Genomic DNA, 144179 nt, shown 5'->3' with positions numbered 1-144179 from the left:
CTTGGCGGTGCTCAGCAATTTCCTGCACTGCTTCCAACAGGAACATCTTGTAATCTAAACATGAATTTTCATTTTTTTTATGAATGAAGATATTTTTTGAAGATGTCTTTTCACTGGGAAAAATAACAACCAAAACTTCACATTATAGCTCTCTTGTACTTGACGTTGTTAAACTCTCGCCTCCGTGAGGTTTGGAAATAGAGATTTCTTCACAGCAGCAGCCACATTATGAGCGGGGCTTGTTGCGTTCGGGGTCAGCATTAGAGTGTGACCCTGCGGCCTAAAGGCGTCACTGGAGAGATGAAGAAGCCGTGACACCAGAATCGTGACGTAGACGCTCCAGAAGCTAATCCCTGCGTATGTGGTCAGAGATTATTTTGTGTTGGGATTAGATTTTGTTGGAGATTTAATCATTAGAAAAGCAGATCTCCAGTGAAATATCAAGTCGGTGCGGTGGCAGAGATGCATGCTGGGTAGAAGTTAATCTAGGTGTTATATACTGATTCTTCTTAGAGGTCGTCTTTTGTTCTTTCTATTCCTCTGATTGTTTTGATTATTGTTTACAAGATTACAAACCAGAGATCAGCCTTATGGTGAGAAGTAAAGAAGTATCTTGATTTTTTTTTTTTTTTTTACAACATGTATGTTTTTTTTTAACTTTTCATTTAGAATATAAGTGGGAGAACACGCCTCATGCATATCTGCAATCTCATACTGTTATGCCTTAAGCTCCCCACATGGTGGCGCCAGAGGATCTGTTGCATCAAACTGATCAGCCAATTCGGTTCCAGCGATGTTCCCACCATCATGCTTTGAGGTTGAACGCAGGTTATTGGGCGGTGGTGACCTTGACGTGACCTTCCGCAGGGCTTCGGAAACGTGGGTCTTCACTCCATGAGGTACCTGCACCGATTCGGGGCCAAGTGTGTGGGCATCGCCGAGATTGACGGAGCCATTTACAACCCGGAGGGAATCGACCCCAAACAGCTGGAGGACTACAAACTGGTATGATGGATGGGCGTGTGAGCGACGGCGTGAAAGCACACCGAGAAATGAGTAAAAGCTCGTTTTCTTTCATCCCTGCAGCAACACGGCACCATTGTGGGCTTCCCCGGAGCCAAGCCCTATGAGGGGAACATCCTGGAGGCAGACTGCCACATCCTGATCCCTGCTGCCGGAGAGAAGCAGCTCACGCGTCACAATGCCCCCAGAATCAAGGCCAAGGTGAACACTGCTCCACGAATGTTGCTTTAATTTGCTCTGCTCTGGAATTCAGGTAAAGACTTGGCTGTACTGATTAAGAGTTGCTGTTGTTTTCCTGTCAGATCATTGCTGAAGGCGCCAACGGTCCCACCACACCCGACGCTGACAAGATCTTCCTGGAAAACAACGTCATGGTCATTCCTGTAAGTATGAGTCGAGAATGGAGCGACAGAATTTAAACTTTGGAACTGCTGCTTTTTAAATTCACATAAAACAATGTTTTCACTGTGTTTTGTTGGTGAAACGCTCGCCTTTGAGTAAGAAATGTTTAACTAACTCTGTGTGAAATTTTAGTCCTGATAATGTTACCAAGAGTGAAGTGTGAATAAAAATTACCAGACATCCCAACCATGAATGCTAAACATAATGTAAAATAATAAATTGTCCCAAAAAAAAGAAGAAAAAAAAAAATCACAAAACTTGTTTCTAGAAGCTTTATTCCCACATTCAGGCTTGTCAAACAAATCATTTTGCAATCATTTCACACACTTCTTTACAAAATAAAACCTTAACAACAAATCAGAAATATTCCCCAACAGTATTTTCCACCCTGAGAGATGTCTGGACAGGCAGTCTGACTCTGTCTTCTCGTCCTGCAGGACATGTACCTGAATGCCGGCGGTGTGACTGTGTCTTATTTCGAGTGGCTGAAGAATCTCAACCATGTCAGCTACGGAAGACTGACCTTCAAATACGAGAGGGACTCAAACTACCACCTGCTCAGTGAGTAGCAGACCGCTCTGCAGTTTCTCTGTAACCCCGCAGACAGACAAACGTATATTATGGGAATAAGCATGATGCATCCTTACAATTGTTTTATATTTTATATCGTAGTTAAATCGCTGATACCCCAGTTTAAAATACCGCTGCAGACAATTAAAAGAAAGGAAAAAAAAAATAATAGGAAATGCTAATGATAAACGATACACAGCCAGAAAATTGTACGTGAAAGTAAATTTGCAGCAACTTGGAAAAATGTTTCATCCTTAGCTGTAAAAAAAACTTTTACAAAAACCAGAAAAACCCCAAACAAAATATCACACTACTTTTTTCCTACTTTTGTACTTCGTTTCATTCTTCGTCATCTTTGGGCTCGTCTTTGTCCAGTCCCAGATTTTGTAGACGTCTGTTGATGACTCTGTTGTCCCATGCCTCTTTGAGCTTTTCAAACCTTCCAGCAAACGCTGTGAGATTCTCAATATTACCTTGAATCACAAACTTCCCGCTTGGATACATGGACACAGTGCCGCTCATTTCAGACAGGTTGATATTTTCTTTGTCCTCCAGTATCACTATCTCACTGTTCGGGAAGGCCTCAAGTATTGTCTGCCTCCAGTCCTCTTTGAAGGATGTAAAGAAGATGAGGTTACACTCTGAACCATCTCTTCTGGTGTCCTGAAAGAGAACGTCTGGATTTCTGACCAACGTTCTTTCTTTGAGGTCTTTTTTTCTCTTTTTTGTCGCGTTCGGAGGGTAGTCGAAAGTACGAGCAATTGCCTGAAATGAAACAAACCATTTTTTTTTTTTTGTAAATCATCCTGCTGATATTAAACTATTTGCAGATATATTCAAATACTAAAATATTTCACCTCTTTCAATAACAGTGGTGCTAAAGCACTTTTTAAAATTCTTCCTTCATGTGCATGTGGGTGCGAGTCGAAAGTATCGTCAACATATACAGTATTTGTGGGGAAAAAAAATAGTGACAGAAAAATCCAATTAAAAAAAAAATTCAAAGAGTTTTGAGAGAATTATCCTACTCTCCTAACAAGCGTGTCTATCACAGCTTCTTTTTCAAAACCTAATTTTCTTTGATTAATTGCAGACATTTAACTACACATACAATTAAACTGCAGTCAACATGCTGAAGTAAGATAAAAAACAAGTTCTCACGTTTGCTCCAGCTTTAGCTTCAGCCATCGTGGTTTAAGGCAGAGTCCCAGTCCGTTCTGATCTGTAGCTGATTTGAATTCTCCGTCTTCATGGATCTCCTGTTTCTTCATCCTGGGTACATATTTCTTAATCACGAGCAGCCAATCGCCGGGCGCGCTGGTCATGACTCAGCAGGGATTTTCCATGAGACTCATCAAAATGCCACGTTGAAGTTTTTGTGTCTTTGAGTAAGAAACCCGAAGTTTAGACTGTTTCTCAAGCTTTTGGCCCCTCATGAGTGTCGATGCAAGGGAAACATTTCCGTTTCCTCCTCAAGCTCAAAATAAATACAGAACCCAGCATCAACGTGTCGGACAGTTCTAATAATTTTTCCTGTTTCGTTTGTCCTTTCTAGTGTCTGTACAGGAGAGCTTAGAGAGGAAGTTTGGAAAGCAGGGGGGACCCATCCCTGTCGTTCCCACCGCTGACTTCCAGGCCAGAGTTGCTGTGAGTGAAATCTCTTATTTTCTGAATATCTCAAGTCCACAAACTCCTCTTAATCCTGAAATAACAGCTACCAGGATACAGTAATACATTCAGGTTGTTGTTGAAGCATCACCTAATCCTCTTTACGTTGCAGGATTATTATTATTTTTTTTTTATTGAAGTAAACTGTTGTATTTTATTTTGTGATTAGTCATTCTGAAGCTGTAAAGCAGGTTTTGCACGTCGGCCACAAAGAACCACTTCAGCACTGATCACCTTGCTTTACAGGGCGCCTCTGAAAAGGACATTGTTCACTCCGGGCTGGCCTACACCATGGAGAGATCTGCCCGGGTAAGTTTGTTCTGGAGCTACAGCTGTCCGACCTGTTTGAGTGAGCAGGTCGTTTATTCCACAGGTGATGAACTCCTGTATATTCATTTATAATAATTTTTTTGTCGTCTTTGCAGCAAATCATGCGCACAGCGAGCAAGTACAACCTGGGTCTGGACCTGCGGACGGCCGCCTACGTCAACGCCATCGAGAAGGTCTTCAAAGTCTACAACGAGGCCGGGCTCACCTTCACATAAACGGGCCGGCCGCCTCCGCCCCGCTCCCGCCGCGCCCCTCTGTCCTCCGCCTCCTCAGACAGCCTCCAGAACATATCGCCGTTTACCGCAGCTCGCCGCCTCTCCTCCGCTCACGCAACGCGACGGCTCGCCTGGTGTCTATCCTGTGATCTCTGTGCCGCCGTTCCCCGTCCGCTCCGCTCCAGCCGTCCCGCCGTTCCCGTTTTCTCCCGAGACGAAACCAGATCCAGCCGCGGAGGCCATGAAAAAAAACCCGCCGTCATCTCGGTGTTTAATGTATGGCAGCCGTGTTCTCACACATGCGTGACCCTCCCGCTGTCAACGCCACTACCGATGCCTTATTTTTAAGGAGGTAAACCCTTAAAGAAAGATTCAGGCCTTTACTGAAGGAGATTTAGATTAAACTTCATGTGAATAAAAGAGAATAGTAGTTTTCTTACTCAGATGTCTGTTAGTGGTGAAGTTGCCAAGGTTGATTCCCAACATGGACCCCCCCCCATTCTCGAATGTTTGTTTTTACTCAGGATTCAGATGATGGTCCCCCTCCTCTTTATTTTCTTTCTTCACCTTGAATGCAGCTTCACGACTCCTCCGCTGGCCAAATACAAAGAGCAAGGTGCCACTGTGATCGCCCGTTCCCTGGCTGAATTCCCCTCAGATTTCTCCGTCCAGTTCCACAGCATCCATGTTGTTTTTGGAGCGAATAACTTTTTATTTTTATTCAGTTTCTTTCATGTTTTTTTGGAACCAATAAAACATTAAGAAAAAAATACACACAGTACTAAAGTGCTGCTTGTCTCTTTGTTCTAATGGAAAGACAGAAACTGAAACACTTTATAATATATTAATAAGTTAGTCTGGATTAAAAAAACAATAGAAAATTTCTTCACTCAACTAATTTTCCTCAAATAAAACTCTCGACTCAAATCTTTGGATTTCAACAAAACTTTTTAATTTCACTGGTACTGTTTATAAAATCAGCGAGTCTGCTTTGATGCCAACTTAAATCATGGTGCGTGACGTGTGTGTGTGTGTGTGTGTGTGTGTGTGTGTGTGTGTGTGTATTTGTGGGACTTGTGTTGCTTAGTGTGTGTGGATGTGTACGTACAATTGCAAGTGTAGTGTGTATCGTTTGCGTGTGTGTGTGTGTGTGGATGTGAGATTGCTTAATAAGGCAACATGCAGTCATCGGTTTCCATTGGCTTCAAAGTAAAAACACACAAACCTGCTCACGACACAAACGCACACACACACGCTTTGCTGGCTCGACCTGTTCTGCGTTAACACACGCAATAGACTGTGTATGTAAACACCCACATAAAGTGCACACAGACACACACTCCGACGGGCTCGGGAAGCAGCGACGACGAGGGGATCGCGGGCGAGAGCTTCAGAACAGCCAGGATCAGACGAGTTGGGGTGAAATAAATGTTCTGGGAAAAACGACCACAAACCCCGGATTTCAAGCCACACAGAAAGCAAATCTACAAAAACATCCAAACCTCCCTCTGCTCCTTTGGTCAACCGATCCCAGAAACGAATATAAATACTTCTTTCATGCCTCCATTTGTCTGATTCATGTCATCTAAGAAGGGAGTTTGATAAAATTTGGCACACGCTGCGCTCACTCTCGTTCCAAGATGAACTGGTCAGATTTTGGTGGAGTTCCGCGTCTCTGTGACCTTTTTGATCGCAGTGTCTGATCTGGGCCTTGAGAGAGCGTCTTTCAAGTTTGGCACAGATGTTCCGGATGGTTCGTCTTCCCAAGTTTTCGGTTTCGATCCGTTGAAACGTCAACTGAAACGACGCTGGTGTGTGGAGGCGAACAGTGGCGAGGTGGCGTTTGGCCTTTCGGTATTTTTTTTTTTTATTGCTGAAACTGCGAGCTGACTACTGTGTTTCCCTCAATGGCATGATAAGATAAGAAGCTACACGAACACAAGAGGACATTGCATTTCTGCCCAAACATGATTTGATTCACGTGTTTCTGATGAAAGGGTCTCAACAAGGTAGCAATTTCATTTTGATGAATTAGTTTTGTTTTGCATTGAACTGTTGAAGCAGTAATGCTTTTTTAACACAACAGGCTTCGTTTGATGAACGTTCAAATAAGGTCCAATTAAATTTTGTGGAATTTTGTTGAGGTCAGCGATCAGAGGAAGACTCCAAGGTCACACATTTTGGCCAACAGCCTCTAAATCTTATTTTTTCCGACTCTTCTCCTTCTTTCTCATGCATCACACGAACACGCTGGGGGTCGAGCTCAATGAGCATCGTCTACTGCTCCTGCTGGTCGAACCCTGTTTCTAATCGCTGGGGCGACACACACACACACACACACACAAAGCTACACGGCACAGCTGCTACTCTACGCTTCACGACACGTGACGAGTCATTCCACACATCTGTTCATGCAGTCTACTGTCACTAACTGGTTGCACACGCGGCCGAACGCTGTCTGTCCCCAACGCACAACTCCCCGCTCAACATCTACTTTATACACCGGCGGCTACACATGCACACGTATATACAAGCGAACAAGGACACACGGGCCCGCTGACTGCAGCTCACACACCCTCTCGTGCGGAGGGGGGGGGGGGGGGGGGTTATTGTACGGCACGCTGAATTCGAGTTTCCTCGTTTTCCTCACGTTCGCCCAGCGTGTGCGTCTGGCAGGCGTCTGTATGCGAGTGTTTCATGCACGTGCCAAATGAAGGTGTGTCTTTTATTTGTTGTTTGCGTGAGCGTGTGTGTTTGTGTGTGAGATTTTCCCTACGGGGTCGGGGTGGGGGGGGTAACAACACCGGGGTTCATATCAGGACAACACTGACACACAGATGCAGCGGGGGAGAGAGGGGGGGGGCTACGACGGGCGGTGGAGGAGAGAAGCTACAGGCTGCAGGGGTGGGGGGGGGGGGGGGGCAGCAGGTGGCAAGGAAGGGGTGCAACTGGGGGTGGGAGGCAGAGGACGGGGTCGGTGTGGGGGGGCTGAGGTGCGGCATCCGGAAGAGTCTGTTGTTGTTGATTTTGGTTCTGTAAAGTCACAAAATATATGTTGAACATCTGGAGTCTGGTACAGCGAGGCGGGGGCGGGGGCAGGGGCGGGGCCGGGGGCCGCTGGAGAGGACGGAAGGATCCTGAAGATGACTAATACCCCTGAAAGACAGGAAAAGATTCACATCAGGTTCACTGGAAGATCCTTCGCTCTGTACACCACTGGAAATCTACATACGGCAGCAAAATGTTCATTGTGAGAATTAACATGGAAACTCAGACATCCTGCTGTTCCACTGTATCTCCACCACTGTTTTAGGCACTACCTCTTCAGATCAGTATTTTAAATTTATTTTAAAAGTGATTAAAATAGAGCCCAGCAGTTTTAGGTCTGTCAGTTTTCCAGTAAATGAAAGTTCTGCCGCTTATTTCCTCCTTGTTTCGTTTATCTGTTTGAGAAGACCTGAGCTTTGTGTCATTAGGGGTTGTTTACTGTAATTATATCATTTAGCAGAAGAGCAGATTGAAGACTGAATCCTGAGTGATTGTGATTGTGTTTTTAAAGAAATCACGAACAGAAAACAAGCCACGTGTGATTTTCCAATAAAAAAAAAGTAAAAAGCCGTACAACATTTAAATACAACTCTCGACACTTCAGTAAATGTACAAACTCCAGTCAGTGATTTATTCATTACTTTCCATCTCTGAGAATCATCAATATTCATGTTGTGGCTCCGCCTGAAGCATCATTCATAATCTGAACTGACTGAGCTGCCGCTCATGAATTATCAACCGGTCTTTAACGAAAGCTGCGCGGCGGCTGGCTTCCTCACCTCTCCTCCCTCCCCGCCCTGCTCCATCCCTCCATACTCTCCCTGCAAGAAGGAGGAAAAAAACAGAATGAGGGAAAGCGTCACAGATGCAGAAGTGTGGTTTCGTTTCTGATGAAAGCATGAGGTGATAGTAGGGTGGAGGGCCTCAAGCACCAATGACCGCTTTTCTTTCGTTTTGAGTCAGCTGAGGGTAAAGAGGGAGGATAGATCAACAATCCATCAAAACATGCACGGCAGTGATTATCATGCTTGACATATTCCAGGGTGGGGTTTTATTAGTAGATTATTACAGGGCGTAATGGTGAAACCCTGACCTGCTGCACGTACACACACACACACACACACACACACACACACACACACACACACAGCTGCACAGTGCAAGAAGCTGCTCCGGTGCATGCCTTGAATACTTTCACAGCCTTTTTTTCTCATATGCAGGACATGGCTGAGGAGGCTTCATGTTACACAATCCAGGTTTAAAGTTAGAAATGGAGGATTTTACCACCAGTGTGGTCTAAATCGCACACCAAGTGGCTGTCAGAGAGGAAAATGTTTGCAACATCAATACAGGACAGTCCTGGGAAATGTGGTCATGTGTTTTCACGAATTGGGTTATTTCTATTTTGTGATCCAAGCTTTGATCCAAAGCCCAAAACAGAGCAGGACCATGACAACTTAAATACACACTTCCCAAACTGACGCTCACTTGGTTTTATCTATTGTTCACCCACACAGTCCAAAACAACACATCTGTGATAACCACAGGTTTGCTGGATTGGACTGTGCATGGAAACCTGACAAATTAGTTTTCATCGTGCAGACTTCATCCGCTTTCTGGCTTGTCTTTCGCCCCAGCCCACCCAGGGTGACCTATGACCCCAACACTGCTCTGCCCCCCCCCCAACAGGCACCTCGTATACAGGCTCCTCCTATCGGGGAAACACAAACAAGACGAGACAACAAGTGAGAGGAGCGACACAACACAGTGACAATGCACGGCGCGGCACACGAGACACAAACACCGTGACACACAAAGACACACACGCTAGATGAAAAACATCTAACATCAGTTCGACACACGAGAGCCGGACGACCGAGGGCCGACTGGCTGGATAAAATCTGTATTCACTTTTTCATGCTTTCATAATCATGATCTCGAGTCCTCAGAGGAATATTTTAAATTCACTGAATTTAGTCCAGGTCCACAAAGTCACCCTTTGTAATCACTGGTTGATGAGGAGTCCCACTTATTTTGGAGCTCTGTGGAAAAATGGCTCCATCTATTGGTCGATCTCTCATCATCAGGTTGAGTTAACGTCTCAGAGCTGCAGCCGGTGGTGACCCACCTGGTTGATGAGGCCGGTGGACGCGGCGACGTTCTCCACTCCCTCCACGGTTGCCTGTGACACCTCGTTGGCGCCTGCGACCGCCGTGTCGCCAACGATGTTGGCCTGATCCACAGTCCTGTTGGCCACTGAGACCAGAGGACGGGTCATGGTTAAAACACACAGAAACACACACATGCAGATCAAGATGTGGAAATCATTAGTGTTGCATTCATGAAAATAACCAAAGTTCTTTAAATTCAGATTTATTTACTGATTAGTAAATTAGATTTAGGGGTATTAGACAGTTTGAATGCGTCGAGGCTTCTGAGACTGCTGGAAGAAATTGTGATGAAAGATGCTGAACTGACTCCAACAGACAATCTGAAAAAAGAAAAAAAAAAAATCCATTCCAGAGGAGCATCAGCTCTGGAGACTGGCCAAACAGCACGTGGCTGGGATTCCTCCAGAGACCCACTGCAAGCTGGAGAAAAACAGCTGCAGGCTGTAATCCAGCAGAGAGGACACAGTTTTATCAAGTTCTTTACCGCCAGTGTGAAATATAAAGGACTGGAAAAGATCATCATCCAGAATAGACCTTCAACATTTGGAACTGACTCCACGCTGGTGTAATGCAGCTATATGAGTCTGCTTTTTTTTTTTTTTGTTTTTGTTTCTGAATTCAGACGTTGGTTTTGCAGACGATCTTACCTGTGTTTACTGAAGACACAACTCCCTCCTTTGTCTTGCTGCCTGCAGAAGAAAGACATTTCAGAGATTCAGTAATTGCTTCACCAAACAACTGAGAATGGTTCCTCCGACAGCGAAGTAACGTTTCATTTGTTTTCATTCATCACTGAATAAAATGGTGGCCTCTGCCTTCATAATGGTTGTAAGTTGGATTTAATTATTCATGCTGTAATAGAAAGTGAAAACACTTTCTGTATTATTGCTGCATACCACTGTCAATGAAAGTGTTTCACCACATAGGATCAGAAATGATGACATCAGGTAACAGTATGATATTTCATGCGAGCAAGTCAGTAATTGTATATATTATATTTATTTGCTTATGTTTCAGAGTGTAACACCAGCAGTTTCCTTCTTGTGAAGTTTCTAAAATTACATTTCAAGACCTAGTTTTTCTCTGAGCCCTTTCACTGTGGCAGATGTGTGCTTGGTATTTTTTTTTAAAACCCACTAGGATTGTTAAATTTAGCGCCATCTTTCCCTTTCAAGCTTGGAAACTCAGTGTTTGATGTTTAAGCGCTTTGAAAAGCTCTGCTGACTTCAAGCATTTTTGCTGTGGAAAACATCCCGTGAGCAGCGGCAGCACCTCGCTGCGTGTCCCTTCCTGCTCCCTGCACTCATTACAGTATGATCCCAAGCAGATTAAATGGTGGTTATATAATCCGCCAGAGTGAGGAATAGAAGGGGGGGAATATCAGCTCGAACAGATATAAAAGAAAGAAAGAAAGAAAAAAAAAACAGCAGTCAGAAAATGAGGAGAAAATGTTCAAATGCTTGCAGAAAAATGTGGGTCTGTGCCGGACGGGACGGCGCTCGGTGCGCTCTGTCACACCGATGCAGCTGCTGCCATTTACAGCAGGCTGCATCCACCCGTCCGCTCGCAGCCTCCTGCTTCCCCTCATCCCTCCGCACGCTCCCCGTGGCACACGAGCCACGTGCCTGAGAACCCAGCAGCGCTGCAGCACGGCCCAACACACACACACACACATTCGGATTACTCCAAACTGAAGAGTAAATATGAAATACTGTAGAGCTTCGCCTAAACATTTTTTTGATGATTCCCTCGTTGCTGTCGCTGAATATTTGCATTTGCACCTGGAAATAATCTGCCTCCTGCAGCCAGACCAGTCTCTGAGAGATTATTAAACTTGAAAATCATTTACGAAAGCTGAACAGAAGCGAATGAAGCTGAAGCAATAGGTGACACAGGTCAAAGGGTCACGAATGAGAAAAAGCAAATGCTCAAAAAAAAAAAAAAAATCCTGATAATAAATGAAAATCCTGATCAAAAGCTTACCTGAATTAATGAAGATTGCATGGATTAGGGTGTTTGAATGCTTTTCCTATTATGACATTGTGTATTAAAAGTGCAGAAATATGGCTTTAGCCATTTCTGTCCAGAGTGGGATTTGTGCTCTTGCACTCCTGCTGAGATGAAAGCTTTTATATGTCCCATGTTTAGAGAGGGAGGGGGGAAATGGCTATTTTTTTCAACTGCTGCATGAAACATTTACGATATGTATGCAAAGTATATGCCGAGACACACCTGCTGCATTTGCATTCCCTCGTAGAGGATATCGACCGGCTGAGAGAATGAAAAATGAGCTCTCGGTAATGAGAAATTATTCTATTTTATTACACGCAATAAAATACAGGTCAAATAACTCAGCGGTGACGGATCTTCTCTTTAAAAATCAGCACTATTACAATACAGCTATAATTAGTGAAAACCAACACTTATTATAATATTTTTTTTTAGATTAGAGTGAAAAATTTGAGCATGTTTTTGACCTGTGTTCCAATTATTCATCCATATTTGCAGGCCTGATAAATTATGACTACATTACTATTTAGTGAAGGCACTAAAAGAGCAGTCTGGATGTGATTCTTGGCGGCTTGTGTCGAGTGGACCGTGGGGTTCCTGCCCTCGTCACTGTGTATCCACCCCGACATGCTGACGTCTGCGGCCTGCTGCGGGCCGCCACAGCGCTTCATGAGCGGGATCGACCCTCCCCGCTCCGCCGATCACGTCCCCCGCGCCGTCTTCTCGCTCCGCCGCCGTGATCTACGCTCCCCGCTCCCCTCTTCCTCCTCTCGCTTGGCTTGTGACTCACGCAGCGAGCTTGTCATCCGTTTTCTGCTCCCCTCAGCATCCGGCTCTCATTTTCCCGGCGACTCTCATCCCTCCATGACGACATGTCACCTGTCTGCCCCCCCCCCACCCAACCCCCTTCCTCTCCCTCCGCTCATCCCTCCACACGGAAGCCACGAGACTCAAAGCCTTTTCATGACATAACTCCTCTCCCTTCGCTCTGCTAAACCTCTTTTTTTTCCCCCTCTCTGTATTTTTCCTCTGCATCCCTCCGTTCTTCCATCTTTTTCATGCGTTGGGCGGGGGGTGGGATGGGGGGGGGGTTGAGGGCGGGGGTTAGTCATCAAAGCAGCTCTCACTGGCAGGCAAATCCTGCTGCTGCAACGCCACACACACACACACACACACACACACACACATGCGTGTTCCCTCACACACGCATGCACGGTGTACGTGCACCATCATGAGAACGAGGTTACAGGCTGGTGGGGGGGGTCGAGGGCTGGTGGGTGTGGGTGAGTGGGGGTGACGGGAGAGAGCAGATTACTGCAGTGCTCAAGTAATCTTTGCCCTGTCCACCCCGTCCCCCATCCTCCACCCTCCTGGACCGCGTCATTTTCATATCTTTTTATAACTTTTATGTCTTTTTTTTTTTAAATAATTAACCTGGTTAAGATGGAGAAGCTCGCAGGGACGGACTGCAGACGATTCCTCCAGTCCACTGACTCCTCACCCACCCTCCTGCATTGGCACCCCACCCCCATCTCCCCTCCTTCTCAGGTGGCTGAGCAGCCTGGCATTCGGGGTAACCTTGAAATGTGACGCAGTTCCTGTTGGAGCTGAAATAAACGCACGGCATTGCCGTGCACCTGAAGAACAAGTTATTTGGAATTGTCATATATGTATATATTTACACTGTGACTGTATTGGGATGTAAATGAGCTCAGTTCTAGAAGTTAAAGAAACACAGTGACAGACTGCTTGACTAAACGCTGTGCGTGACACGAGGACGACAGCAAAAACCTGAGCCAAAATCCTGCAGTGTCTCCTTTCCCTCCTCTCCTTCACTCTCTCCTCTTCCTCCATTTTTTCCCTCTATTTTCTGCTCCAGTTGCTGCACCGCTTCCCAGTGCGAGCTTCTTCCATCTCCCCCTCTACCGGGGGGGATTCTCTCTATCCCACCCTCAGTCCTGCACCAGTCCTGCAGTGGTAATTCTGCCACCGCTCACTCCATCTCCCCCTACCATCCCATCGTCTTGCCCCCTCCTCTTCCTCTTCCTCCTCCTCCTCCTCCTGCTTCCCTCACTTCTCACAAGACCACAGACACCCGTGGGATGTCACTTTAAACAGTGCAACAAAAAAGAAGAAAACACTTTGGAAAATGAAACACACAGGTCTGGAGAATGAGAGCCCGACCCCCTCCCTCCAAAACTTCACTGTCATATCTTCAGGTGGTGGTCACATACCTACATACATCACCCCTTCCTTGGTCTTGGCGGCCGCCTCCTCCATGCCGGCTTTGGTCTTCTCTGCAGCGGCCACCACTCCCTCCTTGGCCATGGAGAACCCCTTCATCAGTACATCCATCTTGGGCGACGAGACGGCTGGGCTCCCCTGCTCCAAACGGGCCTTGCTGGTGCTTGCAGAGAGTGTGCAGAAGAGACGATGTGGGACGTCAGGATGTGTGTGTGCGTGTGTGCGTGTGTGTGTGTGCGTGAGTATCCTGGCCAGTGGCTCCTCCTCCGTTCGGCGCTACAACGGCGGGCTGAGAGGAACGCACAGCAGGGCTACAGCACGCAGACTGAGAGAGCGAGAGGGGGGGAGGAACAGCCGGTTCGCACGAGATGGAGAGGAGGAGGAGGAGGAGGAGAGACGGCTGGATGCTGCAGCATTTTCAAGTCATGCAGCAGCCCCGCCCCTCCAGCATCCCTCCAGTCTCATCCATCTTCTCTCTGATGGCGCTCACCGATTCCCAGGCTTTCCGTTTGCATATTTTGATTGGCGTGTTACTGTGGACACACCTTTTCAGCTGCTGAGCCGGTGAGATTGGTTACATAATCGACAGCGCTTCAGCGCTGGAGGCAAAGAGGATTTCTTATCACATCATATGCCTTATATGATTTTGTCGGTTAATCTGTGATCTCATCTGATGGCTTGTCCCAAAGACGTCCCTCCCTCCGTCATTTTCTCCTTCAGAGCCATTCTCTCTTGAAGTGCCATTCCTGGATATTTGTTTGATAAGAGTGTATTAATATACTTTATTCATATATAGACAGAGTTTACACCACTGATGTGAAGAAACACCTTCGTTTTCATTTATGCAGCGCCTGTGTGGGGAGACTTTAATTAAATGGAGGGACATAAAGGGAGCACCTGCAGCCATTTTAATTGTTGAGCGAGGAGAGAAAATGCTTTATCATCTCCACCTGGATGAGTCACAACCATTCCCCTCCCCCTCTTCATCCTCACGCTCCCCTCTTCCTCCCCTCTGCAGATATGCCAACTCAGCAGCACAGACTTTATTTACTGACACAGATATAGCAGATATAACTCATCCCTTTTTCCTTTTAGTTTTTTGCACCGTTACTCTTTTTTCTTCAAATAAAACGTTGCAAAGAGAAGGAAATCAGAATCACAAAAACTTTTGCTGAGTCTAACCAAACACATGCAACAAGAGGAAACCACATTTAATGCATAAATTAATCACTGATGTTCCAATAAATGTCTCCATCTTTCTTTCTGTTGCTTTGCAGAGATGCAGACAGCTCATTTTCTCTGAATTTGACCACACTGCCCTCTGGTGTCCACAGCAGAAATTACATCATGACACAGCACTAAAACTTTTCCCAACAGTGGATGTTACTCAGGTTTCATCCATCTGTTCATTTCCTATGCCTACATTATCTGACCTGAGGTCAGTGGGAGCTGGAATCCTCTGACACTGACAGCACAGATCACCACAGCGTCCACAGGGAGACGGACTACAGTCCAGACTCGCCCACACTGCAGTGTCACCACTGACCTGTGTGTTTGCTTTTCTTGGAATAAATCCAGGCATGAGGAGGAAACTTAAGCATGCAAAATAAGAACATGCAAACTCTGCATGGAGAACTCGGGAGCCCAGAGTGGGGGGTCTCCTCTGAGAAAATGCTTTCCGCTACATCACTGCAGCATGTGGAAGCAGTCCACATCTCAAATCTCTTTCTAAAGCAATTCAACACACTGTGCTATGCACACTAAGTACACACTGACTGGAGAAAACCAGATTCTCAAAATATTTGCAATGTAGATTATTTGTAGTTTGTATTAGTTGCTGGTATCTTAGTTTTTGTTGGGGAGGGGGTCACTTTTTCTACAAAACACATTTAAAAGCAAAGTGTTGAAGGTGTAATTTATGAAAGAATCCCACTTCACATACTCACATACATATATATGCACATGTGGACAAAATTGTTGGTACCCTTTGTTTAATGAAAGAAAAATTCACAGTGGTAAGAGAAATAATTTGAATCTCATGAAAGTAATAAAAAAAAATTCTGTGAAATTTAACTAATGAAAGTCAGACATTGTTTTTCAACCAGGCTTCAACAGAACTATTTATAAAAATAAACTCGAGAAACAGGCCTGATCAAAAATGATTGTACCCCTAGAAAAGACTGAAAATGCTGTGACCAAAGGGACATGTCAGTCCAAGGTGTGTCCACTAATTAGCATCACAGGTGTCTGCAATCTTGTAATCAGTCAGTGGTTCATACAGAGGGCGACAGGTCGTCCCATGAAGTGTACCACACTCAACATGGACCAGAGGAAACAAAGGAGAGTTGTTTCGGGAGATTAGAAAGAAAATTCTAGACAAGCATGTTAAAGGTAAAGGTTATAAGATCATCTCCAAGCAGTTTGATGCTCCTGTGACTACAGCTGCACATATTATTCAGAAATTCATGATTCATGGGACTGCAGCCAACCTTCTTGGACATGGCCTCAGGAGGAAAATTGCTTGGTCTCAGTCGCAGGTGATGGGTCTTGCAACAGGACAATGACCCAAAACACACAGCTAAAAACACCCAAGAATGGCTAAGAGGAAAACACTGGACTGACTATTCTCAAGGGGCCTTCTATGAGCCCTGACCTAAATCCTATCCAACATCTTCAGAAGGAGCTGAAACATGCCGTCTGGAAAAGGCACTCTTCCAACCTGAGGCAACTGGAGCAGTTTGCTCATGAGGAGTGGAACAAAATACCAGCTGAAAGGTGCAGAAGTCTCATTGACAGTTACAGGAATCGTTTGATTGCACTGATTGCCTCAAAAGGTTGTGCAACTAAGTATCAAGTGAAAGGTGCCATCATTTTAAGTCCAGGCCTGTTTCATGAGATAATTTGTTTTTAATAATTCAGTCGAAGCATGGTTGAAAAGCAATGCCTGACTTTCATTGGTTAAATTTCATAGAATTTTTATTTATTACTACTTTTGTCAGATTCAAGTTCTTTCTCTGACCACTGTGAATTTTATTTCATTAAACCAAGGGTACCAACAATTTTGTAGACGTGTGTAAATCCATTGAAACAGTTCTTTACTTTTAGTTTTCCTTTAATTTGTCTGAATGCTGCTAAGTGTATATTTTAAAATGGTAATAAATAGGATGACCACTCTCAACCTAAAGTACAAATAATGGCCAAGAACCGGAAGAAAATTAAATTAATCATCTAAAAAATATATTTCATATTTCAATTTTATTCAAAGTGAAATCCTGAAATACATATCCATACAAAATCCAAACAAATGACTAAAAAAAGAAATGGCAAAGTTTTTCTTAATGTCCTAATAGATTGATCTCGGCCTTGTAATTAGAAGATGAGTCCTTCTACCGACTAAACCACAGCGACTCATTTACTACCTAAATGAATAAAACTCTTAAATAACATATGAAATGAATGTTGTAAACTCAGAGCAAAGTCACTTTTTTAAATTCCATTGAATTTTTTCACCATCTTTCCAGTGTGTGGAACACTAAACAAGATTTTTTTTTTTTTTTTTTTTTTTTAGGGGGGGGGGTACAATAACATCTTCTAAGAAACAAATCAAAATCTTACAAGCAAACATGAAACTTACCAGATTTATCATCGGAACCAAATCCAGTGAAGAGCAGCTAAAGAGTAGTTGAGGTGCAAAACATCAAAGATGAGTATTTCTCAAGAGAGCACCTGACTGCAGACAAGATGGCGGACAAAGGTCCTGCCTCTATTTTTGGAATTTGTGTCCGCCTCCTCTCTTCTGAGAAAACTATTTCAGTGAGTTTGTGTTCATTCATTCAGTGAAGCTTATGTGATGGGGTCAACCTTTTTTTGAAAACAAACTGTAAGCTGTAAACTGTAAGCTATTGACGTTACTTGCTGCAAACTCAAATCATGTTGTTGGTCTTTGTCGCTGTATTCACAACATGTCGACTAATTTTGGCAAAGTAATTCTGTCTAATGTATTTTACTTCTGCACAGCTTCTTGTTGGCAAAGTCAAAAATCTACGTTGCCAACATTAGTATAAATAACTGAAAATGTGGGCGTCTCTCATGTTGTTCGACAGCAGTTCACTCAGCCATTTGGTTTTAGGAAAACATTTATTCACATTGATATCAGTACAATTTTTGAGTGCATTTTTTTTTACATACTGTATTTGTGCATGTAGATAAATCTCTATGTGTGTATTTCTCCTTGCGTCACAAACATGCTCATATCGTTAAAATCCATACATTTGTGTGAGCGGTTTATGTACTGGGGCATAAAACAAACATCATCATTGTTGCATTTTCGCTTGAATGCTTATTTTGTGTACAATTTCCCTTTTGCTCAAGAGAGACAGAATGCAAACAAACAGGAAAGAAAGAAAGAAAGAAAAACCCAAATGCGAGATCAGGTCTCAGCAGCAGACAGATAATATTGACATTAGAGCTTACATAGCATTCTCACACTAATCATTTAATATCTTACATTCTACTAATCTACACTACAACACTATCTCACATTCCTGAGGAGTTTCTTCCTCCCCCTGTTCCTTTTTTTCTCTTCATAATTTATCCCCTTTCCCTGTTAACTCCTGGGCTTTTGTCCATGTCATCCTTTTCATGTCCTCCTTCTGCAACTGTTTTTTTTTTTTTTTTTGTCATTATTTTTTTTTCTCCTCTTTATTCCTGAACGTTGAGGATCTGTGCAGACAGTCCGTGGTGCCAGTTCTTCAGCTTGGCGAAGCGCGGCCCTTTGACCTCTGACTCAAACTTCTCTCTGGTGGTGGCGGAAACAAGAAGAACGTTACGTTACGAGGCCATTCTATATTTCCTTTTAGTGAAATAAAAACTTGTTCTAAACCACTCTTACCTCGACCTCTGCAGTGCTTCCTCATCTGGGTCTTGCACTGTGTGGATGAAAAACGTACATGAAGTGAGGAATATCTGAGAGGAATGTCGAGCAGAATAAGAAAGGACAAAGAGAAAAAGGGGTGAGCGAAGAGGCAGAGTACTGACGGTATTCGGTTCCAGTGATGTGGGCTAACATCCTGAAGCTCTTGGACTGCAGGTTTGCAGCGCGGCGAGCCCATTCAGACATGTCCTGTGGTGTCTCTCCTGGCCTGATCACTGCCTGGTACACCGGGGACGCACAGTCGATCACCGGGTCCTTGACAGGTAGAACGCTTCTGCGTGGAGAGCACAGCCAAATCTCAGAGCGTGTGGTATTTATTTTACATAAAGGCTCACATTGTAAAAAAAAAAGAAAAAAAAAGAATCTTGTATGATGTATTAAATGTCCATGATGGAACAAAACCCACAATGAGGAAAATTCACTGGCAGACAATTTTGGGATAAAATGACAGCAGTGTCAAATTGTATTATCGTCTGTTTGGTTGCAGATTTAAAGGGCAACTTGCTCCATTAACCACATATCAGACGAAAGGAAAACTATCGTTTAATCTTAATGAAAAGAAGAAACACTGAATGCCATAAAGTCAAAGGTTTTCAGTAAAGGTTAAATTAAATGAGTTGAGACAGACGGTACTGCTCTGTACTCATCATGGACAGCTGTTGCATCATGGTCATTTATTACATTCATAGTACAGTTTGCATTGTGTTCCTCGCAGTCCGTGTGTCTGTGGCTTCATGGCGTCTCTCTGTTGGGAGTGTAGAGTACACCAAACACTGGAGTGAGTTTGCACGGCAACATGACTGGACGGTGCTCTTCCAGCAGTCCTTAATACATGTTAGAGAGTGAGTCAATACCAATCGAGCAGCAATTTAAAAACCTGCCACTGGATACTCAGAACATTCCCATGCCTCGAAATCCCATCAGTGGAAATCCCATCAGGCTCCCAGAGTAGCAATGCTTCTTGTTCATCGATGAAAAGAGGATTCTCAACAGAATAAATGATGAGAATAAACACAGCATTTGCAATCTTACACACGGACAAAGAGACCTTGTAAGTATTTCAACACAATTATCCGAGACCGTGACGGCACGGCGCCATTAGTGAGTTTGTTCATCAAACACGTTGATTTGATACGTAACAACTCAGAAACACAGAAAAAAAACCATGAGAAGGTAAACCAGCGGATGCTGTTGAACAGTTTGGACCACTTTGAATGAGACGTTAGTTGGAGAGACGTGTGGAGCGATGCACAAGCTGTTATGAAGTCTTGAGACAACGGAGACTGAGGAGAGGCGGGATGGAAAGGAGCGCTCTGCTGTACTTACGCCAGGGGAGAGCCCGCCTCCTCACTGAGGCCAGGACCAGGAGGGGAGGATGGGGAGGGATGGGTGGAGGACAGCACGGGTGTGGTTGATTGGATTGGTTGGTTGGATGGAATGGGCAGAGGAAAGTGGGTGAAAAGCACAGAGGAGAACGTCACACCGACACGGACGACAAGGAAAAGCCGGGGCGTCCCGTACTACTGGCATCCTGCATTCAGCAGCGCCGGAGGGAATCGCATTCACTGTGAAGCGCCACATCGTTTGGGGCCTTTTAAAGTCAGAGTACCTGCAGAGGCCAGTTTCCTGTCTGTAAAGGCAGCTGGATAGTTGAGCTTCCTTTAAGGACAAGAACTCTGAGATACCAAGACCTGGATGACCGAGCGTCTCCACAGAGGCCAAAACCTACAAATTCATCTAAACATGCATATTGTCTCACTTACTGAAAACAAAATCCAATACATCAGGTTAGTGTCTCTTCAGATGTCTACTTTTAATATTTTCTGTCATCACTAAAATCACTATGGCGGCTGAAATCAATCTAAAACACAAATAAATTAGATCCTGACAGTAAGTGAGACAATAGTTTTTCTTTTTGCCCCAGCTGAATCAGGTAAATGTAATTTGGAGTGTGTTAGAGGAAAGGGGTCATAAAGGACTACAAGGAGGGGATTAGCGTGGGTGTGTGATCTCACCCTTCGTGTCCTTTGGCCTGTGACTGGCCTGCGATGGCGTCCATGATGGCGTCCTGTGAGTACATGCTGATCGGCGTGTTGTACTGAGCGTGAACGATGGTGGCCTTCCCTCCTGGACCCCTCACCTCGATGGGCTTGTGGGTGGAGAGGGCCGAGTCTTTCAGAGCAATGGGGTTGAAGCTGGGGGTGTACTCCACGCTGTCGGGGAGGGGTTAAAGGTGAGTCGTGCCGAGGAGGGAGTTTTGGACGGTGCAGAGGTGAAGGGTTCAAACACAGTAGGCGGGGCGGGGGAGAGGAATTGGAAAAGAAACGGAGATAGCGCCAAAAGTATGGGAAAGAACCAAGGTCATTGGTTAGTAAAACATCTGAGAGGAGCTGTTTTACGGCAGCGTCAGAGTTATAGAGGGTCCTCTTTCTAAAACTGCATTTAAAGGGCCTTTAAACATCCTTTAAATAAAGCAATAACTCTCTGCTGGAACGTCCAACAAAAGGTTATCTAAACTTAGGGAACAAAAAAAGGCTTGTTCAACATTACAGTTTATGATAAAATAGAGATTGAATAGAGACTGAAATCTGATGATTTTGAAAGGCCAAAAAAAAAAACAGAGTGAATCTCTGAAGATGATGCATATTTACAGTAACTTTTAAGACTGAGAAGAATCTCATCATATCAGACATATTACAGGCTCACACATCAGTCCAACGAAACACTGATACGCTCATGTTTCAAACAACCATCAAGCCAAGCTAGAATATAATAGCCAGCATGTATACAATGGCACTCTGACACTCACACACACGTGCACATACACACACACACACACACACACACACACACACACACACATACACACCCATCGTCACATTTAACTGGTATGCACATTTGCGCGCACTTTAGGTACACACAGTTCATGCATTTACAGTATACACAGTACCATATACTGTAAAATGTCCAGAGGACCTGCAGAGGTGGAAAAGAGGCGGAGTGATGGAAATCTTTAAACACTATGAGTAAAAAAAGAAAAATAAAAAAAGCTAACTCCAGTAAAAGTATAATAAAAAAAAATTATAATGTCATATATAGTGTGTTTACTGTGTGAATAGTTAGCTGTCAGATAGATGCACTGAAAGAGAAAGGTGAAGTAAACGAATGCAGCACAACGCTGAGCCTTTTCTTTTTTACCTTCAGTTTCCACTTCTGAGGCCTGAATGCTGTTAATGGCACAACTTGACTCTCAGCCTGTGAGTGACTTTTACTTATACAGCTCCAAGGATAGAGAATGCTTCAGCTGAACCACTCACACACACACACAAACACACACACAAAACCCATAACTTCACTACACACCACAACTACATCTAACACCAACGCTCTCTGCACTGAGCTTTGCTTCATGCACATGGGATGCCGGGAAATGCAGCAGTACTGACTTTGCAGCTGTGTTTGCGATAACCTGAAACACACCAGAGGCACACACACACACACACACACACACACACACAGAAGAGAGAGACAGAGATGAATCAGTGGTCACAATGGCTGCGTGCGCGCTGTACGAGAGCACACAGGTCGGAATGGCAGAGCAGGTCATCGGCGGGATATTTCCCAGATGCTCGGGAGTGACTGACAAGAACAGAGGCATCCCCGTCACATGACAGGAGACGAGGGGGTCGCAAGGACACATTTAGCACAGGACATACCGGAATGCACACAACTACACAAACACAACACAAACCACCTGATCCAAACACGTAACGGCCATAACACACTGCATGACTGCAGCGGCTTCTTACTTTTTACATGTGCAATGTAAATGTGACATATATTTAAAGAGAACTCATAGGGAACGCAGCTTTAGAGACATTTTAAAGTGTTTTTCAAGTTTTCTAGTTAGGGTTGAAATGAACATTTCAATGTGGAGAGTGTAAAGCTGACAAAAAAAAAAAAACTCACCCATGTTTAATGATGTATAGATTCAACGTGTAACTCAATTAATGTGATGCTAGATTTCTGCAAGGTTACATACTTCAAATTCGATACAATACTGTCCTTCAAGAAACATTGCAACCAATTTGACAGGTGTCAAAATCTTTTCCCCATTTTATCATAAATTTATCATTTATTCAAAAATCTGATAAAAAGTGTCAGTCATGTGACCCTGCACAATAAGTATGGGAGAATAAACGGGAAAAAATATCCACTTATGAGGATATAAGGAATATATTTTAGAAATAAATGAAAGTTTTCAGTAAAACATCATCGACAATGATGCTTTTCTGGGCTCTGCTATAGCAAAATGAGAAAATCTTTTTAATTTCAACTAAAGAAGAAAGAAACTTCCGATTGGAAACTAGTTCTAATGAACCATTCGGCGCCCTGCTAACAGAATGAATAACTACCATTTTTACGCAGACTATCTTCAGCTCATGGACAGGACATGTGTCTCTGTAAATACACAGATATGTGAGCAGATGGGACGGGGTGCTCTCCGTCGTGAGTCCAGGACTCGGGGAAAGCGGAACGTGCCTTAAGCAGCATCTCATGCTTGGGACGTCTCCCTGTGGACCACAGGGTCTGATCTCAGGTTCGGCATTCAGGGGATTCGGGATGAGGGTGCGTAAGCAGAGCAGAACTTTCCATAACTGTGTGCAGCAGCTGCTGTGTGCACGTGAACGTCTGAATGTATGTGTGTGTGCGCACTCTGTGCCATCATCGCGCCGCTCTCTGTCCGCAACACGTTTCCCGACACCTGACTCAATGCTGGCTGTTACTGTACGGCAGCTCGGCTCCAGAGGGGAAACGCATTAGGCGAGGCTGATATGTGGAATCGATATGGCGGAGGCCGGGCCGGTTACACCCTTAATTAACCTCAACAAGTATTCCAGCGCCGGGACTTCGCCCAAGTCCATGCCATCCCTCTGAGGAGAGTCCTCCTGAGTGGAGGCCACCACCTAACTCCCCATAATCCCCAGGGAGAAACACGGTGAAGGCAGCAGGGAGGTGATGCTGGCTTTGTGAGGGGAATTCTGCACACATCACCACACAGATACCGGGATCGCATTGGAAAGTTCTGAGTTCCCTTCTTTCTCGTGGGCCTGTTAGCGTGCAGTTTAATTAGGGTGACGTGACTTCACTCTTCACAGGTGACTTCAGTGACGTTTGCTGGATTAGATTCTGCTGCAGGCCGCTCTTCGCAGGTAGGCGTGCTCTAACCTACCCGAATGACGGAAATCTCCCGGAAGAATCTCCTAACTTGCCCTGCATGTGCATCATTTCCCCGAGAGTTTCAGGAGAGTAAAGGCCAATGGGGGAATTGTACTGCCCCCGCTGGCCTGCAGGGAAGAGGTTTCTCTTGCAGGGCCTTTTATCCTGGAGGGCGTCAGGAAGCCCTGGCTCCTCCGTCTGACCTTCTCCTGCAAAATGTTTCTCTTGGAACTCCTTGAAAATAGGACAGTGTCATGATAGGCAGACATGTAGATAAGTTTGACCTCTGACCTCCTGGCAGGTGCACCGTGAATTTTTAACACTAGAGGGCAGCAGCACACTGCATCACAAACTACTCTTTTCAGGCTGTACAGGATTACAGACACACAACACAGATACAACAGATAATTCAGCAGACATAAAACTACGTTGATGCCTCTTTTAGTTTACTTGGCGGCAGCAGGTGTGATTCTACCTTCTGGTGGGGGATGACTGGCATGGGTGAATCCATTCTGGGGGTCGCTGTGGGGACTGGAGCAGGGCGTCTTGATCTGTAGATGATCAAAGTTTAATATTTAATATTCATGCAGGTGAAGTCTTTTCTTTTTAGGATCAACATGTCTGAACTGAACATGTGTTCATAAAAGTGCAGCTAAAACAAAATTAAATGTGATATGGTTTTATTCTACACTATTTGATGTCATAACAAGTCACAGAAATCAAAATACAGTATCTTCAAAGGTGAAAATGTGGAAAATTCTTGAGAATCTTTTTGAATTATTTCCAATGGAGGCCATCGCTTGATAATCTCAACTATGTAGAAACTTAATTTCACAACAACTGAACAATTTGGAGACAATAAAACAGGTTTTTCCACAATATTTTCTACTTTGACCTTAAACATCCACTTTGAATTAAACTGATGCGATTATGAAGGAGATATTATCAAACTCCATGCTTAAAGTCGGTAAGCAGTGGGTGATCAGGCATGTGTGTGTGTGTGTTGGTTTACTTCAGCATTGAGAGCGACAGTCTGGTGGTGGCAGACTTGATCTTGTTCTGGGCCTCCAGGTGTGTCATCCCGTCGGTGCTGACCCCGTCGATGGCTGAGATGATGTCTCCCTGGGCCAGGCTGCCGCCCGCTGCCTTGCTGCCCGGGGTTATCTGTGGAGGGGTTCAAGAGTGCACGTCACACTCGGGCCACAGGCACATATTTCTTTAGGAAAGTGAAAAACGTGTAGATGTACATTTGTACGGGCTGAGTTATTATTACATGCTGGAAAACAGTGCCTCGTTTTCTATGATTGGCATCGTCTTAAAGTGCAGATCAGGACCCCTGTACAATTTACCTCTGTAGGCGTTAAATGAAGGGAAAGCTGATGAAGAAAAAAAAAGTAATCTGTCATGTGAAATGACGTCGTACGACTAAATTTTATCGATGAAGATAATTTGTCTCCGCAGAAGCAGCAGCTGCTAAAATGGTCTGATGATAAAACAGTAGAAAATGTTCGGAGTGCGTTGAAGAGACAAGACCTATTCCCGTCTTTAAAAAAATCTTTCGTAACATAATTACTGCTGCTGGATCAATAACTCAGAGCACCAGAGTGCAGGGATGCAGTGTTAGAGACTGAATGGAATCCCATAATGGTCAAAATTGCTTTGTTTTAGACTTGATGTTTGCCTTAAATTTTTACTTTTTTCCATTTTCAGTAACTCTGCAGGTATTGTTAACATTATGTCAGTGCTTCAAACGTTCAAACTGCGCAGAGAGAAAGGCTGAGCTGAGTGTGGATTCCCGGGGCATACAGTAGAAGGTCTAGGCTTACAGTCAACTCGTTAAAAGAGTTAAAAATAAGTATTCGCTGTTGATGCCCGCCGGCTTCACTGCGATTGACCCTGCCGAGGCCCCTTCCAGGCTCCAGCCGTACACACACACAGAAATACACCTGCTACTGACATTCATGTGTCACTTCCTTCTTTTTTCCTCCATTTACATAATAATCTTACACTTCTTCCCCTCTTCCTAGATAATCTCATGCTCCCGATGTCAACCTTCTACATTTTTTTGTCTGTTTATTGCTCATTTCTCTCTCTGGGTTTTGTGTTTCACTCATTATTCTTGTGTGAGCAAAGCAAAGCGACAGTAAGCTGGTAAACAAAGTGACAGTGGGCAAAGAGAAATTATTTCCGCACGGATGCCTCAATGTAATGAACCACACACACGAATAACACTGTCACGCCTGTTTTCTTACACACCACACACTGCTGATGCTACAAATTACAAGCAGAAGAAAATTGGATCTAAATGTCGATGGTGACTGATGGTTTCTCGGTCAGGTGTGTTTTCTTTAAACATCATGCGAAAGTTAAGGGATAAACAGAGTCCGTGGATCCGCTTTTATTCATTCTGATCTCAGCTTCAAGCATTTGGAAAGGCTGAGGATGAAACATAGCGAGAAGGTCAGGACCTGGTCTCCCACTTTAGTCCAACAGTTTGTTTGAAAATCCAACCAATGAAAAACACTTAATAACTTTCAAAGGTCAAATACTGCAATAATCTGTCACAGCTTTGCTCAGCTAACAAGATGTGGGGAATTTCGCTGCCTCCATCCCTCTTTCCTTTCTTAGTTCTTGGCAAAAGTAGGCCGAAACCCAAACCGTGGCGGTGTTACGTCAAACTGTAATGTCACCCCGCGCCGTCATGTCAAGCCGCGGTGGTTTATGTTAACCTGTCAGGATCCACAAGATGAACACAAATCCAATGACACAGTGTTCAACCAGAGCTCCCCCCCCCCCCGGGGCCCTAAGACCAGGATCAGAAGACAATAAACCAGCACATGTCTCGGGTTGTGAATCGATATAATGCAGCCCGATCACCAGCTGAGCATCAATCAGGGCGGAGGAATGAGAAGCCGGAGGGGGGGGGGGCAGAGATTACAGCCACGCCGCCTCTCTCTCAGGTGAGAGTCGTATCCTCCGCCTCGTCCTTCCCTCATCTCTGATCTCCTCAATCAACCCTCACTTCATCCCTTCCCCTCGCAGGAACGTTTCCAAATGTGGAAACTGAAGCAGTATGTGAGGCCCGAGGCTTACGACAGGAAACACAAGCTGCCATCTTTCTCTGTCCCTTCTCGAACCCGGCCTACCTACCCAGGTCTCCTCCAGCGCTATTTAAAGGAAACGCTGTAAATACATCAGCCCGAGACGGAAAGAGCGACACCATCCCTCCCTGCTGAACACCAGACTGTCTCAATATTTAGAACAGAGCTTTGTTTTACTTCAAATACTTTGTGCATGTAAACCTACCAGATTCTTTGAAGAGATATTTCTAGAAAATTCAAAATTAGATTTTTTTTTGGAGTTTTGACTTTTAAAAACTCAATATTAGTCAACATTGTATATTCACTCTTATTGAGTTGATAATTTGATTATAATACAATAAAGTGTATTCAGGCAATGTCAAGACTTTAATTCCAATTTGATCATGAGAATGGATCCAGGAAAAGAAACTTTTCTCAGTAAATTAGAAAAAAGAAAGAGAGATTTGAAAGTTGGCTGATGAGACTGTAGCTCAATCCAATCAAACTATTCCTGTCTTTCCACTGCAGCGCTATTCTAGAAACCTCTCTGGAGATTACACTGGAGCCTCCCTGTCATCATCATGTACAGCAACATTACATAACCACTGCCAATGCTCACACACACGCACGCACGCACGCACACACACATTACATGCATATACGGTATTAGCATGCTTGGGCATGAGCTTAAGGTCTAATAATGTCATATCGAGGTAGAAGATGCTTCCCAGGTGAGAAAGGTTAAAATTCTGCCTAAATCTGGGTTTGTGGAATGATTTCCCCTCCGTCGAAAAGCCAATAACTGCTAAAAAAAAAAAAAAGACAAATTCATTGCACCGACAGCAGGGTAATGGACTGGTGACCTGTATCATATAAAAAAATGATCATCTTTTGGAGATGTTTTTTTACTCTCTGAAGTACATGGAGATGTTTTCAACAAGACAGTCATGAAAAAACGTGGTAACTGATCGACACAGAGAGAAGAAGGGAGGTAAAGTGAAGCTTTGTGGCGTAAAGAGGGTTCAGTGTTTACCCTGAACCGTACGTCCCGATGTGTTTTCACACTTAACCTTTATCTGAGCCTGGATGTCACAGCAGAGGTGAATGTTTGACTCATTTCTGGGAGTTTGTCTCTGTTGCAGCATCTCCTGTGAGGTTTTCTCTGTCCTTACCCTGGAGATGGTGAGGGGCATGTTGAAGTCCTTCCCCCCCTGTAGTCTGAAGCCCCACGGAGCCGGGCCATTCAGAGTCACCGTGTAGGAACTCATCTTCGGTCGAAGCTCAAGACTCCTCCTGTGAACAACTCCTGCTTGGATGTGTGGTTCCTCCTCCCGTCCGGCGTGCCCCTGCTCTCTGTTCGCCCTGCTATCCTTTTGTCCCGGTCGGTGTCCTCCTCCGGCAGCCCTGGCTTCACAACAGTCTCTCCTCGCCCGCTCCCAGCTCTCAGGACAAACACCCTGGGGTGGTGGTGCTGCTGGTGGGTGGGTCAGGTGCTGTGGAACCTCTGAGACACACACACACATGGACACACACACACACACACACACACACACCTGCATTTATTAGTGCACACAGACACACAGAGAGCGAGATATTCCAGAGAAAAGCTGACCCGCTGCAGCTGCCTTACACAGAACTCCCCCCTAACTTTCTTCAAAACTCTGTGAAAAGTGCAAAAGCTTCAAAAGTCGAGCCTAAAGGTAATATTAAAGTGGAGAAGAGTTTCTTGCCTGCAGGGTTGCCGAGGGTGAGGGACAGACAGCCTAAGAATAGCAGAGACGGGCAGAGACACACAGGTCCTGGCCCGTATAAGGCCTGTAACACGAAGCCCCAGAATGCTTCACTGCCGATTCATATCGCCAATATAGACCCCTCTTACTGCAACACATTCTCCCACTCTCCCTCTCTCTCGGCGCTATCACCGCACGCCGCCAACACTCTGTTATCTCTAATCACTCTCTGTGCTCTGGTGTCATTTGCTTTTCGGTCTCTGAGCCTTTCAATCTCCTCGAGGAAGGAAACAACAAATTACCCCGAGCCAACTCTCCAGTAACACACACACACACCCTCTGGTCGAGTGTGTGTGTTTGTCTCATGGACCAAATTAATGAGCCAACCACAGCTGGTAGAAGAAGACAGGGAGCAGCTCAGATTTGTGACAGACAGTGCAGGTAGAATCACACTGCGACGGTTATTGAACGATAGAAAGGTGGAAATCAGTGTCTTTTTCAAATCAATCCTTATGACGATCAGAGAACTCCACCTGTGTTTCACAATTCAAAAACGTGCATCGTGTCCTATACTTCCTCATTGAATTTTGGAACAAGTTCTGTTTTCCATTAGATTCTGACTGAACAACTCAAGAGTCCTTCTGCATTTGTTCTCCTCAGAGAATAAAGAATGAGCAGCTCGACAGCAAAGCTGCCAACGTCTTTATTACAAACACATCAAGAGTGGAAACCTCCATACAATCCGAACATTTCACACACCTCACAGCTGTTTAATTACAAACTGCCAGTTAATGTGATTTCTATGAATGATAATAAAATAATATAACACACCTTTCTTCTTTTTTCTTGTTCTCCTCTTTCCACAGTTGAACCCTGCTTCATTTTTCCACCAGTTTTGTCAACACGGGAGTCCAAACATCAGTTGAAATGTCAGGAAGACTGGATGCTGAGTGGACACTGAAGTTGGTCTGTACTCTGCCTTCACTAACCGGGATGACCTCCACTGTCCTGCTGTCCTGAACCTCCTGAAGCAGGTGATTCTCAGTATCCCCCCTCTCGAGGGGATTCTGACTCTTGCAGTGTTAGTACCGACTCTCACCTCTGCAGGGAGCCAGAGTTCTGAAGGAAGGCCTCGGGTCACAGAGCCAGCAGGACCGACCACCACAACAAATCCCCCCACATGCGGAATAAGTACTAAAATCAATCCTGTGATAGGAGAGGCCTCCAGCTGTGAGCTGCTGCGCTGCACAGATCGCTTCCAGTCATAAAGCCGATCCAATGACTGATAAAAGTATCAGGAAGCGGCGCAGAGATAATATATGAATGACAAGGCGCGGGAACAACTGTCACTGAAAAATGCACCGGTGTGTGAACTGAGATTAGATGCAGACATTCTGTCTCATTTTCTCTAGAAGATCAAACACCTGCTGGCTTTTTGAGGATTTCTTTGAATGAATTCGAATGATTTCAAAATGCAATAGAGCATCTTTGTGTATTATTTCAATAGAGAAAACTAAAATGATAATAATAGTATTGTTATTATTATAGAAATATATCATTTCTGAGTCTTCCTGGGTTCAGCACTTCTTGAGGAGAGGCTCCAGCAGGTTTTACTTGTGACGGAGGGGCTTTGTGTGCCATGTCGGACCTCCTCATCCGCTGGCTTTTGACAGGAGACACACAGCAGTGCTGACTCGTGTCTTGAATATTTCATCTTGCAGCTGGCAGTGAATTCAGATCTGCAGCTGGGATTCAGGCAGCAGCAGACTCGGGGAACGCCTCCCTGCTGAGGGGGATACACCGGAAACAAAGGCCTGTTTACATGAAACACTGACATTGCAAATTTTTGCATATGACTCCCAAGGTAGAACTTTTCGAAAAGGAATCAACTCCATCTCCGTGAGGATGACCAGAGTTCCTATTTTAGCCGATTCTACAGATTTCAACTTGTTTGTTGCCCCTGCGAATACCACCTCAGCTCAGAGATCCAAGGGATATTGGCAGCAATTAACATTTCATTATTTTAGGAATGATCCCAACATTTTTTCATTAATCCTGCAAAGTTAACAAAAGCAAACCGAGAAAAAAGCATTTATAAATGAGAGACCCTGCAGTGTCTTTTTTTTGCACAGATAGAGCCTTTTCACTTTTCTCCATATCTCCTTAAATTTGTTCTTTTGAAGCCATAATGAGAAAGTGATTTGCCGCATTACATAAATGTCTCAGATTAGATCAGTCTTCAGGAGAGGCTGCTGCTGGATTCAGACTTTTTTTTTTTTTTTTTTTTTTTTTTTGGTACTGCATTTCCTGGCACCAAAGTTATTTTTATTATCGGTCACTGAAGGTGAGGTTCCCACAAAGAATCGGTCCTAACTAACGGTAAAAGATGTGTTCTAAGCTGTTTTCCAGTTAGACACAAACATAAACAGCACAAGAATTTTCAGCATGAGTGCGAACCGTCAGTAGGATTGATGAATTTGGCTGAAGGATTTAGCCCCCGAACTTCCAAAAAATAAGGACGCATGTTCATATGCAAGATTTTGCAGCATTTTATTTAGAAAAATAAATAAAAACAACACAAAACATTTTATACAAAGAAAACAAAATCAACAGGAAACCATTACTTCATAAAACCATCACTCAATTAAAGGAAAAAAAAACTATAATTTTGATATTTATATTAATTTATATCTGTTTTGCAATGATGCCAAAAATCTAGAGATAACATTCTTATACATAATATCTTTTACATTCATTAATACTGCAAAAACAAATGAGCAACAATGAAAACATATCAACCTTTGTTGCCTCAACGACTAAGATGTATAATTTAGATATTTATATAAAGATTTTTTTATATATAAAGAGTTTATTATTTCACAAAACTGACAGCATGTGCCAGATTTTATTTTTGGGGAGAGAAAGAAACAGTTTTTACAATCATAGTCAAAGATGCAGCAACGTGGGGAGTTTGAAAATGGTCTGTAATGTACAGATGTGCAGAAGTATGATCACATACCAGTAAACCAACAAGTCATCAGCAAATTGTCCCTCCTACATCTAGACACAACAAAACGGTGCAGCTTTTTTTTTTTTTTTTTATATGTGAGTTACTGCTTTGTCGTGTCACATTTGCTATATCAATAAAAGTAGAAAAGAGAAGATGATGTTTCTCTGTGAACAAACACCACATTCGGAGAGCGAGTTCTTGAAAAAAAAAAAGTGTGAAAAGATTAAATGATTGATTGAACTCTTGCGGGAGTAAAAAGTTCAAACTGATCCTTTATGGAAAATTGGTGTCGCAGTTGCAATTATTCCATTTTCCATGAGTTCAGAAAAAGCTACAGAGCTGCTGTTGTTCTTCACCCTGATCACTGACCCCACATCTAAATTTCACTGAACCCGTCAGACGCTCAGCGACAAAAATTAATTACTTTTCATTAATTACTTTTTTTTAGATTTATTTTCTGTAACTATCATAAAAAAAATCTCAACTACTTTTTTTTTTTTTTTTTTTTTTTTTTTGCATCAGCACTAGTATCGTGGCGACTAGCTATCACTTCTCGGCACGGTGATGTTTCTGAGGGGAATTTGGAGTTTTATCAGGTGTCACTCAAAATACAAACAATACCCGATCTGCGTTTCTCTGATTCACGAGTAAAGTGACAGGGAAGTCAAATCTTTCATTTAGAAGTTTTCATCTGATGTTTGGTCAGCTATGCGTATTTACAGACGGTAGTAAAAATATGGCTCATAGACACTGTGCAAAAATAATCTAAACATTTTTTAATATCTCCAGCTGTATTCACTGTACTGAAGAAACAACTGATGGTATTGCACCACACCATGAAAAACATAACAAAAAAACTCCACCTTTTTAAACAGCTACTATTCACAACACACACACAACAACGTTTACTCTCAAAACAAGAACAATCAGAACATTTTTTTTCCTCTTTTGTTTTTTGGCTTAACACAAATTCAATGACAAGAACTAATTAAAAAACAAAACAGCAAAAACAAAACCTGACAACACAACCTTTGATTTTTGTATATTAAGGCTACTTTGTTGCTTTCAGCGTTGAGGTAAGTAAACCAGTTCCAGCCGTCGTGATATGTTAGAAAAGGCGCGCACACACACACACACCCACACACACACGTGGATTCACGCTCACAGACTCACACACACTGCATGCAAACCAGAAAAGAAAGAAAGAAAGAAAAACGAGTCATTGTCACAAGTAAAAGCTCCCAGGAGGAGCACACACACTGAAGTTCCACACATCCGGCGGTTCATGGTAAAGCTGTTGTCTCCAGCCGGGCGACGTCGAGGGGCTCCTTGGTAACCGGGCTGTGCGCTTTGGCCGTTTTCAGGTTGCCATGCGAACCTGGGGGGCTGTGGAGGACGGACGGGCTGGATATGGAGGTGACGATGACGGATGCTGTGGTGGTGCTGCTGCACGCAGTCCTTGGCCCCGACTCCATCGTCATGCTATCCAGCTGTGTGGGCAGAGAGACAGAGGATGAGCGAGAGAGAGAGAGAGAGAGAGAGAGAGAGAGAGAGAGAGAGAGAGAGAGAGAGAGAGAGAGAGGGACAAAGAGGAGGGAGGAAATGGTCTGATGGATTTCTGACAAAGACTCATCATTTCTGCGGTGAGTAGGTGGCTGTAATGTGGAGAAGAAACGCGCGGAGAGGGATTTTAAAGAGGAAGCGAGTCAAGTTTTTATCAGCTGTCGCTCCGATCTGGATCGATGCGGCTCTCCCTCACTTAACCTGCTGGAGCAGGATGGGAAACAGTCACAGCTGATCAGGCGCATCGATCTGTCACCCTGATGAATGGCTTCCTCACACAGCCCTGATGGAGTCCAAACCTTTTCACCTGAGAGGAAAAGCACTGTGGCGGACGCTGCATTCCTGCACTTAATGGTCACTTAGATTCATTCTACTTTTTTTTCCTTTTTCCTATTGTGACTCATCAAAACATCTGGTACTGTCTGTGCAGTCCGGCGAGGGGTAACTTCCACTCTGTGTCTGTAAAACTCCATGTCAGTTTCTTTTATTCTGTACTCCTGATTCATCTGGAGTAGAGTCACGGAGGCCGGGCCTGATCCCAGCTGACACCGGGTGAAAAGCGGAGCGCACACTGAACAGGGGGCAGTTTCACACACAGTCAAACTCACAGCAACAGCCAATCTGGAGAAACTAATTCACCTCGCCGAGGGTGCATGGGATTCACCCATATGACTGTGTTTGTACGACTTCAGCAGTCCCTGAAGCACTTCACAAAGTTTCACACACACACACACACACACACACGCGTTAACAGTTTCCGTGCATAGTGCTCGACCTCCATTCTGAGCAATTTGAAGTTCAGAAGTCTTGGACAAAGACACTTGGAAAAGGTGAGACGGGTCAGTTCGACCGGCTCCACCGGCTGCCGGTTTGGGATTCGACTGGATCACGTTCCTTTGACCCGGATCAAGTGTTTGAATTTTTAGAACTAATTGTCTGCTCCTCCACAGTAAAGCAGGCTTCCCTGCAGGGCTTCTCCATGTTTCTGATTGTCCAGATGCTACAGACACCTTCCGTTTGCTCACTGATCAAGACCGGAAAGCCTGAGTTGAATTACCGAGTGGATAACAAGCTTTCGCAGTACCGCTTATCAATCCAGACAGCGGAGATAAAGGCGTACGTTAATCCCGCTTCCTACTTCAGGACTCTGGTCACTCACAGGAACTGCTTTCGCGTCAAATTAAGATTGATTCCGTCGTTCTCTTTCATGTGAAACTTCAGCCATTAAATGAAAAACTGGCGACCGTTAGAGCAACACGCAGGCTTATCTCTCCAGACCACATGTTCACGAGATCTTCCATTTGTTGACAGTCCCTGATCCAATCTGACGTTAAACACACAAACAAAAACTGTGCAAAAGAGTATGAAAACAGCCCGGAGCCATAATACATCTTATTCTGTTACACAATAACATACCAGCTAATCACAGGAGAAACTGTTTTAAAGCACAAACTTCCTGAAATAACATGTTTTCATGGTGCCTCAAGATAGAAATGACTTCTGGACTCGTTTGATGGTATAATGTCACCGTATTTAAAAAGATCATCCTGATATTACAAGAAAACAAGTCGAGCTGACAGCTGGAAGGTAAATGGCGTCGACTATCAGCAGTGATTATTTTCAAAATCCTGATCTGCTATTCTGCAGCACAGAAATAGTAAATGATGGATCCAAAAATGGCATTGTGTGAAATATGCAGAATGTAAGAGACATATGTAATAAATAATGGTATATTAACAGGAGTCCTGTGTCACCAGTTCATCAGTGAGCCCAGCTCTTTCCTGCACAGACAGCTTAACGGGTCGGGATTTATTTATAGGTGGATTTTCTTGAGATGAGAAGAACACATGAGCCACATCTACTCCACAGATCAGGAGGCGGATGACTGACAGGCGGGTTCTTACGGCTGCAGGCAGGCGGCTGGTTGGCTTCAGATTGATGTCCGACATGGAGATGTCTTCCGGCTGCGTCAGAGTCTGAACAGCAAAAACAGCCATTTAGTTAGACCCAGAGGATCGTCTCCACCGTCGGACCTTTAAGTCGCCCCGCAGACGCACTTTAAGCCCGACGCAGACCTTTCTGCACGTCTGTGCGAGCCAGGCTGCTTCGCGCAGGAAGCGGCTTTGTTATTCAACGCTGGAAAGACCTCGAACTTTGACTTAACAGGAAGACCCAGCCAGATGGAAAAACATCTGCAGGGACGCAGAGAGAACCTGCCCGGTGTTCGCTGCTGCGCTGAGACGCTTGGACAGAACCGCGCTTCAAAAATCGTCTTCAACATCGGTATCATTTGCTCCATGAGGAGATGGAAGAAGGTCAGGAGTCGTTTTTCTTCTTCCAGCAAACGCGGCACGTCGAAACGCGCTGCCGCGTCATCCAAGCTGTGGATTAAATCTGAAAGTCCCAGATTAATGGATTAGAGTTTAGACCCTGTGTAATGGAGTCCTGAATGAACCTGGTCTGTGTGTGTGTGTGTGTGTGTGCAAACATGTGGGTTGCTCGCAGTTTTTCTGTGAATTAAGATGATTACATAGAGGAGGTTAAAACCTGCAAACCGGATGTCCTAGAATGACGCGCCTCTTCACGCCGGCCCACAACACCTTTCTCTCTGGACAAACAGAAAAACCTGAACAGGAATCCCTCAACTTGACTCAAGAAATTAAAAACACTTCCTCATATTTTTCACTTAAAGGTGCTGTAGGCAGGATTCCGCATCTCCGCCGTCTTGCTTTGGGTTACCTAAGCAAGATGGCGATTTGACCCATCTAAGATGGCGATTTGAAACCCAGCACAGCCAATCCTGTCCTGTTTTCTCTGACATCACGCCCTCACGAAAGTTAAGCCCCTCCCACAAGAACATGTGACGAACGCCCCTCGACCAATCACGGTTAGAGCCTCATGGGCTCTTCTGATTGGTCAAAGATACCTGGAGCTGTCGAGATTCCTTTTCAGCTCAGAACAGAGACAGATGGAAAGGCTGCGCCCTCGCGGTAGTGCAATTATGCTACACTCCTAAAGGATTATCAATGGATACTCTAACATTTAATCCAAAGAAAACACAGAAAAATTAGCACTGACTAGCAAAATCCTGCCTACAGCACCTTTAAACTTACAAGCATATAAAAGCTCACGATGTAAAATATCTAATACGTCTTTATAGATAGTCATGAGGTGTGTAATTATTTATATGAAGATTTTATCATATAAGTTACACCTTTAAAAAAGGCAAACAAAGATGCAAGTGGGAAGAAGAGAGGCATCATGGGAGCCTGCGTCGTGTGATAGCAGATTGACATAGTCATAGTATTCAGGATAATCAGTGACATTTACAGAGGACCGCAGCAACATGACCTCATTAAATCACACGTCGAGGAAGGCTGCTCATAACCGGGGGGAACCGGGACTGTTGGGAGAGCTAAAACCAACGTCGGCTCATCGGGTCGCGTGCTGCCGAGTGGCAAAGAGAAACCCAACGTCTCTGGGTTTGACGGTCAAAAACAACATGATCTCACTTCTCAGATTTAGGTGGAAGAAAGACTGAGAGCAACAGTTGGACGTGAGCCTTCGCTGCTTTTTAATCTCCGTCTGACAACACCTGAGAGATGCTCAAAGCAATAACATCAGAAATTTATGATTTTCAAACATTATCCATCTGTCCAGCGGCAGGAGGGCCTGTCGGGACGGTGTGGTTGCCCCGGTACTCACCGTGATCTGTGTAAGATGACACAAGGCCGGGTCGCTGGGATTGTGGGCCGCCGCTCTCTCAAACTCCCCCGAGGCCAGGCCTCTCACCTTTGACCTCTGGCTGGCGTGACGCACCTGCTTGACGTCGCCGGAGAGCTGACGACAGACGGGCGTCCGGGACGAGCAGTCCTCCTCCGTGTCCGAGAAGCGAGCCTGTGGCGGCAAAATCAGCGGACGCGCTCAGCCGCCGCTCGCAATTCGAAGCGTTCGCCGAGCGGAGTCCCAGACAGAAACATACCATATTAGATATGAGGAACACTCACTGATTCGCTCTCGGACTGGGAGGAGTTGCGCGGCTTGCTGGAGCTCTTGCACTCCGACTGGCTGGTGAGGGTTGACCGGCGCGTGGACTGGAAGCTGCTGCTGCTGTAGCGGTCCCGGCCAGTGATGCACAGCAGCGCGCCCAGGTAGGGAACGTACCTGCTGAGGGCCGACCTGAGGGGCCGACAGACGCACGTCCACAGGTCAAAGGTCACGCCCTTTCACTCACTTCCTTTAAATCTGTGCTTCAATAGATATGCACAGAGAAAATCTTTCTTGGTGAAATTCCCGCTCCTGTCATTACGGTGTTTACTCATGAATTGATTGCCTCCAACAACCTTTTTATTGCCTGTCAACAGTGTTTTATATCAAAGCTCCTCGCTCATTAGCAGAATCTGCACACAGAATCAAACCATGGGCCAAAGGGAGGGTGCAGTATTGAGCAGGAATGGCCTTGAATCAGTTATACTGCATGCCAAGTCTTTGTGGCAGGCCCAAGATTCTTTTGTGTGTGAATTTTAATTTAACTACGTATAATATGGACTAAATGCTGAGAAAAGAGGCTCAATCAACTGTCCTCATAAAACAAAAAAGTATTAAATCAATAACAAAACTTGATTTCAGCAGCACATGAGTCCTCTTTGTCAATATATGAGCTTAGAATAAACATACAAAACACCTCTTTTGAATTTATAATTGAATTTTATGCATAAAAATAATAAGTGTGATCATTGCAATCTCTGCTATTTTTCTGCTATTGTCAATGCAAATATGAATCACAAATAAATGATAAATACCAATTAAAAAAATCTAATCATTTTTCATTTTTAGATAGCTTTTAAAGAGTTGTGCTACTCTATTTATTGCCTTAAAGTATGTACAGCAACAAAAAGGTTTTTTTTTTTAACCAATTTTCAGACATAAAAACAAATCGCAGACTTCAACCTTTCACATGCTTCACTGAGACACTATTTCAAACAGTGAAATTGACTTTGAGGCGGGCAGCTCACAGCAAAGCCGTGCCTTTGTTGCTTCATCCTACCTGTATTTAGGGTGCGTTATGGCGTATATGATGGGATTGTGGATGGCGGACGCCTTGGCGATCACAGCAGGGACCGAGTTCATGTAGGGAGTCAACATGTCGGCGTACCTGCGGGAGACACGAGACGGAGGCGGTGACAGGAAGACGAATGGCGGGAGGAAATGAGACACATTTATGTGGCCGGGACATTAGCGGGTCTGCTTTAGAGTTCATGATTATTCCTGAAAAGTAGCGGGCGAGATGAATATCACACTCAGGTTCAGCCTTTTAATCACATTCTTTTGTTTGAATATTTAAATGTAAAAGCTTGCGATTTATATATATTTTTTACAATTAAAACCAACTCTGGCTTGTGTTAGATGTTTGACAAAGGGATGGATGACTGTATTTGTCATTCAGTCAGCAGTAACTCGAAATATCTGCAGCTCAAAATGCAGCCCTCCGCCTCTCAAAGCACATTTTCTTTGATTTAGCTTCATTTTTCTTCTCCATCAATTTCTGAGTAAATTCCTGACTTCTCCTGTTCATTACAGATCTTAACAGCTGTGTCCTTCCTTTCTGTGTTGAACAGGTGCTGCAGCAGCACAATGCGACAAAACAGTACAGGAGGAGTGAGAGCGCAAGAAAGTAACATAAAATATTAAAATCCAAAAGGAAATTGTTGATTTTTGAAACCTTCTCTGTATAAGTTGTCGTGTAAAATGCAGTGAAAAGCACAAACCAGAATTTTATCATCTAATGGTAAATATTTGGTCTGAATCAACTGGTCATAACATGAGGTGTGGATTTTTCTCTGGTTTATGATTGAGGTGAATCAAGTCCTCGGTTATAAATCTCTTTGAATTCCTGCCAAGGGCTTCCCTGAAAATGTTGTAAAACCGAGATATTAAATTATTATTACTCCAGCCAGTTTATTCCATATATCAATAAACCTGCAGGGCTTTGACACGTCCTAAAAGTATCCTAAAGGTGATCAATCATGAGAGTTTACTTTTTCAGGGACGCCCAGAGACTTGCTGAGGCGGCCTGTGTGACGGCGGGGCGACTTCAGTAAGAAACAAACAAACTCAGAACGACTTCAGCGAATCTCCAAACATGCCGCCGCTTCAGACGGCGACTCCTGACTCACCCTGCGAATGCGGTGAGGGCGGCGCACGAGTACGGCGCCCAGGAGACGACGAACAGCAGGATGACGATGAGCGCAATCTTGGCCATTTTCCACTCGCTCTTCATTTTGTGGAACTTCTTCGCGGAGTCTCTGGTTCCCTCACAGTTGATCTTTGTTATCGCTCTGCCGCACAAACACACACTCACAGTTGTTTTCCTCCGCATGTATGGAAGTACGTTATCAAGCTGACTGACGTGGACAGGTTCGGCTCCCGTCATCCAAACGTGATGTTTTCATCTCGTGAACTGACAGAGGCTGTTCGAGCGCCGAGCGTTGCTGTTTACGTTCAGGTGCAAACATTAGCGGAAATCGATGGGAGAAGCCAGACGTATCGTTAATCAGCGTGACAACGTGTCAATGCGGCGCCCAGCTCTGACATTCATGTCTTCGCTTGCGCGCGCGAGGAAAACCGCGCGCGCGTGTGTGTGTGTGCGTGTACCAACCGTGTGGTGCGTCGGATGGCTCTAAAGATGCAGCAGTAGCAGAAGATGATGACTGACAGAGGGATGAAGAAGACGAAGGTGAAGAGCAGCATGGTGTAGGAGCGGACGGAGGGGGTGAAGGTCATGTAGTCCCAGGAGCAGGACGTCATCAGACCCTCTGGGACGTAGGCACCTGTGGGAGGAGGCGCACTCGTCAGCGTCCTCTGCAACCGAAGCCATCGTGTATTCCCACCGTACAGCTTCCTGTGTGTCGCTCTCAAAACGGCGTTTCACCTCCCTGCTGCCGAATCTGTTCGCTGTCTCAACACGGTGGCTGATCAATCAGTACAAAAGCTATTAGATTTCACATTATTTTGACCAGTCTATGGCGCAAGAAAAGTAGATTAGTGGATAATTCAAGTTTTTGGGTGTTTATTTCCCTTGATAGTATCAAAGAATTGCTCATTTCTTGATTTGATACGAACGATTTAGAGATAGAGTGAAAGGAGCAAAGCAGCCGACAGGAGCAGTTTTCCGTTCTGAAGCTGCTCAAACTCATAGATAAGACAGTTAGTTTTTTTTAAATTGGAAAAAAAATTAGCGCCTGATTCAGATCAACTGAAATGGCTTCATTTGTAATGATTGCATCCAATCTGAAAAAGATTTTTCAATCAGGTTTATAAAGTGTATGAGTTTGCATCTTCTGCCTGTGCAAGTTTTACATTTCTCTGAGTACTCTTACTATACAGTCAAAACACGTGCATTTCTTACTGTAAATACTAAGAACTACATATAAGATCTTATTATTTATGATATCAATACCAAAAACAGCAAACTTTTAATAATGAATGTGCAAATCGTCAACTTGAAACCTAAAGACCTGCTGCAGCTTCTCTGTACACAGAAAACACAACTGCAGAAGAAAACTGAGACACTAACAGCAGTCAGGGCACATAAGCTCCTCTCCTTTGGGACAGTGAACGCCTCTTTTAATTTTTACAAGAACATAATTGCTTTCTGAAGGAAAAGCGGGGTGCAGTATATGTAACACTACCTGACCAACGCAGGCTTTAGTACATAATGAAATGGAATGGAGGCGCACTGGAGGAAGCAGTTGGAGCGCTGGCACTGTGTTTGCTCAGCGCTCCACACGGTTGTCCTGTGTGGCAAAGCATTCCTCATTCCACTTAGCGTCCACAAACAAAACACAACCAGACGCACACCGCGCTGTCCCCGCTTATACATTAGCGCATCTTTAACTACACACACCGAGCTCTGAGGACACACTCCCTCACCTTTTCTCCAGACACGGAAGGAAGCCATAAGTCAGTTTTATTACATGTTACTTTGGGTTTTGGTGCCTCTGGAAGCTCAAAGCCTCCAGAGATTTCTGAGTGGAGAGCGGTCACTGCGGCAGACGCGATGCAGGGTGACAGACGGAGGGACGAGCCGGGGCCAGCGTGTGCGCAGGGGTGTTTCTAATAAATACAAAACAGGGCCGAGCTTCTCCTGCGGCGAAGCACCGTAGAAAATGAAGCGGCAGGAAAATGGGCTATTGTGTAAGATGTATAAAAATAGAAAGAAAAACAGAGTTAATTGTGCAAAGAGAGGCAGTGAACATCACCGTGCACGATAAGGATGCCGCACATTTTACAGTAACACTGGTTACTGTAAAGTTAGATAATAAGGTAAATGCCTTATATGCCTTTTTAGAGCACTCATAGAATGATCCAAACGTAACTGAGTGAATGGGAAGTCACAAAAGTAAAATGCAAAACACTAGTATCAGATGTTTATTTAACAAGAAATCTGTAGGGAAAAGTGGAAAACTGTCCAAAATCTCATAATCAAGAAATCTCAAACAATGGAGTTAAAGTTAATCGTCATCTGGGGAAAACAACTTTCCCTTAATAACTAAGCCCTGTTTTATTTACATCTCGGAATGAGATTATTCTATTGTATATGAGTTTGTTTTTTTGTCAGGTTTCATCGATTACTTCTTATGCATTGAATAAATTGGACCCTTTATTGTTTCATACTCCTATATTTAAATTCCTTGTAAACCGATTGTCACACAGTGAATGCATGAATATAAGAGTAGTCATGGTGAAAAAGTTTCTGTTTTTCTGCATATTAAAAGCAGAATTTGGGTGAGGGTTCACAGCGAGCTTTCAGTGAAGACAGGATAGACGTTAATAATTGATTACATGACAAATACAGAGTGTCAATCACAAGAACCGCGCACGATATCCCAGAACTTGAAATGACAGTTTGGAGACGACCCAAATTGCTCATTATGTCAAACTCCAAGATCATTAAAGCACATCCGATCAGAATGCAGGACAAGCCTCTCTCAAGGACGGTATACATGGTGTCACAAGCAAATGCTGAAACAGCTGGCCTGCAGCTGAAGTGAGTCGTCACGAATGTCCTCCCACCATCACCAGAGGACACGAGCATCCTGCGGCCTGCGGCGGATCGGAGGCTGGAGTGGATCTGAACAGGAGGCCAGGTTTTCCCAACCTCAGTAAACAACGCTCCGTCCAAACACAGTTTTGTGTTCCACATCATCCAAAATAGCAGCTGTTGTGAAGTCGACAATTCCGTGGGAAGACGGAGTCGAGGAGAGAAAAGAGATCAAGTGCTCTGAACTAGCATCAGAAGCAATGGATGGAAGAGAAAACTCTCTTCTGTTGAGGTGGGATTTAGTGGATTCATGTAGAAATTGGGAGTTAGACAGCATCCACTCCAACAAGCAGAACAATTGGCTGTGGGACAAGAGAAAGAACAACACCTGGACAAAGGTGAGAAACTGAAGGGGAAACAGCTGGGACACTGCTGGTTACTCTGCAGATGATGAGGGCCTCTAAAGGAAACTTTACTGAGGAAGAGCGCTCACCTGATGACCCTGATAAAGTAAGTTACTACCCTCATGAGCGAAAATCTAAAGTCAAGAAATAAAGAAATAATAGCTCTACACATGCATGGAGGAACGTGCGAGTGAATGAGAGTGAATCTGATCCAATGAGGTGTTTATATCATATAATCTCTTTGACCTCACAATCTGATTATAAGGAGGCTTTTTGGACCCATATCAACGGGGATACTGTAACCACAGTGTGCAGCTTCCACCACAGACAAAGATCACACACACACACACACACACACACACACACACACACACAAAACAATATGTAAAACAATAGGTAGGCAACAGTAGGCAGCACTGCAGCAGACATGAAGATTTGACCTCAGACTGAAGAACGGGATGTCTGGGAGCAGAAGAGCTGGTCTGGTCGCCTCATTGCTAAAACAAAACCTGATTAGACTGACGGCTGAGCGGATTCACAGAAATAACATGCTCGCCGTATATGGGCTCAGTCAAGAAATGTTGGATATCCACCAAAAAATCCAAAATGATCTGTGGGAGATTCCCTCAATGGATAATTTTTCAGAATGAGTTCAGTTAAATCAGTATTTGATTTTATACCTTTTATTATCACAAGTAGATTTTGATAACTTTGGTAAAAAAAAATGTGCATAGCAGTGTCATCCCTTGTTTCTCTAAGGTTATTTTTAACTTGTTGATCAGATTTTTGTCTGTTTCCAGCTGTGCTCTCCATGTGTATATGGGGAATTTCTCAGGCTTTTCTGAAGGATTAATGACACAGGTTATGGCTCATATGGTGGATTCGCTGACCCCCTCCGTGATTTAAGCCCTGGTATCCCGAGTTGTCTAAAGTGAGGAGCCGTGCCTGCTCAGCTGCATTAGTTTAAATGATGTGCTATGTGAGGGGAAGAAGATAAGAGGACCGGCCTAACAGATGCTGAGTTTTTAACACCGGCGATCGTTTTCATTTGGGAGAGCGACCAGAAAAGGAAATCCTGAGCTCCTTTTCAAACATTGCTGTGCTGTTAGCGACAGCTACATGAAAGAAATAAGTGAGCTCCCCTCTGGAATCTGATTTTATGTGATAAGTATTCTCCTGTGGATAAAGAAAAAAGAAATACAGGATATATTTCACTTTGCCGTGAACTTCCCACAAGGAATCTGACATGCAGACACAACCAAAAACAAGAGAGAAAGACATGCTGAGGCCGAGCTCAAGAAACTAGAACCCTCAGGAGGGATCACTCCGATGAATAAAGACTCCACTCACTCCAGCCGAAGAAGGGGGGGAGGCTCCAGCCCATGGAGTAGATCCAGGCCGCCGCCACGATGCTGAGGGCTTTCTTGCGAGACATCACCCCGAGAGAGGCCAGCGGCCTGGTGATCACGATGTAACGGTCCACCGCGATCACCATCAGCGTCATCATGCTGCAGATGCCAAACAGGGCGCCGCAGAAGGCGTACATTTCGCAGCCTGCGGAGAAGAGACAGCGGCTGTGTTATCACCGGCCGAACGCTTCAAGATAAAACACGCTTCCAAGAAGACGGCTCCCGCACGTTCCTGCAGATCATATTATAGCTGTAAATACACATTTACAGGCAAAAGAGTTTCCATGAATTGTAGATAGATGTAATTGCACGCCATGCGGCATTGTTGAAAAACCTGCACGTCATTAATTTATTGTATTTTCAAGGTGAAAGCGTCAATCAGCAGCAACGTATTGTCCTATCTGTTAATTTTGTATCATGTGATTGTCACAAATGTACAATTATTAATTTCTAAGAAGAAGTGAATGCATAATTAGCAGATATGGCGACTTCCCGATAAAAGGGTTAACTAGCTTTGTTAAACATGGCAACAAGAAATAAATGGAATTGAATTGATGTTCACTCATTTTAAAGTGGAAAATGCCGGCTGAGGGAAGGTTTTTAGACAAAAGCTGATAAAGGCATCACAGATCCGCCTGTGCTTGGAAATCTCACAATTGAGACAAATTAAAAGTAATCCTTTCATTTGCTGGTGTTTGACATGGTCTTTGATGTCAGTCTTCAGCTTACAGCACTCCTCTGATTGAATCTGTGTGCTTCATAAGTGATCCTGGGGTTCAAACATTGCTCAATAAAAAGTTGATGGACTTCAGACTTTGATCCACATCCTCTCCAACCGTGTGTTTTGAAGTTCAAAAAAGAAGAAGGAAAAAAAACAAAACACGCATCGCGCCTTTAAGGATGAGTGAGAATATGTAACGGAAATAGTTGAAAGACAAATAAAAAAAGAAAAAACAGATGGAAATCTGAGAGAAAGGTGAAGGACGGCAGGTAAACTGTGTGTAAACATAATTTATTTATTGACCCGAGTGGAGTACCGCTGATGCATGTTAACACAGTGCACACGGATTTGTTCAGAGATTGCTGCAGTCTTTCTGATCTCACACACACTCACGTGCATGCACGCACACACACACACACACACACACACACACACACACACACACACACACACACACTTCCTCCTCTTTGAGACCATTGACAAAACATGAGAGAAAAATAAAAATCTGTGACAAGACACAGTCAGTCAGTCATCACCACATCAGCTGCCTTCCCTCCCGGTGCAATCACCACCAAACCTCCACACATGCCGTCATCACAGCGCAAGGCACAGTGTGAACCGTACGTCACCTTTAAACACACTCAAACAAATACAACTCATACCATTACATATACTGTATCTCACAATTTCTGGATGTACGCGTGTTTTTGACATCTACCGCTAAGTTACTGACGCTAATTAGGTCCAGACTGAATCCTGAAAATGTCAAGATCCAAAATTATCTTGAAGTCCAGGGACGTTTCATTGGAACATCATCGTTATACAAATATATGGAGCACAGAAAGTGAGGAAACTTGAAAATTAATTTTTAGTTGTAACAATGATGCTTGGGAATATCTGAAAGTGTAAACGGACGGCCTGTAAGTTTTGAAAGGAACATGCAAAAAAATGCATTATGTTGGTTTTTCTTTAAAAAAAAAAAAAAACTGGCTAATATCCTGTACTAATGCCAAACAGCTAATCGAAATAATGCCCCAATGAAAAGGCAATCCAGCAGTATGAGCATACTGCCAAGAAACAGTCTTTTAACAAAGAAATGATTCACCAAACACGTATTTCTGTGCTATATTTATGTAGCATTCTGGCCTTGGATGATCATTTTACAGAAAGAGGAACGGACAGAAAATTCTCAGTGCTGTAACAGGCAACACATGTTCCAGTTTTCCATGTTGCAAAACAAAATTTAGAATAATAACCACTCAAGACCAGTACACACTTTCAGCCAACAACTGAGGCGAAGTCTTTGATCGTAGCTTGAATTCCCTGGATTGATGTTTAACAGTAGATCGCAATTGGCGTTACGATAGAAGCACCGTAAGGATAAAATACTTTTCTGATTCCATAAGAGGTGAAACGTTTCATCACCTTCATATTCTCTGTCTTCCTCCATACCGAGCGTTTCATTCCCCCGCCCTGTATATGAATGCCTGGAGAACCACTTCATTCATTTCATTTATCTTTCTCCCTGTAGGCATCGGTGCTGCACTTCTGGGATAATATCATTATTCTTTGATATCAAAGCACAATGTAATGATTGTCACCTCTGATTCAGTGGAGAACAACAACAAAAAAAAAAAAATCAGTTAATGAAATCCACGCTGTGCAAGCAGCAAGTAATAAACTCGGTCTGTAAGAGGAATCGGGCTTATAAAAAATAAATACGGCTGCACAGTGCTCTATTTATTGAGCGGGTGAAGCGATACCAACATGTTGCTGTGCCATTCCTGAAGAATACGGCACAATTTCCAAAAACTATTTTGCATTCTTTTGCAATTTAAAAAAAAAAAAAAAATCTTAAAAAACATCTTCGGCAAATGATTTCTATGTTTTACTGATTTTTGGCACGTCTTTGAAGTACATACATGCAAGCAATCAGGCGTTCGGGGAGCTTTGATTACGCGCCGCAGGGCGGCCGTTCTCTGGTTCCTTCCACAGTCCAAAGGCACGCAATCGAGGTTAACCGGTGACTATAGGAGTGTGTGTGTGTGTGTGTGTGTGTGTGTGTGGTGGGGCTGAGTGTGGTGATGAATTGACGACCTGTCCAGTGTGTGCCGTGCCCTCGCCCATAGCTCGCTGGGATTGGCTCCAGCGCCCGGCGGCCCTGCAGCATGAGGCGGTACAGAAGATGGATGGAAAGCGCTTGTGCAAATAAAAAGACAAATTTTTTATTGAAAGCCAGTTTATGGAATTTGAAGGAAGGAGATGTTTGCCTGCGTGTCAACAAGTGTTCAGTGGAAAAAAAATGAAATGGCAGTGAAGCAATTGGCGCTTGGAGCAGGAAGAAGGGGTTAAAAAACAAAGAAAAGTTGATGTTCTCTGCCGTCTCGCTGTGCTTTGAGAAGGATCACTGGTCAGGGCGGATGGCGGCAGTTAGAGAGACGGCGAGGGTCTCCTTGCACTAAGCGCCGTGAAGACGGGAGCCACAGATCTGACAGCAATTGGCTGCTTTCATCAAGGTCAGGACAACTCCTGAAGGAAAACAGTGCTCCGACTATCGGCGTTTGATCAGCAGAGTGTGGAACCTCTTTTATCACCTCTCTGCGTCAGTTCCCCGTAGGCTGTGTGCTGATGGATGGTACGCACTGTAATAAACCCACCTCCCAATGCACATTTGTAAAACATGCCATTCCTACTTGATATTTATGATCGATGGAATGAGGATACTGTAGAGTAAGCACATTACGCTCCTCTTCTACTGTGGCAAAAACCAATGAGCGGGGAATGCAGGTATGTAGGTGTGTGCGCAGAATCTTTATTGAGTTGTACGTCACAGTCGAAAGGGTCGGTCAAAAGTATGCGTCCTTGTGGAATTGAAAGTGTGCGTGCATAAATATTAACCTGTGTGCGTGCATTCACATGTAAATGAGTGTAAGAAAATTAGTCCGTGCTCCGTTAGCGGTTGCTTTGGGAACTGGTTTAATGACCAAACACGGCGAAATGTTGCTTTTTCAGGGTCTCTTAGGTTAAAGGGGACGGGCGTGTGTTACCTTTCTTTCCAAAGATCCATTGTTTGTGCATGCTCGTGATGAAGAAGATGGGCGTCTGAGTGAGACACATGAGGAAGTCCGTGACTGCCAGGTTGATAATGAAGATGTTGGACGGGGTCCGTAAACTCCGGCTCCTGCGCACAGAGGAACAAAACCCTTTGAAACACTTTCATACTTTGGTCGTCTGATCATCACATGCGCTCTCACACAGTTTGACTGATAATCAGACGATTCATTCGCTGCTATCTTTACACATCTGTCCTGAGAAGACGAGCTCGGTGCTGACAGAGGCGCAGCCGGGGCCCAGACGGTGTGGTGGGTCGCCCTTCAATCACGGTGTCAGCGGTTTGAAAAGCTGAACCTCAAAAACAAAGGATTTACCTGCAAAAGGCGTAGATGACGAGGAAGTTTCCCAGCAGGCCCGTGATCCCGACAGCGAGGATGACAACGCCGATGGTGTAGTGAGCGTGATCTGGTACGTCCACTGTTGGAAACGGGTGGCTTGGGACCGTAGAACCCTGCCAACAATAAAAACAGAAGACATCATTTAAATATAATAAGTAACATGACATCAAGCCAAACAACAGCTGTGATTCACAGCCGATGTATCCGAGTCAAGTCTGAGCTGTCCCATTACTTTCTACTTTATTTTGATACTGTCTCATCTTCACTGCTACACATTTATCCTTCCTGTCTGCCCTCCCTCGATATATCTTACTTCCTAATGTGATTCATCTGTGTCCCTCCGTTATTCAAACCCTCTTCCCTCAGTGTCTTTTTGGTAGATCGTCGCTGAACCTTCCCGTGTTTGGATCCACTCGTGTTTTTGAACTCCTGCTTGTCCTTCTGGATGCTCTGTGGGACTCTCCTCAGGATGCCTTCGCTTTGGTTCGGATTCGCCATTGATTCGTGACAGAATCACTGTGAAAGACATTTCCTTTAACATCAGGAAACATTCAGCAGTCTTTGGAAACTGGAGTGGACACATGTTTCCACAATTAAGGATGGAAAGGAAAACGATGATTGAACATTATGAGGCGCTTGATGATTTACATAGCACTGCCATAAGCAGATGAAGCGATTACACTCTACAATAGATGTGGCTAAGTTGGTAAAACTGATGTTTGCGCTTGATTTTCTTCCTCTCACACTGTCCAGATGTCAGAGACACTGAAACCCTGAAGGCAGTCGTCCCTCTTTCTGTGTGAACGAACTGATGAATGTAACAAATGGCGTAAAACCCTCTGAGACAGTGAAAATGTGTAATGTATACAGGATAAATATAACACCAGGAGATAGTGAGGTAGCTCTCCTCACTCTTTGCAGGACTTTGTGATGCATTATTGTTGTACTACATAGGAATAAAGATTGGATTTAATCTGATAATAAATCAATGAATCTCTCCAACCACGCCTCCATCTGGTTGGTCTCTCACTAGCGCCCCCTGCCAAACAGGGAAGGCTGCAGGACTGTTTCCAGTGCACAGACCTCTCCATGCCAAACACTCTCAGCAGGCTCTCTGGCCGCTTTAGGGACCCCAGCGAAGCGAACCCCCCCGGCACCAGATGAGACGCCCATCCGCTCGACCTTCAGGACCGCGCTCACCAGCTCTCTGAGGTGTTGACAGACATCCACAACACCTCGCTCTCACAGGCCGCTGTTCCAACCTGAACCGCTGAACTGATGGCGCCTTTTCATCCGCACAGCCTTCACCCACCCGAGAAGAAGAACTCATACGTCAAACATACGTACGCTCTCCCTAGACCTGGCCTTGATCTTCAGCACCGTCACCCTAAAGACCCTGATGAAGAAACTCCCAACACTCGGACTGAGAACATTCATCACAGGCCTCTGAATGGCAGCAACATCCAGTCAAAAGCCCGCCCCGTTACATCCAGCGACGTATAAGATGAATTCCTGACACCGGAGAGAATCTACTTACTTCAAATCAACAGCTTCAGTGCTCTCAGAGGTCAAGGGAAACAGCAGGTATTCATGTGTTGTTAATTATACTGCTGCTAAATTTAAGTATTAGTGAGAAAGAATAAAAAAGGTCATTCATCTTAAATAAAGTGCCTGCATAAATTGTTTTTTTTTTTTTTAAATCAGGCAGGTTGTTTCTTGAGTAAAGAAAAAATCAGAATTTTATGTCAATATAAGTTTTTTTTTCCTCTTGACAGCAGCATATTTCCATTTCCTTGAGAGGAGCTGCTGCACCTGAGAGCACACAGCTCCCCTCCAGAATTCATATAAGTCAAGCCCACACCTTCTGAATGTCACTGTTACTTTCAGGCAGAGGCGCGCCCACCAGCACACACCGCCTCCTCCACAAGAACACATACTCTCCTCAATAATCCTGCGTATAAACATACACGTGCATGTGTGTGTGTGTGTGTGTGTGTGTGTGTGTGTGTGTGTGTGTCCAACATCTGTCTCTTCAGTCCTACAGAGTTACATTCCCTCCTTGCTGAATGCGGGGAATTTCAGCCGAGCTCTGACAAGTGATGGGGCGGTTACGTAAGGAAAAGAGTGAAAAGGTCAGGAGGATGTGGTTCCTAAAAAGGGGGCAGGGTCGTATGCAGATGTTGAGAGTATTTGTGTGGAATGTAAACACGCTCAGATCAAGTCTGACGTCCGCCGTCGCCGGCGACGTGGAGGGCCGCATTAAAACTTTCCTCTGTCTTTCCTCTCACTCGCGCTCCCCTCCCTTCGCCACCGCCGTTGATTTCCAGCCGTGATTAATTCCTTTCTTGACGTCTATTCTTCCGTCCACTAAATCTCTCGATCATTTCCTCCTTCCTCCTCCGATGTCTCCCAGTTCGACCAGCTCGGGACAGATTAGTGGCGATAACATGGCGAGGACACAGAAAGGGCGCCACATCGAGCGGTGTGGCGTGGAATAATTTTTTTTTTTTTTTTTTTGAATCTGCAAATAGCAGGAGATAAAATCTTTCCATACTTAATATCTTTCACTACCTACTGCAGCCAGCTAGATTTTTTACCTCATCAGTAGTGAGCAAGTAATAAAAATGCAAATAGTTTCATGTCTGTTTAATGCAGAGCAATATAAAACAGGCAAATAAATGGAGTGGGAGAGAAAAGTGAAGATTAGGAATAGAGAGACAGACAGTGCAAAAGAAGAAAAAGACCAGAGGACATCCAGTAATTAGATCTGAATGAGGCACGTGCGAAGCCATGTAAACATAAACAGAAGGGCCAGTGTACTGGACTTTGTTTTGTGGGCAGCATATGTGTGCATCATTACCCCGGACCAGCTGAGACTAATTGAATAAATATCGCCAAGAGGTTTTTCCTCCGGTGACAGAATTACTGCAATCAGTGGAAGGGCTCGTTTAAGATGAACATTTTCATTAGTGGCTCCGCTTATTTTTGGAGTTTTGGAGTCTATAGTCACACAGATATGTTTATATATATATATATATATATATATATATATATATATATATATATATGTATATATATACTTCAAAGAGAAAGAGTTTTCAGGGAGGGATGCAATCCTTCAACATAAAATAAAGCCTTGTCACTGAAAACTTTTAAGTATGATTTGTACTTGTTCCTCACTAGTTTCCAAGTCTGTTAAGCTCCACTGGGGTTGCATCTGAAGCGATGACATTAATCACAATGGTCACTTTGGTCATAACTGCAGAAACAGGAATTTATGGACGGCGCGGCTCCTCATTCCGTCACGGTGAGGAATTATTATTCCAACACAAAGGGAAGCTGAATCTTAAAGGAACTCGGTGAAAAATAGAAACTGAAGCAAAGGTCTCTTCCCAAAACATCTGTGCCGTGATAAAGTGACACTGAGTGATCAGAGTGCTGTCAGGTTACATTGTCCGATGAATTAATGTTGTATAATTTCACAAAGTCACACATTAACAGCCTGCAGTTGACTGATCGCGTTTCTTCCTGGTATTTGCTGCACCAACAATGTTGCTTTTGGCCTGGATGATTTCTTTCTCTTCATGTTAGTGGAGAATAACTGCTCCTCCACTAGCCACTTGTCAGGATCCTGTTTCCCTGTCTGTGTCAGTACTTGTGTGTGTGTGTGTGTGTGTGTGTGTGTGTGTGTCCCTCCTGTTAGTCTTCCCCATGTGCTCACTACCCTCACCTGTGTGTTCTTTCGCCCTGTCCCCTCTAGTGTGACGCTGGCTGGTCTCCACTGCTCTCTGCTCCTGCTCAGCCTCTTTCCAGTCGCCACGCCTCCGGACTTTTGTGCAATCGACCCCTCAAAACGCCGCCCTCGTGTCAGTCTGCTGCTGGGTCCACCGCGGTCATGACACCGCTCTGCAGGGGTTCCAGTTGTTCAGACGCCACAGTGCACTGTGGCCATTTCAGGGCATTAAGAGACATGTAGCTAAACCTGAGGTGAAAACATTTTGTTGCATGAGCTCCTTGCATGTGTAAACTGAGCCACAAGTAAACAAGAAAGGTTGTTTACAATTTCACAACAAGTGTTTGTTGTTCAAATCTGAGCCCATAAAGAACCCTGCTTTTATCTGTTGTCATTCATTTAAGTGAATCTACAGCAAACTGGATCTTTCAGCTTAAAGCAGTTTGGGACTAATGTTTCAGTTTCAAACAGAAGTGCTAGAATGCTTTGAGAACAATGTGTAGTTAAAGCAGTGACTTTTCTCTCTTGGATTTGAAGCTCATGCATCCACTGAATTGAGGCTGTCATTACACCCTGGTCGGTCCCACAGTCAAGGATCGATGCACACTTATTAAAAATTTCATGAATCCACAAAGAGTCTATTTTAGTGTGAAAACTGCTGCTAGGTAACCAGAAGATGTTTGGTTTTTAAAAAGAAACCGTGCTCCCCTACGTCAGCTTCCAACGGTGCGTGGGACTTTATATCACGTCCAAACTGTGGCGAGACAGCAGTTAATAACTCAGGGCACGGTGGTGCAGCGGTCAGCACTGTTCACCCGCTCGGGGTCGTACATGATCACTCCCAGCGCTCTGGAGGCTTCAGCTCCCAGCGAGGGATTTCTGGGTAAAGCAGGTGAAATCCTGCAGGACGGGAGAAAGTGAAGGATGCTCCTTCAAGATGGATGACAGGTGTTAAACTGTTGCAAGCTGCCTGTTTGGATAAACCCTGTACTCCTAAACTGACAAATTAACGGCAGAACAGAAAATGTATCGAGATCAGATTATTTCTCTGCTTAATTAAAACCTGGTGTTTTTTTGCATCGTCTTACCGTTTGACTGCCTCATTTCTGTCACGTTCTGTCACTCGGCTGATCAACGACTGCTTAGCTTGTGTTCTGGATGGTAATCAGTCATTTTTCTCAAGCTGCTCGGGGAATTAGCAGCGGGGATGAAAGATGAATTAGCTGCACCTGTGATTCTCCTGAACTTCCACACCTCACAAAGCCCGACCAGCTTATCAGCCCGTCGACAGAGGAACGGCTGTCTGCGAAATTCAAAGGCAAACTCCTTTTGTTTACCATCAGTGTCTAATCAGCCTCGCCGGACCTCGCAGAGCCACCCACTGTCTCACACTGCACGACTGACACACCCCGACACACGCGTGCGTGCAGAAATGCTCATAAGATAAACCCAAATTTTAGATTACTGTGCAGAGATGACAGATTATAAGGCGAGGGGAAAGGGAAAGAGTCCGCCAGAGAAAATCTGAGGAGTTTTAAAATGAAAACCAGTCTTATTCCAGTGGAAGATCCCATCTGTCTTTGCAGAAGCTGCCCTCGGGCACCGTCGTAGTGTCAGCTTTCCCAGCACTCCCACCATGGACGCCGCACCATAAAACCTGCAGTGATCTCAGGCCTGAAGGTCTCCGCTTCAAAGTCACACTCCAAATTCAACCATTCACACTTGTTGAACTGCATTCAGCACAGCGGCTCACCCATACGATCCTCCGCATGTCTCTCTAATAGCTTTTTCTCCCTCACATCACTCTTATCCATGGCTGGACTCCTGCAGGGCAAAGTCAGATATGAGTCTTTTGTTCTCCTACATGCACAGGGGTGGAGGAGAAACCTCCACACATCTGTGTGAAGGATCTTTGGTTTTTTTCCCTCCGAGGATCTGGCCGAACTAATCCCCATCTCACTCAGAGTCACCTTTCTTTGTCATGGAGAAATATCAACCACACGTTTGACTTCAAGTGACGTATGGAAGCGCCAGAAGGATGGACGCTCAAGCTGATCGCTTCCAGAAGCTTAAATAGGAATAGAGGCATAAAAACTATCATTTCAGGCAGACAGGGGGTTTGTTTTAAGCTGTAAACAGGATTTTCATTCCGATAAAGATCCTACTTTGCATCCCTCGTGAGACAAAAGGAGAATATGACTTTAAGTTTATTGTTTTTTATGACATGCATTTTAACAGTATATTGAATGGCTGTCATAAAAGTCACCACAGATTCACTGGGTTGAAGAGGACGTTCCCCAAAAAGCAATCCCTCCATGAAGGCTGAAGTTGACGCAGGAATGATGACACAGATCACAGCCCACGTTCTGCACAGCAGAAGTCACGCGTGGTCATCGCCCCTGCAACGTTTAACAGTCTTAATGGAACGTGATGGAAAAGCAGCGGGGATGGAGGGATTCGGGCTCGTGCGCTCATTCACGTCTGGAGCTGAATGAGCGGAGCGCAGATGCGCAGCGGAGTGTGGCGCGGTTCATTCATTCACAGAGTTGCCATCTCCCTCACCCACACAATTCTCCCTCTCTCCCATTTTGTGAACGATCTCAACAAAATGAAACAATCATTGATAGAAAACCACATGCTGTTTTTTGTTCCCCACCCCGCTGTTTCCCAGCTGTGGCGGAGTTGGGGTGGATCAGAGTTTGCTGCATTTACGCATCGCTGCAGCGCACAGAAACTCCCCACTGCCCGGCACAGGGAAAGTCCTCCAAGCATCCCGGAGCTCAGATATCCTCGGCGGAGGCCACTTACGGTTGTGGAGACCGGAGCCAGCTCCATGAGCCGATGCGGGTTGATGGAGCTGATATTCCAGGGCGCGCGGGCGGTGGGGTCCGCCGTCGGGATCCCCGCTCCATTCAAGAGCCTTGAATCCATCCAAGGTCCCGCTGGGCAAAAAGTCGCGTGCGTATCGGAGGAGAGGTGGACTTGAAAGGCAGGGAAGTGTTCACTGGGTGATGCGGGAGTCCAGGTGGTCAGTCATCATCGCCTCCCTGCTCTCATATCCCACTCGTCCAGAGCTTCTGGTGCTACAGCATCTGTGGAGGGGAGGGAAAGCCTGGCGCGCGCTCTCTCTTTATTTCTCGTCCAATCCCCGCTCCGGGGATGCCTCAGAGTGTGTCAGTAGGTCTGTGCATGTGCGCACAGATAGAAATCTTCTTTGTTTTGTTTATTTTGCTTATTTATCTACCTTATAGCAGTGCCCACTCTAACATTCTCACCTTGCGTTTTCTCGCGCGCTTCCTTCTGCAAACCGCACGAGTGGGAGAGGAAATATTTTTATGCGACATTTGATATTCATTCTAGTTATCTGCCTGCTCAATGAGCCCATCGCCCAATCTCTCCTTGCAGGGAATGCAGAAATCTTACAGCATCATCTACATCCGGTTTGAGCTGAAAAGAGATCATAAAAATAAGAATATGAAGAACGTCTATATACTTTTTATTGCTGAGACGAGACACGTTTGGGGAGAGAGGGAGATTTCTGGGTGTGTGTGCAAGGAAAGGTCGAGTCCACAGTTAAACGTGCACTGCTGCTGAAACTAGAGGACAGGAGGAAAGAATGGATAATGGAAGGCTTAAAATCTGTTTGCTTTTTGGGTTGATTTGGCCTGGTATTTGTGTGTGTGTGTGTGTGTGTGTGTGTGTGTGTGTGTGTGTGTAATGATTTAATCCTTGAGGCTACTAAGAAGGACAGACAGAAGACTCAGTTAAAGAAGCCTGAATATGGACGACAAATGAAGAAAAGTATTACGACTGCAATACTTTAGGACTCTTAGGAAAACATCCAGGAGCTGCATACGTTTCCTGATGAATCTTGAAACAGCTTCACTTGTCATTGAAACTCACCCGTCCGTCTTTCGTCCGCTGCTTATCCATCGGTGCAGCTGGAGCGGATCCAAACTCAATATGAGAGGAGGTTGGGTACACAATGGAGATGTCGCCAGTCCATCACAGGGCAAACAGAGAAAGTGGAGAAAACTCCCCGCAGAAAGGCCTTCGGTCAGATTTGAAGCAGGGATATTCTCGCTGTGAGACGTGAGTCTTCCACCAAATGATCCGGTTTCCATTCACTCCTCTGGTGCAAAGCTTATATTCACCAAACTATTCAACTCATGGCACTTTATTTGTTTGTTTGTTGCTTTGCTGATTGTGCACGGAGACATTTTAGAGCTTGCTCACTGAAATCAGCAGGCTGCAATAAAATGAGACAATTGTGAGAGTAATTGCAGGGAATCAAAGCAGCCATCTATTTTGCTGAAAAGCTGAACAACTGGCAGAGAGATGCATTAAAGCGTTTCACAGAAATGCAGAAAGATGTATTTTCTAATAGGGCAGTAGTCCTCGATCTTTTCTACCGGGAGCCCCCGAGATTGCTTCAAAGACAAGCTGTGTACGCCCATCCTATGAGATGTGTTTTCCAGAAACATTACAGTGAAGCCAAGCGCTGGCAATCGCGACAACAGTTAATAAGATCCAAACGTAGTTTCCTATTTCTGTCATCTCCTTTGACGTGTGTAAATTTATCTTGACTTTGTGACAGATTGCCTCCCATATCGTGTTTTTTATGCTTGTGAGGGCTCAATTCAATCATTCATTGTGATAACATGCAAATGAACACGGAGGCAATACAGCTTCCAGCAGCGCTCTCATAGAAACAGGGTCTAATGCATGCAAAGGCCTCATTTGGATATTCCTGTATGCATACGTGTCACCCATAAAGAAAAAAAACATGCAGACTGAAAGTGTTATATTTTTACATTACGGTGCATTTTTAGCGTGCAGCGTCAGCATGGAGCCAATCCCACCCGATTGTGGGACTGATCTGCTGAAAATGTGCGCACAAACAAATGCCTGCTGCTTAAACTGATATTGTGGTGCATGCTCGTTTGGAAGCTGATCAACTAATGACACACAGTGATTATCAAATCTGACAGATGCGCAAAATAATCCATTTGTGGCATTTCCCTTCTTGAATATGAAATGCAGTACGAGGCGTGTACACCCGATCACGCAGAAAACTAGGAGTAAAAGGATTAATGCACAATGCGACTCAGGTCTCAGAGGACTCAGACAAAACAGGTCTCACTGAGAGGTGAACCAGTAAACCGTTACTTTGATTTGATGACACTGTAAAAAAAAAAATAACATGGAATAACCATGAAGATGCTTAGAAAATAGGCTTTACCTTATGGACTCATTCAATACATTCATCTAATTTTCCTGCTTAGATTCCAATTAATTCTCACTAATAGATCTCCATTAATAGTAGAGCTGCAGGTAACTTGGAGAAAAACTTAATTATGGCCGCAGCGGTAATGAAAAAGCCGACACAGCAGAAGTGTGCTGATTCCTCTGTAATGTGATTTCTGAGAAGGTGCGGCGCGTCACTCGAGAGGGAAACATGGAACGAGAGAGAGAGAAACGCTTTGCTGAAGCATGTTTGCGACGCCGACTGCCTCCCGGCGCAAAATAAAGCATTTCTTTGACCTCCGCAGATCCAAGATGACATTTAGCTGAGAGCGTTTTGCCCCGAGGATGGAGAAAAGGGCAGTGATGCTCCATGATAGATTGGGAATAATGGCCGTTTGTCAGCAGCGGGAGACGGATGTGGGGGAATTTTAAGCATGACCACCTTCCAGTTTGGGTTCAGTCCAGGGAGAGGTGGACGGTCTTATGACGGCTGATATACCGGCTTTGTTTCTCTAACCTCATTTCATTCTAACTACTCTATTTGACTCCGTTTGCCTTCGGGCTTGTTCGGTTTCTGCGCATTAAAGCACACTGACCCATTCCCTCATAACCCATTTCATTGTTTACATAACGCCTTGTTACGGTCTTCACTTTCCAGCAGCGTGCTTCCACTGCTGCTTAACGCTCCATTTTACAGCCCAACCGCCGCAAATTCAGGTTAACTATCTTCAGGAATGCTAAATGCCGCTGTGAGGAAACTCTGGAAGACATCAGCTCAGATTTTGCCCCGCGGGAATTTTCCTTCTCGTCCTGTGAAAACACAAAAGGCTGAAATGAAAATTTGAGCTTGTTTGCGAAAAGCATTTACCACCTTTCCTGGGCTTGACCTCTGCATATTTTAAGTCACTGTGCCTTATGTATGATTACCTTTCACAGATCAATTTAAGGTTCAGATCATTCTAGTTTTGAACTTCTCCCTTCTCAATGAACAAATAAACACATTCTCCCTGCACTTTATGTGTATTTTGAGTTTGTGTGTACTGGATGTCCTAATAAACCTCATTGCAATCACAGCAGCTGCAAGACCCACAAAATGACTGGTCCCATGATGGGAGGGCCCGGCTGATTATTAAGAGGATCAGAATCTGGGTCTGGGACTTACACAACAGTAGCATTATACAAACAACGCAACCAATACAAAGGCCAAAACAATGCCGCTCTGTGTGCTGTGATCTCCTTTGTCCCTCCTGCCTTCAGTACTAATTCCTGTTCAGGTTAGTTTTTGCCCTCCTCAGCAGTTCAGAGTTGAGAGAATTTATTGTTAGTTTCTAAATGCAGGGAGCAGATTTCAGGTCAGGATATTTATTCAGGCACAACATATGTCACTGTACACGTGCTTTGCACATTAATATATTGACAATATAACAGCTGTAACCTTTTAAATGATTAAAAATGCATTTAGACTGGTGAAAAATAAAATTTGTTTAATATTGATTGTGCGATATTAATGTGACACATGGGGATTGCGACATGAATATGCAATCGTCACATGACCAGATGCGTCTCTATTTTACAGAGAATTTAAAGTGCAACAAAAAAAAAAACAAAACAAAAAGAAGCCTTCTGCGTTAAAATATTTATCAAAAACCAAAAACTTACTGGGAGAAAGAAAAAAAGAGTTGCGGCTAAATACAATCCAGTGTGATCCTCACTAAAACTTTGTGATCTCCATGAATAAATATGATAAAAAAAAATGTTAACTTTTATTGAAAAAAATCTTCAGTCTACATTTTTCTTTGCAGTGTTTTCCTGCAGAATGGATTCGACCTCTGATGGGCCCGTGGACCATATGTTTGACACCCCAGGGTTTGCTGGTCTCCTTCAATAGATAACCAGAGGATGGGAACCAAAACACAGTGATTTGACCTGAGTGGACAGGAGCGGCCATCAGACAGCTGACGTGTGTGACAGCAGGTCGGGTTGAGGGACAACATAAGGAGACTTCACTGTTAAACATTACTCAACTCAATTTCTCAGTCAGCTAGGCATTGTTTGGTCCTAATCGTGTTACGCACATCCGGCACTGAAACTTCGTTTGGTTCATTAAGCCGGCGAACGCCGAGGTCTGAACGCGCGCCTCCGTCGGATCGAATCGTTCCTGTTTGAAAATTACTGCACAAAGCAGTCAGACGGTGAAGCCACAGGCCAAGACGTGCGAGCGTTTAATTCATTTGCACTTATGCAGATTTCACTGTGATGATACCATCTCATGATATAATGGTTGTTTTGTTTCTAGAATTAAAAAAAATGAAGACTTTAAGTCTGCATCTCAATAATTATTGTGCTTTATGTTAACAGGGTATTTCTCAATGCACCTGAGCATGTTAATGAATGAATGAGGGTGGATGGACAGTTCCTGTTTAATAAAAACATGGCTGTGTGCAAAATAATCCTAAAAGTGCAAATTGTTCCTGTTATACCTGAACATGAAAGATTAAAAAAAAGAGAAAAGTTCCTTTTTATGTCAAATACTGAGAGGAAACTAATTGTTTTCAAAACCAAATAACTATACATTCTGTGCTGCATTTTAAACCCCTGGGAACAGGTTGTTCTTGAAGATCTGATTTAGGTGCTGTAAATCACGCTGATGTGAAATTCTGTGCACATCCAGGCTGGTGTTAGGAGGGATTTTCATGATGCAATCGCTCACGGTCGCTAATGTCCAAAATATGCAGGCAGAGTTCGACTCAAAGGAGCTGGATCAAAACAAACTATTATTTCAGCGTCACTGCTGTCATTCTGGAATATTTCTGCAGAATAAATCGGCTATTAAGTCAAACTAAAAGACTGAATGTTCTGTTAGTGGATTAATACTTTCTGAATGAGACGAAACAGGCTGAATGGACACTGTGGTGGGATGCTGCATGTGTGTGTGTGTGTGTGTGTGTTTTCATATGGTTACGCAAGGGAGCTGGCAGAGGCAGCAGGTAGATGCTGACACTGGTAAGCTGCTCTGGGACCTGGATTCTCTCCAGAACAACCAGCTCGACAACAAACCAGTAATAATGTCAGAGTTTCTAGGACACGACAGCTGACACGGAATTTCCTGTTTGGCGCCACACATGTGCGCCTAAATCTCTGCATTCTGGCCTGAAACGCCAAATTAAAAATATGTTTTATTTATAGAAAGAAGTCAAGGAACGCTCTCCAAATTGAAAGTGGCGGTCTTCCTCTTTGTGTTCTAATTGGTGACATTTGCAAACTGCCCCTTCTGCTCCTCGGGCAGCTGTGGATTTTTTTTTTATTTTTCCTTTTTTAATTTATTTATTTTTCCGGTAAATGTCAGCCTGTTGAGCAAAATACCCAAGAAGTCTGGAGGTTTGTATGATCTCTTAAAGCAAACAGAATGTTGAGACCGCAGTATATAGACGACGCCTCAGTTCGGCTTAGTTTGACCGCAGTGCTCCGAGGCGTCTGGTAATACTTTAACAGCCGCCGCGTCCTTCTTTTGTGGTTTAAAGATGCTGCTGCCAGAACAGGTTTGATTAAAATTGTGGGGTCAAAGTTCAGCAGCAGCAGCAGCTTTCCACAACGCATTATTGACTTTTCTTTGACAAAATTTGTTTTGGGAGTGAAAGAAAAAAAGAAAAAAAAAACAACTAATTTGCTGCATTTTATTTTGAAATACACAGTGGAAAGCCAGGGTTTTCCAAATTTTTTTTAAATCAAAGTTACATTCATGACTTTGTGTCAAGGCTGCCATGCAGATGTTCAGCTGGAGAGTGAAGGTACATTTTTACAAAGCTTTTACTGTACTGATAGAATCAGCGTGCGGCGTTTATTTCAGCAACCACAGGGCGTTTTGCTCTTTATGGCGGCGAAAGCTTTTTGGTCGTTAATCAAGGGACTTATGAAGATTAGGCTGCAGGTGCAAGAAAAAAAAATACTGCTGTTTAGTGTTTTGTGCACATAAATAAGATTTTGGTTGGAACCGTTGAGCGCTTTACATTTTCATGTCACAACGTTGCTTCAGCAGAGTTCAGATCTCACACAGACCTCCTGGATGCTCTCGTCCCGTCACGGCTGTCCAGAGCATTTGAGACGAAGCATTTAAAAAAGCATCGAGCAAATTATGAACACGTTTCTTCACCTTTTCCTGACTTCTCATCTCCTCCAGCAAGATCACCCACTGACTGCACACACCTCGGTCAGGAGTTTGCTGATTATATTCACTCTGCTCTTCTTGTTTGAGGTATGTAAAAACATCAGAACCCGCGGCTTCACTTCCAGGAAGACGTAAAGCCTGTCTTTTACCTGGACTAGCACAGTAAGTGCATTTATTAGGAACAGGACGCTCCATGTTTTGTATTTACATCGTTATGTGCAGTTAGCTGCGAGAATCATTGTTTCCTTCTTGGTCCCACACAGACCCACAATGACCCTTTTCTTTCTTTTCTTTAAAGGAGCATCATTTCCAGTAAGAAGCAACCCCTGTGGATGCATAGAACATGGAATACACACACACACACACACACACACACACACACACACACACACACTGGGGTTATTGTATTTATTCATTGTAATTTTTGAAATGACATTATGGTAAACTCACTCAGCTCCCTGGAGCACCGTAATGCGGCTCCCACCACATCCTAGAAACGCGAGAGAGACAGTGATTTTCCCGAGGGGACTAATAAAGCGTGATGTGTTGAGTTTTCACCGCTGCAGGAGTCCCACAGTGCTTCATACTGCTGGTCACATTCAAACATTGACTTCAGGCCTTTGTGTGTTTGTCATCATTATGTTGTTAAGTTACCATTCTCAGTTAAATACAAATACAGAACACAATATTTTTATGATAAAATCACCTTTTTTACAAGACACTTGCTCCATTAGGAGGTGTGTCTTGAAATATTCCCCACAACACCTGAGTGTTGATATTTTCCACGTTGTCTTGACATACATAAACATCCAAAGTCATTTTCACGAAGCAGCCAAGCGAACCAGCTCCGGAGACGGCACACTGAATCGGAACGAAACTAGAAAAGAACATATAAAAAAATATACTGTTATGTCAGAGTGTGAAAATAAAAGCAATTTAAAATCGGTACGTGTGTAACAGTTGACGTCGTTGCATTTCTTCTGACCTCTCCTGCCTTTGCGGCGGAAACCCACCCCTGTACAAGCGAATGTTGATGTTGCTTCCAGTCGGTCGGCTTTCGTGTTGCTGTTCGCTTCAGAATTAACACGGTGTTTTCGTTCCATTAGGCAGGAGTTTATTGAAACAGCATCCGAAGAGACGCCGCTCTTGGCTGGCGTTGGAGCCAACAGTTGGCTCGCAAGCAGGACAGAAGGAAAACAGCTGTACAAACGCTTGCAACTGTGAGAAGCTGCTAATTTAACTGAGATATTATCGGTTACTATAATTGTCAGTTATAAAGCATAATTCTTTAACAGTGAGCGGTGATGAACAGCACAGGCTGAATTCGGAGAACGGAGAATGTGGCGAAGACGACAGGAGGGGAAATGCGTCGCCGAATAGTGATGAAGAGCTGGGAATACATGTGAATCCCGCTGAGGTCTCCGGGCTCGTCATCAGGAGCAGCAGGAGGGATTAAGAAGACCCTGGATTATCCGGCACAATGTCTGTGTTTTATCAGAGTGAACAATAATCCACAGATAAAACCCTCAACATGTCTGCACTCACATGAAGACAGACATCGATATAACACGCACGCGCACACACACGGACACCCTGAGATCTATTCAAGTGCAACAGGTGCAATTCAATGAGGAGGTGAGAAGATAATGCTCCAACAAGAAAAAGGTGAAAAAAAAGGGAGAGTGCAGGTGAAAATGGCTTTTCTGTCCAGGATGTTTGTACATTCTGTCCTCAGCCAGTGAAGCAGTGATGGTATCGTCTCTTCCTACTGAGGACGCAGCGCACCGCCAATCAAAGCAGAAAAACAAGCAATTATATGAAAAAGCTGTTCACGTGACGAAGGGTTTGCGGAACAGGCTGCGTACGGCCGGGAATTGTGCTTCGAGAAACTAAACATATAGAGAAGTGTGTGTGGTGGATTAAGAAAAAAACTGTGAGGACTTAAAGGTGTAATACAGAATTTCTATTTGCTTTGATTTCTGGGTGGATCATCTAAATAACTGGTGGGTCTGTTTGTCAATCATTCTGACGAGCTGGTTTTGTAAGGCGGTTCTACGTGCTTGCGCCCAATAAGCTTCTCCCTTTTGCGCATGCGCATTCAGAGTGTTTATGTAGCCGATGAGCTTCTGAGCTAGTACTTACTGATGGCGAGTCTGACATAACGAAACTGTAGCTGTTTCGGAAAACAAGCTTTATGAATGAGCGAGGCCGATCGCAGAAACTGTAAACAGAGCCGTGCACGCCCGGAGAAGAGGAGATCACGCTCGCACGCTTCCGCGTTTCCCGGGAGAAGCAGGAAAGCCAGGCGGATGGTCTGGCGCATGCGCGTTGTTCAAAAAGTGAGTAACAGACGTTTGGCTTCGTCTGTTCGAGAAAATCCTGTATTAGACCTTTAAGCAAACTTCTTAAAAACACTTCAGTTTCAATTGAGGCATCAATTACCTGGGATTCTTTAATCAGTTTCACCTTTAAAGGGATACTTCAACATTTTGGCAAATTGGCCCATTTAGCGCAATTCCTTAGTCATTTCGAACAGCATACTTACTTTTTTTGTGAGGGCGAGCTGTTGTTTATTCAGAGGCGAGTCGGGGAAGTGCAAATTATAACGTGTCCACCAAAGTGTTTTGGGGTTGTTGGATTGTGTATTTGATGAGTTTGACGAGGGGAACAAAAAATACCATCCACTTCCATTGTGTCCGTCCCGAAAACCTTCCCCGACTCACCTCTGGATAAACAACAACTTGCCCTCACAAAAAAGTAAGTATGCTGTTCGAAATGACTAAGGAATTGCGCTAAATGGGCCAATTTGCAAAATGTTGAAGTATCCCTTTAAAACTTGTAGATTTCACTAAATAGGTACAGCATTCACTTTTTTTTCTAATAATGAAATGGGAGTGAGTGTTCTGATTGTTGAAGAACATCAAATCACAGTAAGATTAAAAAAAAATGAACTGCAAGCGTCTGATTACAGAGATGTAGCATAAATAGCTTTTAGGTTTTGGCATCCAGTCCACCAGAATTTGCAAAAAGAGTCTCGTTTGGGATATTGCACTGAAATTTTAAACCTTTTTATATTTTAGTTTATAGTTTAGTTCGTCTTGATGCTGTCGAAAACAATCATGATTTTCCTTCTACTTACATTCGGATTACTTTAATGGAAATAGCTTGGTGTCTTTCTTTTAAGAAACATTTTAGTGAAATAGTCAATCAAAGTTACCTTCTTTATATGAAATCGTTCTGTAATTGGCAATTACAACAAAAAATTCCCCATTTTTAATAATGAATTTTCAGAAATCAAAAATGACAAAAACAAGAACTGATTCTTGTGGCTCAAAAGAAAAGTTCATTTGGAGAAACTTCACAGAATTCCACATTTCCTGGCATTCTTCATTGCAGCTGTATTAAATGAAAAGGCCACTAGAGGGCAGAATACACTCACAGAGGTATCATTGGTGCTCGTTCAACCTAAACAGCAAAATGACATTTTCAGGAGGAAAGTGATTAATTTCTTAAAGTTATAATCACTCTGTTTGTTTTCTTTGCGTTCCCACCAGTGAGGGGAACATAACTTTTCTAAATAGATTTTTATTTGCAGACATATTATTTAAGATTGGCAGTAATGTTCGCATAATTGGCGTCCTTTAACCCAGAATCTAATCTCTCTGCTCCTCGGAGGTGCTCGGCAAGAATAACAGCGATCCCAAAACACAGACGTCAAGGTTGAGTTTGCTGCAGAGCAAATTATACCCTCGGTGTTTTAAGCGAATTATTGTTTTACACATTCGGAATCAGAATTTCACATTAAATAAAACGCGTCTCGGCAACAAAACAGCGACTTCTTGACTTGCGGAGGAGAAGCATTGTGCCGAGAAGACGGCAGCGAAGGTTTGCTCGGTTGAAGAACGGGCGGCGTGCGCGAAGGACGGACTGAGAAAATTGCGGTGTGATTAATTGCAGTTGACGATTGCCTGCTCACTGGGTTATTTTCCACTCCGATAGCGGTGTGTACGCGTGTAGAAGATTGCACGGCGTTATGCGGTTTGCGTGTTTATCTCCCCCCATCTTGTGTGGGAACATTAACTTCATGCTGCAGCGAATGAAACACGCAGCTTCGCTTAATCAAAACGTGATGCCCGGCTCGATAGAGTCCACAAAAAAAAAAAAAAAAAAATTAAATAAAAAAGTATCTGCCTGCCCTGTGCAGCCCGCTTATGATAGGCAAACTGAATGGATTAAAACGGAATCCATCAGATTAAAATGGCACGGTGGAGGAAATGATTTCACGCGGCTGACATGAGCTGAAAGAGGGCGCGTCAAAACTGACAGGAAGGCTCGAAGTGCGAGCTGAGCATGCGTGTGTGTGTGGGAGTGTGTGTGGGAGAAAATGAGATTAGGTGAGAAGACTGAACGCGAACCACCAGACGTGCAGAAAAAAACAAGTTGACTTTCAATGAAGCAAAAAAATTAATTTAAATGTGACAAAGATTTGACTTAAAAGAGGCCGTGACAGATAAGACTTCCTGTTACACACTGACCCTGAAGTCAAGACTTCTGGGGTGAAAGCGCACACTTTTCAAAAAGTAAAGTAGACATTTTGAAACTGTTCATTTAGTAAGAAATGGCAGAAACACTGAAAAGGATGTAGTTTAGAAAGAAGCTGCGTCTTTCTCCAGACGGAGTGTTTTAAGTTGTGTTTTCTCCTGTTTCCATGGAGATGGAGTCAGAGTGTGTTCACAAAGTTTCAAAAAGTTGCGTAAAACTGACATCCTAAATGTAACAGAAGTTTTCCATTTTCAAAGGGCCTCAGTCTGGTAAAGCTCAAATAAGGTGATTCTTTCTAACCTTAATTGACTAATAACTCAGCTGACATTCACTAAACCAATATTTCTGAACTTGGATATCCCAGCTTGGTCGAGTGGTTAAGAACTAATTCAGATCTGGTTGACTGAACAGCCCTGTAATGCCTAAATAAGTAACAGAAAATTCTAATTTGCGGAATCTGATGTCTTTATTTTGACCTTGATCAAAATGTAAAAGGAAAAATGAAAAAATGATCAGACAAAAACTCTTGGGTACCTTTAATATCTGCATCTTTGTTACTTCAAACCGCTTCCTTTCTTGCTCTCTTTTTCTTTTATTTTGCCAACTGGGAGAAGAGAAAACACTTCCTGTCCTTAGGTAGAGGTTAATGATGCATTTTGCACACAACACATGGGAAAAGTGAGGGATTTCTTTGCAGTGCAACATTGTCATTGTGCCCAGATTGTGATGTTTTCCACCCCACCCTGCATGTGATCAGGACTTTAGAAAACCCCCTGGAAGGACTGATCACATACACTTCCTCACCTGCTCCTGACAGACTGCTCTTCTATAGAGAGTTCACCTCAGGCACATTCCACTATATGGAGTAGGGGCACTATTTTTATATTCCTTTATGTGTATATATTTTGGGGGATTTGCTCACTTGTGAAGGTATCTATTGCTTATAATTGATATATTAATATATTTTTCTCTTTATTTATGTGCCAATATATGCTTGGGTTTAGTGAAAATTAATTTCTCAAACACCCCTTGTGTTTGGTTCAGCCCAAGCCTGTAATGATTGGATAATTAGGTTTGGGCTGGACTATATAAGTGGAGAGATCAACAGACTGAAAGCTAATCTGAGAACATCTCTACAAACACCAACATCAGAACTTTCCTTTCTGGACCTGTTGGAACTTGACAAACATCAAAGCCAAACAAAAAACACGTTGTTCTGCTCTTACCTGTATATTGAACCCCAATTTTAGAGATTTTTGTTGATTTTGTAGACTGCCAGCTGAGATTTTTTCCTTGAATGGAACCAGAATTTCATCTCCTGCTTGATGTTCCTCAGGAAATAAACTAAGAAAATGCTCTTTTACCTTTTTCAAGCCATGGCCTGAGATTCCACTCTGTATCCTTCTTTGCATCTTCAGACACACTGAGGTCGTTCTGAAAGTGGAGCAGTTTCTCAAATCAATCTCTCCAGATTGCATCGGCAATTTCCGGGTACTGTGTGTCCACGTCCCGAAAGGATCTTACCAAACAGACCACCAAGAACCTGCTCAGTTTCTTTCACAGGTGGGCTGAATGGTTTGTTTGGTCTGCAGTTAGCTGTAACATCGCAAGAAATGCTTTCCTGAATTCACTGTTTATATTGAAAGGACAAAGAATCAAACTGAGTGGGAGTAAAAAGGTATTTCTGGCAGGCTTTTCATTGCTCATGTTTTATGTTTATAGTGTGTTTTTATAGTTCACAGCAGTGTTTTATAATAGCCTGCCAGCTTTGAGAGTTAAATATTGAAAATACTGAAAATAACTTTCTTGCATCAATAAAAGAATATTCATACCTAGGATGAGAAATTGGGCTTTTTAACCTTCTTAGGTCAACTCATGTTAACATAGTTTGATCTCGCTCTTGTTTACTTGACATAGTCTGCCTCACTGCACTAATATTCTCTCAAATTAACTGGAGTTGAACTTTAGAGTTGCTGAAAACAACATATCGTGGTGCTATTGGCTAAAAGCTTAAAGAATTTCAGTCTGGGATAAATGAATACATGAATACACAGAAAGGTCCAGTAAATATGTATTGTAATAGTGAGATTCAGAGGTACAAATAGCTCAGGTAAGTCACACAATGAATGTCAAAAGTCATCATTTAAAAAAGAAAAGTTTTTTTTGTACACTAAAACTAAAATAGATCTGTGACTGACCCACCTTGGAGTTTTTATACTTTGATTTTTATTCAAAATGAATAAACAAAAAGTGCCACGGAGAGGTCTCCGGCTGCTGATTCTAGTTTTACAACTGATTGACAGTTTTAGAACAGTTTTGATCAGCCCTTTCAACTCTCAGCAAAAAAAAACAAAAACAAAAAAAAACTCAAAACACTTGATTAATTTGTCTATTGGAGGATTCATTTCATTCACTATGAGGGAGATGCAGGATCTCAGTTATCGCCCCTGATGAGATAACCAACTCCACCGAGGGAAACAAGGTCAGTCAAGGCGAGAGTGATGGCGGTCAGTCTGCCGGGATCAGATAAGGGTTTATTATAAGGATATCGCGCTCAGCTTGTTAAATCCATTTTACTGGATGCCGCGTAAACAAGCCTCTTTTAGGCTAATTTAGTCCACATAAACTTTGTCGATTATATGGTGCTTACGTGACGCACACACACACACACACACACATACGCACACACACACACACACACACACACCATGAGGAGGGTTTCATGCTGCTCAGCCAATTACAGCTGTGCCCCGGGGGACTGGGATAAAGACAGTTCAGCTGGTCAGCGATGATGAATAGAAGATAGAGGGGAAAAATGAAATTAATTTCACTTGAGGAATAAGGAGTGGGAACTAAGTGCTGAACTGAACGACTCATCACTGTCAGACATTCGACTATTTGTAATATATATATAAAAAAAACCCTGCAATGTTCTAAACTTAACTGAATAAAATCTGAAAAAGCACTGACTGGTACGAATCTACATCCTTTAAACTTAAACAAGATCGTGTTTTTATGAACATCGAAGTGAAATCAGGAGCGACTACAGCAAACCTTTTGATTGAAGTGACATTTATAAGTGTCTTCAGTAGCAGAGAGCCTCTTATTTTACTATTTCCTCAAATACCAGCCGCTTTCGACCAAGGGAAGTGAAAAGCGACCAGGCCCCGAAGCCCCTTCCCTCCATCCAAACCATACATCCCTTACTGATGCCACTCATTATTATTTAAGATACCTTAATGATCCCCTTGGAGGAATTATTTCTCAGCCTTTTTCTATTTATGGGTAACGGTCGCTGTGTGCGCCGCAGCGGGCTGCAGCAGCGCAGAAAGCCAGAGGGCTCCGGCTAATGCTTCCAAGTGAAAACGGAAAATGCAAAAAAAACGACGTGTTTTCACTTGAAGCATCGTCCTTTAAATGAAGCCCAAGGATCTAACTCAGGGATCCACTGGCAGTTCAGTCACAAACTCTTCCCCACTGACCCACAACGGATGCAGTTTATGTGCAAGTTTGTGTTCATTCATCAGTTTGATTGTTTTACGCCGGTGACTGAGTTGCAGTTGTTTTTTTTTTTTTTGGAATTGATGAGCTGGAGCTTGTAAAGCTTCACCCTCATGAAAACGTTAAAGTTTTGACGGGGTTTTGAAAATGTGCACAATGGAAAGAGAATTCAAGATCTTTGTTTTGTTCTGAAAATGTTCACAGTTCTGTCTTGATTGGCTTGTTTGTCTGACATTAACAACTAATTCCTTTTATTTCCCTCTTCTTCCTTACGTAAGGTTGGAATCAGTGACTTTGGTACATTGTTAATAATGTGTCCTCCGGCTGAGTCTCCACATGAGCGACAGGGAACAGTTAAGCCACCTGATCTGAAAGGATGAAGCGAAGACATATGAGATGTTGGAAGGGAAAAGACGGGGGGGATCTTTAAAAGGGAGCGGGAGATGAGTTCACACATCCAGACAAACAGGGTGGGTCGTAAACGTGCACACGAGTGCCAGAGAAGAAGAGGTTTTCTGTCTACATACTTAGACGTGAACGCAGAGACAGATTGTCAGAATCAAACATGACAAAAGCCACAGAGGGGGGAAAGCGTCGGCCACCTCCATTCCCCTTAATGCTCCGGTCTTTGCGACGAAATCTAACGTAGAAGACGGCGAAGAGGCAGAAAGGGTCAAAGCCGAGATTGAAATTGTGACAAGATGGACCAAGAGAGGTGAGAGAGAAATGAAATGAAACTAAAAGAGAATGGCTGCAGAGACGGCGAAGGAGGAGATCCATTGTTCCTGTGAAGATGGGACGGCTTTGGCATCAGGAATTACTGTGACAGATTAAGGGTTAATGTCCGGCTGTGGGCTTCAAATTGAGGAGAGAAATACTTCCATCATGCAAACACTCTGGAAAGTGTGCGGCTGAGGGCTGAAACCAAAGGAAGCCATTCTGATAATAATGCTCGCAGTCATTATTCTTAACTGCAGAGCGCGCATTAAATGTCCTCCATCTCGTTCTGAAGACGAGGGGATGGACTGCCGAATGTCGCCACGGATCTTCTGACTTCTTTTGAGCCACTTTGGGAACTCAACGGTGGGTTAATAAGTGAAACCTGGGGAAAATGGACTGGAGATTCAAGTCATCTTCCATTACAGTAAATGAAGTAAATGAGAACTGAAAGACTCCACCACTTTTCACCGCTTCAAGCTGCCTCGTAATGCTCCACCCATTCATTCTTTAATACCACCTTATGATAATCATTAGAAAGTACCTTAAATATGACAAATGTCATGAGCTGCACGTCGGCTGGCGTTCTCTCTTTGCTGAAGAAATGGTGACGTTACCAGATAAATGTCACTCGCCTGATCAATGTTTAATGATGTTATCAGGGTTCTCCTGTCACTGACTGATTTATTTGTCTCTGTCACATTGTCATGAAATCATCTGAAACGCTTCAATCTTCCCAAATGAACATATTCATCAAAAAAATGTAATGAATTTGTTCAATGTCATGCAAAACGCACAAATGACTCAAACACAAAACACATTAACGTACAACTGACAGCAAAAAATCCACGAGAGGGGGTTGAATATACATAAAACTAAGGAAATCTTGAGGAAAGAACAAGTAGATACAGAATATCTTTAAAGTTGTATATTAAAATGAGGAAATTAATGAATAATTTGGAGACTGAAGTTTCCCATGTGGCCCGGCATCTCCAATAAATAACAGAAAATCCAACTAAACAACACTGGTTCAAGCCAACACAATAGAAAAGCAAGAACGTAAAGACAAAAGCCTGAAAAACACTAATTTTGCTGTCAGGATAAATGCAGAAGTAACAAAACAGAAAAGGGTCACAGCTGCAGTGAGCGAGCGGCCGGCCGTCTCCACGGTCCGGGTTTCAGGGGGATTGTTGTTGCTGATGGACGGACGAAATATTTAGAGAAGCTACTGATTCAGTTACCTCTTCATAATGTTGCTGTGTATCTATATTTTATGTTCTCGACGAAAAAGACAGTTTACTTGTTTCACTTGCTTTGAGGTGGAAAAGCAGCGCATCTCTAGATGGAAAGAAAACGAGCACAATTCTCTGCAAAAATGCTGCAACAAACATCACCTTAAAGAATCTGTTCTTCTTCTCACGAGGCTGCAACCGCATTAACTGATGAGAATGAAAGCAGTATCCCGACCACAGGAGAGATAATAAGGAGTAAAATCAGTAGGAAATGCGTTCAACTTGTTTTCTGAGCTGTCAAATATATTTTTCTGGTCAGTGAAACTAAATTACAGGTCATTTAACATTTCCACAGTTTGTTTTCAGACAATCAGAGTTTCATATCTGATATATAAATTGAATATTTAATTCAAATAGGCACAGTGTACCTCTAATAAATCCAAATAGCAGTTTATATTAAATGAGTAGATCGAGAAAATGATCATTAGGGTCTGCAGAAGCTCTGACATGTCAGTAAATTAACATGAAACTCCCACATGTAAGAATTTGATTTCATGCATTTCATCTGGATTTCACACTGCATCTGTTTACACAGTGAAAACTTGTAACTTTGAACAATAAGTCGAAAGTTTTACATGAACAAGATGTTTAAAGCAAAGCGTCCACGTTGAATGTCATTGAGTTAAACATGTGAAACAAATGTTCCCAGATTCCTGACAGCTCTGTAAGGAGTTTCCACGCTTTCTCTGTGTGCCTAAGTTTTCTGCAGCCACTCTGAATTCTTCCCACATTCCAGAAACACACATCTGAGGCTATTTGGTGGCTCTAATTCCACCAATTGATTACGATGAACGCCGCCCAGGACTTGATCAATACGGTCTTCATGAGGGGGAGCCGTATCATGAAAACCCCTGGTGCAGCGGGCTCTAAACTGTACTAAACGTTTCTCTTTCCTCTGTTCAGAAACCTAAAGCTTAACAGTGCTATAAAATGCTGTAGTCCCAAAGCAACAGCAGCAATAAATAACCACGGGGTTGAATCGACTTCTGTCTTGACACTGCGTCACAAAGCCGGGATACATAAATGGAATTTTTTTTTTATTGAATTTCTAACAAAATGCTGGTTTCTTTTCTCCTGGCCACGCTCTGCGAAAGTCAAAGCAATGTGCTCAAACGCTCAAAACGAACCACAGAAGAAGAAGAAAAAAAAAAAACAATAGAAACAGAGAGAATTGCTTTCATGGCCTGATTATTGAAAGAATGAATGAATGAATGGATGAATGAAGAGAATGAATGACTGTCGGTGCACATGCAAGGAGGATGTGTAAGTCTGTAGTTGCTATGGCAACAGTGTTGACTGTCAGTATTGTGCACTTTAACTCTTTAGAGGCCTCTCATTGAAATTGAAACAGAAAAGTGACATTTTTTTCACTCTCTTTCACCTTTGTCAGGCAAGAGGCTTTATTTGTAAACTAGTTTCCGGACAAAGGTGAAACGCAAAAGTTCTTTCAGATCGGTATGAGGGCGCTGCACCATGGAGTAGTAGTTATCACAACAGGGAGATTATCCCAAGTCAGAGTCTGGGATCAGGGGCTTCTCTGTTTGGGTTCTGCATGTTCTCCCTGGGGACGCATGGGTTTTCTTGGCAATCCACAGTCCAAAAGCGCTGAAGCCCAGAGTTACAGGAAGTGGAGACGTGTCAAGCATGAGGAGCTACACATCACACTGAGTCATCGCTTGCCCAAAGTTCAAGGGAAGAAAAACCAAACTCATCTTAAACTTCTTCGAAAAACTCGGTCTCGAAGCGGGGAGCGTGCCGATAAAAATAGACTCGTAAAAAAAGATGGAAGGTTGAGGGTTTTCACGGGTTAGGAGATGAAGTCACGACTGGGATGCAGCGCAGGGACGGGAGAGGTAAAAATACCAGCAAAGTTTCTATTTTCTCTCTTCGGTGGTCGTCTGCCACTCCTCCCCTTCCTCCGCCGCTGTTCTATTTTTAGCTGGCGATGACTCTCGAACAGAGAGCACGAGCGTCTGTCTGCCACCGAGCCGCACGTGAGGCCTCCGCACGTGCGGCTCTCCTCCGTGAGCTCGAGCGTCAGACACGACCCGCATCACCGCCGCCGCCGCCGCCGCCGCCGCCTCTGGTTCCGGCACGAGAGCAGAAGGAAAGAGAGGAGAGAAGCCCGTCTCCCACTTCACGTCAGAGAAAACTAATTACACATAAATACTTCAAACAGAGCCCAGCCATTTGTTGGTGTGAGTGTGTGTGTGTGTGTGTGTGTGTGTGTGTACATTATTGGGGGCTATCTTTAGCTGCGTACAAATCATTACACGGCGTTGTGCAGCACGCTGCTGCCTCTTTCATTTTCATGAAAATGACGACACAATTAATGGCTTCTGCTGGAATGATCATCACAATGTGAGAGCTCTATTAGAAAGGTCGCTTATCCATCGCAATGCAAATACAGAACCAGACAGTCACACACTTTCACATTCGTGCTCATTGTTGTGTGTGTTTTAGACTCCAGTGATTTTACTTTTTATCCTTACTTTTTTTTTTTAACTTAGGAGCCTGTAACTGGAGCTCATCTCAGCTATAATGGCTGAAGTTTACCAGTTCATCACAGAGGAAACGCATCAGAACCAGTCGGTCCTCGGCTTCCCTCATCCTGATGCATGATGGGTGGAAGGTCTAGGCAGGCTGGGGGAGGGTGGAGGGGGCAGAGCGAGGAGGGAGGGGGATGGGAGTGGTTTAGGGGGTTGTGATACCCTGGATTTTGGGGTACAAAGCTGGAGCATTGGAGGTGGGGCTGGCCTGGGCTGGGTAGCTGCCTGTGGGGGCCAGTTGTCCTGAGTATAGCTATGGCCCTCTGCCTGAGTGGTTGGCGTTGGCTCTTGGGATCTTGGGTCCTGGACCCTCGGCTCTACCTGATCTGGGTGTCTGGTGCCCGGTGGGACCGGCGCCTGCTGGTCTTGGTCCCCTGGAGCCCGGGTCCCGGGGCCGCCGGGGCCTCTGCCCCCTTCTGGACCGGTGCGTGAACGTCTGCCTGGGGAAGAGGCTTGGATCTGGACTCTGGGATGGCCGCCAGTTGTCTGGGCACTGAGGGCCTTTCTGGCCTGCTTCTGGTGTTCTCAGAGGTCAGGGGTCATATTTTCATGATTACTGTCAGATTTGCATGATCACACTGATTTTTAATCACTCTTCATATTCTGCATGTAGACTTGGTCACCTTTTTGTCTTGGGGTGTGTCAGACTAATGGCTCTCTTTATTAGGTCCTTCCTGATGCCCTGGTTTGTAATTTGATACCTGGATCCTTACATGTCCAAGCTATGTTCTCTAACAAATATTTGTACAATGCCCTCTATTATATCGCTTTTTGCGTGGAGAAAACTTCACCTCAGAGAAAAGAGTCAATGCGGTATTTGTGACAGAGAGAGCTTGATGTCGCATGGCTGAAAGAGATCCGGATAAGCCTGACGGCAGAGTAGATTCAGAGAAACAAAATACAGACTGAAAAAATGTCATGAAGGAGAAAAGGAGTTGGCGTCAATGATACACTGCATTTTTTTCAATAGCAAGAACGGGAGGTACTCTGAATCACTGGTGTTGAACGTAAAGAAATTCCAGCACTTATTCATAAAATCACTGTGATCGGTTCAAGGTTTTGCAAAGAATTTCTTTGTTTTCTAACCATCTGTTTCATATAAAGCCTGGTAAGTCTCCATGTCACCTTTATAGTTGTGGCTCCAAGACGACATCACAGGCACGGCTTCTTTCAAACGGGCGCTTTATTGTGGCTTAGCAACGCCGTGAAAACTACAAAGCATAAAAACAGTAGTTTCAGGCACCTTAAACAATCACCATTGATTTACAAATATAGAAAAGAATGCTACCTCGTGGCCGCCTGCCATCTTGGAGGTCTCAAACGGTTACATCTGCGGCTTCGTGCAGTCTTATGTCGCTGGCTACTTGGCACAGCTGCTACAAACGTGGCTCAGTCAGCTCTCTGCGCATCTGAACACACACAGCTCTCGCAGCCTCTCACACTCTGAGCCAAACCTCGCGATAACATGCGGTATCACAATGAAACATTTAAGAAAGGAACAAAAAAAAACCCACAATATCAAATAAACTCATCTTTACATTAACGATAATGAACTTTAAACAAAAGACATTTCTTCATTTGTACAAAAATATGAATTTCATTTAACTTGCAACTATATAAACTTCATGTTTACATCATTTAGATGACACTTACACTCCCACCAAAATCACCAATTGTCTCTCAATGTGATTTTCTAAGAAGTGTCAAGTTTGAGTCCGAGTTTGTTTTCTGTGTCAGTCTCAAGTAAAGTCACGACTTTGTGAATAGGTCGTTCTAAGTGTATTAATCTCGTCAATGGTTTTCCTTTGTCAAAGGTGGTTTCACTTGTCTTCAACTTCACCTTTCGAACTTTGCCATCTTGACTTTTAAGAGTCTCTGCCACTCTGGCGAGCTTCCATTTACATCTGGGAATGTTGTCATCCTGTAGTATCACGATGTCATTCACTTGCAGGTTTTTTGAAACCTTTTGCCATTTCTGTCGCTGTTGGAGATTTAACAAATATTCTCGCCGCCATCTTTCCCAAAATTCATTTGCTAGCAACTGGACTTTTCTCCATCTTTTATTCAAATACAAATCATCCTTGCAAAATTGTCCAGGGGGCGGTAGAATAACTGAAGATTTCATTGTCAATATATGGTTAGGAGTTAGTGGTTCTGGACCCGTGGGATCATTTAGATGTTCAACACTTAAGGGTCGACTATTGATGATTGCCATGGTCTCATAAAGAAATGTTCTGAGACTAGTTGTGTCAAGTCTATGGGAAGATTTGTCCAGCATTGCCGTTAGTATGCTTCGCACTGTTCGAATTTGGCGTTCCCAAATGCCTCCCATGTGGCTAGCTGATGGAACGTTCATCACAAACTCACAGCCGATAGCTCTTTGTGGTTCTTGATCCATATCTTTCATTAACTCCAAAAACTCTCTCTTGGCACCCATGAAGTTAGTACCTTGGTCGCACCTTAATTGTCGGACAGGACCTCTTATGGCTATCAGAGTTCGAAGGGCGTTCATGAAAGCATCTGTCGATAAGTCGTCGAGTGTTTCAATGTGTACAGCTCGTGAACATAGGCACGTAAACAATAATCCATATCTTTTGACTTCCTTTCTTCCTTCCCTTACAATAAATGGACCGAAACAATCGACGCCACAATATGTAAAAGGAGGAGATGTTTCTGTTCTCACTTCAGGCAGATCTGCCATCTGTTGGACGTTTGTTGTCTTTCTGTATCTTCTACACTTTACACAACGGTAGATGTATGAAGAAACAACATTTCCACATCCTAAGATCCAAATTCCACTTGCACGCAATTGATTCATAGTCATGCCTCTTCCTTGATGATGTACACGTTCGTGATGATGTTTCACAAGTAAGGCTGATACGTGTGATTCTTTTGGGAGAATTGCAGGGTGTTTAACATCATGATGCAGGGCTGATTGAGATAATCTTCCTCCCACCCTGAGAACATCTGACTTGTCCAGGAAAGCATTTAGCTGTCTCAGTCTGTCGTGCTTGTGTAAGGTATTTTCCTTTCCAGATCTGATTTTCTTTATTTCCTCAGAGAAAGCTTCTCTTTGCACAAGCTGGAAGATGAAAACTTCTGCATCCTTTCTCTCTTCAAGATCTGTCTCTTTGTTTGTTCTTTGTAGGACACCCTTATACTCCTTGATGAATCTTTTGAGTCTGGCGATTGCCTTTATTGCTCTTGACCAATCTGAAAACTTCTTCAAACGTTCCAGTAGTGGATTTGATTCCTTTGAATGAACGGTGTGTGTATGACTTTTACGAAGTTCAGGATCTGTTTCTTCGATTTCTCCCACCGTTTCCTCTTTCACTGGAAGATCTTGTTTCCAAAGGAAATCAGGGCCCTTTAACCAGTTTGACTCCTTTAGTTGACTTGCACTTAAACCTCTTGAAGCATGATCAGCCGGGTTGTTTGCTGAGCTGACGTGCTGCCACTGTTCAGGACTGGTGCTTTGTCTTATCCGTTGGATTCGATTGGCGACAAATGTGTGGAATCTTTTTGCATCATTGTTTATATACGCCAGTACGACTTGGGAATCTGTCCAATAGAATTCTTTGAGATTCTCGATTTCAAGTTCTCGTTTGATCTGATCTGCATTTCGAACTGAAGTCACAGCTGATGACAGTTCGAGCCTTGGGATGGTCATCTGTTTAGTGGGCGTGACTCTTGCTTTACCCATGACAAGAGAACAGGTGATCTGTCCTTCCTTGCTTATTGTTCTGAGGTATGCACATGCACCATACCCTTCGAGGCTTGCATCTGAGAAGTTATGCAACTCATATTGTGTGACATCATGGTCTTGTGAGTAGCTTCGAGGGATCTTTAGAGCTGCCAATTTGGGCAGATCTCTCAACCAAGCTTCCCACCGTGGTAGAACATGGTCAGGAAGATCATCATCCCAGTTCACTTTGTCTTTGCACAACGTTTGTAGTATTTGCTTTCCAATCAGTATGAACGGAGCAACGAACCCAAGGGGGTCGTAAACTGAAGCGACTGTCGAAAGCACCCCTCTTCTTGTTAATGGGTTTGCTTTCACTTGTACTCTAAACTGGAATTCGTCAGCCTCGACACACCATTGCACACCGAGTGCACGTTCGATGTGAACTTCTCCAAGAGCCATATCTTGATCTTTGGCTGACACTTGTTCTTCTTGTGGAATTGCTGCAAGCACCTCTTTATTGTTTGACACAAATTTATGTAAATGTAGGTTGCCTGTTTTGCAAAGTGCTCTTGATTCTTCAACTAACTGTATAGCTTCCACTGTTGAGTTCACACTAGCGAGTCCATCATCAACATAGAAGCTTCTTTGGATGAATTTCACAGTCTCTTTGCTGAACTTGTTTTTGCCTTGCGATGCGAGATGTTTAAGTCCAAAGTTGCAACACCCTGGAGATGAAGCTGCTCCGAAAAGGTGCACCTTCATCCTGTACACTGAGGGCTTGGAGTCGAGGTCGCATTTATCCCACCAGAGAAATCTTAGGTAGTCTTGATGTTCTTTGACCACATGGAATTGGTGGAACATTCTCTCCACATCACACATAAAGGCAATGGGACCCTTCCTGAATCGGCATAACACTCCGACCAGCGCATTGGTAAGATCTGGCCCGGTCAGAAGGTGGTCGTTGAGAGATGTGTTTTGGAAGCGGGCCGAACAATCAAAAACCACACGGATCTTTTCAGGTTTGTGGGGGTGGTAAACCCCATGGTGTGGGATGTACCATGCTGCTTCGTTGTCCACTTCTTCTTCTGGGACCTTTTCTGCATCTCCGCGGGTTATGATGTCATCCATAAACTTGACATAATCTTTGTAATATTTTTCATCTTTTCTCAATCGACGCTCCAATGAAGACAATCTGTGCTGAGCATATTGCTTGTTGTTTGGAAGCTTTGGATTGTCTGTCTTGAATGGTAGTGGGAGCTCGAAGTGACCGTCTTCTTTTTGTTTTATGCCTGTGGTCACCTTTGACATGAACAAAATGTCCTCCTGAGAGACTGGATTGTCGTCTGTTGCATGATCAGAAAAATCAGATTCCAAAGCTTTTATCACATCGACTGGACTGACTTCTTTCACTTGAGTTCTACACACAAAGTGCACTTCTTGTTTGAGTTCAACCTGTGGTTGTAAGACAGGACTTACTTCACGAACAATGATTCTGTGACTTGTGCCAATAGCATCATTGTCATTTTGAACTTGATATGAGCAACCAACTATGCTCCAGCCCAGATCAGTTAGCTGTGCGAAAGGTTGGTTCTCTTTGCCTGTGAGTACTTCTCTTGGTAGAAGGGCTTGTTGACAGTTATAGCCGATAAGCAGACCAACTTCACATTTGAGCAGTGGAGGTAACTTATCTGCCAGCCTTTCAAGATGGGGCCATTTCAAGGCGGTCTCGGATGTTGGAATATGTGATCTGTTAACTGGAATAAACTCTCTTGTAAAGACGGGTGGTAATGTGATTCTTTTTTCATGCTTATATCCTCTGACTTGAAGGTTTACCAACTTCTCACATGGTATGATGGTTGACTTCGCAGACATAGTGGATAGTCTCAAACTGGCTTTACTTTTATCTGTGTTGAGATCCTGGGCTACTTCATCCAAGATGAAGGATGTATCGCTCTGTGAGTCGAGGAGCGCATACACCAAGACTTCTTTGTCTGGGTGGTTTGTAGACGAGACCCAAACGGGTATTATAGAGGATGTCATTGTGCTTGAAGTCTCTTGAGTGACTCTGTTAGATATTGCAGCTTCTGGTTTGTCTTCTTTATTGTCTGCTTTGTCCTTGTCTTGAGCGTTGTCCTCATTCTTTGTAGATGTTGCCTTCTTACGCTCTATGAACTTGTCATTGTGTAGACATGTTGGATGTCCTTTTTGACATTTTTCACATGTACTCCTTTTGTCACACTTCTTTGAATGATGTCCAGTTTTTAAACATCCAAAACACAGCTTTTCTGTCTGTACAAACTTGATGCGATCTTGGAGTGTCTTTTCTGTGAACTTGAAACATTTGTCGAGTATGTGACCATTTCTTTTACAGAAGAGACAGGTCACCGTACTTGTATGACCTGAAGTTGTTGAGTGACTTGAGTTTGTAGTGAGCGTTTTTGCCTGAATGACTTGGCTGCGTGTGTGTTTGGGTTTACTTGCTTCCAAACCTTTGAGTGCTTGCATTGATGCTATAGGATCGCAAGCTAAATCAGCTTCAGTAGACACAAATTCCACAAATGTGTGAAATGATGGATACTCTCCATTATTTGTTTGTCGCATCTTCATAGCAGTGCGGTTCCATCTTGTGGTTAACCAATCTGGAAGTTTCAACAAAAGTTTCTGAATTTCCATACAGTCATTAAGAACTTCTAAGGATCTTTTGAGTGGTATTGCAGCGTCGCAACTCCCAAGGAAATCAGCGAACTCTCTCAACTCATTTCCATCTTTAGAGCTTATTTTAGGCCAACTGTGAAGCTTGTCTCTGAAGCATTTTCCTATTGTGAATAGATCTCCAAACCGCTTCTCCAATAATTTCCAAGCTGAATCATATGCTTCATCTGTGCCAATGAGGAGAAATCCTTCAACTGCTCTTTTTGCAGATCCTCCGAGGTACTTCCTGAGATAGTAAAGTCTTTCATTTTTTGGAATGTTTTTTCTTTCAATCAAGGTTTCAAAGGATAACTGCCAGTCTTTGAACTTTAAAGGATCTCCAATGAACACTGCAGGTTCTGGAGTAGGAAGACGATTAGCACTGATTGCTTCTGCCAGAATACCAACAAGATCAGAATTTGGCTGTGGATGAGCCACGGGAACTGGTACAGCTTGTGGAATGAATGGTGGACTTGAAGCTTTGAGGGTTTGGTTTGTGGTGGTCTTCGATTGTATGCCAGGATTTTGAGCTTGGTACATGGATGCAGGAGCTTCTGAAACGAATGCCGGAGTTGAATTTGGAATTTGAAAGGTAGTAAGTGGTATGATTGGGATTGTTTGGAAGTCACTCGCTGGTTTAACGCTGTGCAATGAACTTTGTCTTTCAGAAATATTTTCAGCCTCATCATAAACCTTAACTCGAGCTTTGGCAGCATTCAACTTTTTGACTTCCTCCAAGCGTTCAATTTTCCTGCGCTGCTCTTCTATTGCTTGCTGCCTTGTTAAGTTCTCTACCTGTAGTTTTTGTAGTTCAACTGTTTCTTTTTCTTGCTCCTCCATTACTGCGAGAATTTCTTGAGATGCAGCTGCTTCAGCTTCTGCTTCCACTCTTTTGATTGTTTGCAAGCATGACTGGTGTGAACTACTGCTACCAGACCGACGTGATTTAGACCTTGACTTGGAGCCTTCAGATCCTAAACATGACCCAACATCTGGCCATGGTTCTTCATCAACTTTGTCGCCCTTCAGCTGTTTTGCAGCTCTTTTGACAATAAATGCAGATAATGATGCACACGCGTCTGCTTTGCGCCTTATGTCTGCTTCAGGACCTTGTATTTGACGAATCTGATCATAAACTGTTTGCACATCATTGCAGGTGTCATTTACATTGCTGATCAGTTCATTTAGTTCACTTTCTGAAGCTTCTTTTCTTAACATTACTTTGCTCAATCTTGCTTCATATCTCCATTTTTCAAAAACAACAGCGTATCTGTGCTGGAGTCCTTTAAGTTTCTCTTCTTGAAGTTCTTTACCCTTTTCAGTCAACGTTCTTACTCTTTCACTTTTACGGACAGTTTGTGCTTTTACAGCTTGCTCAGGACCAACTTCTTCAACTTCAGTAAATGGCTCAACATCGAGCTTTTCATTGTCTTTGTCAGTCATCTTGTGAGTTGTGCTTAAACTTCAGTATTCTCCGAAAAATGAGTGCATCATTATGTCTTGGAGTATTACTTTTGTATTACTGTCATTGTATACTTTAGCTGTGACAAGTATTACTCATAAACAAAGTAAATTGACCTTTAAGTAACTTATGCACACTCAACATGCAGTTATGATCTTAAGCAAAATGCACGAAACCCTTTACAATGAAACAAAAATGCATCGCTTTAAGGTTGAACAGAAATCAAGTATCTTTTGACAAAGTACTCTAGAAACTTATAGTGGACCTTTCAACTTGACTTTGACCACTCTTATTTTTTCTTTCAGTACAGTCCTTTCTTAATTTCTGCCTTACTTCCAATTAATACTTTGTTGTTGCGTTGCTTTGATGCTTGTGAGCGATGTCCTGTGGTACTGGCGCCCTCTTGTGTCGCACCACCGTACCGTCACTCACTGCCGCTGCTTAACGAGCTTCTCACCGGCGCTGGGCTGGGCGAGTTTTCACTGTGGCTCCAAGACGACATCACAGGCACGGCTTCTTTCAAACGGGCGCTTTATTGTGGCTTAGCAACGCCGTGAAAACTACAAAGCATAAAAACAGTAGTTTCAGGCACCTTAAACAATCACCATTGATTTACAAATATAGAAAAGAATGCTACCTCGTGGCCGCCTGCCATCTTGGAGGTCTCAAACGGTTACATCTGCGGCTTCGTGCAGTCTTATGTCGCTGGCTACTTGGCACAGCTGCTACAAACGTGGCTCAGTCAGCTCTCTGCGCATCTGAACACACACAGCTCTCGCAGCCTCTCACACTCTGAGCCAAACCTCGCGATAACATGCGGTATCACAATGAAACATTTAAGAAAGGAACAAAAAAAAACCCACAATATCAAATAAACTCATCTTTACATTAACGATAATGAACTTTAAACAAAAGACATTTCTTCATTTGTACAAAAATATGAATTTCATTTAACTTGCAACTATATAAACTTCATGTTTACATCATTTAGATGACACTTACAATAGTTATGGTTGAAGAAGAACGCTGAACAGAGACTCTTCTTCCTACGATCTCTAAGAAAAACTGGGCTCCAGCAGAAGCTCCACACCAGCTTCTCCGGCTGGACCACAGAGCGAGCAGAGCAGAGCAGAGCGTCATGGCTGCAGTGTGTGGTTCTCCAGCTGCTCTGCACGAGAGAGGAAAGACCTCCGGGGGGATCATTAAGACCGCATCCGAAGTCACTGGTGTCCCCCCCCCCCCCACTTCCATCTCTGGGTGACATATACCGTGTCGGCTTAAAGAAACCGGGCTGAAGCGATGAGGCCTGACAGCACACACCCTGGACGCGAGTGTGTTCAGCACCCTCCCCTCTGCCAGGCTCAGAGGCACGAGGCCCCCGATTGACAGGCTTAAAAACAGCTTCCGTCCCGGGGCTGGAGAAGCTCTGCTTGAAGCCTGAACTGGTCTGAAAACCCAAACGCAGATTTCAGCCTATTTTACTAATTTAAAAGCTGTTTATTCTTCTGTGTGCCTGCCTCTTTAAGAGGAGGTGGAAAGAGCAGCCGGCGCCACAGACCCTGCCTCACCTGCCTCTCCTGACCGAGCGTCACTGCTACTGGCAGAGTTTGACAAAGTTTCTTTTACAGATAACTCACTTTTAATTATCAGCTACCCGATCAATCAAAAACTTTGCAAAAAGTGTAATTGATAGTCATGAACTTTGAATGGCAATAATCTTAGTCACATTTTACAATGAAAATGGACGAATTTGAGTATTTTCTTTTTAAACAGCCTGATTTGTGAGGTGATCCTCACTTAGTTTTTTTGTGTATACATTTCAAAAGGAAAAAAAAAGCTGGCTAAAGGAAATACTGAATGACCTCATATGTAATTTGTTTATTTAATGATCAGTAATGAACTTAAGATGTGAAACACAGTCAGTGGTTTGAGTGTAGGCTGGCGAGTGTATGCTCTTCTATGGGATGTATTAATATATGTGACTCAGAGTTCTCACTTTAAAAAGTTAAATTTGAAGTCACCAGCAACAAGAATAACTCACCAGAAGTGCAGAGAGACAGATCGGAGGGGGTAAATCTCCATCTGCTCCCTCCGGTCATTTACACAGGCTACTCCAACTAAAAACCGTGGCGAAATGGATAGCAGAGCGGACGTCAGAGGAAATATCCCTCAACGGAAGAAGACAAAGGCGCCGTGGCAGCAGCGAAGCAGAAAGAGGGTGCCACCAATCACGGCTCCGGTGGTCTTCATCGGCACAATCTGTCATGACATTTGTGGGGCTGCGGGATGTCAGACCGCAGCATCTGTGTGTACCCTCGCTATCAGCGGCCAGACCCTATAGGCTCCGAGTTTAAATGTCCCAAATAATTCAAGTTGTGATGGATTAATCGCAGCGATGACGAGCCTATTGTGCGCGGACGGGTTTTTCTCTGAACTGTGACATCCACTAATTTGAAGGAGAGTGAAATTGCAGCTGAGAGAAGGAATCCATCGGTTTGAGCCAAATGCATGTAACATGAAATAAGCCTATTGTGAGACTCGTGTAGCTTCAGTCTGGTTTCATTAACATCCTACCGGCCCTAAGAGTAACACTGTATATAAACCAGCTTATAAAACTGCAGGCTTGGCATTCTTTATCCAGCTATCACGCTTTCCTCTCCTGAAAAGCGGCCATTGTTATGCACTTCGCAGAGTCACACTGGATCTGTCACCCCCACACACTGCTCCCTGTATTTTGGTGATAATTCCCAAAGCACACAAGTCAATTTCCATTTCAATGTGCTGCACCAACAAGCTGGAATAAACTACAAAAAAAAACCCACTGAAGCTTCATCTCCAAATCAGAATCCTCAGTCATCCTGGATGATACATGTAACTGCATCCAAGCTCACTGCCTGGTGTCTCATTTTGTGCTTGTATATGTTATTGATTGATAAACTTTGTGTTCTCTTTATCATATCATTGATTTGATTGTTTCACAAACAATCCTAATTTTCCGACAATTTAATACAATCGAGGAAACGATCCACCTAGTTTGATTCTATACTTCAACCAGACTGGCGTGAAAGGAGACCATTTAGAAAATAGAGAAAAAAAAAAAACACTTGATAAGCTGCAGAACTAACAAATTCTTCAAAAGCGGGCATAACTCTCAATCAAAGCCCAGTGAGAGCAGCCAAAAATGACCCGTGTCGTTCAGCCACATAATCATTTTTGAGCAATCACAAACACGTTGGTCAAAAAATAGAAAATAGAAAAAAAAAAAAAGAAAAATCAATACCTCAATCCAGGTCAGCATTAACTGTTTTCTCTTTATGTCCCCTAAAAGAAATCGATAATCCTTTGAAAAGATGGAACGTTGAAGTGAGAAACGAAGGGGAAAATGTGAGCATGGAGGTAAAGTTTGTGTCACGTCCTCAACAGCCGGCAGACTTCTCTGGTTTTGCCGTCTGTTCGCTGCCACGTCTGTGGAACTATTTTAAAGCTTTCAAATATTGCTATCGATTTTACATTGCAGATAACTTCTGAGATTGCGCTGCCTTATTTTGTGGGTTCAACTGCTTTAAAAACAACTTTGGGATGGTTGTAAAGTTTAAAAACACACACTCGTGGTATTAACATGTTTCATGGATTTATTCCTGCTGCAGTTTGGCAACAGAATAAAAAGACATGATTGTAACGAGCCAATAGAGTGAATAAAACAAACGGGTTCACCAGAGACAGAGCGCAGACCAGATATCTTGACTCAAAATAAATTTGTTTGTGTCACCTTTTATTTGTAGATTTAATCTTCCTTGTAAAAAGAATTGATTTTGTATTTCGTGGATAAAGTTTTCTTTTAACTTGGAAATAAATGATTGTGATTCCAGTGAAGTTATAATTTAAGAGACGGTTATGAGAGCATAAATAAAACCTTTTTCATTCATGGAACACAGTTCTTCTGTTTGTGCTCTGTGACTGATTTAATCCTGTCGAATTCTTTCTTGGGTGATAAAATATTTCATAGCTGTTGATAAATCTGCTTTATGTGAGGAAAAAGACAAAATCTTCCAGCATAAATTTCTTCTCTAAATTGGATTCACGTGTTTGGCTGCTCAGATTATGCGTTCCATATTGCTACCGGGTGACTTTTTGGTGGTTTTTATGGCGCCGTGACGCGTTAATGTGATCACTTTACGATCTTAACAGGCGTCTCTGCGGAGGCTGTGATTCGGGCAGGTTTTTATTGAGCTGGGTGAGTTCTATCTTGTGTTTGGGCTCAACACCGGTGGTGTGTGTGAGACTGAATGTGACTCATCATGTGAAAGCACCTTGAGACTGCTGAATCACTAAAAACATGCTATATAGGTCTATTCAACATTATTGAGGTCTTTCTGGGCTTGTTATTCACTACTTTTCTTTTCTCTCAAAACAGTAAACCACGTAGAATGTTTGATGTCCAGAAATAAGATGATCTTGTCACTCAAGGTTAAATAAAACATCATGTATCACATCAGCGGTTTCGCTTTAGACTAACATTACAAAAGCAATATTAGCCGTCAGCGTGTATGTTTTACTACAGTGGTCCGGTTCTGACCCGTGCTGTGCGCTCGATTCCCCTGTTTCGAAGGTATTTTTTATCCCAAACCGTGAGTATCGCTGCTCGGCTGCAGTCATGCATATTAACGTCCTCTCGTACCCCCGGGGGATTTCCACCCGGAGGGTCTGAGGCGCTGCTGCCTGAGTCACGGGGGTATCCGTGCACATCTCTGTGGAATGTACCCGGGACTTTATTTGCTGTATTACCGACATATTTTGATTCCTGAATCTCTCTTCTGGGAAATCTTGCTGCTGATTCGAGAGCAAAACCGACACTTCGGTTTTCAAGGCTCCTGGTTTCCATTCAGTACGATCTGGATGTGTGATGTTCCCCTGATCATCGGACTGCCGCTCTGGACCGCCTCACCGTCCAGCGCTCAGTTGTTTCCCACACGCTGCAATCATCTGCATGTGTTTTGTGTTTCCTTTAGGCTGAGTGAGACACTTTAAATTGCAGTCGACTGCAGGAAGTGTGAGCTTTCGCGGCCAAATCCGCGCTATTTTCACAATTTGTATCCACTCAGCAGCTTGGCTCTGAGGCAGGGCGGCGATCAGTCCGCCGCTCCAGCCCAACGTGAAATATCTCCAAAGCTTTCTGACGGATTGTCAGGAAATTTTGTACAAAGATTTGCGGTCTCCAGAGGATAAATCCCTCCGACTTTGGTGATCCTCTCTGAGTTGTCTTCTTGCGCTGAAGGCTGACATTTTTGGCATTCAGTGAAATATCCTGACAAATACTGTTAACTGAAAACATGTGTGTACCCAAATACAGCCGTACACCTGGCATGGCTGAGGAGGAGAGATGAACCTCCTGCTTAAGTCCCAGCATGGTTGAAGGTCATCACAGCTTTTTGCTTTGAAATTCTGGCTTTATCTGTATTTACACTGATCAGCTATGAGTGGCTTTTCTCAGAAACTGAATTGCTCTCCGTGCATCGATTAAACTCAGCCTTTGTGTGACACAGACAGATTTGTGACTTCAGTTACCGTTATGAACGCAATCAGGCGAAGCATTTCCTGATTCTTTGTTCATCATTTCTCTACAATAAACTGATGAGTAAATCCTGTAGTATGAATCTATAGGCGGCTCACTCAAGAAGTTTATCTCCAGTGTGTCCAAGGCCACGTCTGAAAATCCTCCATACTGTGCAGTGCACTAACCCTAACCCTTCCATTTTCAGGAGTGTAAATCAATCCATTGAACCTCTTATCCTCTCAGGTCAATGAAGGGTCGCAGAGAAAATATTGAAAGCAGAGAAGCCCTGACATCTCCGTTCCACGCAAGAACCCTCAAGCCCTTCCCGAGCCAACAGGGAGATATAATCTCTCGAGCAGGGTCTGTGTTGATCTTCAGATCTTGTCCCGCCTCGCCATGCCTCGCAAACCCCCAATGGAAGGCAAACCAAGAGAATCTGAATCAGGTGCAAGAAAAACCTCGACCGGCTTCTCTCAATCTGAAGGAGCAGCGGCTCTGGAACCTCCTGGAAGGCTGAACTCCTCACCTCGTAACCGAGAGGAAGACTCAGGTGATTTCAGTTTTTTGTGTGTTTGTCTTCCTTCGGTCAGTTCATGGAGTTCATGATGGACCGCAGAGTCTGTTAGGAGGCTAGAAAATAAAGACCAGCCTCTTAGAAAATACCTTGTTGTGAGATATTGTCGATAATGATTCACAAAGAGCTAAAGAACGTACAACAGCATGATTAGACAGCTCCAGAACGCGCTCCATTGTGTATTTCATCGCAGTCTGTTCCAAGGACACCGATCTTCTCGAGCTGGTCCCACGCTTTGTAAAGCAGCACAAACCTCATCATGAACCAAACAAACACTCTACGTCTGCTTTCTCTGACGCTCGCTGGTGCTTGGATTCACAAATTCACCTTTACAAACCACAGAGACACCTTACAACGTCCAGGAAAGGCTCTGGAGAGACACTGTGACGGTGTGCGTTTACAAAGGCGATGTTTTGCTTTCTATCCCACGGTGCGCCGCTCTGATTTTTAAAAAAAAATTTAATGCAAATGACGTCACGGTGAAGCTGAGCTCAACAGTGACGACACAGAAAGACTGGTGACAGCTGTGGAAAATATCGTTATCTGACTTTGCAGAGAATTTGTCATCTCTGCACTGTGACAATATAAACAACTAATCCCATCCTTTTTTTCTGAACAGAATCACCCACTGAACCGTGGGTGATTCGCTCACTTTCGGCCCTGCTTCAGATTGTCTTTTATTTTGAAATCCCCATGGGTGTCCAGGACTGCAGGTTAGGTGTGAGTGGTATCCCAACCACTCCAGACAGACAGGAAGTGCGTGCTGTCATCTAGAAGAAGGGAAAAATAGAGTAGAATTGTCTCTGTTGTGTGGGAATCATGAGCAGCGCCGAACCTTTTCACAGCTGTCCGCTCGTCTCTTTAGTTTAGGAGCATCCAGACACTCGTTGACAGGTATGTTGACGGCGCTGGATTTCGGCGCAGCCAGGTGTTAGATTTTGATGCTCATCCGTGCAGAGCTGCATCACACCTCAGTGTTTGACCTCCTGCGTCAGAACCGCACGCCGGCCCGGCGGTGACACGTCCTTCACCTCACCTGCAGCTTTTTCCATTTTATTTCTTAAAAAAAAAAAAAAAAAAAAAATCACAGCTCGTTCAAAACTGTATTCCATTCACTGATTTGTGACCTTTTCCAGGGTCAGCTGTGGCTCAGATGGCAGAGCGGGTCGTTCCTCACTGGGAAGGCTGCAAGCTCAATTCCCTATCTGTCCACATGTCAAAGTGTCCTTGAGCAAGACGCTGAATACTAAAAGACCGGACTGCTCCCGGTGGGTGGACTGAGTGTGTGAATGGGCGAATGTGATTAACAATAACAAAGTTCAAGCGATGGAAATACGCTGTATAAGTGAAATCCATTAAGCCTCCACATTTGACTTCTTCTTCTTTTTTTTTTTTCTTCAAATCATTACAGATGATTATCACGTGCCGCTAGAAGCTGGCAGCTTTCTTCACTTTGGATTTTTTCACGACTGAAACAGCTTCTCACACTCATTTATCCTCCACAGTATCCTTCCTAAATCAGTTTTCTTCACAAACGTGTTTTGTTCAGCACCGTTTTTTCAGCTTATCCTGAGGCAGTGGCGGATATTTAACACTGGAGTGTCCTGCGTTCTGACGTCTCAACCTTCCAGGCAACCAAAGTCTTCACAGACGCTTTGTTGTCTGAAAGTGAATCATTTGTGCTGTTCTCTTTGTATAATGTCTGTATTTATTCTTTTGACCCACTTTCAGAACAAGCTCAGTGACATATCTTCGTCCTCCCCCTCACATCACCTGCACACTGTGCTTCTGTGCAATTCTGCTGTTGAGAAACAGAAAAACATACTTTTGTCCACCCTGTCTGGAATTAGTTCTTATATAGGGTTTCTTCTACACATTTGAACCATTTATTTATTTTGCATCCATTCTATGAGAATATATTTCAATTTGTTATATACTTTTATATTTTAAAGAGAACTATATTCACATTTCAATACATATCTGATTCATGTCACACCTATATTCATTAATAAATGGGGATATTTTGTATAAAGTAGGTTAATGGCATTGATATTTACATATATTTGTATTGAAGAAATTTCTATAGGCATTTTGATAATCATGGAGCAGAGAAAAAGGACAGATTAGCTTTTTTTTCTTCCTATTGCTTCTTGAGCATATGGATTGATGATGGCTGCAGCTGTGTTGAATTTATTAATCTCAACCGAGTATGACATGACTGCTGGTTTGGCTATTCTTCATTTCTCTCCGAGCATGTTCGAATTAAAGATTCTAATCAACCAGTCTAGTTTCCTCGTTGCCTGTGTGCCACGTTTCATGTTCATTCTTTGATCTTCAGCATACATCTTTTTTCTGCTGTCCTACGGTCCTTTTGACTAATGATGATGACATTTGTGAGGAAAAAGTCCACTTCACTTAGCAACATCTCATCAATTAGATAAAAAATGATCCTGCCCGCTGCTTTTAGTTGTGTATTGTGCTTTTGTACACATATGGATGGATCTTCATGTTTCGTTGTACATGTGAGAAAAAAAAAGACTAATTACACATCCTGTCTAATGGAGGCTCAGAGGTCTTCATGCATTTTCCTGTAAAATAAGATAAACTATCTATTTGTGCAGGTTGCATCTGGGAAACTTAGTGGATTCATGAGGCAGGTCAGCGTGCCACTGCTGACACCTAGTGGCAGATGGGTGAACTGCAATTCAGATTGCATTAAGTTGCTGGTTATGGGTAATAAAGATTTTAAGCAGCATATTCACGACATGTCAGAGAGTCCAACATTGAAGATATCACACGTTTTCTACAGCAGAAATGCGTCTTCAGGGCCAGAATATCAAATACTGCACAGAAGATGAAATGGATCTGTTAAATCTACAGCATGGCGGTGCATGTTTTGATAAACACTGTCAGAACAAACAGAGACTGTCTCAAAGACAGATATGACTTGAGTCCTGAATGGGTTTTGTACTCTGCTTTTGTGTCTCTAGATGGTTGGAGTTTCAACCTGGTGGATGTAAAACCTGTCCAGCCTGGAAACCCTGCAGCTCTCTGCGACCACAAATTGAAAAATATAAGTACAACGAATGAACAACTTGGTTTAGTGAAAGACTCGGCTCTCAAATGTCCAATATGTTCCATGAAGACATAACTGAATTGAATGCTTCATTTTAATCCCCTGAGGGTTTTTTTTCCCTTAATGAGAAATAGAATTACATGGAAGACGTTCACTGCATGAAAACAATTGTCTTGATAGCAGGTTTGCACAAAACTGATTACTGCTAAGCTGTGAAATAATTTCAGGAGATGGTGATTCTAATAGCGCTGTTTCATTTTAACCAGCTGTCATTAGTTTCTTGAAGAAAAAAAAAAAGGTTTTATTTGTCCCAAAATTCCAAATACCCCAAAATTAAACCACATTATTACAATTTGAAAATGAGACAATCTATTTTGCATAATTGTAGAAGTTTCCACCTCAGTAAACTATGGAGGTAACTCTTTAACTCCTGTTTCCAAAGGAGCTGCAGCAAAACATCTTCTTTGAGGGGGGGGGGGGGGGGGGGGGGGGGGGGGGGGGGGCAGCTGATTAATTAGAATAAATGTTCATGATTGGCGTTGAAATGACTGCATCACTATAATATTGATCAGACTAAATGTGATTTGGGCAGCTGTTGATTATTTCACTTCACTACATACTCTTGATTAAAAAGGAAAATTAGCTACAACAGAAGAACTTTCTGATTCATGTGTTTAGTCAGAGATACTGAAACTCAAATCTGATCCCAGTGGAGGGCCGAGAACCTTGTGTTGGATTAAAAAGGTCAAAGTTTAAAGGTCAGCGGGACATCATGAGGAAAATCGTGTCGCTATTATTCAGGAATAATACAAACAAGCATGTTGATTTACTGGAACCTCTAAAAATGACCAAATACAGAAGAGGAGAAAGAGCTTTCAGCTCAAACTTTCCGATCAGACCGACCTGAAACACCAACCAGGCCGCTGTGGACTATCCTAGTTAAGCTGTGAGGCTTAAACTGCTGGAAAACCGATTCCAGATGCAGATTTTCTGTGGCCTCTCTTCTAACTTATGGAGCCGACACCTCCTCCAGTCTACCTTCCCCGGCCCCATCTAGCCTGCACTGTGTTATTCTGATGATAGCTCTAACCGGTACACATCAGCAGGATCTTGGATTCTTTTCTTCTCGGCTCTGTCTTATATTATTTACTGCCACGCTCGCTGTTCGGAGTTCACGGGTGTGATCACGCTGTCAGGTAATTCAGCATGCAGTGCACTCTAGCCGTCTCCACAGCAGATGGGGAAACCAAGTCATTTTACAGAGCTGAGATAATGATGCTGTAAAGCCCACAACACATAAAACACACGCGGTGAATCCATTGATCAAGACTCATTTGAGACATGCACTATGTACGCAGGTGCAGTAAATCCGAAAAGGTCTTGATCTTTCCACACAAATAAGGGATCAATCAGGCGCGTTACGGTGGTTACGCCCCCTGTGGGAGTGCATTGGTAATAACTTTATTGCAAAAATACAGGTTCCCTCTTTCCCCGAGCAACACCACCCCCAGAACTGACACACACAGTCTACACACACCCACAAAAAGCCGTCTCCGGTAGTTGAACTCTCCGCCCGTCTCCGTCTCGGGACCCTCACTCGCAAAACACACACACGTTCACCCCTTTTAGTTTTACATTCATCCGCTCTCGCTCTCCCCCTCTCTCGCTCTCCCACCTCCTTGTTGCTCTCTTTTTGCATTTTTTTTTTCCATTGGTTGAGACATAGCAGTAAGATGCAGAACAACAAAGTTCGACCAGCAGCATTAAAACGTGAGATCTCCTCCTCCCCCCCCCCGGAGCGGGTGGCTGTGTTGGCCTCCTGACTGTCTCTGTTCCAGGATTGTGAGGGAAGGTTGATTTGCATAGCGGACTCATGCGCTACAATTGGCTACATTCTCCCACATCCTTATATCCAAACAAAAACGACAACACCGACGACGACAACAACAGAAAACAGAAGAAGAAAATGAAACTAAATGAGATATAAAAACAATGTTGAGTACGCTCTCTGAGTTAAGTGCCAACCTTTGGTTTAGTTACAATGATCAATCGGTAAAATCTTGAAGAACTTTACATTGGCCGGTCGTTTCATGAGAACTCTGTTCAGTTATATGATATTTAATAGAATAAAGCATGTAATAAATGTCATCTACACTTGTCAGAATGCTACTCAATAAAGGGGGGAGTGATGGAAGTCATACCTGTATAATACCAGTTCATACAACTGAGAAATGGTTGACATCTCTGAAGAAGATAGCTCACTGGCTGAAAATATACCTCTAATACGTATATATCATATAAAGCATATTCATATTCGACAAGTCACTGTCTCAGGCTGAAGATGAGCATGTTTCTATTCACATCTGAGGTCTCCGAACCAGTTTCAGTTGGGAGGGAGAAACAAAAAAGTGTGAAATTTTTTTTTTAAGTGCCACTGAAGTTCACCTGAGGCCTTTTTAAGTAAAACGAACGCCACCGACTTCTCCGCGGCTTCTTCTTCAGTCACACAGCCTTCGGAAAGTGCACTTCTGCCAAGTAACCTTGCAAAGTGCACTTGAGTCATCTGCTTTCATTGATAAAGCCAAAAGAGAGAAGGGTTTTTTTTTCTCAACCTACATTCTCCTGTTCCGTCTCCACTTTCCTCCCCTGCTGGCCTATTTCTGGTGCTACCGTTTCCTGTTTGGAACAAAGAAAGCGAGCGAGAATAGAAGAGGGGACCGAAAGAAAAGGAAGAAGGGAAGAAGCTGGGGGGGGGGGAAGGAAGCGCTTTTCTTGTTTAATCTCCCGGTAGAAACGGGAGAGCTGTCATTAGGTCGGCGAGCGGCTGGGAGGGAGGGGGGGCGGAAACTCCAGCTAGACACTTGTGAAGTGCACTCCACTCCTATTTGAAATGCAGACATGAGGAAGTACCACTTTTAGTTTATCAATATTCGTTAATGATCGTTATCAACATTCCATAAGGTCTTATTAATTAACATACAGGTTTTTCATACATGAGTTTCTGTACATGACTTTTAGTTATTAGAGTTCAGTCTCGGCGGATTTACTGTGCGCACACACAGGAGGGGAAACACAACCGAACCCGAGAAACGCGAAAAAGAAAACCAGAAAAAGAAAAAACAAAATATGGCTGTCCTTCTGAAACAGTTCAGCTACGTGTGCGTCCAACAGGAAATGCCCGTGAAGAAGGAGGAAGAGGCGTGGCTACTTGGTTGGTCTCCCCCCCCGGGGTCGAGGGTCCGGCGAGTCTGTCGGGAGCTCGAAGAGGGGAAACCCTCGGGAAAAAAAACCCCAGAGGGGAGACGAGAAACAACAGTCCCGGGGAGTGGGGTGGGGGGTGGGGGGGGGGGGGGGGGGGAGGTTGAGGTTGTAGTTGGGGGGTCAGAGTGACTGCATAGACAGAATAGTAGGTGGAAGGGAGGAGGGAGGAGGGAGGAAGGCCAAGAGGGGCGAAGCAGGGTGCTGCAGGCGCTGAGGGAGGCTCTACGTCGGTGCAGATGTGCGTGTGTGCGTGCATGTGTTTGCGTGTGCATGTTGTTTTGAGAGAGGAGGAGGAGGAGGAGGAGGAGGAGGAGGAGGAGGAGGAGGAAGAGGAGCAGAATAGGAGTCGATCCTCCTGAGCCGAAAGCAGGTCCGTGTAGGCGAAGGTGGTTCAGGACCTGCTGGCGCCGCCGCCGCCCCACGCGGAGGTCGGGTCGGATATCAGTGGAACAGAGCAGGACTCCGGTCCGACGGCAGCTTGACCCCCGTCAGACACAGCCAGAAGCTTCCTGCCCCGCCCGACAGCTCCTGGAGGAGAGGACACCACAAAGTACCGGTTTCAGGACGAGACGGTTCGCTTCCTGGGAGACGGGGTCAGTGGAGGGATTTCTACTTGTTGTGCAGCGAGCAGTGAAAAACAGCAAGGACAACAAATACATACACATATAACAAGGAGAGCAAGACTGTTTTTAAAAATAAGGTTTAGAGAGAATAAGATCTGATCCTGTATGAAATTAAAAAAAAAAAAAAAAAACTAAATCCACCAGAGGAGTCAAACATCAAGTCCAGCAGCCAAACACAAGATCGCAGCAGAATCCAAGACGGGGATGACGACACAAAGTCAGACAATAATATTGGGAATTGACAGAATTTGTATGATTGAAGTGGGATTCGTGCAGTTTCTGCAAGAGCAAAGGTCATCCTGAAATACTGAAACCAGGAAGTGAACAGCAGAGCGCCGCACCGCCCACACAGCACATCTTCTGAAGTGTTGGCACAGAGTTATAATGTTAAGTCTGCATTTGCCTATTTTCAAAATACCTAAATTAAACCCACGAGTAATAATCTCACACTGGTTTGTGTCCCTGAACGTCTCACCAGAGCCCATTCAATAATATGGCACTTTAGCAAAACAATGATGAGCCTATAAATAAAAATATGAAAATCATTGAAAATTCTCAAGGAAATATCAAAAAAGTATATAAACCAAGTTGCTTTGTACAGATAACTACAGTACTTTGTTGAGTTGGATGTAAGTATAGAAAATTTAATGAAGAATCGAAGTCGGACAAAGTAGTATTGTCTTTTCTGAAGGTTGAAAGATGATCACTTTAATTAAGCTCGATGGAAGAACTGTTTCAGGAAAAATAATGAAGTTATTTTGTAATAAATACATAATTTTCAGTTTCTGCTGTGATCACTTTACTGGTTCAGCCCAAATGAGGTCGAACTGGGCAGATATGTGGCTGTTTGTGGAAAGTAGTGTACTGGAGCTGCAGAAGTTTAGAAGATTAACTGGGTTAAAAACACAGATTTACACAAAGCAAAATGAGTAAAATGTAGCTTTGATAAAATACATAAAATAGCTGGCATATTCAAATTTTTTATCTGCAGTTTGTGCATCTCGGAGCATATTGTTCAGGTCAACAGATTTTTTTACTGCGAAGGGCAGACGGTTGATTTGAGTCAACGACTGTATGCACACGCACACGCTTTCTCATAAGCTGCTCCTCCTATTGGTTTGAAGTTTGACCGTCAATGGTGAATTTCTGCACTTTGCGAGGTCGTCCTGCTGGAAGCGCCTCGCGATCCAGTGTTGGTCTGTGGGCTGCATGTTGGACACCCCGGTGTAGGCTGCGCAGAATTAACTAGCGGCTCCGTGAGAGCGAACGTCGGCATGTGTGAGATGTGCAGCAGCCGCCTGTGAGAGCGCTCTGAATCAGCGCGCAGCAGCCCGGGCTCCCACGGCGAGGTGTGATTTTTGTGCCGTGAAGCTGAAGAAGGTGTAAAAAACCTGAACCGACACCTCTTGTTCGTCAGGTGTTTTCAAAATGTGGCAAAAAAACATCTCTATTCTATGCGTTGGTCTTCCGGGCTGAGAATAAAGACTCCTCTCTTATGCAGCTCGTGTGTGATCAGCTTGACGCATGCAGGATAAATCAGTGGACATTCTCCAGAAATAGTCATGTGAAAACAGAGGCTTTGCCCACTTTTGTGCCAGGTAAGTCCGCTCTGTCCGAAAGGAAAATAAAAAAAAAAGACAATAACGCTTATCTGGCACACAAAGTCGCTTCCCAAATGTGGATGAGTGAAATCTTCCCTGAGAGTGATGAGCTGGGCATCAGTGTTTACCTGTGAGGCAGTGGAGGGAGGTGGTGATGAGGAGGTGTTGGTGATGAGGAGGATGGAGGAGATGATAGTGGTGGAATAGCAACAGGGACTCAGAAGAGAGGAAGTAAGCAAGGAGAGGCACTGACATCAGCCTGCTTCACCTTCGAGAGAGACAGGGGAGAGAGAGAGAGAGAGAGAGAGAGAGAGAGAGAGAGAGAGAGCCCGGAGGACAGATCGAAAACAGAAAAGCAGGACAAAAGGTAGAAACGAGACAAACAGCAGGGGGGGAGGGAGGGGGAGGGGGGAAGAAGAGCACAGGGAGAAGCAATGTGTAAAATGCCACTGCGGGACATCAGGCAGATGCAGTTCAACAGCACAGCCACACAGAAGCAGCAGAGGGCCGCCGAGCCGCACTCACAAAGCTGCGGGTAGCAGTCAGGCGGCTGCGGCGCGAGGTCACCACCGTGCCGCTCAGGCTGCGTCCGATTCGCCTCAGGTTCTCCTCCTCGTCAGGCCCCGCCCCCAAACGCGCGTCCCGCAACGTCATTGGCTGCGGAACGGAGGGGAGATGTCAGTGTGGGATGCTGGGAAACGGACGCCAGCCGTCAACACGTGAGGAGGGTGCAGTGCCTTGTTGAGGTAGGTGGGGGTGCTGGTGCAGTCCGCCCCGTACACACTCCTCTCCATGTCTGCGTTGGGGGTCTTGGAGCGAGCCTGCCCTCCCACCCTGGATATGAGCCTCTCCGATGGGCTGCAGCCTGCCAACACACACACACACACACACACACACACACACACATGAAAATGTGCACATGTCACGTTGCCACTAGTTCAAAAGACGTTACAGTGCTTCGCTGCCACGATTCACACATTAAATATCAATTACGTTCTTGGTTCTTAGCTGAAAACAAATCAAGGTTAATAGGAGCAGCTTATGCGCTCATTAACAATACATGTACATGCAATCAAGAATAAATGAGCTTTAGTATTTTCTTTTAATCAGTTTGCTTTTTAAATGCCATTTCTGTCATGTTTCTAAACAATTGTCTTGCTTTTGTTGTTGTTTTAATGCTCTGCTATGAGAATCTGATGCTCGTTTCCAAGTTCTTGAAAAGCGCCTTGAATTGTGATTTCAAAGTGATAAACAGAAATGAGCTTCCCCTGGCTTTTAAATTCCATCTGAAGCTTGCTGAGGTGTTATTTTTTTCTCTCACAGAGACGGAAAGGATGATTGGCAAAAAAACAAATGGAAAACAGAAGATTTCCTGGATCTGCTACAATAACTTTTCTGCAGTGGCAATCTGTTCTGTGTCCCAATTCCAGATTTCACTCAATATACGCCGTAAAATCTGTGCAATCTATACACCTTTTAGCAGTTGGCAGAGAGGAAATTACCCACCTGGCTGATTTATACAAACTAAAAAGAAACATTTCCAATGGCTCCAGCAAAACTTAACAGACAACAAAGTCTGAAAACAATGACAAAACTTTCCATGCTTTAAAAAAGAACCAGGAAACCAATTAGCACGGAAACAGACACAACAAACCATCCGCTATTATCCATCCTCCCATAATCCATGTGATTAAAACTGGATCCATGAGGACAACCGCACCTTTCTCCCTCATCTTTAACATCTGCTGTCAAAAAGCCACATCCTCTGATGCAGCAGGGAAGCGGGCCAGCGTTACCATGGAAACCATTCCATCGGAACACTAGTTGACCACAGTGTGACACGGCTGCACAGCCAGCTCCATAATAAACTACAAAATAACAAATCTTTAATTAATTATTATGTTCCTGATGTCAGCCTATTTGGAATCCCTGATGTGCAGGCATGTTCATAGTGTGTGTGTGCGCTTTGTGTGTGTGTGTGTGTGTGTGTGTACCTGGTTTTCCAGCCAGCAGGCTGGCCTGGTAAAGGGTGTCAAGCTCGGACAGCTCGGCCTCGTCGTGGTCGCAGCAGGGGTCGCCGTGCCGCCCCGGGGCATGCTGGGAGCCGTAGTGCCCCGGGGAGGACTGGCAACTGTAGCTGTAGCTCTGACCGGACGTCTGCGGCCGGATGGGAACGCAGCGGTCCGGGGGCGTGTTGTACGGCGTCACCACCGCGTCGGGCCGGTCCAAACTCCAGGAGGACCAGTGGCGGGTGCCTCCGGCGGCGGCGGCGGCGGCGTGTCTCGGCCAGTGCTGGCCGGCGCTGGGTGGAGAGGGGGGCCGCGGGGGCTGCGGCGGCTGCCAAAGCGGCGGATGAGGCCTGCTCTGCCCGGAAGCTTCCAGGGATGAAGATGGAGGAGGAGGAGGAGGAGGAGGAGTGGAGGGTGGCGGGGGAGGGTGCGTGTCCGTGGTTTCGAGGTGTGTGGGGCGTGAGGTGTGTGCGGTATGTGTATCCCAGAGACGCAGAGGAAGTGAGGGCAGAGAGATGGCTAAGTGCTTCCCCAGGGGTCTGACACTCACCCCCCCGGCCTGCAGCAGCTCACACAGCCTCACCCCCGTCCCCTCGCGCCCGTCCTCGCCGTCCTCCCCTCTCCTCCCCGCGCGCCCGCCCTCCTCCTCCCTCTGGCCGGAAGGGGCGCAGGGGTGAGCGATGCTGAGGGTGAGCGAGGGTCGAGGGGGAGCGGGCCGGTACGGCGGAGGGGGCGGGGCCTGGCCCAGGGCAGCGTCCTGGCTGGGCGGCGCCGGGTCCTCTTCCTCCTCCTGATTGGGCGTCAGCAGTACTTGGACCGGGCCAGGCTGTTCACTGGAGGACAGGAGAGAGCGGGGGTGTCAGTCAGCCGGCAGCAGGAAGGGAAAAAAATACAAAAAATAAATAAATAAATAAATAAAAAAAATCTGCTCTGACGTCAGGTGAGTTACTGCATTGAGGGAAGGTCACAACAGCACGCACACACACACACACACACACACACACACACGAAGAACAAACAGCTCCGATGATGCAGCCCGGTGCAAGCGGTGCTTTGTGCGCGTCGCTTCGCGGCCATGCTGTATATGAGTCAGGCAGAACAGCCCGGCGCCGCCGGCTGACGGATCACAAACTTCACCGTCTGATCTCCACATTTCCATCTCAAACAGCCAAAGAATCTCCCTTTAATCAGGCGTTCAAAGCGGCGGCCCTCACTCCGCCGCGCCGGGCGCCGCTGCAGTTTATCAACAACCGCAAATAAATGTGGACTTCTCCAATATGGACTGATTCAATCTCACTGGCGGGGGGGGGAAACTCTATCACTTTATTGATTTACATACACTGATGTGTGGCAGATATGATGTATGTTAGACATTAGCCGATCCTCTGCAGAGACATGTTCTGCGTGTGTGTGTGTGTTGGCATGCGTGAACAGCGGGTCTGTAAATTTGTGTGTGTCCATTTTCGTGTCGAGTCCCTGAACGTATGTGTCTGTATGAGCGCCAGCCCCCATCCCCCCACTTTAACTCTCCTGTCTCTTTTCAGCCCGAGTAATTACCCAGCAGGCTTTGCAGCAGCGAGCTATAAATCAGAGGCTTATGTTGATCAATAGAGGAGAAGAGGAAGGTAATAAAAGAGGCTGAGTGCTGAGTTTTACCTCCGCCCCCTCTTTCACCCCGTCCCCACTGTTAACAGTTTGGATTCAGAACTTATTATTATTCTATTTTTACTCTGATTAGGTTGCAATAAAACAAACTCAAATCAATCATAACTACACTCAATCGACGCGTTTAATCACCGTCTCTGCTTGTTTTATGGCTCCGAGCCTCCTGACAAGATCTAATAAAAGAATATTTTAAATTGAGGAAATTTTATGATCATCTTGAAAATTAGAATTCGATGATTGGAAAAATGTTTAAAAGGCTTTCACAGACTGTCTTGAGACTTCATTTTAATATATTCACATTTGAATCCATGCTTTATTAATATTTGGTCAAATGATCTTGCTTTGTACCATATATAATATATTAAATGCGATTTCTTCACTAAAAAAATGAAGAAATCCAGGAGGATGATTACTTCCTTGTAAAAATAAGGATTTTTTTTTTTCTTCTTCTTATCTCTACACTCCAGCAATATGATCTTAAAGGCCAGAATGGACCCTGCGGAGGGCTGGTTTATTATGTTTGACACCGCCGGTCTGTGGGGTCCCACTACTGCCGCGGCCCACAGCTTCTCCAGGTTCACTCCGTCTCAGCGTTGTGTTCAGAAAGTTATTCTCACTGAACAGCGTGAGTCTCTGGAGATCAATAAGGCTTCTTTATATTCTTTACCCAGTGCGATGTGATTTTGCGGGTGGAATTGGGACCAGTTTTTGGCCTGTGGGTGTTCAGTTTAACCCCCTTGCTGCAGATCTTGGTTAAAAAGGCATCAACACTGATATAAGGTGAGGTGTTTAACGTCCAAAAGTCATTCGGCACATCAGCGCATTCATCTAGATGCGAGAACTTAGAAGTTTTTCTTTGTTGTTTGACTTAAATGTATCAATATTCTAACATTTCCAAGTTCTTACTTTTAAACTGTCCAAAATATAGAAAGATTTCACTCATTGCTTGATATTAATTACACATATTTGTCTCCTTAGACCTGTTTGTTTTAAATTTTTTAATTTCGTTTTATCTTTATTCTTTGTCCTATTAATGAAATAAGAGGTAACAGAAAACACGTTTTCATTGTTCTCTGCTCAGGTAGTGTTTAAGATTGAAACATCTGAAAACTCTTCTATGATCTATCTCAAAAGAATTTAGTGGAGTTCAATGTGTCAGCTCTAAGAGAGACTAGTTAACACTATATATATATAACACTAGATATCCTCCACCTGCATTGCATATACTGTATATTATTTGCTTTAAAACAAGTGAAAAATTTTCAATTAACAATATTCATGGGTTATTGTGCCGTCATTTTACTGCTCTGGCCTTATATGACATTTCCTTACATTTTTCTTGAAGTTTGAGAGAAAACAACTCAATTCTGGACTAACTTATTAAAATTTCAATTTTTTTCTTCTACCTACATAAAAAAAAACCCCAATTATTCTTAACATAATCTTAATTCTATTGCAACTTTTCATGTAACATTACTGATTTCACATTGCTTTCACCAGTGAAACTCCATTTACCTTTCACACACGAGCGAGCCAACACATCAACAACACATCGCTTTCTGTCAAACACACACACACGCACAAACACACACACACATATACAGCAGCGAAGAGCAGGAGAGCAGATCTCCAGGCACACAGGACAGAAACAGGGTGGCGAGCTGCAGGAGGACAGATCGGTGGCACACAGAGGGAAGCCTTGGCAGCGCACGGCTGAAAAAGAGCAGCGCAGCAACAATGAGGGGAGGCGGTGAAGCACAGACAAGCCGGGAGAAACTCTGTCTCCCTTTTTAATTCTGGACGGCGACACAGAGCCCAGCGAAGCAGGTTTTTACTGCACTGCAACAAACACACAGGCACAGGGGAGGATAAGGCGTTACTGTATATAGTCCAGGGTTTAACACACACACACACACACACAAATACGCACACACACAGCGGGATGTGAGAGTGCAGTGCTCGGGGTTACAATGACAGGGGTTGTGGGAGTTTGGCCAGCCAGAGCCGAAGACACACACAGGAGGGTGCTGAGGGCGTTTTAAGACGGCCAGCACCCGGAGGACACACACGCAGGAATCCCAGGTGCGTTCGAGAGCGGTTCAAGCCGAGGACACACAGTCGAGTGAGGGAGGGGGAGAAGGGACCGCCGTGGACACACACAGGGAGGGGAGAGGGGGGGGGACAGTGGTGGTACCTGCGAGGCCCCTGTGGGCGGGCGCCTGCTGTCTCCCGTTCCATTTCCTGATCCTGCCTGCGTTTGATTGGGCCCCCAGTGCTCCTCATGCACGCAGCTACAGCCAATCCGCTATGAGCGTTAGCCTCATGCAGGGGTCTGAGCACAGCTGAGGATGTTAACAACAGAGCGGGAGATAAAAAGGGAGAAAAGACAGAAAGATATAATGGCAGAGGGGCGAAAAGATTAGGAGAGGGAGGAAAAATGTGGGGATGAGAGAAGAACAAATGAGACAAAAGGAGACAGAGAAAAGAGAAGCAGAGCAGAAGGAGTGGTTATGAGGGGGCCGGCATGCATTACGCCGCTCTGCTGTAAGACTGTTTCATGTATAGAGTTGCAGAGTGGGAAGATTTTTGGTTTCCTGCACTGACAACTGTCCTAATTTATGCCAGCTGCTTTTTTGCCAGTCTGTCTTGTTTGCTTTACAGAGTATGGATGCAGATTAAACAGAAATATAGTTTACTGCAGTTCAGGTGGTCTTTTGCGGCTCTAATCAATACACAGACTGAAGACCGACCACGGTCTGTGTTGGACGGTCTTCCTGGAGCAGGACTGCTGCCTCATTGTTTTATATAAAGCAGATCATGAAGGTTTTCCACACTGTTCAGTAATGAAGCTGGAAGGATGTGTGGATGGACGGGGGGGGGGGGTCCAGCAGGGAGGGACGACAGACCTGCAGAACGCCTCTAGGCGCTACTAGATGCCAACGTTGCGGCGTCTCTTAAGATGGAAAGCCGGCTCGCGGCGTGAAATCACACACCGGGGCGGCATTAAGATTTAGCCGGCTCCGTGTACAACATGGAGAGCCGACGTAGTGAAGGAGTCTCTGTTACAAGACGCCTCGGTAAAACTGGAAGAAGAAGCAGCACTCTCATTTCCTTACGAATGAAAGCTGAAGTTATGAGCAATAAACTCTTTCTCAGCTTAATGCAATCGTGTTTTACTACAACAGTCCTTGTTGGCTGGTATGATCAGAAGCTTTTGCTGGCTCATTTTAGAAGCTTTTTTTCTTTTTTTCATTGCCGCATAGCAGATGTTGCTGAGTCAGAGTTTGCAACACTTCTCAACTTGTGCTACCGGTAAAGTAAACTTTACTATTTGCAATTAAACTCTGATTTCCACTTGTGCTCACGCTCTCGGCTGTGTGTAAAAGCTGCAAATATTAGTAAGAGAAAAAAACTCGATGAGATTCGGTGTCTGCTCCCACTTTGCAACTCTACCGCGAATGCATCGAAATGTAAACTTTTACTGAAGTTAGTGAGTCAAAAAGTCAACAATGAGGAGGCTACGTTCATGAAGGCACAGAGAACAGACAGAGAAAGAAAAGCTCAGTTCTGAGCTTTGCGAACGAACCCTGAACGGGATTAGTTAGTTAATTCTAGAAAAGGGATGCATAGGAGGACAACAAGCGAGGAGCCATCAGACATCTTGGCTTCAGTTTGGAGGCTTTAGATTGATGGCGTCAGAATAGAGACGATGCTGATGGCAGCTCGGTTGCTGTTGTTGTTGCTGTTGGCTGTGACGTCCTCTAAAACACTGAGGCAGATTGTCTGGAGTCCGGCTGAATCCATCGATAGAGATGTGGGAACCCAAACTCTGTTACATAATCACACTGATAGTGATGCCATCTGCTCATTCACAAGTCGTCCTTTCACTTCATCAAGGTTGAGTGGACTCAAAGGCGTGTGTGTGTGTGTCTATGTGTGTGTGTGTGTGTGTGTGTGTGTGTGGTACATGAAGCCGAACACACTGACGCACACACAGGAGGACGGGCAGGACACAATATAATCATTCCTGATATGGATTTAGTTAATGCTGTGCTGGACGGTTGGAACCTGTTCACCTGCACTTTGTGCAAAATGCTCACACACACACACACACACACACACACACACACACACAAACACACTCATATTCAGGCGCACACACACACACGGACAGACAGACATGGAAAATGGGGCATGGAAATAGATACACATGGGAGAGTATTTTAAGGATCAGACAAAACCGCAGATCATTTACTGCCAAACTCATCGCTTTTATCCTCTTTATGCATTGAACGTTTCACATGCACTAAGCTATTATTATTATAATATTGTGATTATGTGACGCCTGGGAGCTGATTATGTGAACGTTTTCATCTGACACGACAGTAAAGAGACTTACTGTAAAACTGTCGCTATATATTTTAGGATACCTGAATGTCGAAGAGCCGAATCATCGTTTCTGAAACCAAGATCGTTTTAATCCCAAGGGCGCTTTGAGATATCGCAAAGCAAAATGACGATTTCTTTTTTTGTAAGGCACACATGATTCGCGCAATAATTATACTGTAACCCAGGAGAGTCAAACGTAGTGCCCGATTTGGCGTGCCAAATGGCCAAGCAAGCTAAAAATAGAATAACTGTTAGCATTCTGTCAGGGTGAGCTTGTACAATCACCCATCATGCAACAGCTCGGGGAGAAACTTTTTGGACATTTGACTGTATTTTTCACCAAAGGGTCTCATTAAAATTGTCTCCATGTGGTCCCTGATCCAAAATGTGTCTGATCGACACCCCTGTTATAACTGATTGAGTAAACAAATTTAAAAGAAAAAAATAAGTTTAATACACGTTTAAAATGTAGGTTTTCTTTCTTCTCCGTCCTCACTTTATAACAATAATAAAAAAAAGAGTATAAGACAGAGTTTAATAATTTAAAATGTAGAATTTTCCTGTTTTTTAGTTAATACACAGAAATACTGCACAATGACATCTGTTAACAGCTTATTGATTTCCAAGTTCTAAAAAAAAACTAGTGGAGGTGAAAAGCCTGATCAAAAGACTGACAAAAAGCGCACACAGTCCGTTTTCAAAACAGAGCACACACACATATTTGTAAACCGTGGAGTGTGGCTGGGACGTCTGGGAGTCTGGACTCGGGAGTGAGTTTGTGATTTGTGTTTAAACGGGAATCACCGAGAAAACAGTTCTCTCCTCTCCGCTGGTCAGTGAACGTCCCGCAGGAGCTCCTGTGTAAGTAAAGCCTGTTCTGACGGGGATTTGTTCTCTATTCTGTTCACCTACACTGAACACAGCTGGGAGGTTTACACACACACGCGCGCTCACGCACACACACTGTTACTCTGGCAGAAAACGTGCTAAATTAATCGAGAAATTTAAAAAAAAAAAAAAAAAAAAAACCAACGGAGAGAAACAGATGGAGAGACGGACCGACAGATGGGAAGGAGGACAAAGACGAGGGCAGACGGACGTACGAGTCGCTGTGACTGTTCGACTGGGCAACAGGTGAGAAAGTGACCTTAAAGCTGCACATTCAGGCAGGAAATGAACTCGTCATCAGTCTGCAGCACAAAGTTCTGCAACTTTAGGGCACTGTGTGAAAATGAAAGCTGCAAAACAGGCTCTAAGTGTGTGAAATATCTTCATTATCTGGATTTCTCTGTACAGACTCAGTGCAGGTTTCAATGCCTTCAGATCAAGGGTGTCAAACCTGAGGCCCGTGGGCCAAAAGCACCCAGTGTCAGGCAACATATTTAATGAAAATTAGACAAAACACAACACTGAAACCTGGAATTGAACTGTGAATGTCAGTATTGTGATTAAAGATCCTAAATGACCTTGCTTCTATCAGTGATGCTGTCAATATGAACTTTTCACCAAAGACCATCTGAAGATCTGGATCTTTAGTAAAATCCACTATAAAGATGAAATCTACACCCGAGACATATTTTCTCAGAAATCTCTGAGACACAGTTAAGTGAGAGAATATGCTCAGTGAGTTTTATCTCTTGAGTGCACGGCTCTTTCTCCACCATCTTCTCGCCCTTGCTACGTTTCCCGTTTCGTGCGTACCCTGGTGTTGGAGCTGGTCCAGGTCCATGAATTTGCTGGGTTTGGGGTTGAATCCCATGGCCGCCTCCCGCTCCGCCTCTCTCCGCTTCTGCTGCTCCTGCTGGCGGGCTCTCCTCGCCACCTCCTCCTGCAGCTCGTCCAGCTCGCTGCGACCTGAGCCTGGAAACGGACGGGATGGGAAATAAACCGACGGCACTGTCGATGAAGTGAAACGCATTTCGTTAGGGTTACCACTGCCATGCATACCTGTGTTGGTGCCGCCGCCGCCGCCGCCGCCCCAGCTGGGTGAGGGCAGCTCCTGCAGGATGGCACTGCTGCTCTTTGACTTGGGCACCGAGCGCCACGAAGGACCCGACATGAGCGCTCGCTTCTGTTGCCCCACCTCTCTGTGGAAAACAGATGAGGAGAGGCGAGCGCCAGAAGTGTTGACAATGCAGACTGAACAAAGAGACAGATGTGTTCATTGACTGATTCATCGCCGTGAACTCGCACTTTTGGAGCCGTTTGTTCTCGTTAACGTCACATTTGTATTTCATGCTGATGGAGCGAGAGCGGGAAGGACGAGAGACGGGGGGGGGGGGGGCGTGACGGAGTGCGGGCGGCAGTAATGGTTATTTGTGCGTTCCTCACCTGTCGGGGCTGCTGCTGTTCCTCTCGCTGCTCTCGTAGCCGCTCTCCATCCTCTGGATGAGGCGCGGCTGGTGCTCCACCCCTCTCAGAGGTGGAGGGGCGGGGGGACCCATGGTCCGGCCACCGCCCACAGACCGGGGCTGCCCGACCAGCCCGAACCCCGACTCCGAATCCCCCACCTCCCGCCCGTCCGCCTCCGGAGGCCCTGGCTGCGGGGCCGGTCCGGCCGCCGGGGGGAAGTCCTGGAGCTCCGGGGGGAGGGGGGGGGCCGGGAAGGGTGCTGTAGCCCAAAGAGGAGCCTCTCTGTCGGGTGAAGATGCTGTCGATGTTCAGGGCCTCTCTCCTGGGCCTCCAGGTGGGCCGATAACGGCCTCCTGAAGAACTGCAGAGCGAAGCGGGCCGTTAGAATCACACACCCGAGAATGAAGGAAGAACTCATTTCAGATAAAAGATATGTTCAATATAGATGATGGGAAGGTAGTTTAACCATTTCATGCAGCAAAAATTGAACATTTCTGTCTGTCTGTGCAGCTTTAACCTCTTGAGGCTAATATGACATTACATGGACTAGGAAAGACGTGCTATTGAGGGGAAAAAAAAAACAAAATTCACATCTAAATGCTAATGCAGCGGCACTGTCTCACAGGGAGAAAGTTCAACTCTGCTGAAAGCCGTTCTGGTTCAAGGTTCAAGGTGAACTTTAATGTCCAGGAATGGAAATGTGCTGTACAACCAGAAGTAAAACATATATAAAAGAAAAGAAAACACCATCATACTACACACATTATTATTAACAGTAACTAGAGGTAGTAAGACGTATGAAAAATTTAAAAGTATAGATCAGAAACAGTTGTTTACAGCTTGTGGAACTGTTTGGCTCCTGGACATGTTTCGTCCCGCCAGAGACGCGTTTCGTCCTTTACTGCTCGGAGAAGTTTTCACACTCAGGGTAACAGGATGTTCAGTAAAAAATATTATAGTGTGTTCTTGTTTTGTTCTTCGGTCGGCCCCATTAATCATCGCACAGTGCTCTCCGGCCATCCTGCACGGTAAACCCAAACAAGTTCATAACCGCTGTGAGTATAAGATCACTGTGTGTACAATCAAGTTCTGCTTGTGTGTAAAAGAGGAGCTGTGGGGGGGGTTGTTTAACTGCAGAATGCGTGCTTTTTATTCAAGGCGCTGAATAATTGATGGAAGTTGTTTACAGCGCTTAACTGCGAGTACAGAGGCAGAATGTTTGTGTGTATCCGTGGCGCAGTACCTGGACTTGCTCTCGCTGCTGGTGCTCTCATCCTCCCAGTGGGGGCCTCCGACCCCGCCCTCGCAGCCCCCGACTCCCGACGAGGAGGAGGACGAGAGGGGACGAGAGGAAGAGGACGAGGAGGTGAGAGGCCGGCGGGAGGAGAGGAGGAAGACGGCCGTCTCCTTGTACTCCTGCAGGGGAGGAGAGGGAGGGCGAGGAGGACCCTCCACTGCTGACTCTGAGCGTGGGAAAAAGACAAAAAAGCAGAGAGAGAAGGTAAACCCCAATTACTTTTTATATTTTCCCTACAGGGGGCAATTACGTAGGCAGCGGAGCAAATGGATGTGGAGATAACGACTGAAGAGGTGTGCAACCTGATGAGTCAACAGCGGTGAAAGAGTTTCCTTCTTTTCAACTCAAACTGAAAAACCAACCTCTGTTTGCACAGCTCAGCTCAGAAGCAGCGGTCCAGGCCGCGAGAGTCTGAATCATTGCTTTACCTCCAGCGTCGGCACCGAGTGGCGGCGTGCCGATGTCGTAGTTGCAGACCACCGTGGTCTGGGACTCGCTGGAGAGGTGGCTGCCGGTGGACTGGTGGAGGGGCCGGCTGCGGGAGGCGCGGTGGCTGGAGCTGTCCGTGGACGAGTCGGTGCGGGTGTCGCTGGATATGGACGGCTCGCGGCCTGAGCCGGAACAATGGAGAGAGAGAGAGAGAGAGAGAGAAAGATGATGACCTTTTGGGGTAATCCCGCTTCTGCGTATGTTTGCTGTGAAAAAAAGATGGCAAGTAAGTCGAGTCTCTGCAGCAAACATAGGCAGAAGGTGGATTACAGGGTTGAAGGTCAGAGCTTTACAGCCGTAACCTCGCTTGCCGCCACATGATGAAGACAGAGTAATCTGATGTGATCTGCGGCGGAGTGTGTCATCTTGGCCGTACCAGAGTCTTCGCTGTCGTAGCCGGCCTTGCTGCTGCAGTGCTGGAGCTCCAGCTGCGGGTTGGAGCTGGAACAGGGGTTGGGGCTCTCCTGCAGTATCACCGGCGTCCCACGGGGGTCAGCGTAGAGCAGCAGCAGGGGCTGATAGTGGCCTTTGATACAGCGAGACACTACGTCCTTCCACTTAGGGCCGATCTGGGGGGGTTGCAGGGGAGGGGGGGCACACACACATAAAGGCACGCATTAACACACATATGAACGCGCACACACATAAAGAGATCTAATTTATCTCTTTCAGGATATAACATTACGCATATTCTACCAAAAGCAGAAGGTCAAGTACATTTTGTGCAGCTGTGTGCCCTCATTCATATCATATTATCACACTGCCACGAGCTCAATGATATAATATGACTCACTCTGTGAACTGTGACTGATGGAAGCGCCAAGGACATGTAGAATCACTTCACAACACACACACACACACACACACACACACACACACACAAACGACCTGTCCCTGTCCGTAAAACCCAGCTCTCCGAAATGCTCACTTATAAAAACCTGAGACCGGTCTTCACGTCGAGGAAATCGAGAGTGAGAAAGTCCCAAACACGCCGTCAATCACGAGGCACGGCGGCCGCAGGAGACGGGACGGCGCAGCACTCGGAGTCACACACAGCCCAGCTGGTGTCGTTCCACTGCTCTCGCAGGCACGAGAGTGAGGATGCAGCAGATGCTGCGCCGCGCATCCCTCCTCGTGCTGCGGCGCGCGGACGCCGGATCGCCGGGTCTCACCTCTTTGACGTGGGCGTCGTCGAAGTACATCCACTTGCGTATCTTGGTCTGGAAGAAGAAGGTGGAGTAGTGCTTGCCGTAGTAGCACACCATGCCCACCAAGTAGAGCTCCGCCTGGCGAGCCCTCTCCTCTGTCACACGGTAGAACAACTACAGTGTGATAGAGAGAGAGAGAGAGAGAGAGAGGGAGGGAGGGAGAGAGAGAGGGAGGGGGAGGAGACAGGAAGGGAGGAGGGGGGGTCCATGCAGGAGAGAGGTGTGCAGCAAGGGGGAAGGTAGAAACACAAGAGTTAAATGTGAATACAAGCACATTTCTGCTCACCTAGTATAGATGCCGTATGCAGTAATCCCTCACTTTCCTCCACTCGTAAACTACACACACACACACACACACACACACACACACACACACACACACACACACCACAAAGTGCTGCATACACACTGCAGCTCTTTCATGCAGAAACTGCGCCGGTCCTCTGTAAGGTCACCCGCCGCCACACGCCTGGTTTTTACACACACCGACCAGCGTGACGCAGGTACTGAAGTTATCGGTTAGGGAATATTAGAGTAACCTTCAATATAATCCTGACTCACTGTGCAGCATCTTTACCTGCAGCAACATAAAAAAAAAAAAAAAAAAAAACCCACATGGCTCGGTGCAGCATCGCCAACATCTGCTCTCCACATCGATCGAGTTATTCATTAGGCAACAGGTTTTTGCACTAAAGATATATCAAAAGTCCAAATCTATTCGAACTGAAAGGTTTCATTACAGGAAACCATAAAAAAAGAGAAAGCAGGGAATTAACAGTACAGGAGAAGCAATACAGGCAGCTGAGGAGGACACAATCTAATCGATGATACCTCAGATTGGTATCTAACTGCGAGTTTCATCCCACAACAGCAGGACGAAAGAAAGAAAAAACAAAAACAAAAAACAAGTCGCAGCAGCAGGATAGAGGGTAAAACTTGACTCACTGTAACACATATTCATATTCACCAATCCATTATTCATAGGTATCACTTCAGAATGCGGCTGCAGATGATACAGTGGCATTAAAATGCGCCGGCATTACTCAGTCATGACACGGAGTAGCAGGGGTCGGACGCCGATCGCGTTGCCCGTGCTGTAATTTGCTGTTTTTCTCGACTAAGCATGCACATATTTGAATTCTATATTGTGTGCTTAGGCGATCAAACACACACTGCGGGTGCGTGCATTAACTTTCACATGGATATCAGTACAGTACGGTGTGAACTCAATGGACTTGGCGCACGATTTAACTAAGGGGATCAAACAGGCGTTTTTTTGGATTTTCTTCACAGATCGCCCCCTTGTGTGTGACAGAGTGACAAGTAACGAATGCACTTAGTTCACAAAGTATCTTAACACCGCACTCACGAAATACGGAAAGTGTGTGAGAGGTGAGAACCACCGAGGAGGAGAGCGAGGGTTCATTTCCCTGCAGTCGATGATGTACTGCAGCTTTAACTGTGTGCTCTCTTATTTGGGAATACTTTATTGCTGCCATAATCTTTCAGGTAGGGGTTTTCATTGCACCGGTCATTCTGGTTGAAATATGTGTTCTTCTGAATAAAATACACCCCTGGTGTTGCTTGGTATTGTAGCCATAGTGTATATGACACATTATTAAGGATCGGCAAGCCTCATCTCTGAGTATTTAAACTGAGAATTACATTAATTATATCAATCACTTTATTTTATCGCACTGAAAATGTGCAAAAGTACAAACCCGATAATTCAACTGAATTCTGCTCATTAAATCTGAATTGTGCTCATGTTTGTGGCTGTAATGATGTTTAGTTGGCTGAATTGCTCGTTGACCTTTTCGTGAAATGTTGAGAGATCCTTTAACCCAGTGCAAAGAGTGCCTTTGCGTTTCAGTCCAGTGCTTAGTGCTTAGCTTCGGGGTGCTATTTGTTAACGTAATGGGGGGGAATTTCCCTCATTTTAGTCTGTGTTTTTCCCCCCTCTGCTAAATTGTGTTTACTCTCGGTGGAGACAGAATCTATTCCTCTCTCTAATGTGCAGATGCAGTTTCCTTTAAACCTGCGTGGAGTGTGTCCGCTTCAGCCAGGATCATAAGTCGTCCTGGATGCGCGATGACTTCAACTCCACAAGATGATTTATTTGTAATCTGATTGTGGAAACCATCCCCCAGACTGTGGGGATATTCTCCTTCTCTCTGACTACGCTGTTCTCTCTTGATCTTCTTTTATCTTCCTTCAAGTTTCGCTGCAGCAGATCATCCATATCCATCTCCTCCCGTCCTCTCCCTCCACTCCTGTTTCACCAACCGTCTTCATCTCTCCCCTCCTTTTTTTCTTTTTTAGTTTCAACCCGCTTGTACGAGTTTGTACACAGTAAATCTAACATGTTGCAACTATAAACACAGTTTTGTTTACTCTAAATACTTAAAGGTGCAAGGTTGAAGACCGGTTTGGAGCTTGTTCCACCCATTCATGCAAGAGTTTTCTCCCACAGTCCAAAAGCATGTGACTCAGATCAACTGTGATTGATTACAAATTGTGTGTAGGCTTGAATGTGAATGTGTGAGTCTTGCTTTGTGTTTGCCTTGTGATGAATTATACACTCCAGCATCCTGAAACCCTGAACTGGATGAAGCTGCATCAAAGAAAAATGGATAGAATATGTTCTAAACACTACAAGCGAGTTTTTTATTTCTACATATTTATCGTTCCTACATTGTTTTTATATTCTTGGAGCTGCTCTGCAAACTCTTTTTCTCTTTTCTTTAAATAAAGGGAATTTTACTGTATTTTTATGTGTGATTTGCTGCTACTGGTATGAACTACCGATACTCTCCTCTCATGACAACCGTGATATCGGCATGAGCACGTGATCAGCACGTAAAAGGCATGCGATAAGTGATTCTCTCACATCTCCCAGGCGCAGGCAGGTTCCCAGGCTGTGTATGACGTCCTCCGCGAGGTCAGAGTGGTCCGAATCCCACACCAGCCCGATGGACACGATCTCCGGTGAGTTCATGAGCACCCGGCGGATACGCAGCACCTCCCCGCAGTTACTCTGCCGGGAGACGAGGACAGAGGCCGACAGTTTAGCTCTATTTATTGTGTGTCGTGGGGCAGCGAGTGTGCACGTCTCGAAAACCGTCCCTTTGTCTGGCGGCAGTGGGCAGAAGCATGCATGCCGATCCGCCGAGCGGTTGGCGAACGAGAGGCGGAGATAAAAGGAAGCGAAAAAAGAGATGATGAAAGGATTGTAAGAGAGAGCGACAGAGGAAGAAGTGCTGTGCTGAGTTGTATTTGTCCCTTGGGCCTTCTGTTGAGTTCAGAACCGCGTGTTCTGAATCCTTCCTTTGAGTCATGACCCACCGCAGAGCCGGTACACACACACACACACACACACACACACACACACACATACACATACGCGCACGGCGCGCGAGCATGCACACAGCGCTGGCAAGGCAGGCTCGGAAACAGCCTGAGAACACCCTGGCAACCAGACACTTTGCCAAACACAAAACACACACACACCACACACACACACACACACACATATGCACAATCGCAGAGAGAGCTCTCCCTTTGTGGGCGGCGGGCCGTCTTGCACTGGCACCAGAGATGGCAGGAAGGTATTTTGCCAGGGTCTGCTTCTCAGCTCCTCAGAAAGGGACACGAACTGTTTGAGCTCTCTGTTTGCTCAGGACACACGGGCGGGACGCGCAGCGCCGCCGCTCCACCCAGAACAGCGGCCGATGACGCCATTCATCAAATCATCCCGCAAACAAATCCGCTCGGCTTCATAATACAGCAGTGATCGCTGCAGTCGCATCTCTGAATTTCATATGCAAAGATTTTTTTTCTCTCCTATGTCCTCTGTTTTGTTTTGTTTTTTTTTTTGTTTTTTTCCTTTGCTAGACGGTGAGTTATGTAACGGTCAAATGATACTGAAGGTTTGCCAGAATGCTGGTTGTGATAATGGTGAAACAATTTGATGAAAATGACCGTACCAAGAAGTTAGGAAGCACCGAAGACACTCACTGACACGTGGAGGATGAGAAAAGAAACCTCACAGGAAGGTGGAACTTATTTCAATGTGCTTCTGCTTCTTTCATGAGCTTCGTCATGTCTGATGATGAAGTGATTGGCCTGGAAGAGACCCTGTATCGATAAGTTTACACCTCATCAGCTCTGCGGTCTTCTAATAAAATGATCTCATACATTCAATAACCTGCAGCCTCATTTATCAACCGTTCTTATACTAGTGTCAATATAAGAACAACTCTGACCGTGCTTTATGCACAGAATCCAGCGGCAGAACAGTGAAACCACAAATAGAAACCATTAAGAGTCACAGCAGGTGAGAACGCCACATATGTCCTCTGCCTTAATTGAAAAAGCTCCATTAGTAGTTTCATCTACTGTAGATAGAAACAGATGTTCTGTATGTGGCGTGAAAGTCTCCAAAAGAAGCTGCGGCAGCTGCTTGAAATGAAAGTTCTCACAAAAATCTCACTGAAAAACGTGCTCCGTCGCCCCCGTCACGCAGCTCGACTCCAGCTATGACGAGCTGCTTTTGTTTTAGCAAAACAAATATTAATGGATCTATGTTGTGATTTACGCTCTTGATTGAAGCGAGAGACAAGAAGAAGCGAAGCCGTCCCGGAACACATCCAGCTCCTGTCCGCCCTGGGATTTCTAGCACCGACTTTAACGTCAAACGTTCTCTTCTCCGAGCCATCAGCACTCGCTGCGGCGGTTACCTTATGCCAGGCATGGCTAACTGGGGGCGTTTCTGAAGGCAAATCAACCCAAAAGTGCACAAGCATGATTAAGAAAAAGTGAGATTTATCAGCACTGATGACTTACTGATGCGAGTATGACCCACATACCCATCTTTGATAAATATGGACTTTTTTTTTTTATCATTTACACATTCTACATTTCATTCGTAAGACGGTGTCGTTTTTACACCAATATGAAAGAAAACTGACTGTCCTGAGTTACAGAGACGTGTGCTGTTTAAAGCAGTGATTGAATTCAGCCGTTCATCTGTTGAATTTATGAGTACTTCAAAATAAAAGCGCACCGAATTCGTCGTGACGTGTGACAAAGTGTGTGTTTGCTCTTACAGGACAGTTGCGCAGGTCCCCCATGTTGCTGGCGTTGCGGAGCAGTTCTCCAAACATGTCCGGTGTGGGTTTTTCTCTGCACTCCAGCATCCTCACTGCCTGGTTACTGCAGCACCACACACACACACACACACACACACACACACTGAATGAATACATCCAAAACAATAAGCTTTTGTACGCTGAAGAAAAGCGCATTGTCAGACCCGGATCTGACGGCGTTTGGGTTCTTTACACTCATTAATTCGTTTGTTCGTTGCGCTGCAGATGCCGGTGTTTGCAGTGACCAACAAACTGCAGAATCGATGCGTTTCCAACTAATGTTCAGCAGCGAGAAATACGAAGGGAAATGAAACAATTGTCTGCAAATTAAGTCTAGTCCTGCGCCGCTTACAGACGACCACCGAGTCTGTCCCACGGGCGATCGCTCATCTAAAACAATAAATAAAACAAAGGAACTAGAAAATAAGAGGAAGAGGGAGATTATACGGTAAGAACTTTGAGGAGGTTTGTGAATCCTTGACTGTTTAAGACAGTTTTTCTGAACAAGACCTGACAAAATAGTTCAATGCTGTTCATCCCTTTAAAGAATCATTTCAAGGACAAACTCAAATACACATTATTATTCTCTGTGAATGACAGTCTGGGCCTCAGGTAGAGGGATGATACATGAATGAAGTGCTGTTTCTGTTTTGATTTCCCACACTGGTGACATTCTCCTTTAAGAATTACAATCTTCAAGCAGAACTCTGCGTTCCTCTCCTCTCGTCACCCCGTCCATTAGCCCGGCTTGAACTCAGCCTCTTCGCCGTACTCTCTCACTCCACTTCAGCCCTTTGCTCGCCCTCTCAGCTTCAGACGCCCAGTCAGACTCAAGGCCGGAGCAGCGGCGTACTTATGTCTGGCCGGCGCTCGCACCAGGCTTTCGCTTTGTCTTTTTTTGTCTTTTTTTTTTTTTTTTTTTTTTACTCGCCCTCTGATTATCTCGCTCATGTTGACTTTTGCATATTTGGCTATGCGGGCTGTAAACAGCAGGCCTCAGTCGGGGTAAAAATAGCTTGGCAGTGCTAACAGGCACAAACACAGAGCGATGACACCTCTGTGCCCCGCAACTACCTTCACATCCAGGGTTTATTTGTGCTTTTGACCCCCGGATCCATCCCTCCATTTCCTCTGCTGCCTTTAATTTCCAAAAGGCATACAGAGGGATATATCCTCTTATTTCCTCCTAGTTGGGTCTTTCCGGCCCACTGTTCCACTTATAGATTTATGTCGCCCCCTGGGTCCACTGAATCAAACACCTGATTGATTACTTCCCCCCTGTTCCTTATTTCATTGACTCGAAGCGCGTGCGGATTTTTATGTAACGGCGGTCGGCGGCGCGGGCGCGCGCGTCTGGATTCACCTGCGCACGAACGCCGGCGTCAGCGGGGACATTAATGCCAGAGCTCACCTGCTCCTGCATATGCATGACCGTACACGTGTGTGAGCAATGCGCGCGTGCGCGTGCGTGCGCGTGGCGACTGTGCTCGGCGTTCAGCGGGGACCCGGGCGGCGAAAGCAGAGAACACGCTGTACCTTCCTTTACTGCCACCCTGCCACAGCTCGCTGCCAGATTTACTGCAGTGTGTGTGCATGTGTGTGTGTGTGTGTGTGTGTGTGTCTGTGTGTTTGCATAGGTGTGTGTCTGGTCTTACCAGAGGGATGTAGTGGAGATGTAATGAACCATCTGAATGAAGGGTAAGGGGTCTGATGTGGCTCCACAGCTGTTACACACACACTAGAAAAAAAGAAAAAAAATTAAAAATAAACCCAGCAGCTCTTCAAAAGGCCAGAGGGAGTAAAAGGAGTAAACAAAAAAAGAAGTCCTACCTGTTCAAACAGAGTCATGGCGAACTTCTGGTGCGGGATGCAGTGTTTGGCCGTGCAGATGTCCTCCCTGCTCTCCGCGCTGATGTGGAAGTGGATCCGCATCAGGAGATTCTCCTGATAAACACACGGGATGTGCTGGGATGTAGTTGTTTATTTTTTTATAAATGCACGGCATGTGCGCGCGCGTGTGTGTGTGTGTGTGTGTGTTCAATGGTTCCTCTCTGTCGGCGCGTCTGTTAATCTGACCGTGGGAGCAGCATCTATATTTCATAAGAAGCGGACGGATTCCCTGACTGAACACATTTACTGCCAATCGATCAGACAGCGCCTCACAGGCGCACATGCAACACACACACACATACACACACACACACATACAAACTGGAGGTCTTTAAAGCCAGAGGAAAGAGGCAAAGTGGTAAAGGAAAAAGCAACAGGACAAAGAGAGGAAAACAATAAGGCATTACAGCAATAAAGCTGCACCTAATAGCAATTTTATCATTTGGAAAATCACGAGCGGAATATATTAGCGTCGCTCTTACCATAAAACTCCAATATTGTAGAAAAAACTCAACCCAGCTAGACGTCTAATTCCTGTTAATGGAGCAGTAAATGTTGGTGATTCTCTCAATGGATCCAACGGCCTTCAAGATTATTTTAACCCATTTAAGAATGATAATCTGATACATAAAGCTCAATTTTCTCTTTTATTGTCTAGATTTGACAGGACAAATAAAGAAAGAACAACTTAGAAGCTCAAGACCTGGAGCATCACATCGCTCCCATTATATTAGACTTTGTGCTTTTTTTTAAATATGTTGTTTATCTTGTAAAAATCCTCACCCTCTCAACTATAATCGAGCAGTTAACTACAGATACTTGGTCTGATTTACTCTGAAAGCAGAAGGAGGAATGTGTTTGATGGATGGACCAATAATGAGGAATACAGGTTAAATATTAACTTCAAATTCTGTAGAAAAAAATGTCATATATGCAATGACACAATGCAGACAGCACAAACTGTAAACCCATAATGAATGTGTCTATTTTCACAGTAAAAGTTTCAGTCAACACCCACAGAAGATGAGTCGTTTCTCATGGGTCAGCTTACATATTGAAAATCACAGACATTGCTCTTTTAGGTGGGTGTCACGTCTTTTCACCAGCGTTGCTTTACTTATATTTTTATGAGATGTTATTTGACTGGTCGGCCAGGGAAGCCGCTTTAATCACCCTGCGGTGAGAAGAATTATATAATGAAATATCGCTCTCCCTGCAGTGAAGATAATTCAGCAGAACAATGTATAGACCATAGGAGGGGTAAATCCCTGCCAGCAGATTGCACCCTGTGCACACGCTTCTACAGTATTTACACAGCCAAGTGGATTTATACCATGATAATGAACCTTAAACCGTAAATAATTACATCAAAATGCACACATAAATGAATAAAAAAGGCATTACAACTCTCAGTTCACATCACTTTTTAAACAAATGAAGCAAGTTTGGATCAAGGAGAGTTAAAATAGATCCATTTGAAAACAGCTTGAAAGATAAAGTCTTCCGAAGACGATTAATCTGAAGATGCACGTGAGCAACATGTGTGAAATAAAGAAAAGCTTCAGCAGTGTTAAAATTACTCTGGCTACATAGAAATTATTTTCAACACTTGAAAAGAAAAACACTATGGTCTGCTGAGGTTCTTGTGTGTGTGCCTCTAAATAAAGAGGTGGTTGTGTTGTCGTTTTAGAGATTCACTTAATCACACTAGTTTTAAAAGTCGACGACTTGCTCTAGTATTTAACTTTAAAAATACGATTCCAGGTAAAAAGCTCGTCTCTCGCGGGTCATCTGATCTACTGCTGCGATGTTTGGTTGGAAGCTGGAAGGGCCTGAAGAGCAGAGCACATCATAAACCGACCACCACTGCCCCAAACTCAGACATTCAGTCTGATCACCGCAAACAAATACTGAAATACCTGAAAATCACATTTCTTACACCCCAACTGTCCACTTGAGCTGCTAATCAGTTTTAGACAATGACAAGAAATTGGATTCTGATTGATTTTCATCAGCTTAAAGATAAAAAAAATGAGAGAATACCTGTCAACATAACGCAGTTTAATAAACCACAAACACACACACCAACAGCAGCCTCACACACACACAGAGAGTCACAACAAAGGACTGCACTTCAAAGAAGCGTTTCTCTCAGGCTGCTGCGCCGGATTTCCTCCACACCTCGAAGACGTGGAAGTTCCTCATGTGATCTGAAATCTACCTCGAGGCATCGCTTCACCTCCACTGTGCGTGTGCGTGTGTGCGTGTGTGCGTGTAAACTCACGAAGCACTCGGCCGCGTCGTCCATGATGCCCAGCTGGAAGCGTTGCTCGTCCTGGAAAGTCTTGGCCATGGCGCTCCGCAGTGCATCCGACGGCAGGACGCGCTCGCTGCTGAACTGGAACTGAGCGAAGATACTCTGCAAACATGAAGAAACATACAGAAACACATCAATATTTCATTTTTTTTTTTTTTTTGTTGCTGCAAATACACCCTATGCATTAAAAAAAGAAACGACGTGTTTATGCATTTGTGTATTCACCCCCCCCCCCCCCCCCCCCCCCCCCCCCCCCCCCCTCCACTCAGACTGAAAGAGAAACCTGTTCCTGTCAACTGACCCATAAAACACACAAAGTGAGGCTCGTTGTCAACTTGTCGGGAAGAAAAAAGCGCCGTGCGGCGACCGGACTGGAAGGAACGCGGTGGCTGAGGATCACGGCGCCCGCTGCCCTCAATATCAGGCCATATCAATAATGAATGCCACTTGTAGTGCACTCTTCCCCAACAAAAACAGGCCTGAGAGTGCTTTGTAGCGGGAAAACAGAAACCCGGCTCAAACTGTTGCGCGACGCTCGGAGGGAGAGAGCCGGGCCGCCGAAGTGTGTTTCCAGGGCAGCGTGTGAAGACAGAAGAGGACAGGACGGACTTTTAACCCAAGGTCACGAACCCGGCAAGAGACGTCCATTTGGCTCTTCGGTTATATTTATAAACGCAGGTTTGAGCACAACGTCAGGGCCACAGCTTTAAAAAAAAAAAAACAAACCTGAGCAATAAACACAGATATCTGCCACCATCCACAATCCCAGTGACACACAGTTTTGAAAATCCCAAAGTCGTGGTTGATTTCAACCTTGAAAACACAGATTTAACTCCAAGCGGCCGTGTTGAAGCAGAAGTTAAGATCAAGCGGCAGAGAGGGCGACTGTTGACTGAGGCTGCATGAAAAGAGAGATAAAAGCATGGACGGCTTTCTTAAGACTGCCGGCGGATGAAAAAAATGACCTTTTATTTTACATGAAAGACAATCGGATCTGGTATGAAAAATACATCAAAACCTGGTTTTTACAATCTTACAACAGTCAAAAACAGAAACAAACTGGAGGTTTGATGAGTCCGATCAGCTGACGGCTGGATAAAAACCCACAACACCTCGGTTCAGGTTCAGCCGCATGAAACATTAAGATAAACTCAAATTATTACCTTATCTTATTTAGGGAGGTAGATACAGGCTGAAGCAGCGCCGTCTTGTCGTCATGCATACTGTTTACATGACCGCTGTCAGGATTAGAGAATACATTACCCGTAACCTCCCGTGACAGAAGTGACTCTTGACATGTATTTGCACCTCAAAGGTTTTTCAATCTGTGAACTGAATCGTAATCAGAGCGGCTCCAAACTAATCATAACCGCGGGGTTTATAAAAAGACTGTATATTCAACGATTCACATGCAAGTTTATAGGACTGACAACACTTCGCTCATCATGAGTTGTTCGTCAGTAAAATATTGAGCAACAAGTGTTTTGACGTCCTTCTGTCAGAACTCAAATGAACACACACGCATCAATGAGCCTTGACAGAGATGATCAGAGTTATGATTCATTTCCATGGTGTGTTATGGCTGATTACTGAATCTCATATGAGCTTTGATTTAATGTTTTACGTCTAAAAAAATGACTAAAAGTGTGACTGTTTCCATTCCCGTCCCTCTTTGGACCAAGAAACTGCACCTCAAGCATGACCGCAGCCCGATTTCACATGAAACCAAATCAGGTTAATGTCAGATCTTCAGACCTGGAAGCAGATTACGTCCGAGTTGGATCCAAATCTGCATCTAATCGAATGAAGTGAGCGTTTAAAACCGCCCTCCTGCGCTCGGCTCTTCAACTTCAGGCTCCGTTTGTGACATTGTGGAGGCAAGATGGCTGTGGTCCTATGGAGAGAACATGTTATAAAACAATGGGCCGGGGTGTGTGAGTGTGTGTGAGCCGAGGGCTGGCAATGGGAAAGGTAATGCAGTCGTGCTGAGAGGAGTGTGTGTGAGAGAGAGAGAGAGAACGGGAAAAGTGTGTGTGTGTGTGTGTGTGTGTGTGTGTGTGTGTGTGTGTGTGTGTGTGTTATAGTGGTTGTGCTGACTGCAGCAATGCGCCAAGGAGAATGGAGGGGGAATATACCCTACAGAGAGAGGAAGGAGGAGGAGGAGGACAGGGAGAGATGAGGCAGAGTAAGAGAGGTGTGTGTGTGTGTGTGTGTGTGTGTGTGTGTGTGTGTGTGTGTGTGTGTGTGTGTGTGTGTGTGTGTGTGTGTGTGTGTGTGTGTGTGTGTGTGTGCGTGCGTGCGTGCATGTGTGCGTGCGTGTGTGTGTGTGTATGTGGGCAATCGACACCAACTCCCACATTCATTCATCTTTCTTGCTTCGTTTTCTCCCACTTTCTCTTCTTTTTTTCTTCTCGCGTCTCCACTTCATCGCGGCCCGTGTGTGTGTGTGTGCGTGCGCGTGCATGTGAGCATGTGTGTGTGTGTGTGTGTGACAGAGTTTTTCTGTTGAGAGAGATAAAGTGTTGCAGTGATTTCTAGAGGGATAGCCACAGGCAGACTCTGAACTTCTGTTTACTACGGCGGCAGGCGTCTTTATCTGCTGCAGATAAACCCGGGGAAATCACGCACGATCCGGACAAAATAAAAGAATCCGCCGTTGTCATTTATCTGGGTTCCCCTAAAATGGATGTTTGGAAATTTAACACGCCATTAAAGTTCATTTGCTTGGGCGTCCCGCTCGGTTATTCAGACTCTAATCTCCGTGTTGCTGTGGGGCCGACGTCTAGGAAAACAGGCCGGAAGAACGTCGTCACGTCTGTTCTTTGGCAGGAGCGCTAATGAAAAGTGACAGGAAGAATACCGACGCTTAACACGGCGACAATACCTTTGATTTCTACGCCCACAGCCGACTGACTGACTGACTGACTGACTGACTGACTGACACACTCCTACCGTGTGGTTTGAGTGTTGGAGCATCTCGGTTTGGTGGGAGAGAAGATTTGCGAGCATCTTGAGGTGCATGTGTGAAGCAGGCCGGCGTGTTCGGCATGCAAGTAAGACGTGTGTGTGTGTGTGTGTGTGTGTGTGTGTGTGTGTGTGTGTGTCAGTGTGTGTGTATTATCCCAGCGTGGGCTCTGCAAGCTCAGCGCTTTCAGTCAGCCAATTAATTACAGAGAAGCGCTGGAGACAGAGCAGCGTGTAGAACACACACATCGACACGGCTACACACACACACACACACACACACATGTGCATAGGAACACACCACAAAGCACATTACGCACAACACTTCTCTTCGCTCAGACACACATTTGTCATCGTTGATGCAACAAATGTCTGGAGCAGAGCTGCATAGGCTTTCCTGACGCTCCAGATCCTACTTCCTGTCAGCAGCTGCCAAAAAACACAACGGCGATTCAACCTGTAACTTCGTGACGGAAACAGCTAAATGTGCTGAACTTCACTGGGAAAAGCAAAAGAGAACAAATTCATTCAGAATGAAAATGTAGCTTTCAAGTTGGAACCGTTTCTGTCTTTTTTTTTTTTTTTCCGTGTGAAAGAAGTGGAGATAAGAATTAAGGAGGAGAGGCGAGGAAAAGGACGATCATTAAAAAACTAGGGCAACAGGAGAATAAGAGAAGGGAACAAAGTGCGGACAGCAGAGGGAGATTAATGGAGGGTGACCACTTAGAGAGGCGGCGAGGACAGTCAAACAGCACGTCGGGAGTTTGTCTGTATACGGCAGCGCTAGCCTTCTGATTAGAAAAGCCAGAGATGTTGTGAAGGTTAAGATGGACTCTGTACAGGTGGTCTCACAGAGGAGGAGGAGGAGGAGGAGGAGGAGGAGCAAGAGGTCTGAAGTCGCATCCCTCCTCTATTTGGGGAACCGTTCACTCTCAGTAAATGGGCAAACACACAACTGGAGCGAGGATAGCCACAAAGTTTCAAAGCCAACTGAAACCGCAGGGGAAAAGGGACTCATTTGGGATATTTCCCATGAACACCTTCTGTCAGAGCTTAAATACTTTGATAATACAAACAATAACCATCTGTCTGCCGGATGTCTCCACACTCTGACGTAAAACAAGATGAGAGCCCGAACGCCTCATCAGACGGGAAGCAACATCGACAGCCGACAAAGTTCAGGCTTCAGTTAGACGTTAGGACAAAAAAAAAAAAAAAAAAAACCCAACGAAAAATCCTTTCAGGATATCGAGCTAAGCTCCTAGTGCCTCCATGCAGCCCCATGTGGAAAAGAGAGATGCTATTTTTATAAAATATACCAGATGATATATAATGTGTTTCATCTGCTGCAATACACAGCATGGTAAGATAAAGACTGAAGAATTTCCTTTAAACAAAATCTAGTCAATACAGCACAACATACTGCAATCCGATTTGATTTCACAAGATATGACACCGTACAGAATGACAGGATATGCTTGAACACACTATAATGTAATGTTATGATACAATGCAGTATGATACTGTGTGTGTGATGTTGTCAGTCTGTGATCTGGGTGCAGAAATCAAGTTTAAACGAATTTTAAAATAACTCGTAATTCATTCACGCAAATTCAAATAAAACATGTTCACAGTTGGATCAGTTGGATCAGTACATCAACCTGTCTGAGGCCCCTTAACGACTGATCTGCCGACAATAAAGACAGGCAGTTATATCTGTATAGAGCTCAGTTTTTATCATTAAAGAACAGCAGTGGTCAATTAACGCTACTGGAAACACAGTCAGGGTTATTTTCAAAAACGTCCAAATTTGGAACTGTTTTCAATAAATTGCGTTTTCAGTGTCTCAGAACTCTGTTGTAGTGTGAACAGAAATACAGCAAAAGTTTTCCATTTACTCTTGAAAAAACTGCAGTGTAAAAGAGAATCCGTTTTTGATCAAATTTCAGCTCAAACAGACAGAAAAACCCCAGTTTAACTCTGAGTTTGGCCTCCTATCCTTCCTTGTGCTCCCTGTGCATTTTCTCAAGAAACTCCAGTTTTCCTCCCACATTCTAGAAACATGCCTGATGTATTGTTATCGACAGCATATCCAAAGGCACATTGCGTATTTGGTGACTGCTGCAAGCTGGATGCTTTCACCATCACACCGTTTACTTTTAAGGTGTTTCATGAGAAGTTTACTTCAGCTTATTTATGCTACATTTGTTTCCCACATATGAATATTATTATAATACAGTAATGTTGTTAAAGTAATTATATATGGAGTTGAATCAAAGACAGTTACACTCTTCTTTTTCCACTTCTGTTATTTCATATGGAAACACCTTTTTTTAACCAAGTAGTGGAGTATTCTATGTTGTATATTCAGCATAAAGAGCGAAATCTTCCCTGCTGTGTTTATTAGCAGCTATTTGGATTTGTATCGGCTCGAAGGGTTTGAACACGTCCAGGAGACCGAAACACAAAGACTCGTTTCACTACATGCTTGAGATTAGTCATGGTAAATATAGCAACTTCTCAAAAAAAACGTCTGTGCTTTTAATTTGAAATGCCCTGTAGCGTTGTTGTGTTTTTCTACATACATTCACGTTCAGTTTTTCTCATTTCATTTGCATTTTCTGCCCCTGAGGTTCCTTCTGCTGTGTGTTTCTATTGTGTGTTGCAGCAGCAAGATGTCATGTTGTGTTGTGTTCTTGCACATTCTGGTCTTTATGCATTTGCTTTACGTTGCTAAAGGATGATAATTTGAAGAGCAAAGAAACAAGAAAATGTATTTTTATTAGAACGTCCCTGGTTCGAGTTTGGTTTTTTGTTTCACAGTATTTCTGTTTGGAGTTGTCAAGTTCACCCTGAGCTCGCGTGGCGTCCCTCCAGGTGCTCGGGTTTCCTCCTTCAGTCCAAACACATGTCTTAGAGGTGACTTGTTGACTGTAAATAAACCGTAGGTGTGAATACGTGTGGTCGCCTGTCTCTCTGTGTTTTCCCTGGGATGGACCGGTGACCGGTGACCAGTCCAGGCAAAACCCTGCTTTAAACAAATACGCTTCGTATTTTAAACAAATACGAAGCAGAGATGAATGGTAAAATGACAGAAGCAGTCACAAAAATAGAACCTAGTTACAGAAACTGAAGCAGAGCAGAGCCAGGCACCAGAGTTAACAACGATCGGCAAAACGATGGCAGTTTTACCTTCAAAGCGCAAAAGATGCACGAGTCCTCCATGCACTTGTGAGTGGTCAGCTGTCGAAAGCTCCTGCGGAAGATGTCGAGGTGCCACAAAACCTGCAACACAAAGCAAACAGGATGTTTGTCCTTTAAGCGACGAATCGCTGCCTTCCTCTTTCTTGAGTTTTGATTAATCTGTTCAGCCGGGTCACCCCAAACACCAGAGATGACAGGAGCCCATGCAGGTTTTTCACTGAAATAAACCGACTCAGCTGAAGTTCTAGTTTTTTAAATGTATTTTCACTCTTTCCTGCAGTAGAAAGGAGCCTTATTTCACAGTTCTGACTCATGACTTCTGCAAAACACAGTCAAAACAAACCAAAATCCAAACAAAAATTACAGTAACTTAAAGGTGCATTAAGGAGTTTTACAACCTTAAAAATACTTATTTTCCACCATAAATATGTTACACGTTTTTAATGATGTGTACAATGTGCCCAGACAGATTCATTACAAGTACCTCTAACAGTGCTAAATTGTCACTTGAAAGTTGCAGTGCCGGTCCGGCACCAGCATTTTTTTGGGGAGAATTTGAAAGGAATGACGTAATGCGCGCTCCGGCTGGTTAGGTTTCATTTTGTCCGCCATTACTCCGCCAGATGCTTAGTGAGCAACAACTGAGCAGGATCTTCCAGAAATTAAGAAAAGACTGTCTTCTAGCACTGCCACAGCTCCACACAGACTCCACCAGGTAAAAGAAACTTAAATCTTACTTGAGCGCTTCTAAACGAGCGAAGACGGAGTCCCCCTCTTCCGTGCACGGGAGCCACAGGGACGAGTTTTTCACTAAGCTGCGTTACGCCCAAGGCCTGCAGGGGGCGCTGTTTCGCATAAAACGTGCAAACTCCTTAAGGCACCTTTAAGAAAAACTATATTAAAAAAAAATTCAGTTTTCGATTTTGCTTTAGCTGATATAACTCAGCAAAAGGAAAATGATGAAAAGCACTGTTGCAACAGGGAAATAATAATTTTTTTTCTTTTTAGGTGTTGCTCATTCAGAACCATCTAATGCTGGGATCTGAAACACATTTTAGTTCAGGGGCCGCATGCAGCCCGGCTTCATCTTGACCAGTAAAACAGTGCCTCAATAACTCTTAAATTTCAACTTTTCTTTATTGTGGCGTAGAGTATACATTTTGTTTTCCTGCCAAAACGAACAATTGGTGGAGTTCCACGTCGAATTTGAAGCGGCGAGGCTGCTCTGTAATATTTGTGGCGAGGGCTGGGGTGGCTCCAGCTGCAGGGACGGACTCCGCTGTTCACGCCACGGCGTGCGGTTCGCTCCTGATTGGGCTTGATTGATTTAATTTCCCCGTTCGAGAAGTAAACGCTGCAGTCCTGGAGTCTGAACCACGGCAAACTCCAGTAATTAATGACTTAGTCGGATGCTCTGACTCACTGTAATGAAACATTTTGGGGGGAAAAACATTGTCCTCCATCAGGTTTCCTGTCGCTCGAGAAAAAAAAAAAAAAAAAAAAACTCGAATCAAATGACTTCCTGTGATGTGAAATGGTTGCAGAGAATCAACACCCAAGTCTCCGGCTCGGTATGGCTTTCAGCCATTTTCAGCTAATTGTTTTTCCCCAACAGCTCCCACTGAGCGCGCTTTCTACTCTGTATATTTTCAGCAATAAAAGAGACTCCGAGCCAGAGATACTGTGGGACAGACAGGAAATTACCAGTACAAAGCGCAAAGAAACTACAAAGGACATAAAAAGTGGGAGATAAGTGAGGTAAACCGTTTCCTGTCCTCCTCTCCGTCTCTCTCGTGCATAATTAGAGGAAAAGGCTCTTAGTACATTAATTCAGCATGCTGAAAGATAATATTGACACAGCAATGTCCCTCAGGCTTTCACTGAGATCTGCAGGACCACACACACACACACACACACACACACACACACACACACACACACACACACACACACACGACTATAGGTCCAAAAAGACCTACAGTGTGTGTGTGTTAAGGAGAGAGTGATAAGTGGAGGAAAGAAGGGGCAGCGGATGACAGACTGCATGCTGACGCCAGTGTATACGGTCTATCTGCCCCCACCCCCCAGCTTCCCCTCCTCTCTCAGTAGTTTATCCGGTCGTGATGAATCGGCTCCCTGCACAGCACTGCAGCAGCCACAAGGAGGGCACAGTCGCTCCGTGCCCGCCTCTCAGCGTCCGTCCATCGTTTGAACATACAAGTGAAAGACAAACTACGCTACAACTAAACTCATCTGCACATGCTTTGCTCGCTGTCATTATATAAGTAACACGTCATACTCGATGCAGAAAGACTGATTTGGGCTGGCACACACTGGAAGACTCTCAGCTATGAGCCGATGTGTCACATTTGTGTGAGTCATGAAGTTCTGGGTAATGCAACAACAGAGAAGGGGATGTTTGTTCCCGGATTTTGTTGCTGAGCCCTTTCCACGCTGGAGAGCAGTGTGTGTTTAGGAGCGCAACACAGCCAGTAGCCATCTTACAAAGTGTTAAGCTCTAACGATCCCATCACAGACACACACGCAAACACACGCACACACACATATATGCAATATGAGGGGAAACGTGGCGCTGTGGTGGGTTCTGTTCGGGCGGCAACGACCTGGCGATAAGGACAAAGGGATCGGTAGTATTTCCTTTTTCTTTCATCCGTGGAGAACAAACTTATTTATTGTAGTTGCAGAGCTGTTACTGACTGAATCTGGAGATGTTCCGTCATGCGGAAATTTCAAAAAATAACCGAGGGCTTTGGGAGGTAAGACGGCACTTCTTCAGGCGCAGGGTTTTCCCAGGGCACTTCCAGATGAGGCCCTGCTTCAAAGGTTAGCGCTGAAAGAAAAACCACAGATTGTCCAAGAGATTTTAAGGGGACTATCTGCAACTACATATTGCCACAATTATTTTCAGATTTTTAAGTGACGAACCCTTTATTATTACTCTGTGCAAAGATGGATATTTTGATCACAATGATCACATTATAACCTTCAAATCACAACTTCACTTGAATCGCTTTAATGTTCAACACTCTTCTCCATGACTTAGTGCTAATAAAACAGTGCAGTCCCAAGTTAACAAACATTAAACAGTCGTCAAATGGAAGTGAGGATGTGGTTGACTGACGTCACGATCAAGCAAATAGTCGTGATCTGCTAAGAATAACACCATAACTGACATGTGAGACAAGCAGAAAATGAAATGAGACGGCATGGTGGAGAAAGCTGTCAAACATATCGGTTCATTACTTCAAATAAATCTGAATTTGTCAAAGAAACTCAAATATGGTAGATGCTCAGTGACAAAGTAAAAGTTTGATGAGGAAAACATCTAATAAAGTCTGCCAGACTACATTGGGTTCGTTTTGTAGGTTATTTTTTTCAATTAAATAACAGAATAAACTGTCCATTGGGGTCTCAGGTAAAGAGGTTTTCAAATATAAGCAAAACACAACATCAGTCATCTCTGTACACAAATCTTAACTTCAAATAATCTCACTCATCAGCGTCTCACAGTGATCCTGCAGCCGGAGTTATTAACGGTCAGAAACGTCCCCACTGTCACAGAGAGGTGCTTCCTTTGTGTCGGCTAAGTGGTATAAATACAAATCACATTAAAACAAACGCACAGCAGCAGCATTCAATAAGGAGGTCTCTCTAATCCGATCAGCTCTGCAGCACCTGCCCGCCTCTGCTGTTTGTGGCTGTGTTGGCTGATTTCTGCCCTCCGTGTCCCCGGCTCCTCTCCAATTACCACAGGAGGTAACATCATCTCCCCTCCTCTGCTTTTTCGTGGATCACATGGCGTGGCTCTCATTGCGACGGCCGGTCTGTAATTTTGATGACTTCTGTTATCGAGTACAAAGTTTTCACGTTTAATGAACGCCATTATCATTCTGCAGGTCTCCTCGAGTGTCTCTGTCAAACTTAACTGGAATTCAGTAATTAATACAGATTATTTACAGATGATTTCTTGTGTCTTCTACCTGACCTCCAACACTGCATCCACTCTTTAACCTTTAACCTTTGAAAACGTGACTAACTTCCCTCCGATTTTGCGTCACTCATTACGAGCCATTAGCTGTAATCTTGCCGTGTCGCCGTGACACATTAGCCGAGCCGTCGGCGCCGCGTGGGCCGGCCTGACGACTGATTCATCCCGCCCAAGTTAGTCCGGAGTCAAGCGGCGCGCTCGCTCGCATCCTTCCCGGCATTAACGAGTCACTATCGGAATCGGATATCTTTCTACTGCATGTGCTCCCATAAGAAGGACGCGGTTTCCAGCAGTCGTGCAGAAGCTGGTGCAGCGGGAAAAACAGCTGAGATCACCTGCTAATATGAAGACTGCTGCAGACAGCTGGTATGAAGGGAGGCGGAGGTTTATCGAATGATAGCGGCTGCCTCGGGGAGCGGGGCAGAGAGACAGCAGCTTTACCGGCGCATCACCGATAAAACGCATTACTTTCTTAGTAATATCGTCTCCTCCATCATCTTCCAGCTGCTGCCTTCATAGATCATCTGTTTCCATCTCACTTTATTCCCATCTTTACTTTATTAACATGTCATTCCCAACAGTGATCTTCAGTGTGAAGTATGAAGAATAAGCTGCTGCCTGCTGTTTCTGACATACCTCTCAGGAAAACTGTGTGAAAAAGAAAATGTGATATTAGGAACCTGGAGCAAGTTCCTTGTGTGAGTGTTTCCAACTATCACATGAATGCAGACCATCAGTGATGTAATTAAATAGGGAGCTCGGCCAGAAAGTGGATGTTTATTTAGCTGCAGTGCCATCAAGTAGCTGACAACAGTCTTTACAATGGAAATCATTTCTTATTACGGCTCAATTTCCTCAATCCAACATCAACAATTACCGAAACGGAGAGCTGCAAAGAGTCGTGGGGGAAAAAAAAAAAAAATCAGACTCCCAGAAATGCCTCTGAACGGCTCTGTTTCGTCCAATAATGCAAACTCATTTCTATTGTCCAACGCTTTTTCCCACTGCAGGAGGCTGCAGCTTTGTATCAAGGATTTAATAGCACCCTGTGAACCTCTGCTCCAGTCAACCCAACACAGAGATTCCTTCAGTTTCTTTCCATCATCCTGGAAAATGAAGCAAACTAGCGCGTTAAAAAAAAAACAGGAGAATGTAAAACATGCAGAAAACAGGATGTTTATCAAGCTGTAATAGTTCTAAATTTGCAGAATGGGGGTAGAACTGAATGAGAAACTGCCTCTGTGCTGCTGCATCACACACACACACACACACACACACACACACACGCATACGCACACACACGGCGCTGCCTTATGAGTGAACCCATGTGTCTCCGCCTCATCAAAGCCAGTGCACTCTACACCTCCTTCAGCTATTTTCACCTGTGTTTACACGCCGGAACGCTGCTCCTTCTCCTTCGTTGAGCCACACAGACTCACACGGAACACACTGCTGATGCTGATGCCACACAGCAGCTCCACTGCAGCATCGGGGGGTTAACTTCCTGCCCAGAGGGCCTTCAGGCAGGGGCAGCAGGAGCATTTCACTTACTATCACTGCACTCATCGTGGAGCGTTATGCTGATTGGCTACAGCAAACCGTTCACTGAAGACAGCACTGCGATGATTATAGAGTGATGTATAAAAAGGTGGAGGTGTTTGTTGCTTTAAGGGTTGGTGGTGCTTTGCTGCATTGTGATGGAAAAGTTGGGTATCTTAGACACTGAGCTGCAGGATGTCACAGTTGGATTCAGTCCGACTCGTCACGTCCATTTCCATATTTGTTCAGATGAAATAATCAAGACAAATGAATGGAGCAAAGTTGTCCCTATTGATGATCTGACCCGCCACAATCAGCAGAGAGAGAGAGAGAGAGAGAGAGAGAGAGAGAGAGAGAGAGAGAGAGAGAGAGAGAGAGAGAGAGAGAGAGAGAGAGAGAGAGAGAGAGATACTGCTCAGTTCAACGCTCGGCCCTGTAAGAAATCCTGCTCCTCTTTGTGTGTGTGTGTGTGTGTGTGTGTGTGTGTGTGTGTGTGTGTGTGTGTGTGTGTGTGTGTGTGTGTGTGGACATGTGTTTGTGGGTGTGTGTCCTTGAAGTGGCCCACTTCTCTGGCCACTGTAACTGCTTTTGCATCCCTTTGTTGAGGCCATTCCTTCGCTTTACAAATAAACTTTACGTCCTTCACTTTGTCTTTTCATCTGTCTCCCAGTCCCCACACCAGCACCGCCACCCTCCATCCCTTCCTCTCTCTCTCTCTCTCTCTCTCTCTCAAACATTTTTTTTTCCCTCTTACCTTGCGGGACTCTTTCGTTCCCCTCTTCTTTCCTGCAGTGTCCCCTTCAGTCTTCTCTTCGATCCTTTCATACTGTATACTCCTCATCCCTCCTTCTTCTTCTCTCCTCTTCACATTTATTCCTCCGCTCTCTTCGACTCTCCCTCAGCTTCTGCCCCATCGGCTCCCCTCCCTCTTCAGCTTACTCCAACCTCACTCACTTCTTCCCCTTCTCTCTCTCTCTCTCGCTCTCTCTCTATCTCTCTCTCTCTCTCTCTCTCTTTCACGCCAGCAGTCAGGAGGCATTTATGTGTGTGTTTGTGTAGGTATGTTCGTGCCAGCTGGAAGTCTTGGGAGAAAGGGAAGAGAGATTGTGTGTGTGTGTGTGTGTGTGTCTGATGGGAGACGTAGCAGCAGCGGTGCACTGCGACCATCTCCTCGGCGCACGGGCTGGACGTCCCGTCCGCACGGAGGCCACAAGCTGCCAAAACCCGCCGAAACATGCAAACACGCGTTAATGTGGCGCTAATCTCATCCCTGTCACGTTTTAATAGCAATTTACTGCAGTGTGAGGAGGAGGAGGAGGAGGAGAAGGAGGAGGAGGGGCAGTGGATTGTGGGTGTATGTGTTTAAAAGTGGAAGCTCTTTTTTGGGGGGAAATAAAAGCACAAACGCTGACTTGAAAGTATTTTACTGAACTTCTGGGATTGGCCTTTTTAAATCAAGACTTCACTCATCCTATTTTCCTGTTTTATGACGAAGCCTGGCGAGCTCGGCCCGGCCTTTCAGGGTCGGCTACCCCAAAGTCTCCGACTGCTGCAGATCATTACAACAAGACCGCAAATAGAAATGACCCAGAAACGTAGATTGGGATCAGGTGGTAAACTTGACCAGCTGAGACCGCAGCATGGCCTCCGAAATCTCCACCAAAAACAAGCTCGCCTGCTAATACCTTCTGATTGCCCTGCGTCTGCCACTGTGTGTGTGTGTGTGTGTGTGTGTGTGTGTGTGTGTGTGTGTGTGTGCGTGTGTGTGTGTGTGTATTCATCCGACTGACCTGCAGAGCACTGTTGAGGAAGCAGCTGTTCTGTCCCGGCTCGTTGCTCAGGCCTTTGCTGGGGGCGATGGAGGTCATGGTTCTGGGGGTCACCAGCCCCTGCGCCCCGCCCGCCGCTCCGCCGCCGGACGCAAAGTAGTTCCTCTTCCACGACATCACTACCTGGACGCCCCTGTTTCCGGGGCGGCAGACCGAGCGACGGCCGCTATGTCACTCCCATGGGAGAGAGCGTGGGAGAATGAGGGACGCGTGGAGGAGAAGGCGACGGGAGCCGGCGGAGGAAGAGGAAGGCGGCGGCGGCGGCCGTGGGTTGTGGAGACGTGGCGAGTCTTGGACGGGGATTTGGCACCCATACAACCCTCCCCCGCTCTCCAGCCGTGTTTTTCGCTTAAAATCTGTCCACTCGCGAGAGCCAGCGGTTGGCTTTTTTGTCTTTCTGTTTTTAGCTCCTCAGATTTAGCGGTTTGTGTTTGAAGACATGAGAGCGTTTCCAAAGCGTCCTTTGGCAGATTCTGTCAGATAAAAGTGGATTAGACGGCGCCGCCGCTCCCATGTGGGGGACTCCTTCGCCGCTTTCTTCTCGTCTCTCACTTCGCCTGCAAGACACAAAGACCAACCTGTTAGGCCACAGAAAACAACTCGGGACAGCGGCGGTACATAAAAACTGAAATCACAAAAGACAAAAAGAGTATTTTTTGAGATGTCAGCAGCATAATATATGCAGTGAATTCCAATAGTAAAACAAATTTTACAGATACGCTGTTGCAGTGCAAGGCCGATCTCATCCAGTTCATTTAAAATAGGTGGCAGGCCGCAAAGAAGAAGAGAATAGGATTAAAAAGGTATAATCTACCTGGCTACACCTCTCCTTTCCGACATAGTTTATGTTGGGAAGGAGATGGAAGGAATTCTTCACGGAGTTCAGACACCAACCAAGTTGGTTGACTTTCATTTCTTGTGTGACACAAGGACACAATTAATGGCTCTTTTAACGCTCTTTGGCATGCCAAGAATTCACGCACACTGACTCCACATCAGAAATGATAAATAATCATTATGTGCTGAGGAAAAGTGTTGCTCACAGCAAATTCACGGCGTCATACCTTTATAACGTATTGTTTCTACACCACAATGGATCACAAGCGAAGCATTAAAACAGTTTATGTTAACTTGTGTGTCCAAGGATGGTTTTCAAATAGGAAATAAGAAAATCTGAACAGTGAGCAACTTGGATTTCTTATTTCTTCATTAAAACAGAACATTCAAAAAATGTAAAAGATAATTTTATGTCTTGAGATACTTATCCTGTCACTCACAGAAAAAAAAACTGGAGTCTTGGAGTTGGAGGACACCAAAAACAGAGCAAAAAGAAAAGTGAACGTCACGTTTCCTTCAGTTGGACACAAACCAGAAGGGTCTGAATGTTGGCGTTCGATTATTTGCTGCGATCCTTTGGCCCAAAACGCACGGCTGCAGCTCTCAGCGCTTCACGCCGGCGGTTGCTATGCCACCATGACTCATGCAAATTACAACATGCACACGGCCATGTCTGTCAGGATAACGTTGCACCAGCGATACGACTCGGGAACCGCTGGGAGGAATCCGTTATGTCATTTCATAATCGGCACTTAGGGACATTATGAGGAGCTTATGCTGGTTCAAGCTTCACTATAGGCACAGCTCCGAAAAAGAGTGTGTTTGTTTGTGTGTGTGTGTGTGTGTGTGTGTGTATGTGAGATGATGATAAAAAAAGACAGTTGGTGTGTGTTTGTCACCCTACAATATGTGTGAGTGGATGTGTGTGTGTACATGAAGTTGCATAACACCACGGGGCAGTAGCTAACAGATCCGCAGTGCCCCATCCAACCTCCCTCCCTCCCTCTCTCCCTCCCTCCCTCCATCTCTCCCTTCATTCCTTTCCCCTATAGCTTCCCCACTTTTGGCAAAGCTCCCTCGCCTGATTGCCGGGCTGCGTTATCGCCACGGCGCCCCTTTTGGCCAGAGGCCAGAGGGCGTGGGGATGCTGCGGCGTGCAGGTGAGCGGCGTGGACTGTGGGGATCGCCACGGGAGGGGGGGTTGAAGGTGAAGGAGAGGGGTCAGAGAAGGAGGGTTGGGGTGAAAAGTGAAACACATCAGAGCAAATATGAAAAGAATACAACTATCTATCTATCTATCTATCTATCTATCTATCTATCTATCTATCTATCTATCTATCTATCTCTATCTGTCTATCTACTGAATATATATTCATCTGTTAACAAGCAGATCCAAAACGACAGAGGATTTATAAAGGGATTTGGCTGGCATGCCCCTGTGTGCCACTTTTTTCTCTACAGTGCAGCATTCCGAGCTTCTGTCTCAGCATACAGTGTACATATGTGTGTGTGTGTGTGTGTGTGTGTGTGTGTGTGTGTGTGTGTGTGTGTGTGTGTGTGTGTGTGTGTGTGTGTGTGTGTGTGTGTGTGTGCATGTGAGCATCTCCCGCTGAGCCTGTGAGGAGTGTGTGATCACACATCCTCTCTCTGACTGCACCCTACAGCCACATACGACTGAGATTGCTCTGGCACAAGCGGACATTCGTGTGTGTGTGTGTGTGTGTGTGTGTGTGTGTGTGTGTGTGTGTGTGTGTGTGTGTGTGTGTGTGTGTGTGTGTGTGTCCACATCTTCGGCTAGTTACCATGGAAATAGGCCAAGCAGCAGGCACGCGGGGGGAAAAGCCGAACCATGTGATTTAACAGAGAGACACACTGTGCTGCACTGGTAGAGAAAGCACACACACACACACACACACACACACACACACAGAAACACACAGACACACACACACACACACACACACAAGTGATGATGATGATGTGTATTGATGGTGGTGACTTCCTGGAAGCCAGACTGAGTCAAGGCATAAGTCAATCAAATTCCCTGACCCTGCACCAGCAGGCATAAGGAAAGCGGGACCTGTGGCTGCGGCCCAGACAGCGAACACACGTGGAGGAGATTATCCACGTGTGGCGCCGAGGTGAGGCCGAGGCCGGGGGGTTTGTGGACAGCACTCCCACCTCACACACACAGATCCCACAATATTGGATCTTTCTCCGATGCTTCCCTGCTCCTTGGACTGATTGCTGACGCTGATATCTGTGAATGATTACTCCTAAACATCCTCTCACTCCTCAAGTATTTTCAGCTCTAATATCATCTTTTTCATTGCAAGCTAAAAAGGAAAACCTAAAAATTTGTAAGTGGAGATCCATCATTACGAGATCTGTTACCCGCAGTTAAAGAAATGTAGAGAGCAATGGTTTATTGTGTGGTTTATCAGCCTGGATCTGTTATATAAGTATAACAAAGTACAAACAAAACAAAACAAAAGAAGAGGTGTCTATAATTTAACAGTTTTATTTTCACAAACACTCCCACATAATGTGGGGGAATTTTCAGTAAATACGGCTAAAAGGAGAAATTCATTAAATAATATTAAACAATAAATGAAGTTGTGAATTTATTTCCTTTTATTATTTCTTTATGTTATTGTGATTTATAAAAATGGAACGAGAATCTTTAACAAATGACAGAGAAAGTGGATAAATGGTTTATATTTCAATTTCCATCACCTTCTATTATTTTCTGGTCAAATAAAGAGCTGTTTTAAAAATGTGACCAGTTTAAAAATGAATCAGGTCTTCCTGCTAAAACTGAGACATCAACAGAGAAAATACACAGAAAACTGTGAGCGTTCAACTCAACAGACACATACAGAACAATCTGTTCTGTTCTGGTCTTTGAACCGCAGGAGACAAACGTGTTAATTTGCCAATAAACTCTAAAAGAATCAACCAACTTTACAGTGACAGGACTGGAATTTGACGACTGTGCGCCGCGGCACATGTGTGTGTGAGTGTGTGTGTTTGTGTGTGTGTGTGTGTGTGCGAGCATCAGGGTGCTTTCACACCTACTAGTCCGCTAGAGTGGTTCGGTTCGGACATAAATTATTCATAAATGTTGCAGCTGTCAACTGGTTCGGTTCGCATTCACACCACTTGTTTTTGCAGATGAACTATCCACTATGACCCTCCTGCCCCTTGGTGGCGCTGTTCACATAATAATGTGTTTTGGGTGGCGGAAGTGAACCCTGATTGGCCAGCATGTGTGACATGATGCGCTGCGCGGCTTGCTACGGAAGCCTCCGCCGACCAAAAAACCTTCTCCACAACAGAGCGGACAAGACCGAGGCTGGTCAACTTTCACACCAGCAGCGGACCGCGCCGAGACCGCACCGAGACCACCTCCTCGAGGAGGTCTCGGTGCGGTTTTTTGTCCCGGACCAAAGCTAGCTGGTCCGCTTTCACACCAGCGCGTACGAACCGAACCTGCTGGAGTTGGGAACGCTAGTCCGCTTCAAGCGGACCAGATGCTGTAGGTGTGAAAGCACCCTCAGTGTGACAGGAGATGATTGCCTGTGGATCGATAGCAGTCGTCGGGGGCACAGCTGGGAGCTTTGAGGACAGGCAGCTGTTTTCATGATTCCACCGCCGCTGCTGTTAATACAGCTCTTACCACCGACGGTCCTTTAACCCCTACGATATATTATCATTATCATCCGTCTTCAGTCCGACTCAGGATCTGGATCTGCTTCCCCCCTCGCTCGTGTTCATTTTCCCGCCTCCGTTCTCCTGTTGCTCCACTCTCTCAGCTCATGCGGCGACATGCGGGAGTTTATCTCAGGACAGAATCTGAAGGATGGCTCCACGCCTGTTTGATCCCCGGTGCACTGCGATGCCTCCTCTTTGATTCACATCGCTGCGATTAATGTCAACATTTTGTTGAAAAAACATCCCTTCACGTCGGTCTGTCATCCCGCCTCTCCGTCAGCCGCGCATGACACACGGCTGAGGCGGCCTTCACACGTTTCCCCGCCGCTTATTTTTCAAGCTTAGACTCACTTCCACTCGATTTACACCTCCGAACGCGTCGAAGGAAAACACGATCACGGCTTTTTCCATTTCATTTTCACAAAGACCAGAGTGATATTACTGTGATTTGTGGAAAGAGCTGGATTTCTGCACCGGTTTGGAAAATCTGCATCTCATTTTCTATCCCTCTGCATCCTGTAGGGTGTACTATTAAAAAAAGAAATGATTTTAAAATCATTAATATTTAATTGGTGAGAGGCGCAAACATTTGTTTAAAACTCTCTAGAAAAAAGGTGAACCTCCCCGTATGTTCCAGTAAAAAAAAGCAATTAGAGTTAAATAAACAGTTTATGAAAGGAAACAGTGCATGTTCCCGTTTGTTGTGCTATTGATTTATGCTGCAGCCTCTGGGGACTCCACAGCCTGAGTTACTAGGCACTGTTTTAAAACGGCCACAATTATGAGAATATCGCACCCAAGTGACATTTCCCCCCGCATTCTTCTTCCTCCACAAACGACGAGTGTCAATGCACTGCTGTTACGGTATTAATTTTCTTTTTTCCTCCCAGGTTTCAGGCTCTCCAGATTTTGGATCCTGGCTGCAGAGATTTGTTCCCATTCAGCTACAAGAGCATTAGTGAGGTCGGCAACTGCTGGGTGGCGAGGCTTGGACGGCGGCCACGCCGAAGGTGTTGGATGGGATTGAGGTTGGGCTCGTATGCAGGCCAGTCTGGTTCTTCCAACTGGGCTTTTTTTATTAAAAAAAAAAAAAACAACAAACAGCAGTTAACTTATCAAAATGGGAGATTTTTTCCTTAAATCATGTTGCGAAACACAGAAAAAGCAATGTTTGCATGTTTCCTTCACAGCCTTGGCAGGTTGAAAGTCCTCTACAGTAATTCCTGGAATCAACATCGTGCCCGCTTCTCATTTTTATGACCCTGTTTGTTCTTCTGTGCTGTGAGGAACGCATTCCGCGATCCCGACCTCAGAGCGAGAGTGAAAATATAAAAACGCCACTATTGAACGCCGAGCTGGAGTTGGGATGTAACGCGGCGGATCCGCCGCGCTCTGGCTGTCACTCCGCTGTGTGGACGGGTGACAGTGACGCCAGTGTCAAGCCAGCTGAACAAAGAGCTGATACTGTCCCTGAGGACAATGGCCTGTCTCCGCCGCCCCGCCCACCGCCTCCTCCCCAACAAACAGAAAGGAGAGAAGTATATTTATATGTATCCCTGTGAAAGAAAAGAAAAAAGAAAGAAAGAAAGAAGCTTTGATCTTTCAGAAACTGTGGGCGCTTGGCTCCATGTGTCGTTCCTCCGCCTGCGCTCCCTCTCTCTCTCTCTCTCTCCCTCTCTCATTCACTTCATTCCTGCCCTCTGTCTCTCACTTTCTTCCACTGACCTCTATTTTCCATTCCCATTCACTCGCTCCGCTCCTTCACCCATTCATCTCTGTCTCTTTTCCTTCAGTTTCCAAAAACTTCACATGCATGTGCTCGCACAACCACACACACCCACACACACACACGCAGTGGTTTCCCTCTAACTGGGTTATGTGTAACTTCAAATAGCCCTGGCTGACAATAGGGAGAGCCCAGAGTTCATCCTCCCCTCTGCGCTTCTCCTTCTCCCCCTCTTTTCTTTCACCACTTGGAATTTAAGGAGAAGTCATATTTGTGTGCGAACAATCGCCAGACACACACGTGCAGCTGCATGTGTGAGCACATTACCCAGAGTGGGATCCGCTTTTTTTTTTTTCTTTTTTTTTGCAAGCTTCAAGGTCATTTCGCCACTCAGACACTGTAATATTAAAGCATACATGTGAGAGCACACGTAATTGCACGCATGCATGCTCTCACACACAGACACACACATATGCACGCGCACGCTCATAACCTAGATGCAACCCATTATAACGGTGATACATGTGCGCACTGAATCCTATTAGAAGAAAACAAAAAGAGAGAGGAGTGAATATTTGCCTAATATTTTGGTTATTACATAACCATCCTCATTTCTGATGCATGCTGGAAACATGAGGATTTTGCAGTTGAGGTTCTAGTTTCGGGGTGATAAAGAGGTCGAGAGGAAAGGAACGCAAATATGACAATAAAAAAAGCAGACAGTCAAGCTTTGAAAACAAAAAAGAGGCAGAAATTACAACAAAAACAAAAAAGGGAAAGGATGGGAAAGCAATAAGCGGTGTATTAGATGAAACAAACAACCACTTGTCAAAGGGAAGCGCTAACGGTAAAGGAAAGACGGAACAAACACTCCGGCGGATGATAAAGGTCAGCGGAGACACGTGGCGCGAGCCTGCCTTTTCATTTCTTCTTCTCCTCCTCCTTCATCTGCCTAATCTTCTCCTCCTTCCACCTCAACCCTTTTTATAATCCCGTGCATGTGGACCCGGGCCGATCCGCTGAAGCAGAAACATTTTAGCTGAACTGGCAACAATGCATACACACCAGTGAAACCCCCCCGTCACCCCAACCCCACCCCAGAGGCTCCAGTCAGGATCAGTCATACGCGACCGGCACACGTCTGAAGAGCAATGCTCAGAGGATTTAAACCAATTAGTGCATTTAATAGACTTGTCTTTCAAAGTGTTTCATCACATGACAGTTTATCCGCACAAAATGAGTTGTTAGGTGTTATTTCCTATGAATAGCTCTTCTTGGATTCTCAATAAAATTGTCACATTTCTAAAAGAAGAAGAAGAAGAAGAAGAAAAAAAAAACATGTCCAAGTCTCAGTTATTTCTCTCCGTGCACAGAAGTAACTGCGCCATCAATAATCCTGGTCCAGTAGCTTTTGTACCGGAACCTTCTGCGAATTTGTCGCTCAGCTTTTAGGTCGCGATCAGTCTTCTTTGTTTTCTTCATCAACAGTTTCTCAGCTTCCCTCCGGGCCCTCTCAAGTTTCTCAACCAATAAAATCTTTCTTTCTGTCGCTCTGTTTCCATTTGCCACAGCGTATTTTAGAATCTTTGGTTTAAATTTTGGCCTTGCGCTTTTTGTTTTTGGAGGGCCTGACATTTAGCTCGCGCTGTTAGTTAAATGCAGCATTAATGGAGTTTTTCTGACACTGTAGCATTCTGTTGACATGCAGTGATGTCCAGCGGCCTCACATGTCATTTACCAGTATTTTTTAAAGCATATTAATTCATATTGACAAACACTTATATCAGCTGATATTTACTGAATATCCCAGTCTATTAGATCCCAGAAACAAACCGTGAGAAACTCACACACACACACACAATCACACCTGCAGAAAATTCATCTCGAATACAAGTTTTTGGATTAACTAAAGCATAACAAACACACAAAACAAACTGCTGTACAAGGAGAGCAAGCGAATTCCAAATGAAAAGGTCGAGAACTTGAACCAGGAAGTTCTCAAAACTTGGAAGAATCGGCATGTTTACTATAGACATCAAACAAAAACAAAAAAAAAGTAGTGTGTTTGCAATAAAAAGGCCCAATAATGAACATCTTATTTGCTTTTATTAACCTCAGCAAGGAAACGACAGCGAAACCCGCTGCCTTCCAAACTGTTTCATCTCCAAAACTCAAACTGATGAGAAGTCCGACTTAAATGTCAAGGCGGCATTTCGGCTCAGCGTGGAGGGCGAGGGCGCGGCGCCGTGGCCGAGCATGCGCGCCTCGTTTGCATTCCCCACACTGTCCGTCCAGCCCGCAAGGTGAAGCCTCTGCTTCGTGGGTTAAGACTTCAGTTTGGGGTGCAGGTAAGACCTAAGCCGGGTGTAGCTGATAGCGATCATAGCTGATCAGCGATTTGTCAAAGACACCAGTCATCATCTAACGCTTCCATCATACTGAGGATCTCCTTGCTGTGAGGTGGGATCGCTAACCACTACACCACTGCACATCCCCAGATCAGAAAGGCTTGAACGATTCCAGCATGTTTTAAAGTCGGAGTGATGGAGGTTGAGAAAACAGAAGCGGCATTTCCAATTAGAGTCAAACTCCACTTTAAAAGCTCATGCAGTCCAGCTGGGTTCTGACCTGCTCTTGTTTTTAGCTGATGATCTGATCTGGTCTCCAAACTGTGATGTAATCACACACACACACACACACACACACACACACACACACACACTCTCGCACACACACACACAGCGTCTGTTGGGGACAGGCCAGGGGTCTGCCACCCATGGCTCTGGGCCACCTGCGGCTCTCCAGCCCCTCTGTAGACGCTTCAAAAACCAACTTTGTTATTTCTCACTTTTTTAAGCAAACTTTCAGAGAAACTCCGATAAACTGAGTTAATAAATGCTGCTGTGAATGTTTTAATATTCCTTATAGTCATTAAGTCCCCCTTCAGAGAAAAAGAGTTTGGTTTGATGAGGACTTAGTTCCTATGGTTTCAGTGCAATATAAACTTCAGCTTTGGCTCACACACAAGTTTGTGGGAGAGATTTGTCTTATTTTTGAAGGTTAAATGGATTACATTTGATTGTTTGAGGGCAAAAGTGGCTCGAGAAGGTTGCAGACTTGCAGAGCGGCCTTCCATCAATCTTCATTCCCTCCTGTCCACATCAGGGTCCACCCTGGACAGGTCAGGAGGTCAGCACGGGACAAACAGACAATCACTCACGCTCATATTTATGCCTGAGGGCAGTTTGCTGTCACCGATCAGGACTGGGGAGAACATGGAAACTCCACACAGGAAGGGTCACGCCCACAGCCTGCTGCACCTGAATGGACGTTCAGCATGTATTGATAAGACAGTTCCATTACCACGCGCCTTCCTTGGCTGCCTTGATGGAGATGAGGGGGCGGCTGGCACACTCAAAAAACAGGGGGGTGGGGGGGTGTGCACGTGCGTGCGCCGGAGGCACGCAGCAGAGGGCTGTGTCACCGTCTCTATACCGTGACGGTGCCGGGTGGGGGGGGGGGGGGGGGGGGGGGGGGGGGGGAATGATGCGGGCCAAAGTCGTCAATCACGCGGATCGAAGCCGCAACATTAAATCAGCGGAGCCTCCCCCCCCGAAGCGATGACAGCCCGAGCGACAATCCGCCGCGGTAAGAGGCTGCGGTCACCCGGTCATCCATCAACAAGTCCGCACAGTCCACCAAACAGTGCCGAAGCAAGGAACGAGCACCAGGGAGGGAGGAAGGGGGGGGGGGGGGGGGGGGGGGGGGTCAACCGAGTGGCCGGACGGGACGGTAACACCTGTAACCTGCCCGGCGAAACGGGAAGGATGGGCCGTGTACGGCGGCAGCACGAGGGAGAGCAGCTGCGCAGAGGGGAATTACCGAGCCGAGACCACCTGATAGGCTCGAACAGTGCAAGTGACAGCGCGCGGAGCGGCGACCCACCCCCACCCCCACCCCCACCCCCACCCTGCTGCTGAGGAGAGAACATCATCAGAGATGGAGAACAAAAAAAAGAAGAGCCAGCCATCCTCCAGACTGTCACCAGAGCGCATCTGGAGAGCATCACATCTGTCCGACACGCTGTTCGCTCCCCCCCCCACCCCCCTCCCCAAAAAGCGCACACACATTTTCGTTAAGACAACACACCTACTCCGTCCGGTGCGCTCACGTGTGAGTCCCCCCCTCCAGGTCTCCGTGAAGCCCGTGCTGCGGTGCCGTGCGGTGCGTTGCGGTGCAGAGCGTGCAGGTTTGTTTTGTTTTGTTGTTGTTGTTGTTTTTTGGACTCACCCCGGCTGCTGCTGTCGCCGCCAGTCTCCGTCCGCTCGCGTGTCCTACCGTGTGATTTAACGGGAGAGAGGGCGAGCCGTGGGCGCATCCAGCCCCCACCGGCGCCATCCATCCAGCGCTGCGGTCGCTGCACGCGGCTCTCGCGATACCGCGCCGTGTTACCCCACCGCTACCCCCCGACACACACACACACACCCAGACACACACACACACACACACACTCCACTCCGGCTCTGCCCCCCTCCTCTCCCCTCCTCTCCTCCTCCTCGCGTGACGTCGCGGTCTGCTCGGCCCGGTTTGTCCGGCCCGATGCCGCCGCCTTTCGGGCGCGAGGCAGGAGGAGCGCGAAGCACACGGCGGTGACGTCATGCCCCGTGCCTCCACGCGCGGCTCTCCTACCTGAGCGGGGCCTCCGCCTGTGATGTTTTGCGAACGTTTCTGCATCCGCGTGTCACATGTGGCCTGCTGGCAGCGACGTGCGGAGGACATCTGTTCGGCGCGTGTCAGCGGAGGCCTGCCAGCGCCGCTTCACGCGCACACACACTATTCATAGAGCAGGTGAGAGGTCACGGAGGCACCGTTTAGCTGAGCAGCATGGGTGCAGAGGAGGGGGAGAAACTCCAGGAGCATGAAAAATGTTTATTGACGTTTAAGTCAAGGTCAAAAATCTGTTAATTGTTTTGGCAGGAGGGAAAAGCTGTAGCTGCTGCACTGGGAGCCATTTGTGATGAGAGAAGATGATGTGATGTTTTCTTTGACAAGAATAAAGTGGGACGAAAGGT

General features: G+C 44.9%; 5 protein-coding genes across 9 annotated transcripts in view; 1 reads left to right on the top strand and 4 right to left on the bottom strand.

The window, feature by feature from the left end:
* glud1b (glutamate dehydrogenase 1b) overlaps window positions 1-4989 on the top strand; it is an 11761-nt gene extending 6772 nt beyond the window's left edge. The window contains exons 7-13 of the mRNA XM_030097807.1: window positions 868-1005; window positions 1087-1224; window positions 1326-1406; window positions 1863-1986; window positions 3551-3642; window positions 3910-3972; window positions 4089-4989. Coding sequence (XP_029953667.1) covers window positions 868-1005; window positions 1087-1224; window positions 1326-1406; window positions 1863-1986; window positions 3551-3642; window positions 3910-3972; window positions 4089-4208 — 756 coding nt within the window. The 3' untranslated portion in view covers window positions 4209-4989. The remainder of the gene's footprint in view (window positions 1-867; window positions 1006-1086; window positions 1225-1325; window positions 1407-1862; window positions 1987-3550; window positions 3643-3909; window positions 3973-4088) is intronic.
* Window positions 4990-5778: 789 nt separating this feature from the next.
* On the bottom strand, window positions 5779-14062 carry sncgb (synuclein, gamma b (breast cancer-specific protein 1)). 2 transcript variants are annotated; one of them, XM_030097819.1, is made up of 6 exons: window positions 13672-14062; window positions 10075-10116; window positions 9385-9512; window positions 8950-8967; window positions 8036-8077; window positions 5779-7364 (listed from the first exon to the last, which is right to left on the bottom strand). In XM_030097819.1, the coding sequence occupies exons 1-6, from the start codon at window positions 13790-13792 to the stop codon at window positions 7356-7358; spliced, it is 360 nt and encodes a 119-aa protein (XP_029953679.1). In that variant the 5' UTR covers window positions 13793-14062; the 3' UTR covers window positions 5779-7355. The 2 variants fall into 2 exon arrangements, with proteins under 2 accessions (XP_029953679.1, XP_029953680.1); XM_030097820.1 differs by lacking the exon at window positions 8950-8967 and having other exon boundaries at window positions 13672-14060.
* A 4229-nt stretch (window positions 14063-18291) lies between these two features.
* On the bottom strand, window positions 18292-28744 carry ldb3b (LIM domain binding 3b). Of its 4 annotated transcripts, none has more exons than XM_030097814.1 (10): window positions 28645-28744; window positions 28087-28418; window positions 24847-24998; window positions 24310-24385; window positions 22061-22083; window positions 20630-20827; window positions 19941-19964; window positions 18719-18888; window positions 18573-18609; window positions 18292-18479 (listed from the first exon to the last, which is right to left on the bottom strand). In XM_030097814.1, the coding sequence occupies exons 2-10, from the start codon at window positions 28180-28182 to the stop codon at window positions 18383-18385; spliced, it is 873 nt and encodes a 290-aa protein (XP_029953674.1). In that variant the 5' UTR covers window positions 28183-28418; window positions 28645-28744; the 3' UTR covers window positions 18292-18382. The 4 variants fall into 4 exon arrangements, with proteins under 4 accessions (XP_029953674.1, XP_029953675.1, XP_029953676.1 ...); XM_030097815.1 differs by lacking the exon at window positions 28645-28744 and adding an exon at window positions 28527-28627; XM_030097816.1 differs by lacking the exon at window positions 28645-28744 and adding an exon at window positions 28545-28564.
* Window positions 28745-32934: 4190 nt separating this feature from the next.
* On the bottom strand, window positions 32935-48338 carry LOC115393192 (melanopsin-A-like). The gene is made up of 10 exons (XM_030098053.1): window positions 48223-48338; window positions 47842-47975; window positions 44015-44218; window positions 39876-40047; window positions 39394-39555; window positions 38265-38372; window positions 37225-37396; window positions 36923-37114; window positions 35122-35193; window positions 32935-33144 (listed from the first exon to the last, which is right to left on the bottom strand). Exons 2-10 carry the CDS (start codon window positions 47909-47911, stop codon window positions 32938-32940), a joined length of 1359 nt encoding a protein of 452 aa, XP_029953913.1. The 5' UTR covers window positions 47912-47975; window positions 48223-48338; the 3' UTR covers window positions 32935-32937.
* A 45187-nt stretch (window positions 48339-93525) lies between these two features.
* On the bottom strand, window positions 93526-143569 carry usp54b (ubiquitin specific peptidase 54b). The gene is given in 21 exon segments (XM_030097420.1): window positions 93526-94823; window positions 97045-97176; window positions 97257-97384; window positions 98514-99361; window positions 102388-102535; window positions 106284-106442; window positions 106530-106669; window positions 106914-107090; window positions 107092-107295; window positions 108178-108397; window positions 108660-108842; window positions 109097-109289; window positions 109893-110042; window positions 112819-112965; window positions 115037-115142; window positions 116734-116816; window positions 116909-117022; window positions 119253-119387; window positions 125442-125534; window positions 132792-133387; window positions 143398-143569. Coding segments are annotated over 20 exon segments (3603 nt in total). The 5' UTR covers window positions 132948-133387; window positions 143398-143569; the 3' UTR covers window positions 93526-94736.
* Between the last annotated feature and the right edge of the window lie 610 nt (window positions 143570-144179).

This window comes from Salarias fasciatus, chromosome 8, assembly GCF_902148845.1.
Source record: "Salarias fasciatus chromosome 8, fSalaFa1.1, whole genome shotgun sequence".
Lineage (NCBI taxonomy): Eukaryota > Metazoa > Chordata > Actinopteri > Blenniiformes > Blenniidae > Salarias > Salarias fasciatus.
Note: the sequence above shows the minus strand (reverse complement) of the source record. Positions and strands in the feature narration are given on the sequence as shown.

What these genes read in the sequence shown, in the direction of transcription:
- LOC115393192 (XM_030098053.1), bottom strand. Translation starts at nt 47,911, where the DNA reads ATGTGTCTCACTCAGACGCCCATCTTCTTCATCACGAGCATGCACAAA. An exon ending in ATGGATCTTTGGAAAGAAAG is followed by an intron (nt 44,219 to 47,841) that starts GTAACACACGCC and finishes TCTTCTCCGCAG; the next exon opens with GCTGCGAAATGTACGCCTTC. An exon ending in CCCCCCCTTCTTCGGCTGGA is followed by an intron (nt 40,048 to 44,014) that starts GTGAGTGGAGTC and finishes CTCCTCCCACAG; the next exon opens with GTGCCTACGTCCCAGAGGGT.
- ldb3b (XM_030097814.1), bottom strand. Translation starts at nt 28,182, where the DNA reads ATGAGTTCCTACACGGTGACTCTGAATGGCCCGGCTCCGTGGGGCTTC. An exon ending in ATCGCAAACACAGCTGCAAA is followed by an intron (nt 20,828 to 22,060) that starts GTCAGTACTGCT and finishes CCTCCCCGACAG; the next exon opens with CGTGGAGTACACCCCCAGCT. An exon ending in CAGGCCAAAGGACACGAAGG is followed by an intron (nt 19,965 to 20,629) that starts GTGAGATCACAC and finishes TCCTGGCCTCAG; the next exon opens with TGAGGAGGCGGGCTCTCCCC.
- sncgb (XM_030097819.1), bottom strand. Translation starts at nt 13,792, where the DNA reads ATGGATGTACTGATGAAGGGGTTCTCCATGGCCAAGGAGGGAGTGGTG. An exon ending in GGAAGGGGTGATGTATGTAG is followed by an intron (nt 10,117 to 13,671) that starts GTATGTGACCAC and finishes TTTCTTCTGCAG; the next exon opens with GCAGCAAGACAAAGGAGGGA. An exon ending in TGTGTCTTCAGTAAACACAG is followed by an intron (nt 9,513 to 10,074) that starts GTAAGATCGTCT and finishes CTCTGGTCTCAG; the next exon opens with TGGCCAACAGGACTGTGGAT.